The 144,179-nt window shown below is 44.5% G+C and overlaps 2 protein-coding genes across 11 annotated transcripts; both read left to right on the top strand.

Annotated features, from left to right (window-relative positions):
• The first annotated feature begins 45,036 nt into the window (after nt 1–45,036).
• NMNAT3 (nicotinamide nucleotide adenylyltransferase 3) lies at nt 45,037–142,130 on the top strand. Of its 10 annotated transcripts, XM_019747488.2 has the most exons (7): nt 45,045–45,313; nt 84,271–84,420; nt 117,796–117,932; nt 118,295–118,581; nt 128,376–128,559; nt 135,038–135,120; nt 140,941–142,130. In XM_019747488.2, the coding sequence occupies exons 5-7, from the start codon at nt 128,378–128,380 to the stop codon at nt 141,372–141,374; spliced, it is 699 nt and encodes a 232-aa protein (XP_019603047.2). In that variant the 5' UTR covers nt 45,045–45,313; nt 84,271–84,420; nt 117,796–117,932; nt 118,295–118,581; nt 128,376–128,377; the 3' UTR covers nt 141,375–142,130. The 10 variants fall into 10 exon arrangements, with proteins under 10 accessions (XP_074169029.1, XP_074169028.1, XP_074169027.1 ...); XM_074312922.1 differs by lacking the exons at nt 117,796–117,932; nt 118,295–118,581 and adding an exon at nt 80,651–80,780 and having other exon boundaries at nt 45,046–45,313; XM_074312923.1 differs by lacking the exons at nt 45,045–45,313; nt 117,796–117,932; nt 118,295–118,581 and adding exons at nt 80,096–80,114; nt 80,651–80,780.
• On the top strand, nt 88,832–94,107 carry LOC109455747 (small ribosomal subunit protein eS17). The gene is given in 1 exon segment (XM_074312929.1): nt 88,832–94,107. A coding segment is annotated over 1 exon segment (456 nt). The 5' UTR covers nt 88,832–90,867; the 3' UTR covers nt 91,324–94,107.
• Nucleotides 142,131–144,179: the final 2,049 nt, after the last annotated feature.

Genomic DNA, 144,179 nt, shown 5'->3' with positions numbered 1-144,179 from the left:
AAAAAAGCATACACGAGACCACTTTGGAAACTGGTGTTATTATAAAGGTGGATTATTTTCCAGAGAAAACACCATGGCCATAGTCCATGGAGCACTGGACTGGGAGTCCACTGAACTCTAGTCCAAATCTCAGTTCTGCTCCTCAGAGAGTAATATTTGCCATTGCAATCTCACAAAGATCGAAAATAAAAATGAGATACAGCATGAAAAAGCACTTTTGTATCATGAAAGCATTAGCACATAAGATATTGTTATTGCTAGTAGAGCATTGCTGGGTTAAACAGATTTATTCCTACCAAATAAAAATCTCTCAGTGTTCTGATTCTCTCACAAATACTATAAAGCTCTAAATCCTCTCTTTATGGAATCAGCCAAGCCGGTTAATAAAAACAAGGCCAGCTTCCTTTTGAAAAACACTCATCCTTGACATATCCTGAGTGACAAGGCAGGACATTTGACAATGACCTAATGACAGAACAGGAAATTCACCTTCTCTGGGACAGATAACAAGGCGTCAGAATATGCAGAGGTCTCAGGTCGGACTCTGTTGATGTAAACAAAAGGGCCCAGAGATGATGCTGTGTAGAAGGCTATGTTATCCAGCCCTAAGCAAAAACACATGCACATCACTTCCAAGAAAGTAAAAATATGTTTGTTTATTCATTCAACAAATATTATGGAATCCCTACATTCCACGGTCTCTGCCATCCAGAAACTTGTCGGAAAGGGTGGCAGGAGTCAGGTAATAAAACATGTTGAGTTTTCAAGTGAGAACTTTAAATATCATTCCTAAAATATTCCTGAAATTTTTAAATAGAAGGATGAAAAGATCAGTCTTGGTTTTTAGAAAGATAGTGGGACTCCCACTGAGACAGGAAGAGCGGTTAAGGGCAGGTATCTCAGCAATGAATGAATTTCAAATTAATAGTTAAGAGAGACAAGAGAGGAAGGTATAGGTTCCAGAAATAACTTGATCGGAGTGTGTGCCTGATAGGATTGGGGAGGGAAAAGGAATTCTAGAATGTTGCCTAGATTTCTGGGTTGGCATCTTGAATTGACATTGGCACCAGGCTACAGAACACAGATTGAGGGGGAGCAGGCTTGGGAAGGTGAGGTGGTGGAGATGATGAATTCTGTTTGGCATATGGAAAGTTTAGAAGGACACAGGGGCAGGAGTAATCCTGGTGGAGACAGACCTGAGATGCAGGCAGAGTTCTTGGCTACACTTAGAGTTGTCAGCAAGTGGGTGGGTAGTGAAAGCCAAGGGGAGAGAGCTTGGCCAGGCAGCAGGTTGACAGTGGAGAGATCATTGAGCCACAGCCAGAAGCTTGAGAATGCTTGGGTACACAGAGGTAGAGAAGCTCTCATGGGAGACCAAGAAGTACCAACCAAAAAATTGGGAGGAAACCCAGAAGAGAGTGGTGTCACGTGATGCCACGCGGAGCCAGAATCCCCAGAGGTAGTTCAGTCAGATTCACCCAAATTGAGTAACACCAGCTCTTCAAGTTGATGTTCTGAAATTCCAGAAGAAATAGACAATAGAATGTCTGTTGAGTACAAGACCTTTCTTAAAATACTACTGAGGAACCAGAGAATTAGAAGACACCACTCCTGGCCTCAAAGCACCTCAATATATTGATAAAAATTTGATATTACCAAAATGAGAGTATGGACCCTGAGAGCTGTGAGGAATCAGAGAGCGGACCAGAGAAATGGTAATAGTGAGGAAAGCTTTGTGGAGAGGGACTTGACACTTGAAAGAGGGCAAGGTTCTGAGAGGTAGCTGGGAGATCCACGACACAGAAACAAAGGCCAGAATGGAAAGCAACAGGACCTTGGAAGGTGCACCTTGCCTGGAATGCATGCTGTGTTCTCACCTACACTCGGCCTTGCAGCCATAGGCAGCGTGCAATTCTTCTAAAATTCCAAGCTCTGCCACGCCTCTGTGCCTTTGCCTATGCTGTGTCCATTACCTCGGTTGCCTCACACACCTTCTATGATGCACATGCTTACCTTAGATTGATCAACAGTCTGTAAGTTCCTTGAGAACAGAAACAGTATCATATCTATATATCTATAGTTCCCAAACTGAATGCTATGAAATTCACAATATCACATTAGTTAAATAAATAAAGGAATGTGAAGAAGCAACATGAAATGGGCTGGAAGAGTCAGGGAAGATGCTCTGAGAAGCAATGTGTTTTTTAACTGACTCACCAGGTGTTTGAGTTTATAAATTTACATTATTTCAAGGTGAGATGAACTGACAGATCAATAGATTTTTATAGTGGCAGTGTGGGGTCTGAATTAGATTTGGGGAGAAGCAAGCATCATCTCTAGATTTAGAATTTTTTTTTTTTTTAGCTTATCAACTTTTTAACCACAAATGCATTTTAATTCAAAGCAGGCTAGGTAATCACTTTTGAAATACTGCAACACAGCAGTAACAGATTCCTCTGGAGCCTGGAAGCCTAGCTTTATGGAAAGGCAAAGGTTTCTTTCTTTGACTCTTTAATACTCAGAAATTATAGGCTTGGAAGAATTGTAGTTGACCCGTTGCCACCTCCTACTGTGTGAGGCTGTGCCCATCCTGCCATCAAGCCCCATTCCAAGAGTGCTGGTGGGGAATGGCTTCTGGGATGCAACAGGCTCAGCAGCCATTTCTCCTCACTGTGTAGCTGGAATCACTTCTGTTTCCCTCACCTATCCAGCCACAACGTGCTGAAGAATACAGGATCCACAGCCAGACTGCTTGGGTCCAAGGCTTATTTGGTACACTTTCTAGCTAAAGGGTCCTGGGGAAATTACTTAACTTTCCTGAGACTCGATTTCCTCACTTGTAAAGTGGGGATTATAATACACCTAATTCATAGGAAAATGGTTCTCAACTGGGAGTGATTTGGCCTCCAGGGGACATTTGACAGTGTCTGGAGACATTTTTGATTATCACAAGTTGGCAGGGAGAGCCGTGGACATCTAGTAAATCGAGACCAGGCAAGTTGCCAAACATCCTCCAATGCATAGGACAGCAGCTCTCATAACAAGTTATCCAGCCCAAACTGTCACCAGCACTGAGGCTGAGAGACCCTACTCTTCGGGTTCTTATGAAGCATCCAATAAATGTTAGTGTCTCCCCACCTCCTCAAAATCCCGTCATTCTCCTTGGCCCCTAGCTCCTGTTTAAAATCCTTCCCTCAGATGTTCTTCCTCACAGCACCACCACAAGCATCCTGATAGAAGCCCACATCTTTTCACACTTGAGACCTTCTTCCTATGTTCTCAATTATCTTCCTTGGCTCCCACCTTGGAGCAAATCTTCCTCGTGACACTATGAGCGCCTCACGGCCAGAACTTAGCATTTTCCTGTATGTGTCTTCACACCAGTCTCAATGCCTGGCACACAGTGGACGTCCAGTGAATGTTTGCTGGACCAGACTGAGAGCCCTGCCTTGCTGAACTAGATCATCTGTTGCAAGTCTCCCCGAGGCACTAATCCCCTAAGGATTGCTCAAAGATAAAATGCAAACACCTTAGCCATCAGCCACAAGTCCCAACCTCCATGTGTAACTTCATTTCCCACCAGCCGACATGAACCTTTCTTTAAAGCCAAGCTATCATGTTTGTTATGGGCTAAGCACATTTTACCTGCTTCTGTACATTTGCTCAATCAGTGTCCCCTACATTCTCCCTACTCTTGTCATGACCAAATTCTACCCTTCTTTCAAATCAAAACTCAAACTTTCTTCTTTCCTGATGGCCCCAGTCCCTCAGTCACTCTCTCTTCATTATCACAATTTGAGCTCTTCCTTCAGACACGGTCACCCTGGGCACGCTGCTTACCTGAGACTCAGTTTCCTCATCTGTGAACCAGGCATTGCTGAAGCCTTTTATGGAGCCCAAACTCCATACCCTTCCTCCAACCAAGTATTGAAACCATTGAGAATAAGTTAAAGTTTGAAAAAGAACTCTGAAGTCTATATCCATAGACATTATTAATTTTATTTGAGTCTGTCGCCTAGCTTTTTCTTTAGTTTTTCTAGTTTGAATTGTCCAAGCCCTCCTCCTAAAGTAGGAAAAAAGAGCTCTTTGTATTTAATTGTTTGGGGAAGGGGGAACCAGGAACACCAAATAGTTATCAAAATCCCAGCCTCTTGCCTCCCTGTGCTCTTCAGCCCCAGGCTCTCAGAGTGGAAGGTTGACCATATGTTCCAATAAGCTTCACATTCAGAAGCATTTCGCTTCCATTAATACACGTAATAGAGAGCAATGAAACACTTGGATCTCATGTTCACAAGTCAAAAAAATATAAATGAAGCCTGTGGTTGGCAGGAGCCTTTTGTCTGGAAAAGGAGGCATCTCTTCCCCCGTCAGAGGGAGGGGCTCGGGATGGATTATAAGGCCTGCAGGAACTGTTTGTAGACAGCCATCTGCAGATGAGGTTTGAGGGGCACTGAGAAGCCCCCACACCCCGTGTACCTCTGCCATTCATCTGACACAGTGCCTGAAATCCCACTGTTAGTGGCTCAATTCATGCCTACCCTCAGCTGGCTCCTCCCTCGGGGTTCACTGCTAACCCTACCTTTGCGACTAATCCTATCCCTAGTTTGGGAGTATTTAAGAAGGTTGAGTGGGGATTTGAAAAAGCACCAGGAACTTTTGCATTCTCCTGATAACTGGATAAAGTCGTCTTTTTACATGGTAATAATTTAATAATTAAATAACAGTGACACACTCACTCAGAAACCCCAGCCTCAAACTGTTATAGCGGAAATGTAATGGACGTAGGTGTATACCTAAACGAAAAGTTATCCAACATGTTTTGCAAAATGAAAAAAACCAAATGCAGGACTGGGGTGGTGAGGTGGGGCCGGGGTGGGGGGTGGGGGTGGGAGGGTGGAGGGAGTGTCTGTTCAAATTAGTCCTGAAAAACCTATCTACCAAAATGGCCTCCTTCTTAAGAGGCCACCTTGTCCCAGCTCGTGACAGCATGCCACGCCTCTCCACTATAGGGGCAGCTGCTCCCACTCCCCCACAGCTTTCTCTGCACTGGGTTTAGACAGGGGACGCCCAAGGGGGATAAAAGTAAGCACACTGTATGTCACTAATGCTTCCGTGCACTGTGGGAAGCCCAGTGCCCAAAGGGAGACCTGGACCTTTTGATCAGCTGAGGGGCATAAATCCACCGACAACTTCAAGGAGGGGTTGTTTGGTATTTGTTTGGTGTCAAAAACAGAGAGAAGCAGATGGAAATCAGAATTGCTAATGCTCTGAGGCCCTTTGAGGCTGTTGGTGTCTCCTCTCAGCTCCCTCTGCTGGTTCTTTGGAAAATGCATCTACTTGGCCACTGTCTATCCTCCAGATTGAATTGGCCTCGGGGAGGGTATTTCGTGCTAGAAAGCTAGATTTCGCAATGTCCTCCTCCTTTTGCATCTCTTTCCTGGAGTCCTCAGGCTGACCGTCAGGGATTTCCTAATCAGCCTCACTGCAGGAGAGCCAGGAGGCCAAGGGACGCGGTTGTGAGCCAGGATGACCGCTTTGGCATGCCTCCCTTCCCCAGCATACACATACACCCCCCCACACACACACACACATACATACACATGGTGTTTCTGATTCCTCAAGGAGAAACTGGCAATTTCACCCACAGAGTAATTTTCCCAATGAATATGGAAAATCACCCCGAATACCACTGTCTTACAAGCCCTAACTTACACAGACTTGAAGGGTGGAGAAGAGGTGGACTTTGAGGCTAGGGTTAAAAGCTACTTAAAATAAATACATCTATTTCCATCTCTGCCCCCGCTGCCCCCCTACTCATGGAATCTTGTCCCTCAAAAATTCTCAGGACTGTTTTTATCTGAAGAAAGCTAGGAGATTTGTGAACTATGCCCAACTGAACAGAGCCCTTTGCTTTTATTCCAACGTAGGCCTTCAGAATTCCCTCCCGTGTCATTAAAACCACTTGAGGTGTAATTATAGCTCCTCTGTCTGCTGACCCCCGGGAGTAGGGGTGCGGGAGAAATGGAATGCACTCTTTTTAGACTCTTCGGCTCTTTCCCAATAACAGTTATTTAAAGCCTTGTCAAGCTAACCAATTGCTGAAATCTTGTCAGAAATATGGACCTCTTTTCATTTTTATTTTTCCTGTTCCAACATGTGATTAAATTTAAGTAAACTTAGCTTAAAGTCCTCAGTGGATGTTTAAATTGACAAAGAAATTAGGACCATCAATACACAATGCAAAGCCTGCATCTGCTCTGGTTTCTGTCTGGTCTGACAGCCTGCGTTTCTGATGCCTTGGGTACCTCGGGTACGAGTATTAGAGGATGTATTTGTTTAGATCCATACGACGTGGTAAGACAAAATGTAACCATCACAGTAGCCGGGACCTTGAGGCAATACTTCCCCACGTCAGATGAGAGTCACGTGTGTGCCTCATTCCTGGGGGCTTCCCTGGGCCACGCTGCTTCCCTTCCGGACTGCACTCTATGCCATCCTCTCCCACCCCAGGCAGCACCTCGCTATGCAAGGGGGTGGGCATGGTGCTATGATGGGGACAGCAAGAAATCTGATTTAAGTTTTTCAAAAAGTGAATCTGTCACAAATAACAATTTTTAGGGACAGACTTTGTTGAGTACTGGGCAGCCAGGAACCCACTGGCTGAGTTCTTCCAAAGCTCCTTCACACATGTCATCCGCCTGATCTGCCCATTGACAGGAGGTGAGTATGGCTCAGCCCTGTCCCCGTCAATATGCTGACTGCGGCTGGGAGGAGAGCATGGGGTGTGGCCCCAGGGGCAGGACGGGAACCAGCAAGAGGAGGCAGAGGCAGACCCTTGGGCAGAAGAGCTGTCTGAGGAAGGAACTGCCATCTGGGAGGTGGAGCGTGGGCTAGAAGGGGACTGAGCAGGAAGGTGGGTAACTGCTCAGTGGGGATGCCCTCAGGCAGCAGTACCCAACCTCCACTCATCCAGGGCACCCAGCTTGTCAATAGTTGCTATGCCCGGGAGAAAGAATGCTGAGTGGCCAAAGAATTGTGGAAAATGCTTGATCAAAATTAAATGAGCTTCTTTTCAGCAAGACTTCTAAGGGCCTTGAATGTGTGAACAATGAGGGTTATAATTTGTAGTACTTGCACAACCTGTTAGATCTCAGATTGCCTTTTGTTTTTTTCCCCAGAACGTCTCAAAGGGTTAATGAGCTGCACCATTCTTTTGTTAACCGGGTCAAGCTGAAAGCTCCGTTTTTCCAGAATCCTCTTCTCTCTATTGTTTCAAGTTCAAGTTGACTGAAAGTGGAACTTGGGTGGAAGTAAAGCACAAGCATTTCTCTCTGAAAATGTCTAAGGTCAATGAAGGTGACTCATGGACACAGAGGTGACTGATGGGTTCCAGTCTGTTGTACTCCAGCACTATGCACCTCGCTCTTCTTCTCAATTTCTAGCCCTAATCACCAACAGTGGCCCTAGGCTTACAGTAGATTCTTGGTTACCACACAGGTGGCAGCTAGAGAAGCAACAGCTTCCCACGGGCCTCTCCAGCAAATCCCCCTTCACCTTTCCAGCTCAGCAGCCGGACCTGCCTCGCTTCTCAGATTTTTCCTGCAAGCTCCAACTTTCCCATCCATGTCAGGGCTTCAGGAGGACAAAGAGTGACTCTCAACCTCTGACCTCCCCTTCCAGACTGTATTAGTTGGCTCAGGCTGCCGTAACAAAGTACCACAGGCTGGGTGACTTAAAGACCAGAAACGTATTTTCTCACAGTTCTAGAGGCGAGAAGTCTGAGATCCATGCGTCATCAGGGTTGGTTTCTTCTAGAGCCTCTTTCCTTGGCTTGTAGGTGGCTGTTTTCTCCCTGTCTTCACATGTGTGTGTCTGTCCTAATTTCCTCTTCTTATGAGGAGACTAAGGCCCACCCTAGTAACCTCATTTAATATTAATTACCTTTTAAAGGCCCTATCTCCAAATACAGTGATATTCTGAGATACTGGGGATTAGGAATGGAACCTATACATTTGGGGGCAGGGGAGCCATGTTTTGGCCCATAACACAGACTCCCCAACTCCTCCCACAATTATGGCAATTCTAATTCTTATAATGACCCCCTTATTCCATGACATGCACAATAGTTCCATTTCCCTAAATCCTAATACAAAACTTGGTAGTAGAAATGGGCTGCTTCTGTAAAAGAAATTGAAAACAAGTGGCATTGGACTTGGTACTGGATGACAGGCAGTGGGTGAAGAAGTCATGGGGTCAGGGGATGCCCCAAACTATAACAGATCTCCAGCCTTCAGAGAGGCAGCAGAGGGCTCTGGCAGAGGGTGGGATGGAGTCCCTCAGGGTCAGGGATTCAGACAGGAGCCCCCAACCCTGAAGAAAAAACAGCAGCCATGTGAAGTGTTTAGAGAACCACCTAAGACAATATATAATTAACTCTACGTGTATGCCAGACAATGCATCTCCCTCCTCTCCAGCCAAACCAAACCAGTTACAGTTTCCTGAAATGTCAGGCTATTTCATGCCTCAGGGCCTTGTTCTACGTCTCCCTCCCACCCAAAAGCCCCATCAGCATAGCTGCCTAGCAAACATCTACTCATCTTTCAAGCATCACTGTTTTCTGTGAAGCTTTTCCTTTTGACACCCAGGTAGCTATCATTTATTAAGCACTTGTCATGTTCCAGGAAATGTGCAAGGTACTTCCTTTGATCTTCTTGATAGTCCTATGAAATAGGTCTTCTTAGCCCCCATTTACAGGGGATAAGACTAAGGTTCAGATAAATTAAGTGGTTTGCTCAAGTTCACCCAGCTTCTGGGTAGTACACCTGGGCTGCACACTCAGACCGTTGTGATCCAAGTATGGCTCTACAGATACTCACCTACAATATGGACTGCTCCTCTGAAGCCAGGTTTGAGCCAGAGACTGCACTGAGGGTGTCCCGGGCTCCATATTAGTATCCTACTGTGTATTGCGACAGTCTGGAGGTCAGTGACACCATCAGGAGAAATCCTCACTAAGCATGGCACCCAGCAGCATCCCTGATCTCTCCTGAACTGCCTGGATGGGACATACAAATGCCAATCTCCATCAGGAGGGACACTGTCTGCCAAGGCACACCTCCTGCTGTGTATATACGAGAATGTTATCGATGATCTAGGTGGTACCACTGACAATGAGAGAAGGAAAGGTTGGTTAGTCAGTGGTGTTAGGAAACTGCCTTGCCATAAGGAGAAAGCTATACACTGGTAGTCACTTTATGCCAAAAGATTCCGGGTGAATAAACACCTAAGCATGGAAAGTAAAACTGTGAACCTTATAGAAGAAAATACAGTGGAATATCTATTATCAAATACCCAAAAGCAGAAACCATAAGGCTAAAAAAGCAAAAATAGGTAGACGTCACAACATGGTAGTCATGGGGTTGAATAAGCAGCAACATAAACAGAATTAACAGATCAAGGACAGACTGGAAGGAGATATTGCAATAGCTAATACCAATAATGCATTCGTATCTACTCTAGACTCTACCAGGAACTCCAAGGCATCAAGAAAAAAGACCGTGGGAGATGAGGGTAAGGGGGATCGAATATATGGTGATGGAAGGAGAACTGACTCTGGGTGATGAACACACAATGGGATTTATAGATGATGTAATACAGAATTGTACACCTGAAATCTATGTAATTTTACTAACAGTTGTCACCCCAATAAATTTAATAAAATAAAATTTAAAAAGAAAAAGAAAAAGACCATGAACCTCATTTTTGTTAAGGGGCAAGGCTATGAATAGGCAATTCACAGAAAATGAACAATGAGGTGGTGCTCTCACTCCCTAGTCATCAAAGATATGTAAATTAAATCATGAATGAGACAGTGTTTTGCAGCCATCCGACAAACAGAAATTAGCAAAGTGGGTAATTCATAGTTCAGGTGAGGGCATGAGGAGATGGGAACACTTGTGCAGTGCTGGCTATGAGTTTTAAGTTGGTACAGCTGTTTTGGAAAGCAATTTAACAGAATTTAGTAAAATTATGGGTATTTATATCCTGTGATGTGGCAATTCACTTTCATTTATACAACCCAGAGATTTTCCACAGATCTAATAAGGGAACCAGTATGAGGATGTTTGTCGACAGCGTTATTATGTCTAATAGCAGGAAGTTGAACTTGAGGGTCTATCACTAGAGGAATAATTAAATGAAATGTGCTGGAGAATAAAATATGAGACCGTAGTGAGAAGCTGTGGACGAGATGCACATAAATCGACGTGGATAGATCTTAAAAGCACGAATTTGAATAGGAAAAATCAGAACCAGAATGGGTCTTATGGCATCATACTTTTTAAGTAAATTAAAAGCCAAGCATGCATAGAAGGACTTCAGCTATTTTACAAGGAGACATGCACACTTAAGGTTTTACATACCACTCATTAGAGAAAGCATTTATGGGGTGGGGCTTTGGGGATAGATGTGGAGATCCGAGATGGGGAAGGAAATCAACAGCTAAGTAACAGTAATAGTAAACAAACAGAGCTCAGAGGGCGCTGCACAGACGGATGGTGATGGTGAGGTATAAACCCAGGGTCTGAGGAGCTCCACTTCAAGAGCCCCAGCTGGAACAGAGGAGAGGAGAAAGAATACAAGAGGGGAAGCACAGAAGCAAGAGAACCAGCACGCCAGCTATGGAGTCACTGCCAGGCTTCTAATCCTGGCTCTGCCACTTAGTAGATCTGACCTTGAGCAAGTTACTCCACTGGAATCTGCCTCAGTCTCTTCAGCTGTAAACTGGAAATGCCAGCAATATTCTACAGTGCTTGAATGGTTAGATGGTATCCAGGCACAGCAGGGGCTCAGTGAACATTAGCCATGATTGTTTCCATAGCAATTCTGTGTTATAGTAATGTCCTGTACTTTAAAGGCCTAACGTGACATGACAACAAGAACACACATGGGGTCTTCTAATCAGCCATTGTGTGAATTGTTCCATTCGACCTATGGGATATTGGTTCCACCCTAGACGTTGTCACAACTACCTTCTCTCTAGAAACCACAATGGCCTCCACTGCTACCTCTTTCGTATCAGACACAACTCAGCAGTGCAGCTGAGAGCTGGACGGACAGCATGGGGAGGGCACGGCTCTGGAGTCAGAGAACTACCTGTTTTTTTGTCCAGGTTCTGCACTGTTTTCCTTAACCTCTTGTGTCTTATTGTTTTCCTCCATAAATACAGATAAAAATAGCATCCCCACAAAGTTGTTGCAGTGTTAAATTGATACTGTGCAGAAAGTTCCTAGCCCAGAGTGAGTGCTTTGTAACTAACAGGTACTATTACTAGTACCAAGGGTGATACTCATTCTAGGCCTAAGGGAAGAGAGGGCACATCCAGATTAGTCAAGGACACCTGAGCAAAAAAAAAAAGATGAGGGAATCGTGTGTGGAAAGTCTACAAGGAGCCCTCAGTTCTGACTTTACTAGCTCGAGGTGTGCAGTGGGGTTTCCAGTGCTGAAATACCCCAGCCTTTAAAAGAGAGGGTCTGCTGGCAAAACAAAGCCCTGGGAACCCGCACCTGCTTCATCGCTGAACATGCTGGAAAGCAGACAGTCAGACGAGGGCATTTTTTTATTATTCTTATAAATGATTACTCTACTTCCCTTGGCAACTCAAGAGGAGCTTGAGAGAGAGAAATTCAGCTTTCCCAATGAAGGGGTTTTCAAACCAGAGTTGGCATTTGCATCAATTTTTTTGAGGGAGCAGTTTTTTTTTTTCCCACTCCAGAATGGAGTGAGTTAAAAACAGTTTGTTTCCCTGCGTGAGAGGAAAACACATCTGAAACTTCAGCCCTAGGGAATAGTGACGGGTTGGCTCAACCAATGCTATGGGAAAGATGGCTGTGATGGGAAACGCTGGGAGGGGCTGATGGAGTCCAAAGGATACAGCCAACGGGTGACTTTGAACAGAACTCCTGGCCTTCTCTCCAAGGCAGCCCCACGTGAGGGAGCAAAGGCTGGGTGAGGGCCACTGGGGTAAGTGTTCCCCAACACCCACTGGAGTTTCATAGCATGGCAAGTTTCCATCAGTGTTTGCTTTGAATCAAATCAGAGTTTGTCCTAATTCGGCTGAGTTCCCTGATTTCTTCCCTGAGCCTCCTGTCTGTGTCCCCGCTAAGCTTCCCCTTCACAGATATCAGAAATCTTCCCGGGACTCTTGTCTGCACCTGACAATGCATGGTTTGGACACTTTCAATGTTCCCCATGGCCTCAAGTTCAGTTTACATCTCAAAACTGTTCCTGCCTGACACTTACTTGCCCAAGACCAACTTTACTTTTGTTAGATTTTTATTCCTCCTTTGCATTCAAAGCCCTCCAATAGCTTGTCTTTCTGACCTAGACTCCGCATGAACCCTTGGCTCCCCACAGGCTTCTGCAGACACCCCGCCTTCATTCCCACTGCCCACCCTGAGATGCCCTCTCCACTCCTTTTCACCTCTCGTCAACAACTCCATTCAGCCTAAGTTCACTGAGCTCCTACCCTGGGCTGAAGGCCAGAGTCATAGAGAAGACAAAGACAGCACTTCTGCTCTCACAGAGCTAACGAGGAGAAATGAGGGGGAGAGACAAGCCACACAGACTGGGAACAGAGTAGTCAGCAAAATGTTTAGTAAAAGATAGCACATGGCACAGTGAAGGCACACATAGGAAAATGGTCAGAGGAACCCAGGATGACCCCTTTTGAGAGCCAAACCTGGCCCTATCTGCCTCCTCCAGCAAACCACTGATCCTGCAAGCATGACCTCAAGCATGAATCTGAGCATCGGAGAGGCAGTCAGTGCAGAGGTTAAGAGCCCATACTTTGAAACTTGACTGCCTGAGTTTTGAATCTTAGCTCTATCCCATACTAGCTGTGTGACCTTGGGCAAGTTACTTAACTTCTCTGAGCCTCAGTTCCCTTATCTATGAAATGGGGATAATAATAGTACTGACCTACCAGTGTGATTATAAGGATTAAGTGATATAAATATGTCAATCACTACTTAAAACAGTGTCTGGCACAGTGTTAGTGCTACAGAAGTGCTTGCTAGTATCATCTGGGGCCCTCCTAAAACACTACCTGGGTCTTCTCTAGCACACTGCAGCTGCCTCATGAACACTGTTGGAAGGTGAAATTCAGCTAGGGATTGAATTTCGTCTATATAAATACATATATATTACCGTAACATTCTGTCTTTATCTCCATAATGACAATTCTTCTGTTGATTATAATCTACCTCATTGGCTCACATGCTATCCATTAACGCCCAAAGAGTGCTAATAACATTACATTTTGATTGACATTTTTAAAAAAAATAATAAAAAAGAAACTGCTGTTTTGAATGTCCAAGAATAGCCTCTGTAGTAAGTCTTTCAGCTTCAGGCCTGGGACAGAATTGGAAGAGGAAGTGATCATTTGTCATCTTTCTTTATAGGCTACATTTCTGGCATCACTTGGATGCTAAATACGAGTTTTTAAAAATAATCGTAAGAAGCATTTTGACAGACTCCACTGCGGATACCACAGAAAGTAGCCATGGAGAGTCAGCATGTGTGAAATCTGACCCGGCTCCAGCCAAATGACCGAGACTACAGCCCCCTCCCGGGGGGGACGTACCCAGGGGCAGCAGGAATGCTGGCTCAAAGGGATCATTTGGGAAGATGGTATTGGTTTGAAGCGAAAGCCCTAGATGCCTCCCTCCGGCAGCTGACACTTATTCCCAGGAGTGTGAGGTGGGATCAGCCATAGGAGAGGCCGTTCCCCCGACAATGCCCACCACTCTCATTCACTGTTGGGAGCAGTGAAGGAGACCCTTTGGGGACACAACTTTGGGTGATTGTTTCCTGGAGCCTTGTGTCTTCAGGATCCAGTCCAGATCAAACCTAAAATGTCTGCGGATATAGTCTGAGTGCCTTCGTACATAAGTGGTGGGCTTGGCGGGAGGAGCGTTTGTGCACAGAAAGTCCAGACTCTGTCACTGAAGCATCATGGGATGGAAGGGGCTGAGTCTCAGAGGCAGGCTCACCTGGGCTCTGTGGAGCTTCAGGAAGGGCCTTAATCTCGGTGCACTCTGGTTTCCCATCTGTAAAGTGGGCATAATAACTACTATAAAGTAGGGATACTAATATTGTGGTAAGGAATTACAGTACTTGATACTAAAAATATGAGAGTGAGCACTAGTGCAATAAGTCCTCACTTAGTGTCATCAATAGATTCTTGGAGACTGAGACTTAAAGTGAAACGACATAGAAGGAAACCGATTTTACCACAGGCTAATTGATATAAACAAGTTTCCTACAGCATATTTTTGTTCACAAAAAACATCACCAGACTTCTAAATAAAGGCCAAAACACTTCTAATATTAGACATTGAAATGAATATGAGCTATTCATACATTTAAGAAAGATAAATGAAAACAAGTCGACTCTTTTCCAACCCTTATTTACACTTGCTTATTCCAGCTCAGGGTCACAGGTGGCCAGGGCCTATCTCAGTAATTCAGGGCACTAGGCAGAAACGCATCCTGGACAGGACACCCTTCCACAGCCGGGCGCTGTCACATACACCCACCCACCTCAGACTGGGGCAATGTGGACACGCCATTTCACCTCATGTACACAGCTGTGGGATGTGGGAGGAAACTGGAGTCCAGGAGAAAACCCACACAGACATGGGGAGAACAGGCAAACTCCACACACATACCCTGTTCCCCCGAAAATAAGATCTAGCTGGACAATCAGCTCTAATGCATCTTTTGGAGCAAAAATTAATATAAGACCAGGTATTACATTATATTGTATTATATTATATTATATTATAATTGTATTGTATTATATTATACCTGGTCTTATATTATAGTAAAATAAGACCGGGTTTTACATTAATTTTGCTCCAAAAGACGCATTAGAGCTGATTGTCCGGCTAGGTCTTATCTTTGGGGAAACACGGTAATGACCCTGGCTGGGAATTGATTTTTTTTCTCATCAATGTTATAATAAAATGACGTTGAACAAAATAGCATTACTGGAGGAGCTGCTGTGTTACGATCTCACTGGGAGATAACAGGCTGTAGAGGCAGGATAAGTCGGCACACACGAAGACTACTCCAGGCCCACGGGAAGATGCTTCATTCTGGGGAGAAAGACAGAGACAGCGGACAGAGACCATCCCAAAGTAGATGCCGCTGTGGCAGCCACCCTAAGTGGCGCCAAGGATAGCTAACTGGTTCCCACAACTCTATGCTTGCCACTGCCCCCAACCCCCATGGAACCCCTCATTAGCTATTGCTGCCAACCTGCTACCCAATGTCTCTGCAGCCCTGGCCGTGGGAGCCTCCTCCTCCTTCATCTGCTCTAATCACACTGTTCTGTCTTTTCTTCTCTGAGCCAGAGAGAAAGTGAAAACTCAAGCTTGGATTGGGGAATGGAAGGGAAAAGAGCCACCCCTAAATATTCTTGGCTCAAGCAAACATGGCTGCCATCAGAGCGATGGCCCAAGGCCTGGATGTGGGTGTGCTCCCATCTGGAAACAGAAGACAGGAAAGCTCCAGAGCCCAACCCAAATGAACACACAGGAAAATAACAGCCCTGCGGTGGGGAAAGGTGTTTAAACTCTCGAAAGCTTGTGGCAGAGCCAATATTCCAGACCCCAGTCAGGATCTATCTCCTGGACTCAGTCACATGGTGTCCAGGCTACAAGTTGTCGTTGAGACTTAATTTCCAGCCCCTTCTTTCACAGGTAGGTTGCAGAGTCCCAGAACCCAAGCCGCAGGCCAGGTACCAGATGAGCTAGAAAATGCTGGTTCCTCCATTCCTTGCTGCCTTCTTCTCCCTCCTCACTCACCTGCCTATTCTCTCTCTCTCTCTCTCTCTCTCTCTCTCTCCCCCCCCCCCGCACATCGGGGAGTGGAGTGTGCACATGTGCATACACACACGCACACATGTGATCTGTTCATAATGGTAGGTGAGGGGATTGTTTCTCTATTCCCTCCTTGCATTTTAAGAGCTATTTAAAATGCTCAGTATTTACAGATCAATCAACAAGTGAACTTCCTGGTGGTCAGCACTGTGCTGACTTCAATGGGAGAATCAAAGAGGCAGAGGTGCCACATTTACCCTCAAAGAACTCACAATCCAGGTGGGGGAGACTGGCCTACACCTAACATGAGACCCAGGAGCATGGATGAGACCTTGTTGGGAGAAGCCCCTGTGTAAATTCAGTGGTGAGGGAAGCTGTGGAGTCAGGGCAGACTGCAGAGAGAAGATGCCCTGTTCGGATTTTTATTTTAATGACAGCTCTATTGAGATATAGTTCATATACCATACAATTCACCCACTTAAAGTATATAATTCAGTGGTTTTTAGCATATTCACAGAGTTGCACAAACATCACCACAATCAAGTTTCTAATATTTTCATCATTTCAGAAGGAAACCCTGAACCCACTAGAATGACTCATTATTATCCCTCCCCCAGTCTTGGGCAACCATTCATCTAACTTCTGTCTGTATAAATCTGTCTATTTTGTCTGTTTCACATAAGTGATATCATACAATGTGTAGTCTTCTGCGACTGGCTTCTTTCACTTAGCATAAAATTTCACTTAGCATAATGTTCCATGTTATAGCATCTATCAATACTTCATTCCTTTTTATGGCCAAATAATATTCTGTTGTACGGGTGTACCACATTTTGTTTATCCATTCATCCGATGATGAAAATTGGGTTTTTCCACTTTTTGGAGGCTATTATGAGTAATGCTGCTCTGAACATTGGAGGACAAGTTTTTTTGTGGACATGTTTCCATTTCTCTTGAATATATATGTAAGAGCGAAATTGCTGGGTCATATGGTAACTCTATGTTAAGCATTTTGAGTAAGTGCCAGACTGTTTCCAGAGTGGCTGTACCATTTTATATTCCCACCAGCAATATATGAGGATTTTAATTTCTCCACATCCTTGCCAACACTTATTATCTGTCTTTTTGATTATAGCCATACTAGTGGGTATGAAGTGTTATCTCATTGTGGCTTTGATTTGCATTTTCCTAATGACTAATTAGGTTGAGCATTTTTTCATGTGCTTATTGGCCATTTGTATATGTTCTTTGGGAAAATGTCTATTCAGATCCTTTGCCCATTTTTAAATTGAGTTATTTGCCTGCTTGGATTTTAGCCCTTTCCATTAACTAGATCGACTTTCAATTATGTTAGAATTTGTAAATGTTTTAATTCAGTCCAACCTAGAAATACTCATTTGAAAATGTGTTTGGTTCTCCTGCCGCAAATTGTATTCTATTTTTCGCATTATTCCAAAGTTAAGATGGAAAAAAACAGATCGTCAGACATCCAGCGGGATAGTCATGAACGGTTAGGAAGACAAAGTTAAGCGTGCAGCTTGCAAACCAGAGTTTGTGAACACTTATTTCTCACCAGACAGGCCTGCACTGGACATGTGAGGCAGGGCATGGCTGGCCGTCTTTCTTACAGCCGTGCAAGCAGAGTGGGAACCAGCCTGAGAACGAGGAAAAATGGCACAACACCTGCCTCTGGGACAGAGGCCCAACTTGGCCTAGAGGCAACAAATTTGGAAATGACTCATACCTGTGAGGAACTTCTGTCCTCCACTCACCTGCCTGCCCCTTCAGCGCCACATACAAGTAGTCACGCAGTCAGCCTGAAGAGGGCCAGTTACGTGCGAGTTTGAACGAGCAGGAAATCACAGACTGTGCCCCATTCAGTGTAAGAAGCATCCTTTGAGCATCTACCAGGGGCCAGGGTCTGGACCAGGCACCTCAGTATTCAGCAAACCATTCCCTGACCTAGTTAATCAAAGTCTGGTGGAGAAACAGGCAGCTTCTGTCCCATGTCATCTACACTTTTACAGAGGGTCTCGCGGGAGGTTTGGCGGCACAATGGAATAGCTTGGCTCAAACTGGATATTCTGGAAAGTTTCCTGGAAGAGGGACTCCAGGCTGGTTCTTAATGATTTCATAGGACACAGTCAGTACATACCCCAGGAAAGGGGAAACCTGCAGTAACTGCGGGTCCAAGTATATTTGATCAATAATGCTTATAATGAGTCAACGTCTCTACTCGGTATTTTCTTCATCTGCTTGTAAATTTCATAAATCTTGGTCATAAAAAAGGACAAAACTCCTATCTACAAGGTATTTCCCAATTATAGACAATTTCTTCGCTGGACTAGGCAGGCATGAGCCCCCAGTCAGTGACTCTTTACTGGCAGGGCCAGGGGTCACTCATTTGGGGTCCCTGCAGCACAGCCTTGCACGGTGCCCTATACACGTTTGATGTTCCATGCATGGCTATAGAATGTGGCTGACACATTCTGAATGGTCACATACAACTGAACCATTTTGACAGTATGATGGCTTTTTTTTTAGATGAAGTGGGGGCACCTGAAGTGGGCTGGCAAAAGTGCTCTGTGAGAAGCTCGGGCCCACCAACATTTGCAGCCATCTGATGCCCCCTTTCTACCCTCTACCCTGAGTTCTGATCTGAGCTTTGTCACCTAAAATAAAGTATCTAAGTTGCCGATTAAGCTTCCCCCTGATGTAAAGGTGTCTGCTCCCCAGGGGAAGTGGCCCAACAACTGTGTTGGGTGCTAGGGCCAAGGAGAGTTGTCCTTGTGTCAAAGACACTTGCACAACTGAACCTTGGGTGCAAGAGCAGGTAAGAGAAGGGGGACATATCTTTTTTTTTTTTTTAACATATTAGTGTTAGGACTCCTGGCTCAGCAGGCACGAAGCTCCATGAGAAAAATTCACTTCAATCTTTTTCAAATGGACAAGGAAGGATTTCATGCACCAAGTAGTGTGAAAAGGTGAGCAAGTATCAATTTGCACACATCGGTCCCAACAGCACTACATAAAGCCAAGTAGAAATGGTTTAATTCAAGTTACCAAGTCAGCTGGGTTTTAGCAATGTACTGTTTTACTCTTTTTTAAAAAAAAATGTAGATAAAACAATACACATACATGGTATTAAGCAATAAATAATGCCATAAAGTTTACAATGACAAACAGCATCTCCTGACTTCAGAGGTAGCTGCACCAGGAAATGAATGATGCTTAATCTTCATAGCCCCTCATTTGGACTAACCTATCCACAATCTTTGTTCCTCATTTTGCAGTTGTAATTCTTTTTATTAGAGGGCCCCAAAATTGTGTAAGCTTCGGGCCCCACCCAATCCGGATCTGCACCTGTCTGACTCACCATCCCTCCTAATCCAGTCCTGCTCCTCAGAGGAAAAAAATTCCAACTATTCTGCATGTCTTTTCTGGTGTGTATCTTTATCTCTCTAAGCGAGACACTTGTAAGGCCAGTCCTTGATCTGTTTTAGGCAAAATATCCATCAACTTCGATTATAAAGAGGAGGACTGAGTCTTTCTCGCTCCCACCCTCTCCCCCTGCCATCCCACAAACTTTCCTTCTCATCCTCCCAACAGAATCACATCACAATTTTTTGAATGAATTACTATAGTGTGTACATTTCTAGAGCCATATAAATATCATTCACAAGTGAGATAGTATGTTATAATTACATCTATTTACTTGTACACGTTTTCGTTTTTTGTGATGTTTTCATTTTCTTGTTTTTCTGGACATCAATCACTAATTCATGCTAAATATTGACCCAGTTATAAAGCAATTCTCATCACAGTCAAGCATATGAGGTCATCTCTATGCTCCTTTTGTTGTTTTTTTTTCTTCCTGATAATACCTCTCCTAGATCCCCCCATCTTCCTGCTCTAATCTGAAAAGTTGTTCCCTAGAGCTGCTGCATGGCTGTCACCCAGAACACCTTTGTCATCAGTTTGCAAAGCCCCTTCACCTCTCTCATGTTGGCTCCTCGGTCTCCTGGATCCCGTGCTTTTTGGGCTTTGTTTTTGGGTGGGTTTTGCGGGTTTTTTTGTTTGTTTTTTTCTTTTACTCCTTCATTTTTTTGGAGCATACCCTTCTAAAAAATGAGTGCCTGAGAGGTAATTATTTTATCCTCAACAGTTTGGCCATGCACAGAATTCTAGACTGGAAAACATGTCCCCTAAGGAATTTTGAAGGATTGCTCCTTATCTGCCAGCATCCTGGGTTACTGTTAAGAAGTTTGATGTTATTTTGATTCCCACTTATTTTTATATGATTCTCTCTCTCTCTCTCTCTCTCTCCCCTCTCCCTCCTTCTCTCCCCTTTCTCTCTTTAAGTTTTTAGGATCTTTGCTTCATGTCTAGTACTCTGGCCTTGGTGTGGGTCATTTTTCATCCATTGTGCTGGGCACATGACAGGCTCTTTCTGTCTGAAATTCAAGTCCTTCAGTCTGGGAAATGTATTTTTATTATGTCTTTGAAAATTTCCTCCCACCAATCTTTTCTGTTCTCTCTTTCTGGAACTCCTATCAGTTAGATTTAGACCTTGTAGACTGAGTCCATAATTTTCTTTCTTTTTTTGGTCATATTTCTACCTTTTTTATTCCCTGTTCTGCAATGCTTTTTCTGACTTTTACATGGGGGTTATAAGCTAGACAGCCAACGTTCCTGTGGGAGCTGAGCAAAGGAAAGGCGCTGGGCTCTCCTCAGTCAGTTACAGACTTAGACTCGATTTCTCTGTTTTCAACACCATCTCCAGAGCCCCCTCTGCTCTATGTCAGACGTCCTGAGTTCAGGACCTCCCTGGTAGAGTTTCTTCAGAGCCATCTCCCATAGGCAGCTGAAGAAGAGGACGTAGGGGGTCTAGCTGCTCCTTACACAGACTTGCATTCTATCCACCTGTCTATCAATCCGTCTTCTGAAGTACCTGGACCTTTCCATCCCTGAAACTTCCTGCTCTGGGGGTGAATCATGAGGTCCTCACAGGCATCCCTACTTTATGCATTTCAGCTGTCTCCACCACCCACACCCCACTTTCCCAAATGTGTTGATCTCTCTTACCCACTGTCATCTTTGCTCCTGTTTTCTTTGTCTTGGCAAAATTATGCCATTTTTATTTCTTTTTTTCTGACACTGTAAGGATCTGATGAAATCAGGAAAACACAAATGCCCATACTAGTAACAAAATGTTGACTGTGGATTTCTTCAGTGGTTCCAGGGTTGTTAGCAAAGCCCAGCACTAAGGAAACAGAGTCACCATGTACTCTACATTATAAAGTGAGCCCAAAGCAATTAGAACCAGACACACATACCCTAGGGTTTTGGGGGGAAGTGGCAGGACCAGGCCTTCTACCTACAGCCACAGGCCACCCTGCCTTATCGGTTTACCTAATACAGGCAAGGAGGACTATCCCAATAAAAATGGAAGTTGGTGGAAAAGAAGATCATATTCCCTTGTCAAAGCCAGGAACAGGAGGCTTCAAGAGTTGAACTCATGGAGAGATCCAAGATACTAGAGTAAATAAATACTATGCCTGCTTCCTTCTGTGAACACATTAAAATTACGACTAAATTATAGAACAATCAACCTGGAAAACCATCTGAAGTCTAGCTGAACAGAAGTTTTATAACTAAAGACATAAAGAAGGCACATCGAGACTGGTAGGAGAGGTAGAGATGCAAAACGAGCTGACCCCAAACCCTCTGTGTGGTAGCTGAGAACTGAGAGGGATACCTTGGCCGTGGAGGTTCCCCTGGAGCAGAGAGAGTCCCCAGCCCCACACTGACCTCCCCAACCCAGAGTACTGCTGCTAGGAAAAAGAGTAGCCACAACATCTAGCTGTGAAAATAGTGGGGATTTTGAACATCTGGGTGGCACAGAAGGTGACGGGAAACCCAGGCATCCTCTTAAGGGGCCTGCACACGGACTCTTTCACTCTTAGGCACTCACCCTGGACTCCAGTGGAGAAACAGTGACTCGGGAGGCGTTGGAGGCATACGGGGGGCAGACTGAGGTGTGTGGCTTCGGAGCAGAGTTGGAGAACAGTCACCATTTTCGGAGTGGAGTCCTACTTCCCAGCAGCCGGCAGATGGGAGCCATCTTTCCTGTGTTGAGCCCGCCCCCACAACAGCCAAATCTGAATCTGATTGGCCTGGTGAGCTCTGCTGCTCCACCCTGCTGACTCACTGGGAACCCATCCTACCCAATGCCCCCAATGCCAGAGGCACTTTCTCATGACCAGTCAGTCCCACACACATTGCACTCTTTCTTAGAAAATTATCAGAGTACACAGGGGAGTGGCGACTAGCTTCAGTGTGCTCTGAGACTTTTGCTGAGTAGCTCCAGGCTCAGCACTGGCACCAAACCAGAGTCTACATTAACCTGGTGACCACAACTCTTCCCACTCTAGTGACTCCCTGAGGCCCTGCTTCACCCGACTCATGTACCACACAAGGCTTTACCAGTGGCTGAACCTTAAGGAAGCTGGCAGGTGGAAGCAGGCCTGTGGTGTCCTGACTTTTTGCAGCGTTACCCCAGCCCTTGTACTGGTGGCAGCTGTCCTCAGGTTGCAGTGTGTCCTCTCCTATGTGCCTCCAACTTTAGCACAGGCAGTGAACAACCATGGATAGATTTATGGCTCCTACCATGTAGTTCCTGGCCAGTTACACGCGGTGGTGACCTGGGCCTGCACCGGAGCCCCTCCTAAGAGGTCCCAGAGCTAACATAGTTGGAGGTTGGCTTCAGACCACAGCAGAGCCCCACCCAATTAGCCCCCCACACACAAAGGGCGGTCTCAACAGTCACCAGAGCCCACTGGGGTGAATCCCACTCAGTGGGGTAAGCCCCCCTCACAGCAGCCTGTAAGCTGTGGACATGGCCAAACCCACAACCAGTAAGCCTGAGGGCCAATGCCACCCACTGATGTGCCCATAGCAATCAAGGCTTAACTATAATACAAGGGACACTCTTGGAACACCCGGAGCAGATGACCACGGAGACTGCCAGGGCCCCAGGGGCATATACTACATAAGGCCACCTGGTGAAGGAAATAGACATGCAAGTCCAGGAAGTGCAGAGTCCCAAACAAGACGAACCCGAACAGGTCCACACCAAGACACATAATTAAAATGGCAAAAGTTAAAGACAAAGAGAGAATCCTAAAGCAGCAAGAGAAAAGCAACTAGTAACTTATAAGGGAGCTCCCATAAGATTGTCAGCTGATTTCTCACGAGAAACTTTGCATAGAGGGAGCCTGGGGCCCTGAGTCACCAGGTAGGTGGAGGCTAGCCCTTGCTGACCCATATCAGACTAAGTGAGCAATAAACTCTTATTATACTAAGCCACTGAGATCTGGAAATTTGTTACCACAGTGTAGCCTAGCCTACCCTACTAAAGAAGTTTGAACTAAGCAGAACTGCCGCCCCCACGCTCGTATTGAGGGGAGGTGTATGGAGATGAGAGAAGAGGGAGGACTATTCAGAGGCAAAGCCCCTTCCTTTGTGCCTGGATGTAGAGCTGAGACAAGAAATGGGCCCCTACTTTAGACTTCATTAAGCATTCGGGGTGGGTACACAAGAAGTGACAGGACTGGAAACAATTCACCGCCTGAGACATTACTGCCTCCACTTCTGTGTAGAGTCTGCCTCAGGGTGCCTTCTTCTGTTTCCTGGTCTCCCACCCCACCATGTGGCAGAACCCACAGTGCCATCTCGCAAGCTTAATGTGGAACCCACCCTCATCAGGTACTTCCTGCCTAACCTGTTTCTGTGGGGTTCGGGTAGGGGGTCCATTAGCCGTGGTCTCCCTGACTACAGGGACCCTGTCCCTACGTAGATATGGGTCTCTCCTTCAGGTGAGACCCCCTTTCAGAACTTCCTTACAGAAATGCACAGCCACCCAGCCTTCAGTATCTGCCACAGGAACAGGTCCAGGAAGAGTCGCCAAGTCTTACCAACCTTGCCAATTAATATGGAAACACAAACACCTCTCAGTTCCAACCAAAATCATAAACTTTGAGAACCAGAACTCCCTTAGGCATCAGATATTTCAATAGCTGTTAATCGTTTTGAGTCGTGTGACTCTGTAAGGATCGGATGAAATCAGGAAAACACAAATGCCCATACTAGTAACAAAATGTTGACTGTGGATTTCTTCAGTCGTTCCAGGGTTGTTAGCAAAGTCCAGCACTAAGGAAACAGAGTCACCATGTACTCTACATTATAAAGTGAGCCCAAAGCAATTAGAACCAGACACACATACCCTAGGGTTTTGGGGGGAAGTGGCAGGACCAGGCCTTCTACCTACAGCCACAGGCCACCCTGCCTTATCGGTTTACCTAATACAGGCAAGGAGGAGTATCCCAATAAAAATGGAAGTTGGTGGAAAAGAAGATCATATTCCCTTGTCAAAGCCAGGAACAGGAGGCTTCAAGAGTTGAACTCATGGAGAGATCCAAGATACTAGAGTAAATAAACACTAGGCCTGCTTCCTTCTGTGAACACATTAAAATTACGACTAAATTACAGAACAATCAACCTGGAAAACCATCTGAAGTCTAGCTGAACAGAAGTTTTATAACTAAAGATATAAAGAAGGCACATCGAGACTGGTAGGAGAGGTAGAGATGCAAAACGAGCTGACCCCAAACCCTCTGTGTGGTGGCTGAGAACTGAGAGGGATACCTTGGCCGTGGAGGTTCCCCTGGAGCAGAGAGAGACCCCAGCCCCACACTGACCTCCCCAACCCAGAGTACTGCTGCTAGGAAAAAGAGTAGCCACAACATCTGGCTGTGAAAATAGGGGGGATTCTGAACATCTGGGTGGCACAGAAGGTGACGGGAAACCCAGGCATCCTCTTAAGGGGCCTGCACATGGACTTTCACTCTTAGGCACTCACCCTGGACTCCGGTGGAGAAACAGTGACTCGGGAGGTGTTGGAGGCATACGACGGGCAGACTGAGGTGTGTGGCTTCGGAGCAGAGTTGGAGAACAGTCACCATTTTCAGAGTGGAGTCCTACTTCCGAGCAGCCGGCAGACGGGAGCCATCTTTCCTGTGTTGAGCCCGCCCCCACAACAGCCAAATCTGAATCTGATTGGCCTGGTGAGCTCTGCTGCTCCACCCTGCTGACTCACTGGGAACCCATCCTACCCAATGCCCCCAATGCCAGAGGCACTTTCTCGTGACCAGTCAGTCCCACACACATTGCACTCTTTCTTAGAAAATTATCAGAGTACACAGGGGAGTGGCGACTAGCTTCAGTGTGCTCTGAGACTTTTGCTGAGTAGCTCCAGGCTCAGCACTGGCACCAAACCAGAGTCTACATTAACCTGGTGACCACAACTCTTCCCACTCTAGTGACTCCCTGAGGCCCTGCTTCACCCAACTCACGTACCACACAAGGCTTTATCAGTGGCTGAACCTTAAGGGAGCTGGCAGGTGGAAGCAGGCCTTGGTGTCCTGGCTTTTTGCAGAGTTACTGGTGGCAGCTGTCCTCAGGTTGCAGTGTGTCCTCTCCTATGTGCCTCCAACTTTAGCACAGGCAGCGAACAACCATGGATAGATTTATGGCTCCTACCATGTAGTCCCTGGCCAGTTACACGCGGTGGTGACCTGGGCCTGCACCGGAGCCCCTCCTAAGAGGTCCCAGAGCTAACATAGTTGGAGGTTGGCTTCAGACCACAGCAGAGCCCCACCCAATTAGCCCCACACACACAAAGGGCGGTCTCAACAGTCACCAGAGCCCACTGGGGTGAATCCCACTCAGTGGGGTAAGCCCCCCTCACAGCAGCCTGTAAGCTGTGGACATGGCCAAACCCACAACCAGTAAGCCTGAGGGCCAATGCCACCCATTGATGTGCCCATAGCAATCAAGGCTTAACTATAATACAAGGGACACTCTTGGAACACCCGGAGCAGATGACCACGGAGACTGCCAGGGCCCCAGGGGCACGTACTACATAAGGCCACCTAGTAAAGGAAATAGACATGCAAGTCCAGGAAGTACGAAGAGTCCCAAACAAGACAAACCCGAACAGGCCCACACCAAGACACATAATTAAAATGGCAAAAGTTAAAGACAAAGAGAGAATCCTAAAGCAGCAAGAGAAAAGCAACTAGTAACTTATAAGGGAGCTCCCATAAGATTGTCAGCTGATTTCTCACGAGAAACTTTGCAGGCCAGACAGGATTAGCACAAAATAGTCAACGTGATGAGAGCCATGATCCTACAACCAACAGTACTCTACCCGGCAAGGCTATCATTTAAAATCGAAGGTCACATAAAGAGCCTACTACAACCACCACACATAACCTGTAGCTGGTACAGGAGAGGGACCCCTCATGGCCCTGAGAAGAGCACTGAGGTTAGAGGAACACACAGACACTATGGACTGTCCAGGTGGCCCACATGAGGCTATGATCCATGCCCCACTCATGTAGAAACACAGTGCTAGAAACATGGACTATGGATGAAATAAAGGAAATACTGGCTGTCCCTTTCTGGAAATGTCCTCAGTTAGGGAAAAGCTGAGCACATCCTCCAAAGCCCACAGACATCACTGATGTGGGAACCTCCATATCAGCCTCCAGCCAGAGTCAGGACTGCATCAAACCTCAGTGAGGCCAGGAACACCTGCCTCCTTCCACCCACCAATTATCAGGGGTGAGAGAAGACTTCTGCTCCCTCTTTCTTCCTCCTTGCCCTCAGCCTTGGACCCAAGAGATGGAGGAGAGCAAGTGCATGAAAAGCAAACCCCATCCCCCCAACTGTAAAGTGCAGGAGAGCGAACCATACCACCCTCCCTTCTACAAGTCCCGAGAGTCACGGAGTCTTAGTCTGTGAGGGCTGCTATAACAAAATAAGGCCACAGACTGGGTGGCTTATTCTCAACAGCAATGTCTTCCACACAGATCTGGGAGCTGAGAGTTCAAGATCAGCATGCAGGATGGTGGGGTAAGAGCCCTCTTCTGGGGAACAGACTTCTTGCTGCATCTCCACACATGGTGGGAAGGGAGAGAGAGCTCTGTGAGTCTCCTTGTATAAGGCACTAATTCTGTTCATGAGGGCTCCACCCTTATGACCTAAACACCTCTCAAAAGGCCTCCCTACTAATGCCATCCCCTCTGAGAGTTAGGATTTCAACATCTGACTTTTAGCATACACAAACATCCAGACCTTAGCACATGGGTGAAGTCTTTACTGGAGTAGGAGAGGAAAGGTGATCTAAATGGCATTTCAGATTGAAACTTTAAACTGAACTCGAGTTCTAATAAGTGAAAGTGACAGAAAATGGATGGAATCTGCCCAAGATGCTGCTAAGGATACAAAAGAGTCAACAGACCCAATTGAAGGCAATGATTAAATAAAGGTGAAATCATCTCATGTTTATAACCCAAGTTAAGACGATTCAATAAACCACAGATGCATCCAAAATTTGGCATCTGATTTCAATGCGTGTATGAACAAGCAAATTTTTTTTTTAATCATCATTTTTAAAAAAATCATCCCACCCATTTTATAAATGAGTAAAAACAGAGAGGGGTGGTTGTTTGCTCAAAGACACAAAGCTAGTAGCAGAACATAGAACAATTGGCACCCATTGACTCGGATAGGTTTAAAGGAAGCACCTGCGCTTGGCCTTATTCTTCACTGTTGCTCTCGGGCTGCAAGGGCAGCGCTCTGAATCCAAACCACTGAATAGCCTCTTGCAACCCAGGATGACTTCAGGCATCGTGGAAGGCAGCTAGATCAAAGAGAACAATGCCTCTTAGCTGGTGCTTTGCATCCATTTGAGAATTTGAGGCCAGGATACAGGGTAGGAAGGCAATCTGCATGATGCACTTTTTGCTTGAAGTCCTATGAATTTCAAAACACACTCCTCCACATTCACACATATGCTGAATAAAGGCCAAAACAAACCAGAAAGATAAAGACTATTGGACAGTGTACTGCTTTGGACAATTTGAACCATCCCCTCCTATTCATCCCCTCCAGAATTTCTGACTGATGAGGTTCAAGAGTTGACTGCCACAAGGTTTAACTAAAGGGAGAAACGGAAGAAAATGTGAATAACAAACAGGAATTCCACGCTTACCTTGGAGGAACGATGTGTGTTTCCAAGTTTACCTGAAATACCACTGAATTGTTTCATTTTTGTAAAATACAAGCCAGCCTTCCTTTGCTGTTAGAAATTGTGCAAACATGGCACATCTTTAGCATGCCTTGCTAACCACAGATTCCATTATGTGTTTAATAATTGACTATTCAATAGAGCAGTGATGCATTTTTGTCTGGAACTAATTCACCTTTGTCTGTGCCTCAGCACGAATGTTCAGTGCATCACAGACGGGATCGTAGAAGTGCTTCAAGTGCTGCTGCCGACACGGTATCTTATCCTTGGGATTATTCATGTCAGGCCCTGCCTCACAAATGTCCTAGCATGCTAAAGCCACCTGGAAATGTGATTTATGAGAGCCACGGAGTGCAGGACTACACCTTTTCCCTTCTAATGAGAACTAACAAATCACCGTCTGCAGGCCGCTTAAACCAGAGAAGAAATTGTCAGCCACAAAATTAACAAAAATGAACGCCCTTACAGCCCATTAAGGCCAGGGAGCTACCCAGTTGGAAATCAGGCTGAGATGGGCTGGCTGGGGAAGCAGGTATTAGCAAATGCATATGTCTTGACTTCTCTGTCTAGGAAAGTAAAATCCCTGCTCCCTTTCAAAGAAATTCCCACCTTGCCCTTATTGGTTTGGATTTATGATTTTGAGCAGCACCGTAAACAGCACAAATGGTGCATAATTTTGTGATGAATTGAGCAGACCATCCTGCAGGGTGCTCTCCTTGGAAGGACCAGATCTGTGCCTAGGCCGTGGGTTGACATGGTATGAATGCCACAGATTTAAAGGAAGGAGGGGAAGAATTCTTACCCATTGCAATTACCTTGGCTATTTTCGTACCAGAAGCAGAGGACTGGCTAGAGTGGAACTGCTCTCCAGCAGGAGGAGGCCCAGCTGCCTCTGCCCAGCCATGAAATAGTATTCTAGAAGAGGGGAAATGGGGATACAGGGAAACTATCTCTTTCCGTCTTTTTGTAGAAGCTGGGCATATGATTTGATAGTTTAGCATATTGTTTCATAAAAGTATCCGTTTATTTAAAAATTCCAGCCACTGCTTTAAGTGTCAAAATTGCCTTCCTGTTGTAGCTTGAGTTTGTCAAAGGAATTTCCATGGCTCGGGGATGTGGGATCTATTTTTTAATGTTAGTAGTTCTAAAGTAATGGATGAGTAAATTCATTTATTCCATTAAGGGACTCTATTCTTCTGTGAGATGCAGGGGAGGAAAAAAAATGTCCTGACTTTCTCTTCCACGCTCATTGCTTGACTTATTCTATTTTCTTGACTTGAATGCAGCATGCAAATTAGCATGAGGTCAGCACCCAGGGGTCAGGTGCTGGGACTCACCTGTGCTCCCTGGGGCAGCCAGAGTTTATGATTGAAACTGCAGTTATAATCGAATTCGCACCTGGGCCAAGACTAGAAAAGTTTGGCCTACTGATCAATTCTTTTTTTCACTAATCAGCAAAGGTGTTAAAACACCCTCAAAACCTTTGCCCAGGCCTCCAAGCCTCTTGAATGAACGGAATCTAGCTACTGTTCCCTTTATTATTCTTCTCCAGAAAGAGTCAAGCTGGAGAGTGAGCGCCCAATATTTTTAGCCATACTAACAACCTAAACTTATATGGCACTTCCTAAAATGCAGGCTCTGTTCTAAATGTTCAAACCTCTGAAATTAGTTAATCACAAAAATCATATAAAGTAACTATCTCAAAATTACAGACGTGGAAACTGAGGCCCAGAGAGGTTAACAACTTGCTCAATTTCACATAGCCAGTGATGGAGCTGGGCTTGGAACACGGGACGGCTGGCACCATAGGCTGTGAACTAAATTGCTGCATTAACGGCCTTGCATGGAACAGGAGCACAATCAGTGACTGTGTCGTTGGTGATCTAAAGGCTTTTCATCTTTTTTGCCACGAATTCCTTTACTCCGTCTCTAGTATGCGCACAGCATTGTGATAAACCTTCAAGAAATACAATACAAATATAGAGCATCGTCTTTCCCTCTCACAATCCAAATAGGATAGAAAGGTAAATATTGTGCAGTGGTGCAGAGAGCGCGCCGAGGGAGAGGGATTGGCAGCTGAGCCTCTTGGGAACTGTGTGAACTCGGTGGTGAACTCACCTCTTAGACCTTAATTTGCTCCTATGTAAAATGGAGACTCTAAGCCTGTTACCTTGCAGAGGGTCGCACTCACACAGGTGAACGGTCACTCTTGGAGAAGTGTTGCGGTGGGATGGTAGAAGGCCAAGGGTTGGGGCAGGAAACATGTTCTGACATAGCTTTGGTCTGCTGGGGACGGTGTGCTAAGTATTCTAAGCGTTGGGTTTTTGAAGAGGGTGTAGCAGGGTCACCAAGTACAGCCTCACAGGGAGCAAGGGACACCAGACTCATAGGCTATGATAGGAAGAGTTCTTACAATGTGAAGAGTAACCCCTGCAGTTGTACATCATGGGGTCCCTGGGGTAGGAAAGAAGAATTGGCGGAAGGAGTGGAGATTTAATGGGAGTGGGAGAGAAGAACAGCTGGTAAAGGAATGTTTTTAAAGAGGATATTTACAAATGTTTGATAAGATGTGTGATGTAACTTCCCCCTTCGTCTCCCTAGGAGACCTTCAGAAAACACCACACCATTTACCTGGAGATAACTGAGGGGCTACAGTCTATGGTTCAAACTACAGTATGAGTTTCAAAGGGCTTGGCAGTAGATTATTCCACCAGAGAGAAAAGTGTTACCGGCCAGACACTGGTCTGCCTGGTTTCCTGTCCCACATTCTCTCCAATTCCCACATTTGGGGGAAAAAATAAGGTATAATTTGCTGAGTGCTCAAATGGGCCAAATACTGGCTTAGAGGTTTAGCCCTAAGAGGTTGTTGTTAGAATTTTTATTTACATAGGTGAGAAACTGGCCTACAGCTACACAGCTAATAAATGGCAGAATTAGGATATAAGGCCATCAGACATGTCCTGGCTCTATCTGACTCATTCTTCTCACTACAGCCCGGCCTCGAGGACGCTTTCTGCCCAGCCTCAGCCCTAGCCTGCCTCTCTGGCCTCACCTTTTCCACTCTTGCTCTCCCTGTTCTGCCACTCCACTGTCCACCCATGCCAAATTATTTGTATCCCCCAAGTGTCACTGTATCATTGCCTAGGCTCTTATAAGACCCACCGCCATCTGTTCAACACACCTCAAACCTCAGCTCAGATGCCACTTCTTCTGGAAGGCTTCCGTAGACATTCCTCCACACACACGTCACCACCGAGGCTGAGCTCCCACAGCACCTGTGCTAACCTCTATCACGGCTGATCAATGAGTGTCATTGTCCTTTACGTCTCTGTACTCCTTGAGGCAAGAGCTGGGTCAGATTCATTCTTTAGCTCAGAGTCTAGATCACAATCTGACTTAACTGGGACTCAAGAATTATTTGTAGGGAGAAGGAAGGAAAAAAAGAAGGAAGGAAGGAAGGAAGGAAGGAAGGAAGGAAGGAAGGAAGGAAGGAAGGAAAGAAAGAAGGAGATGGAGGGGAACCCTGGCCCCCAGGTATCTGGCATACACCTCCTTTCCAGCCTTACCTGGTCTGAATCTCAGATCCGACAGACACTGATTTCTCTAAGTGCAGATCAGGGCACAGATTCCCAGGCTTGCATAGTAAATTGACACTGCAGTCAATTGTTAGTCTTCTCAAAGGGCACGCTTTGTTGGCTGATGCTCCTCAGTGAATTTTTAATCGCAGACCAGCCACTCGCCCTCCCTCTCCCCCTGGCCCCTGACAGGTCTCAGTGCTGTCTGTGCTGATGGACGGGGGTTCTGTTTCCCTAGGACCTGCAGTGGACTAATCAGGAAGGGGGACTGCTGCTTAAGCCTCTGCACTGGCTGCTGAGCCTCCTGCAAACATTTTCATACAGTAACTGTCTCCTCAGTTCTGGGGATAGTTCAGAGCGTGAAGAGGAATAAGGATGGTTTTCTCGCACAAGATGGCAAGGGTCCCATGGCCATTGTAATCAGGAGTATGAAAGTTAGTGAAAGAAAACGTGTAGTAAAGGCCAATTTGAATCTAGACTTCCCAAATTATAAAGACTTCATGTCTGTGACGTCAGTGCATCTTCACGAAAACAGAGGAGGAGAGATCATCAAAGCTATGATCTTCCTGGATGCTTACAAGATGCCAGGCTCTGCACACACTTGCTTTCCAAACACTCAGCATCTATGAGACAGTTCACAGCAGGGTTCTTATTTTACAGATGCAGTTCAGGAATGTTAAGTTCCTGGCCTGATGTTACACAGCGAGGAGATGGGACGTCTGGAGCTTGAATCCTGGCCTGTCTGATAACAAAGGTCAGCCCTTGACCACTTTGACAAGCAGCATGCCCATTTTGCAGATGAAAAATGAATACACAGTAGAACCAGGACAGGATCTGAACAAAGGCGCAGAGAAATGAGCGCAGGCTCAGGAATCAGAATGGGAGGTAAGTCTCAGCTCTGCCGCTTACAAGCTGTGTGGCCTTGATCAAGTTGTTGAGTCTCTGTCTCCTCAAGTGTAAAACAGGATAACAGCACCTGTCTTGCAAGGTTGTTTGCTGCAAAACTCTTCAAAGTGCTGCTTTGAAAAAAATCTAAAGATTTCTCACTTTGGTTGTCTTCTAGACTTCCGGAGCCTTAAGTCTTCTGAAGCCAATGAATCATTGTCGGCTCAGGTTAACTCTCTCTGTGCTAAACGTTCGTTTATTTAATGGCTGTAGGGTAGAAGGAATAATTAGTATTGTTGAACCCTGACCATGACTCAGGCACTGGGCTCAACACTTTCATATGCTCACAACAGGCCAATCAGGCAGGGATTTTCATGCGTTTTACAGGTGAGGAAACCGAGGCACACAGAGGTGAGGTGATAGTCTCAAGGTCTGGTCCAGGGAGGAGACCAGGGTGTCTGGCCCCACCATCCTTGTTGCCTCATCCTGCCTGTGAATTACTACAGCTCTCAGTCACCTCCCAGGAAATCATCGTTCCTTGTTCAGGCCACCTGCGCTTTCAAGAAAGACCAAGTCTTACATGCATAGGTTTGGCCAAATTTTAGACAGCACAGCTCTACTAGAATACAAACTTAATCATTTGCATCCCTTTTATATTTTTACTTTTCAAAATAAAATGCATTCATCATGTAAGAGCTTTTTCCTCCTGTTTGCAAATAATATTATTTAGCCTTCTTTGTACAAAAGGGAATTTGCTTAGGAGTCAAAAAAGAAAGAAAGAGAGAAAAGAGAGAAAAAAGAAAGGAAGAAATTACAGTGAATAGAAGACCCAGGGGACATAATCACAGAAATACTGCAGGTTCGGCATTAGCTGGGAAATTGCAGCCATTTCATTGTGGGAGTAAAGCTATTTTCTTTTATTTTAAAGTGGATCCTTCACCTTCCAAAGGGCTAATTATGGAGTTGCCTACATGTTGTGCTCATAGGCTCCAATTTCACCTTTTCATTAACCACAATGGCAAGTAACAAAAGTGTGCCCCCACTATGCAAGTATCTTCGTGATGGCTCTCGTAATGGGCGGGAGGGACACGGTAATCAGTCATCTTGTGGCTCAGGCCATGTTTTCCATAATTGAGCCTACCAAGGACCTTGTCAGAGGCCCAGGAGAATTCATAAAACAAAGTGAGTGGCTGGCAGGAGCAGGAAGGAGGTCTGGGGAGGGGGAACAGAGGAAGGGCAACACAATGGCTATTAAAAAGTAAATGCCTTAAAATGATGTTGATGGAGAGTTTTTAATGATATGGGAGAATGTTTGAAATATAATGCTTGGGAGAAAAAGCAGCATACACAACATGTGGACAGTATGATAAATGCGCGCACGCACACACACAGTGCCAAAAAATGTACACGCAATTTTAAGAAAGGAAAACTATATTAAAATTGCAATACTCAATATATACCAATAAGAAAATATGAATACAAGTCACGTATGACTTCTGCAATTACAAGAGGTGCTCAAAGTGGTTACCATCAACGCCCAGACACTTCTGATTACGGCAAACTACTGCTTGAGCAATGTCGACCCAAGTGTCCACTTGTATACACCTGTTTGGCACCCCCGGTATATATCAATATATAGCTATCATTATGATATTTGATTATATTTGATAGTTAATACATATCAATTCACAGATTTTAATACCTAAATATAACTGAAAGCTAAATCTCACAGAAATGCAGGACTCTAACACATCTTCCTTGGAATTTCAAGGATCCCCCCAAGAAAGGGGATTTCATTTTTCTAGGGGTTGCCCCTCAGGTCTCATTCCAAACCCTCTCTTGGCTCCGTTATCAATCCCCTGGAAAGATCTCAGCACAGCTCCACTTTATCCTTCTCAGGACAAGGACCCTTCCTGCATTCCCCAAGGCACAAGCAGCATCTGTTTTGTGAAACAGACTTTTACCCTAAAGGTTTGAGGACAGTTAGGGGGTGGTGAGCTGCAGCAGAGGGCAGGGAAATATTGACAGCTAGAAATCAGGCTTCAGTCTCTGAGGGACACTGAGCACCTGTGTCCCAAGCAAAATCGGCCTGGCTTCTCTCTCGTCACTGAAAAGGGAGGCTGATGCTGGTGTCACTGGGTTTCACGCTCTACGTGTGTGTGTGTGTGTGTGTGTGTGTGTGTGTGTGTGTGTGTGTGTGTTCCTGTTCTCTGGCTCCCATTTGCATGCCCCTCTCTGTGTCTTTCCATGTCCCCTGCTCTTCATTCCATCCCTCCTCGTCTTTGTCTCTCTCTGGGTATTCCTCACTTTCTCCCTATGTGTATCTATCTCAGATACTATCTTAGGCTTCCCACTGTGTTCTTTCTTTTCCAACTTCCAGAGCTGCAACAATGGAATCTCCCTTCCTCTCTGCTTTCAAAGTTCTGTTTGATTAGTGTGGAAAGAATTCTTTCAATGTTTCCCATCCAGACTAGCTGAGGAGAGCAAGGGAGGGGCACTAATAAGCCCATTAAGGTGTCTTCCCCAGCAAATGTCTTCCTTGTCCTTCCATCCAAATGCAGAAGCAGCTGTAGCTTTAAAAATAGCATGCCTTCATCTTTTGACGGAAATGTGCCAAAATTTTAACACTGGCTGTCTTTGGGTGTCAAGAAATGCTTTAGTGTGATCAATTTTTTCCTATTTTTCTGAATTTTCCAAATTGTCCAAGGCAAGCATGAACTACTTTATCATTGTAAAATCTCCATCATATTATGCGCCTGCTGGATCTCTGATTTAATCTTCACAACAGCCTTAATAGGTAGGCATTAATATGCCCATTTAGAGGTTCAGAAAGTTCAAGCAATATGCTCAAGGTCACACAAGCAGAAGTGGAAATCAACCGAGACCTCAGCCACTAAATCATGCTGCTTGTAGAGGCCCAGTCTCTACTTTACATGGAGATACAGAGCTTTTATACACCTGAGAGCTTAACAGATCATCCAAATTGCCTCAATGGACTCCTCACTGTAAATGCAAGGGGTTCTGTGCAATATGATTCACAAGATTAGCCTTCCCCGGGGGAGAATTTCAGTGTCCTACCTATTGACATTAGGCCTCTAACCGTGGGAGGGCTATGTATCCTGAGCCTGTTGAACTTGGAAGTGACATCTGATTTGCTTGGGTTAATAAACCATGGAGGAGAAGACATGTCACTTCTATAGCTTATGGTTCTCCATGTCTCTCTCTCCTCTGCCACAAGCCAATGTTCCCGAGAAGGTCAATGTGAAAACACGGATTGGAGAAGAGCTGTCATTGACCCATGATGGACATGTGTCCTGAGCGAGAAATAGATCTTTGTTTCTGTAAGCCACAGAGATGTGGGAGTGGTTTGTTACCACAGCATAACTTAGCCCAAGCTGACTGACTCAATATATGCAAGCTGCAAATGCATAAGCAGTTACTAATATGTCTCAGACCTCCTCCTCTTAGAAGGAAAAATAGGGGGAGCCTTGACTAAAGCGTTAATGTGAAGTTCCACTTGTCTTTTCTGAAACTGATCTTGGGAAAATTATACCCTCCTCTAGGGTACATTTCTGCAGCACTCTCTCCTGATAGGGCAGGCTGTCAGAATCAGTCCCAATTACAGGCTGTGGAACTACCCAAGGAGAGGCAGGCCAATTAGTGCATGGCTGTCAGTCATTAGAGAACCACATGGAAGGGGGCACTCAGCCTGTTCTCCTCCCCTCAAGGGCCAACTGAGCTCAAACCAACTGCAGCCAGAAATGGAGGCTCGAGGCTCAGGTGCCATTTGAATGAAGCATGAAGCAATAAAGCACCACGGAAGGAAGGCGGGGGCTGTGCAGTCAATTACCACCTTTGGTCTGAGATCCATAGAGGCACACAGCCTTCACAGAAAATCTGCACTCTGTGTGCCTTTAGCAAAGCTGCCTTCGAGGGAAGAATGGCAACTAAACCAAAAAGCTAAAGGCTTAGAGCCAAAAGACTAGCTGTCATCACCGGGAAATAGGCAGGAGAAAAAGCAGACACCGTTTCTGCCACTGGATGAAGCTATCAAGTGATTTTTCAAAGAATCCCTGGAGGGTGGACAACGTCATCTCTTCCCTAAGTGACTCAACTGGTAGTTCTGTTGCTGAAGTATCTTTACTCAGTTTGTTCTTTTCTCAGGCCATTTCATCATTCTTGCCTTCTTTCAACTGGGCCGTCATTCTTTCCGTCACTGCTTCCATAATTCATTCATTCCTTTGCTCTTTCAGCCGCCTGAGCAGCATACAGAGGAAGTGTGGGCAAAGGGATACAGTGCCAGCAGGAGAGGGAAGGACACAGAGCCAAGATTCATAGCTGGGCTTTTGCTACTAGGGCACATAAAACCACAGGGGTAAAGTTCTCAGTTCTAGCTATTATTTTAGAATCTCCCTTGCTACAGGAACAACCCTAACCACGGCTCACTGCCAGAAACTGGCTCAGAACCAGGAACTGTGTGGGGACCTAGGCCACTCCATGAGCTCCTGGAGGACAGATAAATACTGGTTGATAGACAGTGTAGCAGACACGGAAATGCACTGCTCAAATGTGCCTCCAGAAAAGGCTTGTTTCCCAAGTGGATGGGGCATGGCTTCCTGACAGCCCCCAGCTGCTAGCTTTTTCAGGGTCTGCCCCAGTTTTCAAGCCAAGGTCGACCTATTCTCAAGGTAGACCCCAGCCAATGACTAAGCAAAGTGGGGTACAGCCATTTCTACCCAACACAGGGCTTCTCTAGTGGGCAATCTGAGCCCCAGAGCACCAAGGGCTGGCAAAGACTGTCAGTCTATATTATGGTCTGTCAGCTCCCCCTGTCCAGTCCTGCACCTTCTCTTCCCTGTAAATCTTTTTCACCTTTACTTCCATCTCATATCTGCTTCATGGATAAACAAACAGTAACAGAAGGGCAGGAGGAAACATGGGAGGGAGAAAAGAATGAATGGGCTATTCTCACACCAAAAGTCCTGTGATCTGAGACCAAGCAATGTTTCTTGCCAGCTTCTTCTCAGAAGACAGATCAAAGTCCAGGGCTGATTTTGCTGTAAGGAGTCCATCATCCCTTTCTAAAGTTCTCACCTGAGGCAGGATGGCATCATTTAGGAAACACTAGGATAGTGGGGAAGACCAGTACCCAGCCCTCTGTCCAACAGACCAGTCGGGCTTACAGGACTGGACAGACTACTCTGACCGTAAGCATCAGAGCTGACTCTGAAAGGGCCATTGATTGCTGCAGACCCTAAGGGACCACTGGAGGTCAGGTTCTTGCTGAGGCAGTCAAGTGGAAAGACCAACATGTTTGACTTCAATGACATGCATCTGGGAGGGCTGCATGGAGAAGGAGGGGATATTTGATCTGAGCCTTGAAGACTGTGCTCTCTGAGGACATGGGTGCCAACCAGGGCCACAACCTGCCCTGCACACATGTATTTAGAGATCTGAGCATAGCCCAAGGTATCTCTCAGGCCTCTTGGGGCACCAGCAACAGAAGCTGACTCTGGCTAATACAAAAGAAGATTTGCAGGGAGGTCACTTGGGAGCTGAGGAACCATGCAGAGAGCAGACAGAAACCTGGCAGCTCTGGGGCCCTGTGTGCCAGGAGCTCTTCAACAATTCCTCCAGGCACTACCATGTTTACTGTCTGAGTTTCTCTGCCCACAGTTCAGTTTCTAGGGAGAGTTACAGTATCCTCCCATTAGCGAGGGTATGGTCTGATGCCCTGATTAACAGGCCCAGCACGACAGTTGGCACCCTCCAAGCGGTAAGAAGAGAAGCAGGAGGATGTGAAGTCACAGGGCCAAGGAGGGAGAAGTTTCTACAAAGGCAGTGGCCAGCATTACCTAAGGCAGCACACAGGGCCAGTCACATGAGGACAGAGATTTCCGCACAGGAATTAGCAGTCAGCAGAGAAGGGTCCGTGTGGAGGAAGGGGCAGAAGCTACGTAGATGCTCTGGGTGAGGGTTGAACAGTAACAGAGCTGTGGACAGACCACTCCTTGGAGAAGTTTGGGTGAGAAGGTGAGAGATTAGTTGTTAGAGAGGCCGCGGGGTAAAGGAAGAATTGTTTTTAAGATAGGATAGACTTGAGGAAGGAGCAGAGAAGAGGTGAAGGTGAAGATGCGAGGAGAATGGTCATGACAGGAAGAGCCCAGGGGCTGGAGGATGGGGCGAGGGCTGGGCAGAAAGGCTGGCCTTTGAACTCGGTCTTTGCCATTGTCATCTGTTCCTTACTGCTCAGAATGCACTATACATCACACATTCTTGCTCTCTACTTGCTTAAGAGTATTATTTTAACCTCAATTCAGTCATAAGGTCCTTGAAGGCCGGAATCGTGTATAAGTGGAACAGGAATGGTGTTGTATAGAGAATGAAGAGACCGCAATTCTAGGACCAATTTGTGTTATCAGATTATGTTAGGCTGCATGGTACTCACACACAACTATACTGGTCTTGGCCAAATAGGTTTTTAATTTTCTTACAAAATAAGAAATCTGCAGGTAGGCAGTCCAGAACTGATACAACAGCTCCGTGGTGTATGTACAAGTAGCACATCAGACTTCTTCTAATTATCCACTTACCCATTTGTAGCAAGTGATTTGGGAGTTCATGCTCGTCACCTCATAGATTCAAGATGGCTGCTTGGCTTCCGGGTTCATATCCACATTCCAGGACATAAGAAGGAAGGACAGGGACTGGGAGCTGCTGCGTTTGAAAAGTAAAACCTTCTTAGTAATCCCAAGTAAATTCCTGTTTGCTTCTTATGGCTTCTTCCAGCTGCGCAGGAGTCTGTCACTCTAAATTAAATTGGGGCTTCCTCGCATCCCTGCCTTCCTCCTAACACCATCTTTTGAGGGTTTGTTTTGGGGATTTGCTTCTCTCCTCTATGAGATTCTTAGTGGGAGAGTAAATTCGGGGGGCTTCCTCTCAACATCCGAAGTCGAAAGGGTTTGCTAACACCTTCCTCAGGACAGCCAGAGGAGGGTGTCCTAATCTAGACCAGTCAGAGGGTCTCCCCCAGGACTTTGACTCATGAATCTGTGAAATAATACAGAAGTGGCTAGGATTCAATCATCTGTCCCTGAAGTAGATCATTTCTGCTAAGAGATCATTCCTAGGGTTTTCACTTTTTAGCTTTTCAGAACTGCTTTCTTCCTGTCCCTTCCTAAGCCTGCATGTCCAACTTTCCTGTAAGTTCTGAAGACCCAATCCTACCAATAAACTCACTTCTACTCAGTTAGCAGAGACTATTTCTGTTGTTTGTAACAGCAACAACAACAACAAAAACAAAATCTTGACTGATACTCCAGCCCCATCTCTGACCAGCTGCACGTGGTCTTAAGAAAATCATCTAACCTCTTTGGGTATTCTCAACTCATTGAAAAATGATACATTATTCCTAAAGTACTTTTCATCGTGAACGATGTATTATGACTTTGACCTCCTTCAGAAGGCCCTCTTTGTACCAAGTGGGCCCAGATGAACATCAAAGCCTGGATTATGGTTTTAGCAACAGGGGTAGAATATAAAAGCTCCATTAGGAAAGATAATTCACAGCATTGGAGGGTTGCTACTGGAACATTCCTTAGACAATTGAGCCCATGTAGATGCTAACCAAAACCCACTCTACTGCTTTTGGCACCAGAGCTCCATGTTTTCATCAGCAAATAGACACTATTTAGTGTCTTCTTGCTATAATTTCAAGGGTCCACTTACCAATTCTATGATTTCAACTGTTCTTGATTTAAGACTACATCACTGCACCAGGGTAAAACCTGTTTTTAGGGAGTCTTTGTTTTCGACTTTAAAGTCTCTTCTGCAGCAGACATACATCTGCCTTACAAAATTTCAGAATACAGAGCAGAGTCCTCTGTAAATTCATAGTCCATCCCTTTAAGGAAAAATGGCTTTGTTAGAACAGTAAAGTAGTCCATTTGGCCTTATGTGCTAGCAAAAGCTTATTGCTTAGCTGCATTTAATAATCCATGAAACATTTCTATTAACTTTAGTGTGTGAATTGTGCAGCTGAAGAATGGGTAAAAAAAAAAAATGTGGGAAGCAGGAATAAAAAATATGCAGAAAATGAAAATAAGTGAGATCTTAAATATTTAATCAAGGCCTCTATTTTCAGGTAAGCAGTTACCAGCTTGGGCCCTCAAATGCCAACAGAAGCCACAGAACACCATTCTGAATTATTAAAATGACTAGGGGAAACTTTTTTCTTCTTACTACTTTTAAATGAGTATGTAGCCTTTCAAGCTAACCTTTGCTTAAATATTTAACATAGACATTGGGTCAAATATAAAACAGTAGTAGTTCTCAGTCTAATACTCACCTGTGATTATGAATCAGATTATCTAATGCATCTCAACCACTTCATTTTATTTTATTTTTTCTCTCTGTTCTCCAACAATGCTTCCCAATTTGAGAGGAATCCAATCTCGATTAGTTGGAAGTCTGCATTCTAGAATATTTTTGGACAGAACATTTACAGATTTTGTCTATATTTTTTATTGGCTCCATTCATTCATTCATTCAACAAATATTTATTGAATACCTACTAAGTGCCAGGCACTGTTCTAAATGTGGGGATATATCGAGGAACAGAATATATGAAGACTCAGCCTTTTTTGGACCTTACACTTAGTGAGGAAGACAAATAACGACTAAAAATATATGTCGATGACAGCTAATGAGTGTTATAAATGGAGTAGTTTGGGAGTGTTTGCTGTTTGTTTTGTAGGTAGGGTGGTCTGTTAGAAAGCTAATGAATTAGGCAAGTTACCTTGGGAGTCAGCAAGAACAGCAAGGCAGTAGTTCTGGGGTACAAACAGGCCCAATGTGTTCAAAGGACAGCAACAAAACCAAGGAGACTGAAGGCAAGGAATGGTCAGTGTCAGAGACACTGTGAGGGAGAACTTGGCAGGGCCTTGGAGGCCGCTGGGGACGACTTGGTACTTTATCCTATTTGTGATAGAAGTCACTGAGGGTTTTTGAGCAGGGGAGTGTCGTGAACTGATTCACATTTTAAAAGGATCACTTTAACACAATAGTAAGTACAGCCAATGGAGTCAGTTTGACAAGGTGGCTTTCTACTGGAGGCTCCAAAGGGCCATATTAGAAAAACTTGACATTGGCATTATCTTGCTCATTGCTTGTAAAAAAACACCCACCTTTTGAAGTATTTGGAGTGATTGAAAAGTTTGCCCTCTTTGATCATTTTAAAAGCCCACCAGGTTCCTTTTGCAGAGCTCAGAAGTCAAGGTTATGGATTCAGCGCAGTCCCATCACAATCCGTCCAAGAGCAAATTTTCCAGAATGTCCTTAGGACACACCTCTAGGCTTGAGACAGTTTACCCAAAGTGCTCCTATTGGAATTTCATCAGAACACCACTAGGTCATAGAAGAAAGCTGCACAATAATGTTATAGCTTGATCTCATTTGATAACCACATTTTTATAACTAGAAATAATTTGTAAAATGTTTCAAAAATAAGATAACCTGTTAGTTCCAGTTTTTTCCCTGTAGAGACTTCCCTCTTGCAGTCTTTTTTTTTTTTTTTATTTTATTTTATTTTTTTGGATGAGATAATTCTGAGGCATGTTCTTTATACTGCTTTTTAGAGTTTTCCCAGATTAAGCTCTAGTCACTTGTTATAGTACTGGTGGAACAATCTATCCTTTATTGAACTCCCAAATAAATTACTCGTACTTGAATCCTTGTCTCAGGATCTGTTTCTGAGGGACCCAAACTGAGGGATCCTCTATGTAAAATCCTCCTCCTTCCTGAGGTGGTATTATGTGGCCACTTCCTTGAGCCATAATGGTAGATAGAATTCAGGAGAAGTGAAACTTACCAATAAAAGAAAGATCCAAAAATATTATTCCTGTTATATCCATGATCCAGTAGCCCTTTGTGCCTTCAAGAAAAGGGCATGCCTTTCATCTAGACATTCCCTCTTCTAAAATATTAGGAGCTAGTTATCTCTCCAGAACAGATTTCTCAATCACTACCCCTTGTTCCTCCCCCACTTAGATTAGGTAAAGTGTGGCTATTATGTGAGGCTCTTGCCTCCCAACACTAGGTGACACTACTTTCCATCCAGGAAGCCAGGCTTCCTCCTAGACCAAGCCTTAGTTAGTCTTCACTACTCCAGGGAAAGAAGCATCCCTTGCACAAGGAAGTCATTGCCCAGTCTCCGACTCACTCTCTGTGTCCAGTCTCTCCTTCCTTGGGTCAAGTCCAAACTCAGAATGAGTTAGCCCTTGATTTTAATACAACCTGTGGTACCAACATGCAACACACAGATTCTTAGACGTTCCTAACTTTTCTCATGAACCTTCCACTCTGCTGGGAGACAAACTGAGTTATCAATAAGAGAACATCCAAAGATAATCACCCTTAAATTTTTTTTTTTTAAATCTCAGAGTGGGGATGGCCAAAGTATGATACACAATCCAGAAGCAATAAAAAGAAAAGAGCAATAAATTTGACCAATATTTAAAATTTCTGAGTTGTTTAAAAAAATGGAAAAATATCATCCTTGTACACATAGATATTAAGCCATTTAATCCTCCCCAAGAAGTAGAGGCTGTTACTTCCAATATCAGAAAAGGAAAATGAGGCTTGGAGATGTAAAGTAACTTTGCCCAAAGTCACCTTGTGGAGGACATGTCACACCCTAAGTTGGAGTTATTCCCAAGTCCCTGATTCTCAAGAACTGGACAAGGGAAGGAGAAGGAGAATGAGCAGAAGAGAAGAGAGGCAGAGCAGAATATGGACCTCGAGAAAGAAGATATCTGCCAGGAAGGACTCCTCATGGTTAACTGGACCCAAATTCATAACCAGTCTAGCAGCCATTGCTGACAGAGGCCTTTCACACACCCTGCATTTCAGGAAAAAGCTACAGATTGAGCCTTCAGCCTCCTGCACTGTGTTCCTGAAATCTGAGCCAACCTTTATAGAGGAGTTCCTGTCACCTCCAGTCAGAAGTTGCTCCATAATAACCAATCAGAATGCACAAAACTGACCAATCAGGACAGCGTTGTTTGGATTAATCAGACTGCAAATTTGGATCCCACATTTGCGTGCAAATTGACCATTGGGAACCAGGGCAGGAACTTTCTCTAGAAAAAATGGCCTCCCCTTTGTCTAGACAGAGTGTACTTTCGGTTTCCACCTGCGTTTGCACTTCCTGGGGTTGCAAACCGTTCACCTGAATAAAATTTCTCCTTTTTCCACACCCTAAATGGGGCCTCCAGTTGACATTAAATTAGTGGCAGTTAATTTTTGTTGACAAAAGGAAGGAGGAGGGCTGAGCTCTCTAAAGAGAGAAGGGGTTTCAGAGAGGGCATAGACACTGTTTCTTCACTCTTGAGTTGGAAGGGGTACACCAACCCCTTCACCTGGGCACTTATGGGTGCTAACCCCTTGTGCTGATGCAAGAGTGACAAGTATGGACCCTCCTAAAATTGGTGACCGTGTTCCTGTTCAGCCAACCTCATGGGAGCATTGTGAGGATCTGCTGATTCAACAGAGGCCCAGAACCAGCTTTATAAAAACTACTCTCCATGCTAAGAATGTGTTAGTAGGAAAAGCTGGGAACTAAGTGTGCAGCAATTACAAATTCTTGACATCACCCTTGGTGTCTCTCTTTTTTGTACACTCCAATTCACTCCATTAGGAAATCTGAATGGCAGACACTGATGAATCTTGACTTTCACCCCACAGCCCCTGGGAATGTTGGGATTTATGGGGGGTTCTGGGTGGGCAGAGGAAGCCAGGCCACATTGGGGAAGCAAATTCAGGAAGTAAATTACTTAAGATAGGGACCTGAATCTCCAAGACCCCAAGATTTTGTTGCTTTCCTCATTCTAAATAAATGCTCATTTGCAAGCCTTAATTCTATAAAGCTTTCTAAAGCAGCCTTTCTTTTCCCCCTCTCTCCATAATTTTATAAGCTTCAGGTCCCAGAAAACCTTTATCCACTCTAGGGTTGAGGTTTCAGAGCTCACCAGGGCAGGACTTGAGAATAGAGGTGTAAATTTGTCAGGAGAAAGGAGGCAGGGGCACAGTAAGACAGTAAATCCTCATCTAACATGGCAGAAAGTCAATAGATAAATCAAAAAATCGCTATGTAAGCTTATTTTTTAGCTACAAGGGGTGACCACCACAAGAACTAAATGGAGGAACTGATATAAAGAGCTGTGCCTGGAGAGCGAGGGAGAGGGGCCTGTGCTTTCATACAAGAACAATCAGAAAATTTTGTTTTGTAAAAAGTGCCCATGCTTATTTGAACTATGTTTTAATTTGAGATTTAAAAATGTAAAATTCAATAAGCGAAGAAATAAAACGGAATACAAAACACAGGAAAATAAAAAGCAAACACGCACGTTAACACATTAACGGAAGGGCCAGTGAGTCCGGGCAGGGATGGGGGTGGAGCGAGTGGGCGGGGCTTGGGGCGGGGCGCAGAGCCCGGTCTCCTTAGGGCCCGCCCCCCGTGAGGGGGCGAGGCGCAGAGCCTAATTTCCCTGTGACTCCGCCTACAGCGGAGAGCCAGGAGAGCGCCGGGTCAAGTTCGCCTTAGGCCCGCCCCCCAGCGCAAGGTCGAGGCGCGCTGGTACTGGGGTTGTCCCACTGCCTAGGGCCTCGCGTACGCAGACCAGGCGCTATCCCCGCGAGGTCCTCGGGTGTAGGGCCGCTCGCAGGCCGAGAGCCTCGGTTCGGCGCGGCCGATGTCCCAGTCCCCGGAAGTCCCCCAAGGCTGGCCGAGCGCCACTGAGGAGCCCCGTGTCGCGCAGGTAAGCGCAGCCGGGCCGACCTTGATGAGCCCGCCTTTGCCTTCTCGAGCGCCGGCCAAAACCTGGGCCCCCGCACGGCAGGGGGCGGTGGCGTGCGGAGCCCAGCGGCGGGTCCCGGGTCGGATCGACCCCAGCACGCCGCCTCTACCGCTGCGCGCCTCCCATTCTTGCTTCAGAGTTGCCAGCCTAACCCCAGTGCTCCTGTGGCTCTGACCCAAGCCCGGCAGGTGTGAGTTCGGATCCCACCTTCAGCACTTGTGCACTTAACAGATACAAATAAGTATCCCACAAATTCCTATCGTGATCCACCGAGTGTCCACCACTGACCTAAGTGCCGGGGACACAGTGATGGGCAAACGAACGTGGCGCGTGCCTCCATGGAGCGTACAGTCTAGTGGAAAAATCCCGCACAGAAATGTAAACGTTAAAACTGTGGTAAGAGCTGTGGGGATAGAAAGTTCAGGGTGCTGGGAGAGTATTTAACCGATGGTCCCCAAGATGCTGGAGCTCAAACTTAAATGTGAATGGAAAATTCCAGCGTGGAGAACAGAGCAAACATTTTTGTTGGGAGAGGATGTGGTGTGTTTAAGGAAAGGAATGTCAGTGTGTCTGGCCTGCACAGAGCTGGAAGGGGAAGCAAATTCCTTCTGTAAAACGGGACTGTGCCTACCCACCGACCATTGGGACACTGAATGTAAATGATTTCACAGTGTTTCAGGTAGGTAGTAAGTGAAGTAAAGGTGAAGCTGAATGGAGCAGGATGTTGATCTGGGCTAAACAGTGTGCCTGCCTCTGAGCAAACTCACTCACCCTCTCCTGGAGTCCTGTTTCTTTGAGTCTCAAACAGCCTGTTCTCTAAAATGACGCTGGTTTGGTCATTCATTCTGGAAACATTTACCTGGCTCCCACCTTGCACTGGCTCTGAGGATTCAGAGAAATCAGACATGGGCCCTGCCCTCCTGAACTCATCCGGAGCAGGCCAGGTGAAGTATATTGAGTTCCAGTCCGGTGGGCCTAGTGCTCTGGGAGCCCAGGGGCGGGGGGACTGAACCTCTGGCCTTGCCCGAGAAAGACCCTCTGCTTCTGACTAGGTAGCCATTTCCCAGAAAGCCTCACCCATCACTGCCAGCTCCATGAATCCCCGAGAACGTAAGGCTCACCTTCCTCCACTGAGCTTCAGTTACTTCCTTCCTTTTATTGGTGGCATCACCCTCTCAAACTGGCCAGAAATCTACCCAGAGGGCAGCAGCCCTGCTGGTCCCTCGCTGAGCTCCTCAGATCTTGAAACTCCAGGGATTTTGGAGAGGGTTTAGGGCTTCAGGAAATACCTGTCAACTGCTTGGTGTACTTTATTGGCTTGAATGGTCCAAATTCTTTCCTTGGCTCTGTTTACACTGTTGGTGTAGACTCAGGATTTGCTCCATGAAAAGTGGCTGGGATGCCCAGAGAGTGGGGGAGCACAGTTGAGAGAGGAGTCTGGCGCCTTTTGTGGGTGTTGGTAAGAAAACAGAGGACAGATGTTAACAGAAGGGAGCTGGAGGATGGGGGAGAGAGGGCAGTCTTTCCGCTCGCAGACACCAGGGCAGTCCCAGACTTGGAGAGGAGAGCGCAAGGCTAGGCATTTGCAGACCTGGGTTCGTATTCTTACTCATTACTTCCCAGCTCTGTGACTGACCCTGGTCTCAGTATGTAAGCTGAACACAGTGCTTGGCATAGAGTTTGCGCTGAAGAAATATTAACTCCTCCTTCCCCTAAATGAACTAAAATAGGAATAATGATAGTGCCTACCTCGGGGGTTATCATGGGGATTTAATGAGTTAATGTACCTAAAATACACAGAGCAGTGCTTGACATGTAGGAAGTTACTACTGCTGCTGCTGCTATTGTTATTATTCCGTATTCTGGGCAAAAACTGGTGAAACAAGGCAGGCGGAGGGTAAGAGGTGGGGGTGAGGGGTTGGCTCTGAGGGACTGTGCGGGGTGATTAGCAGGGGAGTTGAGTTATCTGTTGCAGTGGTTTTACCAGAAAGCATCAGCCTGGCAGGATAAAAGGGGTGTTCTGCATGATAAAGGGCGTCCTGGACAGCCACAGTCAGAAAGCCTGAAGACTCAAGCCAGAGGAAACACAGCAGAAGTCATGGGGGGAAATCTAGAGTTGAGAAATAACTAAAATTGTCTTGTTTGTGGTGTGTCTCTAACCCACAGCTGGGTATGGGTGTCCCATGAGGGGCTGCCCCTGCCCTTATATGGTAATTGCCTGAGACTGGTCTGGGAGCTATGGAATCCAATTATTTAAGTCCTGCACCCAGCACAGTACTGAGCCCAGAATGAATGAATGAATGAATGAATGAATGAATGAATGAATGAATATAAATCTGCAAGGCAAGCATCCCTGAGTTTAAGTGTGCTGTTAAAAGAAAGGAGTATGGAGCTAGGGAAAGAGAACTAGTGTTTTTGAGCACTTGCTAAGGACCAAGTATTTTCATTTATGTTGCACCTTGGTGGTGACCACCACAGCTTTGGAATCAGGTAAGTGTCTGTGTGACCTCACGTGTGTCACAGAAACTCTCTAAAGTTCAGCTTTTACGTCTGTAAAATGGGAATCATTGTACCTAACTCAGAGGGCTGTTAATGAGTATTAAATCATGCTCACATATAAGTATACTGATGATGTCCTTAGTGCACAGTCAGTAATAGCTGCTGTTAATTTTTATGAATCCTGATGATCTCCGCTCTGGTGAGGAACAGAAGGCCACAGATACAGGTAGGCGGTGTTGATTCTGAACTCTGTCCCATCCGGAAGCAATGGCTGTCTGCAGACACTAACCAGACAGGTTGTGTGAAATGAAGTCAACTTTATGTGCATTTCATGTATTACTTAAAGCGGTTGACTATGTGAAATCTTAAAAGAAAAGAAACCTGCAAAATTATAATTTATGTGCCTTTCAAGTTCAGGTATTTTGTCATCTAGATAAATCTTCCATGCATCTATGTTAAACCACTTTAGACTGTCGAAGCTCTTAAATAAAGTGCCTTGTCCTGACCAGTGTCTGTTTTTGCTCGTTTATCATAGTTCCCTGGTGAAGACAGACAAATCTGATTTTGCAAGGCACGCCTCAGGATGGCAGCTCCTGCCCCACTATTTTAGCCGTGCAGTTCTGCGTGGTGGTGTTTAACAAACCACAGTGGACTCATGATTCTTTCATCATTGTCTCTCACCTGCTCGTAAACCCACAGTACCAATCTAGGAATTAGGAATAGAAAGTCATTCTGTTTCTAGTGTGAATCTGGGGAAAGCAGCTCCAAGGAAATCTAAGGTACTCAGTGATGGGTTTTGGGATTAACGTTCCTTGGATGAGGTAGGCAGTGCCTTCTAGAAGTGAGAGCTGTCTGCTCTTTCCACCCGAGAGTGCCATCTCTGGGCCTGGCCTCCTGCCCAGTGAAATTCTGATCTGCATGTCCTTGCCTCCCTGCTTTCACTGCCTGTGGCCAGAGCTGCCCCAACGCCGAATTCCTAGAGCATTTGCCTTCCCATCGTCTCAGTGGGCACCTCACCAGGCATGGCCATCTCCAGCTTTCCCGGAATTACCTCTTCAGCTGGCCTGGAAACACTTCCACAGCTATTGGACCATGTGTTCCTGGTACCCAGAACTGTGCCTGGCTCATTGTTCTCCTTCCTTTCCCCCTTTCTTCCTTCTATACATTCTTCAGACAGTGTCCCAGCGATTAGAATGCTGAGCCAAAATGACACAGTTTTAACCCACATGCGGCCGACAGACATCAGGAGATAGATTATTAACAAAGACAGAATTAACCACATACACACACACACACACACACACACGGTCACATTATAAACTGGAGTAACTGCCCTGAAGGAGCAGCCTGGTTTGCTGTGAGAATGGGTAACGGTGGGACAGATACAGAAATATAGTCAGTACTACTGTAAGTAGAGTGTATCCAGAAATGGCTTATTGTTGTTTTTATTGCGGTAACATTGGTTAATATCATATAAATTTCAGGTGTATAACATAATTCCGTATCTGTATACACTATAGTATGCTGACCACCAACATAAGTGTTGGAGGCTTATATTCATTTATTTATATGCCTTTGAAGACTGTTGGATAGTGTTTTTCTATAAATTCTGGTAAACAATGTGTTTTGCTGCCAAGGTAATTTTATAAGAATGTGTATATGTTTCCAAAAGTAATTGTGCTTTGGCTTTGAAATGGGAGAATAATGCTAATGCTCCAATTTACTTGTCCCTTAAGAGTTTACAGAGCCTCTCCTCGGGTGTTATCTCATTGGGTGCTCCTGTGAGGGTAGATCTGGTGGGATGGGTGCTGGAGCCCTCTCCCTTCCGAGGGACAGGAGCTACCTGAGAGCCTGTTTGTTTTCTCCTTCTTCAGTGCCCCTGGGCACCAGGCTGAGGTTCCAGCATAGATTTTTATCACATTGTATCTAGTGACCTGCCATGTGAGAGAAAGAGGGGCAAAGCTGACTGCTGTTATCCAGAGGGTGGGACCACCTGTCCGCATGGAGAGCCACGCCATTTCAGCCTCGTCCCTCGTGAGGAACCAGCGTCCTCCAGAGGGTACCACACCTGCCTTCAAGCCCCTTCAGTTCCACTGAGAACAAGGAGAAAATACCACTAACAGGCCAGTTTTAAATAAGATGTGATCCAAACAGCTCCAGGAAACATTCTCTTCCCATGACTGAACATTATTAGAGAGTTATTTTATTTGTTGGGCGAGAGCTGTTCACAAAATACATCTGTGATCCCCACCAGTCTCAGATGTAGACCTTATTAGGAGAGATGAGCTGCCATGTTCCCCGAAGCAAAGGAACGGAACTGGCATCTCTGTGCAGAACTTGACGAGGCCTGAAGCCACTCTTGGTGGGCTGGGTTTGACTGCTGCATTCTCAGGGCACAGCATTAATAGGATTGTAATCATGTGGTCTGAGCCATGGAGAAAACAAGTGACTGTAGAAATCACCCTTCCTTTAGGCTGACACACAGTGACAGTATTTATGTCTCTTGAAAGTGCATGTTAAGTGGTGGGTATTTATAAAAAGCATTCTAAGGAGTAAATGTGTCCATCAGTCAACCTGGAACTTCTCAGAGCTCCCAGGATGGTTCTAAATTAGAGCCAATCTTCCTTCCTGCCGTCCCCTCCCATCAGCACCCCCCTCCACCCGCCTTGCTTCCTCTGATAAAATGAATTGTCAAGGCAGGCTACAGCCAAGGTAGGAGTGTGGGAGCTCACTTGCAGAAGAAGCAGAGTTAACATATTAAAGGCGGATGCAGGGAGGTTACTGCCTTGACTCTGGTCCTTGCCACCTAGTCACAGTGTCCAGAAGAGAGGAGAGTGTGGAGGGAGGCTGACCAACACGTGCAGCCGGATGGTATCAGCCAGTCTGCTCACTGCAAAGGGTGTGTAGTTGGCGGGGGGTGGGGGGGAGAGAATGATGAAAACAAGTTATGCAAATGAACCCAAAGTTGGTCCCCAAAAGTTGCATGTTGGAGAGAATGAACGTCAGTGTCAGTAAGCGAATCACACCAGGCCAGGTAAAGAGCAGGCTTTAATAAAAGGCTCGATGTTTCTCTGTGAGCAGGTGGTCATTAGGACAAAATGCCCGCTACATAAATTGGTGTGGAGGAGTGTAACTTGAAATTATTACTGACTTTCAAACGTTCATTTTAAAGATCAGAAATAGGTGTTTATGGCACAAACCCTATACTTAGTATCAAAGACTGCTTTGCTTTTTACTTCTCCCATCCGGCCTTCTTTTATGTAACCCTTAGAATGACTTTGGTCATTCTTGCCTTAATGTGTTTTTGTGAGAAAAGGATGCCAGTGTCTGTTAGCCACTTTATATTTTATAAGTAATCAAAGGGCCACAGATGATAAAAGGAGGAGAGCTGCCTGTTTCAGATGTTACTGAAATGCCACTCACTACCCTTTGGCTTTTTCTGGGATTCTGTCTTCAGAAAATAGTTTGAACAGTAAAAAGAGCTGTTGTGTAAAGATGCATTGTTATTTATAATGGTGAAAACTTCGAAGTGACCTGAGTGTGCAGTATAGGAAGGTAGTCAAATGACAGAGCACCAGGTTGATGGAATGTTACGCAGTATTTAAAAACATGGACATTAGTAATGTGGGAAGGTGTGTTGTGCTCAGTGAACAGAGAACGCCGTTGCATTGAGGTGTGTTCAGCAACACAGCCTGCGAGGGAAGCCTCCAAGCGGATAAGAACTGCGTTTGAACAGTGGAACTGTGAATCACTTTTTCACACGCTTCAAACTTTCTGTATTGTTTTATTATTCCTATAACTTTCTTTCAAAACCCTCAAGTGAGCTAAGTCAAATAGTGATCTTTATGCTGTTTGCAGTTTTAAGGGCATGGCGTTTGTGGCCTTCACCTGATTAGATCTTTCAGTCAACCAATTTCTAAAGCCAGGCTTGGCTGCCTGCCTCCATGTCACTGTGGAAGGGACATACTCTGGGTCTACTGGCTGAATGGCCTGCAGAGATGCTCACTCTGGCCCTGTAGACTCAGATGCTCAGGATTTTTAAGGTATAGGAAGCGACTGCTCCTTCCTGCCCTGTACCCTCATCTCCCTCTGCCAGCCTCTCCTCCTTGTCCCCCACCTGTTGCTCAGGGGTAGGGGGGTGGGGTTTGTAACCTTTGGGGGCCCTATTGGTGAAATTTCAGCAACCTCTGTTCCCCCAACTCTCTCTCTCTCTGTCTGCCCCCCTAAGTCAGCAGTTGCCCAGGACAGCCCTGCATCACTCTGGCTTCTTGTCCTGCTCAGGCCTGAGTACTTTAATTCCTCAGAGACTGCATTGTATGTCGTTAATGCCAGCTCTCCCTGTGTCGGCCCTGCACCCATGTGTCCTCTGCTGCCTGATGGTGGCAATGGCCCATTGCGTGGCCAAGGGCATATTCTAAAACAGTTCTCAAATCCACTCAATTGGCCAAGCATTGGGAAAGCATGACATGTGTCTTTATTTGAGAAAAGGATTTGAGTCTGCATGGTTTATTTGGGAGGAGATCGCAGGACGCGCTAGCAGGTAGGGAGATGAGCCAGAGGAGCGCAGCATCGAGCAGGTCCCCAGTGAGGACCACTGGGGTTTAAACCTGTTGGGAGCCCCCAGCAGCCAGCGTACAACACCCACCCCAGAGTTAGCCTCTTGTGGGGCTGGGGTGTACACACCGTGGATGGCTGCCCCTCATTGGCTGAGCATTGCTCCTTCGGGGAGTTCCAGCAGCTTTTTGTCTGCAGGTGAAGCACCAGGGCAAAGGGATGGTGGTGCTGGCATGTGGAAGTCAAGCTGGCTTCTCTAAAATGGTGAGGCCCGAGAGCTCAGGGCTAGCAGTGTCTGCGGTGACATTCTTCCCTAAACGCCACGATGCACACTGTCAGTGTAGGCAACGGAAGGTAACCAAATCCCTACTTCTGGGCTGAATCAGAGATCTGCTTCGAGTAAATTGAAGACTACATGAAGTAGTAACCAACCCCAAAAGATTTCGAAGAATTGTGGGAATAAAACTTTAAATAAGAAAAGTGGTACCGTACTTTTTTCCCCCGTGCATTGGGATGGACTACCGATCCTTGAGTGAAGTGGCCGAGTGCTAGTATTCTGCAGCTGTGTAGTTTGAGACCCAACACTTTAAAAGAGGGCCTGAGTGTATAATAAGATTTATCTTTATTGTTGCAATATTCCCCCTTTGTTGTAGCTTGATTTTTTTCTGTTATTTCTCAAATACATTGAGGTGATCTTAAAAGAAAAACTCATTAGGAGAAAGCATTTAATGTCATTTGTATCAATCACCATTATATCTCCAGTGCCGTGTTTTACTATTAATACTGGATTCACCATACCAGAGGATGGGAGAAAAGTTCTGTAGTTATGGCTGCAGGCACTGAGATGAATGTTCTGTAGTCACTGCCTTTATATAGAAACACTCCTTCTCCAATTAAAGATTTACTAAGCTCTTCATCAAAATATTTATTCACAATTGAGGTATACAAGATGGCTGTGCTGACCTTTCAACTGAATTCGCTCTATAGTTTTGTGGGTCCCAACCTATTTTGTGTGCTTTTTTTTTTTTTCTATGCACGGAGGAGAAATTACAGCAGAAGTTTTGGGGCATAAAGCAGAGTCTGGAAACATTCTCTATACATTTATGATTACTAAGTATATTAGAATATTTGTCATTACAAATGAAGGCCTTATTCCAAGAGATGAATTGAAATTATTCATGTCACAGGCTCAATAGGGTTAGTGGCTAAAGTTCCTATGCTTTGAGTTATGGGCATTTGGGAATCTGTATAGAAAAGATTCCTGAGCCCAGTGTTTTAGAGAAATGAGGCCATTTCCCTTTAAGCTATGGTTCAACATGCGTTCCATAAAGAATGGGCAGGCTGATACCTGGTGTTCAGGCCCTGTTCCTGAGTCCTGTGTGCATGGCAGACATCACTCATTGATCCCGAGCCTGCATCTTCCTCTCCAGGGTGGTCCTGGCAGCCACTACCGTTCATCAGTATCGGCTCACCACAGGAAGCCTATGGACACCCTGTGCCTTGTCACACCTTCTTACCCATCCTTGGCATCGCTGTGAATCGTCAACAAAAGACTCTTTCCTAGTCTCTACAAAAAAAAAGAATGAATTCCAGAGGCAGTCAGTTTGACCACTTGTGCCTTTTTAGTCATCTCTCTGTCATGCAGACGGTAGTTATTCAATTCGTCAATGTTTGCCTCCCTTCCTTTTTTCTTTCAATTGTGTGCATTTTATCTTCCTTTCTTCCTTTTTTCCTCTAATGTTGCTTAGAAAATAAAGCAAAGAACCCCGGATTATTTGCTATTGGGTTGAAGTCATTGGTATTAATGGGAATGCATTGAGATTTTAATTTTTTCCCTACTTCTTCAGGAAGACCACTCTGCCCTAAGTCAGCAGTGACTTCCACATTGCCACGTCTTCTGGGCTTTCTCCATCCGTATCTTTCGTGCAACATGTGATACCTCTGACCATGTCCACCTCTTGACCCTTCTTTCTTGGATTTCCTTCCTTCCTGCCTGATAGTTTTCTTCTTTGATTTCTCTACCTGCTGCCTTTTTTCCTCTCCTGACATTTTCAGTGGGACATCCCCAGGGTTCTTCCCCTGGCTTCCTCTTGTTGGTACACTCCACCTGGATGATTTTATCACCTTTACATACACACCTCCTGCATCCTCATCTCCATCACACTCCTTCTATGGAGCCCAGGTCTTTGTATCCAGCAGCCTGCTGAATGGTGCCTCTTGGGATTCACATGTAGGCATCCAGAATCAGCATGTTTCACTTGTTCTAGGCTATTCCTCTTCTCACAGGGCGAACTAAATTCTTGTCCCTCTCACATTGTTTCCGCTACCTCCTTAGGGTCATAGGTAAAGTGTCCTAAGCTTGTCAGAAATCTTCCATCTTGGAAAATCAAGCGGAAGACTAGGGCACAAACCAAGAACTACTCAAAACTTAGGGGTTTTAAAAGAAAACAATCATTTAATTATTCTGGGAGTTGACTAGGCCCAACAAGGCAGAGCTTGCTCTGGGTTTCTCGCTCAATGACAGTCAGATGGTGGCTGGGGCTAGAGCCATCTCAGAAGCTTACTTCCTCAGAGCCTGGCAGCTGGGACCTGGGCCAACCGTTGGCTGGAATGCCTTGTCCTGCAGCTAACTATTCCTTTGAGAAACACCTGAAATGCCACAGAAGCTTTCTGTTTTGTTTGTTTTTTTTAATTTTTTGAATAGGTAACATATTTACATGATTAGAAAGTTAAGAAAAAAATAAATATAAATGTATACAATGAAAAACTAAGGTTGCTAATCAGCTAACCTTAAAATTATCTTGGATCATCCAGATGGAAATGATGTAATCATATGGGTCCTTATAAGTGAAAAAGGAAGGCAGGAGAATCAGTCAGACAATGCAGTGTGAGAGAGACTGGGCCAGCCATGGCTGGCTTAGAAGATGGAAGGGAGCACGAGCCAAGGATTGTGGCCGGAAGCTGGAAAAGGCAAGAAATGGATTCTCCCCTAGAGTCTCCAGAAAGGAACGCAGCCTTGCTAACACCTTGACTTTAGCCCAGTGAGATTCCTTTTGGACTTTTGACCTGCAAAATTGTCAGATAATGTGTGTGTGTGTGTTTAAGCCACTGAGTTTGAGATCATTTGTTATAACAGCAACAGCAAACTACTACATCTGTAAAGGGAGATAATCATTCCTTTCTCAAAATCTTGAAATGTGGAATTAGGGAAATAATGCCCAAAAATTACCCAGCAAAGCTCCTGGGATGTAACAGATGCTTCGGGGGGAGGCAGCAGTGATTATTAACGCAGTAAAGGGAGAGTAGCTAATGGCAGGTATCTGAAGAATCAAGGTTAGTGCCTCTGAAGTGACTTTCAGGGCTAGTAGGAGGCCAGTAGGAGACACCAGATGACCCAGTCGGATGGCCAAAGGAACCCCTTCTGCTCCGATAGTCCACAAGGCCTTCCTGCTCTGGTTCTTCAGCACTCAGCACCATCCTATATGAGGAAGCAGGAGTTCGGGAAGGGCTGACCCAACGATCTCTTCCATCAGACAGCCCTGCCTGAGATCTGGTGGGATGCAGCCTCTCTGCCGGGCCCTCATTCACCCTCATGTCTTTAGCTGCCCTTTGGGCCTTAAAGATTATCACTGTCACCCCTACTGTCAGCAGCTGAACTTGAGTGAACTTGTTACAGCCCAGACGTTTGGCATGTCCACCCCTCCTACCAGTCTCTCCGTGGCTTCTTTATATCCTTAGTTATAAAACTTCTCTTCAGCCAGACTTCAGATGGTGCTCTAGATGGATTGTTCTGTAATTTTAGTTGTAATTTTATTGTGTTCACGGAAGGAAGCGCACACAATGTGTATCTACTCTGCCATCTTGGATCTCTCAAAAGTTCATTTTTCAAACTTCGTATTAAAATAGGTAAACAGATTCCCTGATCTCCCGTTAGCCTCCTCTTTCTTTGCATTTTTCCTTATCAAAATAGCCAGCCAGTGAAGAGGAGCAGCCACCAGTGTTCTTACCTTATCTTCTCAATATTTCCAAGGGTTTTGCCAAATCTGTAGTCTGTGTTGAGCATCTTGTAAACCAGACATCGCTGCGAGCCAAGAGGCCAGACGTGGCCAAGTACTGGGTTAGCTCTCTAAGTACAATGTTATTCTTTAACTGAAACTCTCTTTCTTTCCTATAAGCCTTTGGACATAGGAACGCATAATAGATGACCTCTGAGTGGTAATTTCATAAATTCTTGGTGAAATGAATTGTATCAGATCAATATATCTGTAGGTTCATCACATTTTTTGAGCTGCAAGGGACTTGAAGATGAATCTGGTACAGCTCTGGTAGTGGAGGAAACATTCATTTTAACTGTATAGTCAATTCTCAATTAACAAGGGTAATGGGGTGGAAGGAGGTCAGTGATAATCAAAAATCGTGGCGAAAATAAAATTACAGTCAACACTAGATTTTCTGGAGGCTAATTAACTGGTTTGTGGATTAATTGAGGTTAAGACACAGTGGACCCTAGTGTGTCATTGCCTTGGTAATTGGTCAGCAGCTGCTCACCACCTGGCCTCCACCCCCCGTCCCCGCCCCCATTCTGTCCCAGGGAGGAGACGGGCTTCTTAGGGACTAGATCAGGCAGAGCTGGCTGACCTTGGCTGGTTTAGAATCACGATGGTGCAGACCTCAGTCTTGAGAGCTGGATGAAAGCTGCTTGTAAAGCTTGTCGTGCCTGCCCCTTGAGCAGTGGTTCTCAAACAAGAGCTGCATCAGACCTACCTGGAGAGCTTGTGAAGCCCCAAATTGCTGGGCTCCAGCCCCAATTTCTGATTCAGTAGGTGTCGTGCAGGGTGGCCTGCGGGGCCTCTGGTCCCGCTCCCCACATAAGAACGCAGGACACGGTGAGGCCAAAAAGGAACACCCACGGAGCCATAGATAGGGGAGTCACACCACTATCTTCTCGCTGGCGGCTGGGTTGGAGACACAGGAAGCAGGAGCCACACCGTCCGCAACCTGCCGTCCTAACTACAATCTGTGCTTGCCAGCCACCATCTTCTTGCTAGCCCCCATTTTCTGCTAGCATAGCCACAGCAGTTATACTAGTGGCCAATGGCTTACTGGTTACAGCTGATGGCCAACCAGCCACAGCTGATGGCCATCCAATCACAGTTGATGGCCATTTACTACCTGAGCCAGCACCTTTCCACGTGAGGCTGAGAGCCTGGAAACTGCACTCCTGGCTCTGTCCCCTCAGGAGGTCTGGAGTGCGACCTGAGCACTTGATGTCTAACAGGTACCCAGGTTGTGATAATCCTGCCAGCCCGGGGACCACCCTTAGAGAACTGCTTTCCAAGCCATTCTTCTAAGCTGCACATTAGAATCATCTGGGGAGCTTTGTAAACCTACCACTGCCTAGATAACACCCCGGTCAATTATACAAGAGGCTCTGGAGGTGGCACTCAGGCTTGGGTGCTTTTAAAGCTCCCAGGTGTCTTTAATGTGCATCTAGGATTGGCGACCACTGCTCTAGGTACCACACTTCAGTCATCTGCAGACGTCTCATGATTTTTTCCATATCTTTACCACCTCCCCCCCACATATATTTGTTTAATATTTTTTTAAATAATATTTTTTTCATGGGAGTACATTTATTTAAAAAGCAAACTATATATCCCCTTCATGTAGGAAAACTAGTTCCGCAGGCCAGATATGGGACATATCTGTAAAAACAAACATACTAAAATTCCTGTCTAGAATTTTCTTGCATCTCATCATACTTCGGGAGTCTGTACTCTAGAACTGTGCTTTTCTCGTCTCTGTTTTTGTCCACACAGGGGATGGAATATGCTATTTGTGTTGTCCGTCCCCTCTGTGGGTCAGGCAGGTGTGTGCAAACTGTGGACGTACCTGATCGTCTCCCCACAAAAGAAACAGGTTGGGATGCCAGTGAGAGTGACTTCATTACACATAACCTTGAATAGGTGACAATCGCCACTTTTTAAAAAGGAATGAATCAATAGGAGGCTGCATAAACTGTGACACAGGCAAAGAAGGGAATACTACTTAGCAATGGAAAGGAAGAAACTACTGACGTACACACCACCTGGATGAATCTCACAGACATTAGGCTGAGTGAAAGCCAGACACAGAAGACTACACTGTGTGATTCCATTTCTATATAGAGTTCTAAATCAGGCAAAACTATAGTCTATGGTGGAAAAATTTAGAGCAGTGGTTGCTTGAGGGAAGGGGGACAGGGAGATGGAGTGGGAAGGGACACGAGGGGCTTTCTGGGGTGATGGGATGTTCTGTGTCTTATAGGGATTGGAATCACATGCGTACATACATTTGTCAAAATTCATTGTATGGTGTCTTCAAGATTTGTTAATTTTGTTGTATGTTGAAAATAAAAGGAAAAAAAGAAGGCTAAACAAACACTGAACTCTAGTTCGTGATATGCATACTGAAATATTTAGGGAAAAGTGCACTGCTGTCTGCACCTTACTTTGAAAGGCATCAAAAAATAAGCTGGATTAATGGATGGATAGAGAGATAGATACATGCCAAAACAAGCAAATAAAATGTTAATGGTAGAATCTAGGTGAGGGATATCCAGGCGTTCATTTTTTAAATTCTTTCAAGTTGGCAGTATGTTTGAAAATCTTTCCTAGTAAAGATTGGGGTGGAAATGACATGCACATTCTAAACAACGAACAAGTGCTTCACCCACATGCCTGAGCTCTCCAGCATTTGCCACTCCAGTGGGTCTTGCTAGGGACGGCTCCTGCGGAAAACGATGGGCTGCAGGATCGGAGGGGTGAGCAGGAGTGGAAGGGTGGGATCCCTGAGAGAGGCAGCTGCACTGGGAGAGAGGACTGTGACTGTGACGCCCTGCACTGGGTCCCGCTGCCAGCACAAAGAGCCTTCCGTCACCTGCGCTGTGTCCTGGAGGTTCCCTAGGGGGCGCCTTGGCAGCGAGCCCTGGGAGGAGTTATGCGGAAGCTGTGTTAGATGTGACCTGCAAACACCACCCGGACCCCACCACAGAAAGGCGGGTGTGAGGGGTGAGGAAGAAAGGGGGTTTTCCAGGCTCATCCCACCAGCTTAACTCCAGAATGTGCTGCCTTATTGTCTCACTGGGCACCGTGACCCCAAGGATGTGGCTGGAGGAAAAGTGGAAGTGCGGGGGCATGAGTTTACCATCATGGGGGTCAGGCAGGTGCAGTGAGCAAGAGCAGCCCTCTCAGGCCTGGTAGGGGGCTCTCTAGGTGCCCCACAGCTCTGACCAGAGACTGATGCACCTCTGGACTGCAGGCTCCCCGCACCTCAGCACACCCATGACACATCTTTACAGCACAACCTCACGACACCCTCCCTGTCACACTCTCACAGCACAACCCCCACAGCAAACCCCCCACAATGTACCCTCATGGCCTATCCCCGTGATATACCCCCACAGCGTATGCCCCATGAAATAACCCCCCACATGATTCCCACCACACCGTGCAGCATAGCCCCTCTGTCACCTACCCTTAACTCCCATATCCACAGCACACACCCCATGAGACACCCCACACACCCATCCTCCATCAGTCCCCTCCGTGGCAGACTCCCCCACAGAAGCCCACACAACACCTCCTACGGCACATGCTCCTGTATGACACCCACTGCGACACACACCCCTGACACAACCTCAGCACACTCCCCACCGCGCACGCCCACACTTGCAGGCACACACATGCACGCGTGCACATACACATCCAGGAAACACCCCGGCAGATCTCTGAGTTGAGGACCCCTCGCCTGTGCCATAGAGGAAAGAGAACCTGCAAATTAACCTGCTCTTACCGTTCCTTACTCAGGCAAGCATCTTGAGATACCCAGGAAGGAGAACAATTTAGTCTTGAGGGAAGAATTAATGCTTGATGTCTAAAGGATGGTTAATATGCTGATTACATCTGTGTTTCCTGCCAAAGTGAATGAGCCCATCTGGAATACCAAAGAGCCCAGGGCTTGGGTGGAGGGGCAGTCTGGACCCCTCCTGGTTTCTGCATCTTCATGGCAGGGAGTGAAATGCCCCAGCCTTGTGATCAGACAGGAGCTCGTCCTTGCTCTGTTTCCCTGCACGGCCTCCAAGCTGCCGAGCCCGGTGCTGCCGTGTTCTCGTCAGACACAGGATGATAATAGTTCTCTGCACAGTGTTTGCAAAGATTAGAGATAACACAGGAGACAGTGTAGAAACAGGTACAGTATAGGTGCTGCCGAAAGATGAGTTAGTAGACCTACTAAGTGCCGAGTCCATAGTACACTGAGTAACTTTTAGCTGTTGTCATTGTTAGTATTTTTTTATTTATTCTGGTTGTGATTCATCACTGTCATCCATGAGGGTTTAAAATGTGAAAAGAGAACACTAGAACTTCCAAAGCTGCAGTGATACTGTTTGCTTGGACCACAAATGGCATTTTGAATGTAAGTAGCCGCTTGCTTTTCCCCCATTAGAGAGAGAGCCTTGAGAGCAGGGACGTGTCCTCCTCCCCTGTCCTCAGGACTGAGCACGGTTGCACGTGGAAGATGTTAGGAATTTGGACGGTTGGTGCCGGTTTTTGATGAGCCACTCATCCTAATAATAAAACTGTTTAGCTTGTCCAAGCTGCACTTTCAAAACACCACTACCACAGCAGCTTCAAAACCACAAAGCCACAGTCGCGTTTCCATTTACTTGCTACTCTGTCAATCAATGTTGCAGACAAATTAAATGGGACATTAAGCTGCCAATAGGCATGCATCTCTGCATGCTGGCATGCTCTTCACTTCAGTTAGTGACCTAAATTCATTGCCTCCCATCCATTCCCAAGGCTCTTCCTCATCCCTGTCCTAGCCAGTCCCCAGCAGGACAGGAAGGCAGCCACACATGACCCTGCACTGGGTCTCGAGGAGAGAGGTCCGTGATGCCAGTTAGCGTGACTGGATCCTTGCGGAGTTCCATCCGGAATATGACCAAACATTTCAGGTACTTGGATGCCTCAGAGTTAGCGGCTATCCCATCTTTAAAAATTCCTCCTAGAAGCAGAAAAAGCAAGAGTTGGGACCCAAGAGTGCAAGCCTGTGACCTAAAGCAGACCAGTTGTCAAGGAGCCTTTCTTAAGAGGCCTCACAGCAGCAATTCTGCTGCCAGCCCAGCTTGTCCCTGGTTTGCTGCAGCCTGGGCCCTGTTTTAGGTGAACCGATGGCGGTGAGCGAATGCACCTGTGCAGAAGGTCTGGTCTAACACAGCCCACAAGTGTGCATTTCATTTTGCAAACCCTTGCTATTATAATGCCATTGGCGGACGATGCCACCTTGCTTAATTCTTCCCTCCCTCTGTGGCTTGGGCACTTTAGTAATTTAAAGTGCTTCTTTTCCTTGTTCATCTAGAGAAGTAAAAATAATTGTAATAGAAAATGGGTAATTTGCAGCTACAGTGCCAGGCTGATCATCAAAAACTTGTAAATGGAAACATGAGCATATGTTTATCACTTCTGGAAATTAGAATGCAATTGAAAGTAGCTGTGGCCTCAGAGAGGGCATTATGGAAGGGAAGGAAGGCTTAGTTGTTTGTGGGAGACCTGCCTGCTAATGAGGCTTTTAAGGTGCTGTTGCCTCAGGAGCAGTGAATAAAGGACGGTGTCCCTGCGTGCTGCCCAGCTGTTCATGGGACCCTCGGGTAATCACCTGTGGATTGATCACTCCCCGGAATAACACCTTGCAGGGCCTCACCAGCCACCACTATCAGGATCAAGTTCGACCTTGACCTAGAACACAAGATCCTTGGCATCTGGCTGTGGAGAACCTCGTCATCCACCTCACAACCTTGGCTGTTCTGTTGCCCTTCTTGCCGCTCTGACGTGCCCCCTGGCCTCCCACATTCTCAGCAAATGCTGTTTCCTCTTCCCAGCTCATTTACTTGCCTCACTCCTATTCATCCTTCAAAACCCAAAACTTGTATTACTTCCTCCTGGAACCTTTCCATACCCCTTTGGCACCCCTCGTTCCACCCAGCTGGGCTGGGGGCCCTCCTCTGTGCACTCAGGCTCCCTCTGTTTCCATTTATGCCAGTTCTTCCCACCCTGGGTTGTGAATGAACATTGTTAGCCGGTCTGTCTCGCTTCCCACCAGCACAGAGGGGGGGCCCTCCAGGCAGGCATATGGCTGCCACTTCTGTCTCCCTGGTTCCTGGCCTATTGCCTGACACTTAGTAGGTGTTGGTTGATGTTTGCTGAATGAGGGGATTATTAATGGCAGTGAAGGAATTGGAAAGAATTTTAAAGTTTGTCTTTTAAAAAAGCACAGTTACCATAGTCACTGATGAAGTAAGTGCCATAATGCATTCCCAGCCACCTGGGCTAGTTGGAGCCTCTGTGTCCTTATTGATTTTTGTGATGACATAAAGGGTGGAATATGAGATAGGCCTGCCGCCCAGTTTTCAAATCAAAAGCAAAATCGGCCCAAGCGGCATCGTGGTTTTGCCTCTGTTGGTTTCTGTGTGCTTTTCTGCCATGAGCAAGACATCAACATATTTACTGCTTTGCGTCTTACTTTTGTGACATTATTGGAAGTGTTGAAGGGCACACAAATGCTTTCAGCATGAAAAGGAGGTCGGTCTTAGTAATGAAGCACCTGTGAGCCCAGGAAGTGAGTTTCTCTCTATTCCCTTGCTTGGTAACCCAGCGTCCAGTTCTCTTGGCCTGCTGGTGAGTGGGCATGTCTGCCAGCCGCTGCGTGTCTCCTCCCTGTCCTTATTCTGAGGCAGTTCCGGGCTCATGGGTCAGTAGGGGTGCATTAAATCAGCCCCCTGGTTTGAAGTTGACTTTATTTTTCATCTGTAGTTTAACTTACTGAAATGCTCACTTTTCAGCTAGTCGGGTGCTTCTCATGCCCCAAGCCATGGAAAAAAGGGAGTAAGGTGAAACTCCTGCCCAATGGGTCTTACCTGTGAGACTCTCGCGTACAGTGCAGACGTTCCAGAACCATCCTTGGCCTGGGGCTGTGCCATCACGGGACTCTGTGTGCTCTACCAGCCGCTGGGACCTAGGGACGAGAGAGGAGAGGAGTCTGGGAGGAGAAGGGCTGGTCACGAGGCCCTGCGTAAAACCCTGACCAGGTCTCTTCACTTGTCTCCATTCCTGACCTGTGAACCACGCGGCTGGACTAGAGAGTGTCTCTGGTCCCTTGTGTGTGGCTCTGAAATGCGATCAGGCCACGAGGGGCTCCAAGTAGGAAGAGGAGGGGGTATCTTGGCAGCTGGATTTGCTAGAGGAGTTGCTAGAACTGGGTAGCGCCGGTCTGTGGAGAGGCTCCTTTCTCCAGCCAGTCAGCACATCCTGTGCCCAGGTTATGTTCCAGTCCTATGCTGGACACAGAGATCGGAAAGGCAATGAGCTGACCAGACCCTTCTGGTCTGGAGCTCATAATCTAATGGAGAAGACAGGCCACGCGTAGTGCAGTCGTACACAAGCCTGCCCGCCAGCCGTTCCCCACTCCCCCCCGCCCCCGCCCCAGGCCTCAGCTGAGCCCTCTGCCAGACTTCTCCTGCCCCCACCTCATACATTCGACACCTACCAGTCGGTTGCGTTTGTTTCCAAATGCTTTGATGCCAGTTGTCCTTGCTGATAAGCCACAGAACTTTATTAAATATCCCATAAACTGATGGATCATGAGAATAAGAGGAAAGCGTAGGGGTTTTGATTTATGAGGAATGAATGGAATGCTATGAAAAGACTCAAAAAAGTGACAGTGGCTGCCGTCCCGCGCCCCTCCTTGAGGTGCTGGTGAAGGAACTAGGCTGTAAAAGATTGGCGGTGGTAGAGGCAGGGGAATCAGAAAACGAAGACAGATGCTGTCCCCATGCTGCTTCTTGTGCATCTCTATGTACCCTCTCCGCTAGAAGAAACTGGCCTGGGCATGTTGCTGATGGATGGGGGTTTGTGAAAGCTCCAGTCCTTGCTCCCAAGACAGTGCCTTGGTCCTCGCCTACTTGTAGCTTTAACTTAAAGTTGGAATTCCCTTAGCCATTTGTTAAGTGATTCCCTGTTTTAACCATTTGTGTCTGCTTTACCAGCCAGCCAAGGTTGGCTAAGAGGACTTCTGCAGCCACTGGTACTAGGTGACCGCTGAGGTGAGGCAGGGGACTGCCTGCTAGGAGCTGAGACTTACGGAGCTGGCAACAAGCACATCACGGACCACCTGTCTGCCTTGCCAGCGAGCTGGGGCTCCAGCCTGAGGGCAGAACGGGGCAAGCTCAAGGAGACGCTGGACAGGAAGATGGGGAGCAGGACAGGCCATGTGCTAGCCCCATAGATGTGAGGAAGGCCAGGTGACCCAGTGTTACAGAGCGGATGGAGCGAAAGGGAGGTCAGAGAGAGCTCTAGGAAGTGGGGTGTGCAGGATCCGGTGATGGGTGAATGGAGAGGGGGTGGTGGTGGGAGGCAAATAACGGAGCCAGAATCACTCCCACACACTGACTGGATGATGGAGCTGTTCTGCTCACTTCCAGGAAATTGGAGCGGGTCGTATGGATAAACTGAGGGGACCGGGACATTCCAGGTGGAGAGAAAAGCTCCAAGGATGGCAGGAAGCGAGGGGCTCCTAGCCAGATGCCGGCATCATTTATTCATCAAGCATTTACTGAGCACCTTCTGTGTGCCAGGTTGAAGGCCAGGAATGCTCACGTTGGTCTCAGACACTGGGAGGTGCTTGGGTGCTGAGAGGGCAGGGAGCCATGGGGTTCCCCACCCCCACCCCATCATGCCATCACAGGGTTGACAGCGTGGGATGAGGTGCCACTCTTATGGAGAAACTGCTCCTGGCAGGCTGAGTTCCAGGAGGTGACAAACGGGGAGGTGCTGTGTTCTAGGAAGTGGAGGCAAGGAAGGCAGTGGAGGGAGAGGTCAGGTGCAAGGAGGACTCTCACAGGAGGAGGGAGAGGGAGGAGAAACGTTTGGGAGTCTCAAATGCAGCCTTTTACTGCTCACAGGATTCTGATTTAGGAAAATGGTAATGGGGAAACTACTGATACATGATCTGTTTGCTCAGGAAATAATCGCTTCAACTTGAGTAAGCATTTTATAGTTTCTCAGCATTTTATAGTTTTCTATTATCTTTTAGTTAAAGATTTTTTAAAATTACGAGGATTTTAACAATATCACTTACCTTTCGATGACACATCTAGAGGTGTAAGGTCTTTTGCATTGGGATTTAAAAAACAAACGAGTCTCGTTTTATGTGCAGAATGACTTCTTAGGAACCTTTTTCTCCAAGCATAAGTATTTTTGTAAAACGGAGTAGACACAATAACACCAGTAACATGACATTGATGAAGCATTGATCCTCAAACTGGAATGTCGGGCATTTTTTCCTCCCTGTGTCCATTGTTCCTTTAACGCCATTGTTTCAATAAGAGCGGCTTTGGTGATGCTCATCATGAAACCCACCTTGTATTTTGATTTTTTTTAAATCCTCTCTTGAGTGAATGTGCATCTCCCTGGTTAAGCACAGCAAGCTCAGGTTTCTCTTCTTGCTTTTGCTTCTGGACTTCCAGGGTTTCGGCCAGAGCTGTTTGCTCTCTAAGAAACAGAGCTGCATTTGGTTCTACAGTAGCCCCCGCTTCTGTTGAGGGAGGAAAGGGAAGGCAGGTTATTGGATCCTGGTCCCCTCTCCTAGGGAAAGAGGCTGCTGGGCATCTATTCACTTTCGCTTTCAAAATTAAAGTGAATTGAATTGAGTTTTGAGCACTTTGCAGTTCTGCCTAAACAGTATGCGGCTGGGACCTGAGAAGCCAGGTTGTGAAGACGCCCTCCAGGTGTATGCTCACAGGCCCACAGAACTGAGAAGGGCTGTGGTCGCCTCGTTCATGCCCAGGTCTTAGGAGGCAGCTTGAGAGAAAGCCAGGGATGTAGAGTCAAATCCCAGCTTATTCCTCCTTGTTCTAGAAGCTTGAACAAATTAGTTCACTTCTCTGAACCCCGATGTTCTCATCTGCAAAGGGGGAATAATAGCATCCAATTGGAATAATACATGTAAAGCAACAGCGCCACGTAAATGGTTAGTGATGATATTATCCCGCTTAAATGCTAACGCTACAGTTTTCCTTGGTTTGTCCACTCTGAGCCATTTAGCCTCATTTCTGGGCCCCCTTGCATTTTGTGGGTACGCTGAATTGGATTGTGGCTCTTGACACATGTGGCTCTTCTACCGGCTGTGACCTGCCTCCAGGCTGAGATGTTACTGAGTCTCCTCAGGGACCCTGCACCTGGCCTGGGCACTGTCCGGCTCAGGGCGGACCCCAGAGTGTGAGAGTCTTTCCAGGCTTGGTGTCCTTCCAGCATCACCTCCAGCCTGGGCTTTCAGGGTTCTAGGTGAGGACCTACGTAGATCTTTCTTGGGCCTGAAGAGGAGGGCTAGACACAAACCAAGGAGTGGGCTTCAGTGGATGGGAGATTTCTGAACACCTGGATGGGGGGCATTCAGGGAACCACTTGCTTAGAACAACAGAAGAGAAATGTCTAGAACAGGAGCACTGAGTCATGGCTGCAGAAGCTTTCACAGGCCATTAGGGGGATGGTTGGGGAGGGGGACAAAATTAAAGAAGGCTATTTTGCACCCTTGCCCAGGACCCTGAGGCAGGACTCTCCTGTTCACTCTTGCTCAGACCTGCCAGCTCCCCACGCAGGCAGCCTGCACTGTGCCACAGACTTGGGCCACCCTAAGTCCTGAAGCTGCCTTTGAGATTCACCCCTTAATTCTCAGGAACCTGGAATCCCATCATCACTGACGGAGAAGCAGTTCAGAGCAGTCAGTATCCTCTTCAGATAAAGTGCCACATGTTATTTATTAGCTATCCCTCTCTTAATATCACGGGTGTTAGGCAGACTTCCTCTTCTCAGGATAACCCCTGGCTTTTGAATCGTTTGGCATGAATATATATGGACTCATTGGTGGAGTTTTTAATCCATTTTGGGGGATTTTTTCCCCCTTTAGATTACTTAGAAATGTACGTTCTCGAGCTAAGGCCTACTATAAAAACTGCTTTGCTAGAAACAGGACTTTTTACAAAACTTAGAGATGAAAATCATACCGCGGGAAGCTAGCGCAGGAGTTTTCATGTTTCAAGGTGTTATGCTCTGCAGGTCTCTAAATATGATCATTTCTGTCAAAGTTCTTCATACAACCAGGCCTGAGTGAGTTTCCTACATTCCTAACAAATTCTTATAAAAATTATAGTTAAGGTTTCGTGACAAACCCATATTCCTATTTTCCAGGATGTTTTCCTTTTACAGTAGAAATGTCCATGGACTACGTTAGGAAGTGATTTTAAATAATCACTTCTGAGGTATGGGGTGAGGAAAATTGTATCTTTTTATGTAAAAGACTATGTGTTGGGTTTTTTTGGTTATTTCTCAGATCCTACTGTTGAGAAGAAATCAGGTATTCCTTTTTGTAAGTGAAGTTATGAAAGCTTCGCTGAAGGGTTATAGAAATAAGATAAATACTTCTCCCCTGGAGTGACGTCAGTGACTTCTGCCTCAAGGAAAGGAAATGCAGTGGAGAATCCCTCCAGGTCCTTTCCAACCTTATGTTTCTCTGAATTTATTACCTGCACAAAAGGGATCTTCTGTATCCCCCCGAGTTTGTCCCAGAGTGCCGGTCTCATTAGGCCTGTGGACGAGGGGTAAGTGTCATGATGCATTCCTTGGATAAAACTTAAAAATCTCCATAACCAAAGAGCTTGGTTTATAAGGCATTGCCATAGTGTGATAGAAGTCTCAGCTTAAGCTCTGATTCCAGCTCTGCCGTTACCTTCCTGTGTGACCTTGGATAGGCACCTTCACTTCTCTGGTCCTCACTTTCCTCAACTATAAAGTGGGGGGTTTGGACCAGATGTTAACCTTCTGCAAATGGGAGAACAAAACCAACAGGGTTCCATACTTTGATTAAGCATAAGCCTTCTAGATACAGCAGTCCCTCTGCTTAAGGAAAAGACCAGCTCCCAATCTTTGTTTTTGTGACAATTTCTGTAAGTACAGGAGATGAAAGTCTTTCTTGAAATTTGTAATAAGGAATTATAAAATGTCATGACTTTTAAAGATTTGCAGCAAATATTGGCGAAACATACTTTGAAAAAGAAACACTTCATATTATTTAGAGGAGAGAGAGAGAGGACCGGTTCCTTTCAATTCTGCAAAAAGCAGTCATTTCACTAAGAGCCGTCACTTAAGAAGTGTTTAGAGACCGCTCACCTTCAAAGCAGTACGTTCATGTAGTATGTGTTTGAGATGGAAGTGATGCACGCCCCGGCTTTTATCCAAAAGGAAATGGTGCTCACAGTTTCTTGTCCAGAAATCTCATCTTTGCTTTGGGGTCCCAAGATACACTCCGATTCATCTCTTCGGTGCCTCTAAATTGACGTGTGAGGTCAGTGCATATTTCCCCTCGCTGTAATAACACCTTTTCGGTACACAATTGATCAGCCTGGCTGTACATTAATCTCAAACAGCATTTTCAGTGGACAGGTAACTGGGGGACTCTTTTCGTCTGAGAGCTCTGACTTCCTATGTGCTGGAGCATCGTTGGGGGATACTTTAGGGTGTCCTCCTAGGAGGAAGGCTCAGAGGGTCTTTTTCCAAAGCACAGAGCCTCCTGTTCTGCTGGCAACTCACCAACACAAGGAGAGCTGTGCCCAGTAGTGAGCAGAGGAACTGTCTGCCTACCGGGTGAGAAAACCACCCTTCCAGGGCGCAAGACAACCTTTAGAAACACCCTCAGGTAGAATTTCTCAGGAGGAAGTGTTCAAAAGACAGAATCTCCATGGCTTTGGTGGAAATTGCTGAGTTGGTGAGTGGTGACCTTGCCTGCCCCTCTCCTGTGGGAGAGACACGACTCACTTGCCTGGGACGTGAGTCTACTGACTGTGCTCTTTGTTCGTTTTCGAAATAAAAACATGGCAGCACCACTAGGGAGCTTGTCATCAACTCCAAGGATTTTGCCTCTAGCCCTGTAATATCACCTGGCTTACAGCCAACCTCAGGACGCCGCAGCCTATCTTGAAAGACCATTGGCTGCCCAGTCTTTCGTCAGGCACACCATTCGTGAGGGTCTCCACTGTTTACCAGATCCCTTACTAGACAAGGTTCTCATAGTGTGTCTTTATTGCATGTTCATCTTTTCTTTCTTAAAACTGCAAAAAGAGGACACACTTAGAGAAAATGTGCATTCGTAAAAAGTAGGAAGTTCAAATCTGTCCACTCCTCTTTCTGTCCCTCCCGCACTCCTTGCTTTTCATGAGAGGTAATGATTTACCTTTTGATATGTACCCATACAACAGATTCATGCACATATACAAGTGCGTATGTTATATATTGTTTCTGTATACTATACTACGGATAGCTTTTTAACCAAAATGAGAATACCATAATATGGTCTGCAGTTTGCCTTTTTTAACCCAACATGTATTCATGAATAACCTCTCATGTCAGTATATGTAGCAATAGGTTCTTTTTTAATAGCTGCATAGTATTATATCGGATTTAACCATTCCCCTGTTGGTACTAGACATTTGGATCTCTAAATTTTTCAATATTATAGATAAATCTTCAGCAAACAGCCTGGTACCATATGCTTGCAGGCATATGGCCATGTTTATTAATAATTACAACTGCATTTGTTTAAAGACGTGCTCTCACGACACACACAAACCTACGCAGCCCTACCTGAGCTATAAGGTTAATTCCTTATCTGTTCAGATGTTTGCTTTAAGAATTAGCCATGTTTTCTTCACGTACTCAGCCTCTGCTTCAGGAGGGAATATTGATCAGAGCTACCCCCAAGGCCCGGGGAGTGTGGCAGCCTGCTCTCCTTAACCTGTGCTTCATGGGCCTGACTGTCCTGCATCCAACCCTCTCACGTCCCACTCGCTGGAGGCAGGAAGTTGAATTCTGCCGAATACCGTCAAAAGAACTGCAGAGTATTTGAGATGGGTTTTGTACAAGTTGAAACCCTCCCCTCCAGCCCCTCTATGGATGTATTTGTTTCCTAGGGCCATTGTAACAAATTACCACAAACTTCGTGATCATTTAAAACAACAGAAATGTATTCTCTCAGAGTTCTGGAAGCCAAAAGTCTGAAATGATTATCACTGGGCCAAAATCAAGGTGTCAGCAGGGCTCCATTCCCTTCGGAGGCTCTGGGGGAGATCTGTACCTTGCCTCTTCTGGTAGCTGCCAGCATTCCTTGGTTTGGGGCCACATCACTTCGGTCTTCAAGGAAGCATTTCCCAATTTCTCTCGGTTCCATCTCTCTCTCTCTCTCTCTCTCTCTCTCTCTCTCTCTCTCTCTCTCTCTGTAATATCCCTTTCCCTCCCTCCTTTAAGGATACATGTGATTGCATTTAGGGCCCTCTGAGTAATCCAGGATAATCTCCTCATCTCAAGATCCTTAACTGAATCACATATGCAAAAACCCTTTTCCTAAATAAGGTAACATCTACAGGTTCCAAGGAATCAGGGCCTGATATCTTTGGGGAACATTATTCAGCAATGGGATTTTCCAACCTCTTTTCCAATATGCTTTAACTTACTGCTGGGGCACACTTCATATTTCCTTTGAACTCTTTGGAAGAATGTATTTTCATACATAAGGAAGGCAGACGTAGATGCTATTTTACTCTGTGCACTAAAAAACGGACTAGAAAGTCAAGGTCAGATGGAAAATCTCTGGCTGACAAGCTCCTTAAACTGGAGATGACATGGCACAAACCACATGTACAATCGCTACGCGTTCAATTACAAATGTGCCTGCCTCCCCCTTTTAATTTGGAAATATTTAGCTGTATAATAGTTTGCATGCCCTAGTTAGAAGGAAGTTGAGAAGCCATCTGTTCTGCCTTCCCTCCTGCAGATCAAACCACATCCAAACGATGACATTTGTTTTAGATGTGAATACAGTGTTCTACTGTTGAAAACACTGGAGACTGTTAGGCAACACTAAGGGCATAAGGCACATATCTCTCAGGTGGTTGGCGGCATCGAAATATAAGGATAAGTTTCATGAGCACACATATGACTGACAGAGTGTGTCTGCTCCTTCCCACTCCCCAGCTCTCCCTGCGAAAGGCCTATTCACAGTTTTGAACGAGGCGCTGCCCTTGCCATGTGAATGCTAATGTCTTCTCCTTCCATTTCCCAATTTCACAGCAGACCTGCATGCTCATAAATTAAACTGCATCGCTCAGCAATACTGTGGGCATTCTAGGATTTAGTCCAACGTGGCCCAAACACAATACTGCCTATTTCAGCAGAACTCCCTTTGGCCACCGCCTGTTAATATATTACAGAGACATTAGGACAGCGATTTGAGAGTGCAGTCCAGGCGGGTAGAGAATATACTTCTTGCACAGAGGTCCGAGGGCAGCCGGGAGTGGCCCAGGGGAATGCGCATGGGGAGAGGTTGGCTCCTTGTATCGGACAGAAGGTGGGGCATAGTTAGACCTACCTCCCCGCCCCAGAAACCGAAGAGATGATGTGTCTGCCAGTCTGACTTTTCATAAATAAGCTTGAGTGTGAATGGCTAGAGTTCAAAAACATAACAAGTCAATTGGAAGAAGTAAAAAACAAACAAACAGACAAAAGCCCCGACTATGGCATGTTGTTGTCACTTTCTAAGCCAGTGAAAAGTTAAAAACATAGCAAAATGCCCATCACTTCACCAGGTTACCAAGGGTAAAGGAAATAGAGAGAAAGGCTTTGCCTTCCAATATGGTAGACTAAACACTTACTTTTGTAATCAAAATGTATGCACATGGTTTTTTTAAAAAAAAAATTTAACTAGTTCAGAAGGGCTTTATTAAAAAGTTACAGCTCCATCCTTACTCCCTTGCCTATTTCCCAAAGGTAGCTGCTCTGTTTAAGTTGTTTTGGGGGTTAAGTGCACACCTCTAAAGTGTATCCTGATCAGATAGCCATAGAATCTGTTATGAAAGATTGATTTAATTCATCTATACTCTGCACCCTACCCTTCTTCCTTCCTCTCAGGGAGTAAGTTTTATCTACTGAAGAATCATAGAGACTGAAGTTGTTTCTGCAAACTGCCCCCATTTGGGTCTACTATCTGACCAACACAATAGCAATTATATACACCGTGAAATATATGTTAGATGAACTTGGTTAAAAATGTTAATCACTGCCCCACACCTGGCTCACGTCTATTCGGACTTCATAGATCACTGCACAGATTTTCAGTCATCTGCTCATGACCATTGCAGTCTGCGTATAGCTCAATAAAGGGAAGATGGGCTGCTTGGCTTATCATTTCTGGAGGAAATTCTATTACATGAGATAGGAAAGGATTGCTCTGGATTTGTTTCTGTCGTGCCCAATGACATTCTCAAATGAACACCTATCCTTGAGCTGCCAGACTGTTGCCTGCTGGGCCCCTGCTGTGGTTCACTGGGCTTCTGCGGGCCTGTTCTGCCTTCTTGCAGAGCCTGGCCCGATTCCCACTGTGCCAGTTATTTCGGGTTCTCCCTGTCATCCTCCTGCTCCCTTGAGGAACTTGATAGCAGTGGCAACTTGTTTTCTTTTTTTGTGTGAAGGATAACGAGGCAAGCAAAACACAGTTGCCTTCTTTGTTAGAATTTTTATATTTGATCTTAGGACTCGTCCTAATATTCAGCCCAAGAGGAGTAGGATAGAAAGGAAAGCAGTTTAATGCAGCAAACACAGGGAGGGGCTTGGAAAGTAAGCAGGGAAGCTTGTGAAACAGGTCAGGACCAGAGGGTAACAGGCCATGGATGCCACACTGAGATTCAGCCTTATCCAGAATGTGATTGGTTGGCGGGGGATTGAGCAGGGAATCAGATGTACATGTCAGAGACCCCTGAGCAGCTGAGCAGAGGATGAATCGGAGCATGTGAGACTGGAGACAGGAGACAGGTGAAGAGTGCACTCAGGTCCAATTGAGAAATAATGAGCCCTGATACAGGCAGTGACTGTGGAGTCTGAGAGAGAGATGGATAATAAAGATATTGCAGAGGTGGAACTGACAGGCTGTCAAGGCAAGGGAGAGGGAAGAGACCGGATGGCGGCCAGTTTTGTGCTTTGGTTACTAGAAGGGCCACCGTGCCGTCCCCTCCATCCTTGTGATCAGCTCTGCATTTTGCTGCCATACAGGGAAGCCCCCCAGGGCTGTAGAGGGTGTGGTTTCCCAACACTAAATGTGGCTCATTGCCCCCTGCTGGACTGGAGCGGAACCCTGGGCGTGGAGCCTGGATTAGGCTTGGGCAGAGGAGTCGGAGGGTGCCTGTGAGGTGGGACTCAGGAATGAGGATCCTGAAGCAGCCAGGGCAGCAGACACAATTTATGTTGCGAGAGCAAAATCAAGTCCAGAAGAAGGAAACGGACACCTCAGGTAGGGAGACAGACTCACGTGGGGTGAAGCAAACTGGGCAGACCAGGAAGTGTCCATGTTGGAAGCAAGAAGGGGGTGAGACGGTGGACAAACTGCGGCTCTGCTGTTTTGATTTGGGGATACTTCCTCCTCGGTTACTAATACCCGCCTTAGTTTAGGCCATGCTGGGAAGTGGTTGGTACACTCTGGCTCTCACTTGGATCTACTTTTCACTTGTCCCCCAATGAATAATGTGAATATTCCTATTTACCTTCCACTTTGCATTAGATCCCATAGGATCCCTGCCCTCAAGGCTTTATAGTCCACTAGGCAAGAAAAGTGTGGGGGTTCCACGGTATAAACAGACTGTCACCTTTCAGAGGCCAGAGGCGGGAGCACTGACTTCCAGGTGGGCTGCCAGGGGACTCGCCGTGGCAGAGTCGGTCTGGGAGAGGCCCTTCTAGCTCCAGGAAATGGCATAAACAGAAGCCCAAGGAGCAGGAAGGCTGAGAAGAAACATCACGGAAGGGCAGGTTGTCTCCGCTTGGTGAGGAAATGGGCCACATGTAGGGAAGAGAGGGTGGTCAGGAGACAATGAGGGATGAGGGATGACAGATGAAGGACGTGACCTAGCAAATAAATGCCAGTGGAGGACAAATTATGGAAGACTTTATCACTGGCTTGGCACACAGGCCCAGATTTTATAGTGTTTGGCTCAGGTAAACACTCAATAGTTTATCACATTAGTTTGGGTGATTGAACTCAAACTTTCAAAGTGGTTAATCTGTTTAGTATACTGAGAAAAGATTGGATTGGAGCCAGATTGGTGGGGCTGGGGGGAGGTGATTCCAGAGTTTCTCTCCCCTTATCAAGTATGGACGCCATCGCTGGGAGTGGGGTGGGGGCCTGTCCAGCCTCCATCCATTTCCTCTCTCTGGGAACAGCAGTATACACTGGTGTGAGCTGCAGGGACCTTGTCTGTACCATGCGACCCTGTCCAGGGTAAGACCATGGCACTGCCCTGTCCCTTGTCCACCCTAAGATCTCATGTTCCCTTTTCCTTTGTTCTCTGTAATGGGCCAATAGCCTTCTGATAATTTCACGCTCTTCCCCTGCTTTGCGTTGGGTAGGGAAGGGAACTAAGATAACCGGATAAGCTCATTTACCTTGTTTGCAATTCTTAAAAATCCTAATTGATACAAGAAAGTAATGAGATTCTATAGTAGGGTGGGTCTCAGTAGTAGGGAAAGTGAAGACCTGATGTAGGGTTGTCACGGGGGGGCGGCCTGCGGGGTCTCTGCTCCCACTCCCCACATAAGAATGCAGGACATGGTGAGACCAAAAAGGAACACCCACAGAGCCATAGATGGGGTGTCATACCGCTATAGTCTCACTGGAGGCTGGGTTCACACGACGTGCGACCTGCTATCTGCTTTTCTGCCAACTGACCCACTCTCCTCGACTTACCTCGACTCTCCTCCCGACTCCACTCCCCAACACAGCCGCGGCAGTTATATTAGTGGCCAATGGCTAACTGGCTACAGCTGACGGCCAACTAACCACAACCAATGGCCATCTACTACACGAGTCAGCAGCCCCCCATGTGAGGCCGAGAGCCGGAAACTGCTCTCTGGGGCTCTGTCCCCATAAGGGTCATCTCCATGAATGTGGTAGGGAGTGGAGAGAAAGGCATGGGGATTTAGTCTGTGGACTTTGGGGTGAGGCTTCTTTCTCTCTTGAGGATTTGTGGTCAGCTCCACATGGTCTGCTAAGTAGGGCATCACTGCTGCCTGCCAGGTCTGGTGGTTCAGACAATGGCTTGAGCTTCTTGACAGCTGTGTACTCGTAGCATTGCTAAAAACCGTAAACTCTGAAGGCTGGAAATAGCCCAAGTGATTTGAGCTTTTGCTCACTTGTAAATGTTTGAGTATTGTGTCCACAAATTGCAAATTGAGTAACTCAATTTTGAGGCACAGCTGTTATTTGGAAAAGACCCATCTAGGAACTCAAACTCCTTGCAAAATGATTGTGCTTTATTTTTGTCAAGTATCAGACAACCATTAAACTGCCAAGCCATATGGCAAATGCCCACTCGAAGCAGAGTGCGACAGTGCACCATAATGAATCTGTTTTTGGGGGAAGGAGATAGGACAGTCTGGTTTTTGTGATCTACAGAAAAGCAGATTTGCTGCTGCACATTTCAGCCTTCTAGAGTCCTGAGTAAGGATTTTTCTTCCCATGAAAAATTCATATAAAAAATTAAGTTATGGTAGATTTTTTTTTTCCTTAGGTGTATTTTGCCTTTCAAACAATATCCATTTGAGTGTCTGCATGTAAAATAGGTTTAACTGGGGCAATAGAAACTTCCAAAAGTTTACACACTTTTTCATTTTTTTATATACTAATTCATTGAACATTCTTTAGATCTCAGTCTGTCAGTTAGACTTAGGTTTAGCTGCATAGAACAGAAAGATAGAAAATAATGGTGGTTTAAAAGCTTCTTTCTCCCTGAGGTGAAAGAAGCCCAGAGGTATGGGGCTAGTATGGCAGCTTCAGGGCCGTCAGCGTCCTGGCCGTCTCTTGGATTATTCTGTCCAATCTGTATTTGGTCCTCCTCTTCAGGTTCTGGTAGAGCTGCCATCATCCAGCCGTCACATTCTAGAAAGCACAAGTGGGGAAGAAGAGAAGGGCATGCCTTTTCCTTTTAAAGAGAGCTCCTGGAAGTATCACCCAATATTTCTATTTGTAGATTACAAGCCAAACCTTATTCACATGGTCTCACCCTCCTGCAGAGACTAGGGAATGTAATAATATGTGCAGCTAAAGACAGAGATTCTGTTACTAAAGAGGGAGGGAAAATGGATATTGGTAAGTTACCAGCAGACTGAGCTGCCTGAGATCCAAAGGTGTGCTTCCTGCTACATTGCCATCATCTGGAGGACAGGGGCCAGGTTTTATTTATCCCTGTCCCTCTAAAGCACGAGCACAGTGGCAGTTACTTTGTGATTTTGTCTGCTACTTTGCAGACCTGGGCATTTCTCACCTACCCACTTTCCTACCTTCTTTTTTCCAAGTTGACAAGTCGGCTGTGATTTGGGGCGTATTTATTCTTCATCACCAGAAGATGTTATTTCTACCCGAATGACATTAAACAACCCATTCCTCTGTTTCTCAGTATCGACTCTTAGCTCAGGTCCAGGGACAAGTGACGCTTAGAGCTGAGTATTTCTGGTTGGTGCTAGATGGAAGACCACAGCAGTGGCACTTGGGAGCGGCCTTCCTCGGGAGCACTGTCATGCGGGAGACCCTGCTCGCTGCGCCATGTGTCGTGCAGGGAGGCCTGCAGGGTCTCTGGTCCCGCTCCCCACATAACACAGGATATGGTGAGGCCAAAAAGGAACACCCATGGAGCCATAGGTAGGGGAGTCATAGCACTATATTCTCTCTGGCGGCACTATATTCTCACTGGAGGCTGGATCCACACTGTCCGCAAACCGCCATCCACACTTGCCAGCCCAGCCGCCATCTTCTTGCTAGCCCCCATTCTTTCTCTCTTCTCCTCTTCTCCTAGCGTAGCCACAGCAGTTATATTGTGGCCAATGGCTCACTGGTTACAGCTGACAGCCAACTAGCCACAGCTGATGGCCATGCAATCACAATTGATGGCCATTTACTACCTGAGCCAGCACCTGTCTATGTGAGGCCGAGAGCCTGGAAACTGCTTTCTGGGGCTCTGCCCCCACAAGCACTCTTCTGTGGTGACATCTTCCAAACTGAGAAGGCTGACAGCTTCCTAAGGGCCACTAGATTTTGATCATAGGTGAATATAAAAATGCTGCAGCCTTTTTCAAACAAGGTGAACAAACATATAGAAGCAGATGTGGGTATGGCGAATTCTGCTTTAAGCATAATGGAAAGAAAAAGGAGCTAGTATTTCTGGAGAACTAACTACGGGCTACGTACTGTGCCAGGTGGGTCAATTCTGATAACCCCCATGACAACCCTAGGAGGCTTGTAATTTATCTCTATTTTCCGTGTGTCTCACCGAGGCTGGGGAGAAGTTGATTAGGGCTCTTCACCAGAAAGCAAGCACAAACCCTTCCCTCCCAGGTGTGTTGAAAGAATCAGCCTCGATGTGGAGTTTTGTCACAGTGCCCGGCCTGTCCCTCAGTAAACCAGGTAGCTGGTACTCAGATTCCACCTCCTGAGGGTGGGGAGACGGGAGACCTCGTTCCATTCCTTGGGCTCCTTCACATCTTTTGAAAATTCTCAAAACTGAAGAACCAGGCTGCGTTTGCCTGGGAGTCTCATAATTAGAATGAGGGCTTAATTGGCATGTTTGTTTCCTCCGGGGGTGGCTGGCAGAGGATCCTCACACCCGACAAAGAAGGCTTGCTTTGCTTTTGTTCGTAGCACAGTGCGCCCATAGCAACAGCAGGTGAAGCCAACAAAGTTGAAAAGAAAAAGCACCCAGAGTTCACGTGAAGGTTGATTGCCCTGGAGAAGTTGACACACTCGCACAGATGGCAATGATTTTGCCAGGTCCTGAAAAATGTGCTCGTCAATCCCACAAATACATACTGCGTCTCTTGTTTTCTTTAAGATGAGGAGTCCGGTCAATAGGTCTGTGTAATGAAAGATGTTTGTAGAACCCATTTCCATTCTGCCCGAAGCCATCTGCTTTATGTCTATAATAAACAGGGATGTTTTCAGCTGCTTTTCCGGGCCAGGTCCTGTTAGAAGCGCTCACCACAGGGAAAGGTAAATTGACTGCCTCCCAAACGATGAGCGTTCGCACATTACATCTGCGGTGACGGGCACTTAACCTTCCCGGCTCGCCTTTCCTCTCTGTGTCTCTGCGACGGCCTGTGACAAATGGGCTGAGGGGCGCTTGCTTAGTTAGAATTTAGTACGTGTGGGGCATTGGCCAGCATCACACTACTTGGTGATTAAGGTGATATGTAGGCAGCAGGGAAGGCCATCCTCCGGGAAGCTGGGGACTGCCTAACCTCTTCGGGTAACCATCCTGGGCCTTCCTGATCCATCATCAGGGGAACACTTTCCAAAACAGAAATATGAGTAAGTCACATGCCGGTTTAAAATCCTTCAGAGGCTCCTCATTATCCATAGGATAAAATCTACACCCACAGACCCCTTGGGGGCCTGCATGATCCTTGCACCCTCTGCAGCCTCAGCTTGGGCCACCCACACGTCAGTTCACACCCACCCATGGCCACAATGATATGCTTTTAGCTCATGACCCACCTATGGTGGTGGTTCCTACACTTTTGCAGTGCTGGTCCCTGGGCCCGAAACACCTGTCAGCATCCTCCTCACTAGCTCAATTCCTGCACCTTTCCTGCCCTAGCCTGAAGGCACCTCAGAGAACCAGCCCCTCCATGAGTGAGTGTGTTAGTTTCCTCTGGCTGCTGTACCAAAGCACCACAAATTATTGGCTTCAAACAACCCAATTTCATTTTACAGTTCTAGAGGTTAGAAGTCTGAAATGAAGGTGTCGGCGGGGCTGTGTTCCTTCTGAAGGCTCTCGGGGAGAATGTTTCCTTGCCAGTTCCAGCGTCTAGAGGCCGTTGGCGCTGCTTGGTTCATGGCCCCTTCCTCCATCTTCAAAGTCAGCTGCATAGCATCTTCTTTCTGTGCGCTGCTTTGGTCCTTACATCTATATCTGTCTGAGCCTCCTGCCTCCCTCTTATTAGGACCCTCTGCATAAAATTGGGCCATCTGGATAACCTAGGATGATCTCCCCATTTCAAGATCCTTAATTTAATCACATCTACAAAGTCCCTTGGCCTGCCAGAGCGGCTCTGGTGACCTCCAGGTTTCCAGGACAGAGGGGAAAACTTCGGTGTCATGTTCAGGAGGACAGTGGGTCCTTGTTGGTGGGATCCTGGCATTGAAGATGGCACAGCAGGGCAGGAATGCCTTACCTGACTTAGGTCTGAGTCAGGTGAGGTGGGGTCTGGGTGGGGGGGGGTCTTAAGTTCCTCTAGGAAGCCAGAAAGGTCAGTTTATATCTCTGGAAGTTTATATCTTGAATGTTTGGGACAAAACCAAAGAGAGAAGGTGGCGGTCTGCAAAGGATGATGTGTGGTTGGCAACGTTCACTCATTCTCTCGTTCATCCCACATGCCTTTCCTGAGCTGGGAACCGTGCAGGAGTTGAGGGGACCCAGCTGAATAGGAAACCACCCTGTCAGAATTTATCTTCTACTTGGGGAAGAGCGACATGGGACCCAATCAATGATGGTTCTATGGCTGACGAAAGAAGAAAGTGATCAAATGTGGAGCAGGTACATTAGCCCAGTGGGGGAGAGAGGCACTGGGTAAAGCCTCCAAGGAGAAAACCTTCACAGCAGGAGTGAGGAGGGCGTTTCAGGTGGTCGGAGCAGCACTGACAGGAGCCAGGAGAAGGGAAGCCGCACGTGTTTGAGGAGCGGGAAGACGTGCTGTCAGGATGACGGTACACCGAGTGGGGGCCAGGGCCAGAAGTGGCATCTCCTTGGCCTCATCTCCAGTTTAATGATAAATTCCAAGAAGGCCATATGCTGCTTTCTCAACTCGTTAAATCCTTCAGCAGCAATTATCGCTCACTCTATGGACTTCTATTAAATGCTTATTGATGAGAAGCCTTCCCCAACAGCAAAAGTCTCCCACGCTCACTCCGTCTCGCTAGATATTATTAGAGGATATTAGTCGATGAGTCACTTTTATGGCATGCATCTGGCCTTGTGTCTGATGAGACTTGCACTCAAATTGGAGCCTGGTTAATTCTCCTGGTGGACCCCTGGAGTGAGTCCTTTTCAACCCTGTCATTGTATTTCTCTAGATTTGGGCTTGGTAGGGGGTTTAGTGGACGCAAATGAGAGCATACAAACGATGCGGCTGCACTGCTCTCCTTCTTGAGCCTGGGACCGTGCACGCACTGCCTGCTCTGCCTGAGACACTGCTCGGACAGGGTAAGTGACCGTTAGAGCAGTGTGGCTCTGCGTGCCCACGGCACGGAAAGAAAAGAAAGGCACTTTCTCAGTGTCATTTATTCTTCTTCCCAACATTGCACTCCATTGCTGTTGATGCCATCATTCAAACAAATGTTCTAATTTACAGTTTTCTGGGAACTTTTGGAAAAATGGATCAAAACCCCAGGTTACCTGAAATGCTGCAGTTACATGTTTCAATGGGCCCTAAAAAATTATGTTTTGTCAAACATGAAATAGAATTTTGAAAGGCTTCATAATAGTTGTGGGAAACAGCCAGCCTCTTCAGATACGTTCCTCACAACGCTGTTCTTATGAATAGCTCAGCACACTCTGCAAATAATATCTCATGAAATCATCCAGTCTTCCTGGGAAGAAGCTAGTAGCAATAGATTGCAGGCTGCTTTCTCATATAGTAGGGGGTGTTCCTTCTGCTTCAAAAGAAGCTGGAAGTAACCACAGCCCACCTAGGTTGAGGGTGTTTTAGCTTCACGCTGTAACTCACAATAGATCCAGAACAGTTTCTCTACATTAGGAGGTGTGTTGGGCCTACCCACCACCAGGATGCAGGTCCTTTGTCTAGTGGGCAGGGCCTTTTCCAGTCTTCACTGAGTCTGACTCTGGGCCCGGCTCTGTGCTTGAAGCTGAGATCCAGAGGTGAAAAAAACACCACTCCTGCTCTTAAGGGGCGTACTATCTGGTGAGTAGGAAAGACACAAGAGCAGGTTTTTGCAGCAGGATGGTATGTGATTTGCTAAAGGTAGATCAGAGATCATCTAACCCAAGCTTGGTGTCAGAAAAGCCTTCTGTACTGTGAACTCCCTGACAGTTGTATTTCCAACTCTGTGGCAGGACACTGTGGATTAGTTAATCCTCTTCCCAACTCCTTTTTCTCTCTGATTCCCACTGGAGAGGCTGCAAAGCTAAAAACTTGCTTTTCCAGCCTCCCTTGTAGCTAGAGTGAACATGTGACCCAGTTCTGGCCAGAGACAGAAGCAAAATCTACAGGGGGCTCTGGGAAAGCTCTTGTGTTCTTGACTACAAAGGGACAACCAGTCTACTCTAGCACCTCGATCCTTCTTCTTGCCTTGGTTGTATTCATGATGGCTGTAGCTACAGCAGTAATCTTACGGTCATGAGGGAAAGCTGAGAGAATTGCAGGTCATTGTAGAGCTGTGATCCAGTGCCAGCAGTGCCAACTTCTAGGCGTTTTGTCATGTGGGAAACAAATCACCTCTATTTGTGAAAGCCGTTGAGGTTCGGCTTCTGGGACTTGCAACCAGATGCATCCCTAACTAATAACAGTCACCTAGCAGGCAGTCCAGAAATAGTGATGGAAGTCAGAAATAATCTGATCACCTGAGTTGGGTGTTAACAGATGGGGGTGTGCTCAGGCTGTTCCAGTTGGAGGACACAGAAATAGCATGTATAAGAGCTTGAAGCAGGAAGTCATGAGGAGCTCACAGATACCACAAACAAGTAGCTCTTCGTTGCTAACGTATGAGGCAGGCAGTGGTTGGGAACAAGCCTGGAGAAGCAGACAGCAGGAACCAGATTAGAACAGTTGCCTTAGATGCAAAGACAGACCCAGGTTCCAGTGACAGAGAACTGTCCGTGTTCCCCCTGGAAATGCAGAATTACAGTCAAGGCCACCGTAACAAGAGGAGTAAGAGGAAGTGAATGCATTCTTCCTGTTGGTCCCTATTAGTCACGTGTTGCTGCATAACAAATTACCCTCCAACTTACAGGTTCACACAACATGCAGTTACGATAGCCCCATTTCTGTGGGTCAGGAAGAGAGGGGCTCACCTGGGCTCCTGACTCAAGAATCTCTTACAGGACTACAATCAGGGTGTTCACAGGGTACAGTCTCATCCAAGGACTTGGCCCAGGAAGGATCCACTTCTACATTCACACACATGGTTGCTGGCAGGATTCAGTTCTTCATGGGCTGTTGGCACCAGGGGTCTCCTTCAGCTCCTCACCCCGTGGGTCACTCCATGAGACAACTCACAACAGGGCAGCTGACGTCATCAGAGTGAGCAAGCGAGAAAGCAGACGAGGGAAGCCAGGGTCTTTTTGTAACCTTCTTTCAGAAACGGAATTCCACTCCGTTGCTGTAATTGACTCATCAGAAACAAGTTACTAGGCCCCGCCCACACTCACGGGGAGGGGACGACAGGTGAATGCTAGGAGGGGCGCATCGTTGGGAGCCATTTTGGAAGCCGCCAACCACAGGCACCGGCCACCTCCTTTCTCCTTCTCCCTTGTCATGGTCAGCACCACAGCCACAGTGATTGTTGATTAAACACTTCTTATGCACCAGGCACTTTCCATACATAGCTCATTTACGCTCACAACAACCCTATAAAAGTAAGTACTGTTATCCCCATCTTGCGTGTTAGGAGACTGAAGCTCCGAGAGGGACTGTGATTTGCCCTACACCACACGGCCAGTGAAAGGTAGAGTTAGGAGTTGAACTGAGGCCTAACTCCAGGGGGGCTCTTCACCACCACTGGAGCAGGCAGCGCCTCAGAGACAGAAGAGCCGTGTCTGCTAGCCTGGAGCCCAGGCTCCTTTCTGCTGTCCTTTAACCTCATCGGTGCTAAAAGCCGATGGGGGTGGAGACAAGAGGGTAGGTTAGGCCCACTCAGAATGCTTAGGCCTCAGGGAAAGGATCACGGGTAAAATCAGAAAAGATCTGTAGATTAGATAATAGTCCTGTAACAATATTAATTTTCTGATTTTAATCATTTCTCTGTAGTTATATAAGAAAATGTCTTTGTTCTTAGGAAACATATTGAAGTATTTAGTGGTAAAGAAGTATTATATCTATAACTGACTCTCAAACATTTCAGAAAATAATTACTTATAGGTATGAGTGTGTGTGTGTGTGTGTGTGTGTGGAGAGAGAGAGAGAATGATAAAGCAAGTGTGGTAAGATGTTACCATTTGGGGAATCTGGGTAAAGGGTATATAGGAATTCTTTGCATAAATTTTGCAACTTTTCTTGTAAGTCGGAAATTATTTTAAAATAAGTTTTTCTAAAGTACTAGCCTACACTGGGACTTGAGTCCTACTTGGACTATCAAAGATGACATTATGAGGGTCTTACATCCCTCCTTTTGACCCCAAGGAGATGGAGACCCATCAGAGCCCAGGAGGGCATAGAGCTTACAAGCAGATCCTGGCCTGTGAGGTCAGGCTGCCCGAGTTGCAGTCCTGGCCTGCAGCTGCTAAGGTCCCTGAGCCATGTAAGTAATGGTTCAGGGTTGTTGAAAGGATTTGGTGAGACCAGGGATATCCAGTTCCTGGCCCACTGTGAGCCTTTCATAAACGTTGTTATTGTTATTATTGCCTCCTCAGTCATCTTACTGAGTGAGAACTAATGCCTTGTGTTTGGTTTTGAGACACTGATATGGACAGTTGTCTTGGTGCCACCTCCCTGACTTGCATTTTTGTTCCCGTGAAGGCAGGGTGGCCACTGCGGTGGGTGTGGATGTGCCTGACAAGATGAAGACCCGAATCCCTGTGGTGCTCCTAGCCTGTGGCTCCTTCAACCCCATCACCAACATGCACCTGCGCTTATTTGAGGTAGCCAGAGACCACCTGCACCAAACAGGTCAGTCAGGGGGCCAGGCCGTGGGTTGGGCCTCACGGGCTTCGCTGGCTGCTGTCATCATCACTGTTATTACACGTAAAAGTGCTCGGTTCATTCATTCATTCATTCATTCATTCATTCACAGCATAACTGGTGGCGTACATTTCCCCCATTATATTCTGAGGGCTCACACCCCTTAGCCGTGTGACAAGAAACAAGTCATATCCCTGGCTGTAAAGTCGAGCCCTGCTCAGGGTTTCTCCACCCCCTGCCCACCTCATGTTATCCATCAATGCTAAAGACCTGGGCACGTTATAGAAGCTGTGCCTCTGTCAGGGCATCCTCCCTGGTGCTCCCAGAAAGCATTTACCTACACAGCCAGATGACTAGGTAGCATGTGTCTTTGAGAACTGCTGCTACTCTTCAGTGGGGAAGCAAACATGATACAGTTGACCCTGGAACAACGCAGGGGATAGGGGCACTGAATCCCCACGCAGCTGAAAATCCATGTATAACTTTTGACTCCTCAAAAAGTTAGTTTTCCCTCAGTATTCATGGGGGATTGGTTCCAAGACGTCCGTGGATACCTAAATCCATGTATGCTCAAGTCCCTTTTATAAAATAGCGTAGAATAATGCAGAAAATGCTGTCTTCAGCCCACAGTTGGTTGATGCCCTGCATGTGAAATCCACAGATACAGAGGGCAGACTGTGTATTTACCCAAAAAAATCCACGTATAATTGGACCCATGCAGTTCAAACCGATATTGTTCAAGGGTCAATGTATAATGGGGATTTTGACATTTTCTCCTTTGAAAGAATAGATCTTAGATAACAAATTAACAGTCTTAGATAGAGGGCATTTCCAACACAGATAGCATGGCTTTGCCAGAAATATTTAATGTGGGACTGTTTCATCTCCTTGACTGTCCATTTCATTATCAAGAGAGTAAAATGGCATTTGGAATCTGCTTGATTATTTCTAAAGAATACAAATCATTTATATATTGCTGTCAGATATATATGAAAGCATTTATTATGTATTTATATGTCTTATATAGTCATATATGTATTTCGTGTTTTTGTATTGTTCAAAGTGTTTGTCTTTAAGGCCTTGTTTTTACACCAGAATCAGTTCTTATTTACTTTTAGTGTAAAAAAAAAAAAGTATTTGAGTAACATGTAAATCATTTCTTCCAAGAAATTATATACAATGTCAGTTTATTTTAAAGGAAATGCTTTTGTTTACACAACATTTTTTTGTTATTCAAAAAGTAAAAGAGGGTGTCTATCCTTCATAAATAAATAGCTCTTTCAAAGGAATAAAAAAATCCAAACAATTCCACTAAAACTGGTCAGTGAACATTAGTAGGCAATATACCAAAGAAGAACTATAAATGGTCAATAAGTTTTGGAAAAGATGCTCGGCATCACTAATAATCAGTGAACATGCAAATAAAAACATGTTAAACACCACACGGTTATAAGCACCACGAGGACAGTTACGGTGGCTGCTTGAGCACCACAGAATTGCCACCACTGGACTTGTAGTTGGTGCTCAGTGAATATCTGTTGTAGGAGTAAATAGTTTCAGCTTATGAGATTGGCAAAGATTAAAGATTGACAGAATTCAGTGCTGGCAGGATAGGGAGGGACATAGACACTCTCATATATTTGTAGTGATAGGATAAGTGATATTTGGAGGGCACTTTGCTCCTCTGTGACAAAAAATTTAAAGTCTGTACCCATACCCATAATGAGGAGGAAAATCAATCAAAACTGAAGAAGTGACACAGATGTTAGAACTAGCAGAGAAGGACATTAAAACATTTACTATAATTATGCACCATATGTTTAAAAATTAAATAAAGACATGGAAAATATAAAAAGGATTCAAATCAAATATCTAGAGATGAAAACTACAATACATAAAATGAAAAATACACTGGATGGCATTAACAACAGATTAAACATTACAGAAAGAAAAGCCAGTGAACTTGAAAATATTGCAACAGAAACTATGTAAAGTGACATAAAGAGAGAAAAAAAGAATTTAAAAAAGAAAGAAAAGAATCTCAATGAGTTATGAGATAACTTAAAATGTATTAATATATTTTTATTAGAATCCCAGAAGGAAATAAAAACCAAACAGGAAAAGGTATTTGAAGAAATGATCACTGTAATTTATGATAACAGAGGCACAAGTAACAAAAGAAAAAATAGACAAATTGGACTTGATGAAAATTTTTAAAATGTTACGCATCAAAAGACACTGTTGGGGCAGCCGGATGGCTCAGTTGGTTAGAGCGCAAGCTCTCAAAAACAAGGTTGCCTCTCATTTGTTTGTCTTGTTCTTTTGTTGTTTTTGGTTTATATACCACATATCAGTGAAATCATATGGTTCTCTGCTTTTTCTGTCTGACTTATTTCGCTTAGCATTATACTCTCAAGATCCATCCATGTTGTCGCAAATGTTCCTATATCATCTTTTCTTACTGCTGAATAGTATTCCATTGTGTATATATACCACAACTTCTTTATCCATTCATCTAAAAAACTCATAGACACAGACAATAGTTTAGTGGTTACCAGAGGGTAAGAGGAGTGGGGGGTGGAAGATGAGGGTAAGGGGGATCAAATATATGGTGATGGAAGGAGAACTGACTCTGGGTGGTGAACACACAATGTGATTTATAGATGATGTAATACAGAATTGTACACCTGAAATCTATGTAATTTTACTAACAATTGTCACCCCAATAAATTTAAAAAAAAACAAGGTTGTCAGTTCAATTCCCACATGGGATGGTGGGCTGTGGCCCCTGCAACTAAAGATTGAAAACGGCAACTGGACTTGGAGCTGAGCTGTACCCTCCACAACTAGATTGAAGGACAATGACTTAGAGCTGATGGGCCCTGGAGAACACTGTTCCCCAATATTCCCCAATGAAATTTATTAATAAAAAAAAAGACGCTGTCAACAGACTAAAAATGCAGCCCACAGAATGGGAGGGAAATATTTGCAAATCATATCTAATAATTGCATAATATCCAGAATACATAGAGAACGCATAAAATCAATAATAAAAAGCAACCAACCCGATTCAAAAATGGGCAAAGGACTTGAATAGACATTTCTCCAAAGAAGATACACAAATGGCCAAGAAACACAAGAGATACGCAACATCACTAATCATTAGGGAAATGCAAGTCAAGTAAAAATGAGATTCCACCATTCACCCATTAGGATGTCTACCGTGTTTCCCCGAAAATAAGACCTACCCGGACCATCAGCTCTAATGCGTCTTTTGGAGCAAAAATTAATATAAAACCTGTCTTATATTATATTATTTTACATAAGACCCGGTTTTATATTATATTATATAAGACCCAGTCTTATAGTATATTAAAATAAGACTGGGTCTTATATTAATTTTTGCTCTAAAATACGCATTAGAGCTGATGGTCCAGGTAGGTCTTATTTTGGGGGAAACATGGTACTATAAAAAAAAAAACACAAAAAAAACAGAAAACAAGTGTTAGTGAGGATGTGGAGAAATTGGAGCCCTTGGGCACTTTTGGTGGGAATGCAAAATTGTGGAAAACAGTATGGAATTTTCTCAAAAAATTAAAACTAGAATTTCCATTTGACCCAGCAATTCCACTTCAGGGTATATCCCCAAAAATGGAAAGCCCAGTCTCAAAGAGATATTTGTAGCAGCAGATGTTTATAGCAGTATTATTCACAATAGCCAAAATGTAGAAGCAACCCAAGTGTCGACTGATGGATGAATAGATAAGCAAAATGGGGTACATACATATAGTACATCCATCAAAAGGAAGGAAATTCTGTAATGATCCAACATGAACGAACCTTGAGGACGTTATGCTAAGTGAAATTAGCCAGTCGGAAAAAGACAAACACTGTATGATTCCGCCAAATTCATAGACCAAAATTAGAATGGTGGTTGCCAACAAGTGGAGAAGTGTGTGTGTGGGGGGGAGATAGGGAATTATTGTTTAATGGGTGTAGAGTTTCAGTTTTACAAGATGAAAAGAGTTATGGAGATGGATGGTGGTGATGGTTGCCCAACATTATGAATGTATTTAATACCAGTGAACAGACTCTTAAAATGGTTAAGATGGCAAATTTTGTTATGTATATTTTACAACAATTTTTTTAGAACTGCTTCCCCCTGCACCTCCCCCCACACACACACACAAAGATGGTTTCATTGGTGAATTCTATCAAACATTTCAGGAAGAAATAATACCAGTTGTATACAAACTGTTCCAGAAATCAAAAAAGAGAGACTATTTTCCCACTCTACCTATGAGGCCTGTATTGCCCTGATATGAAAACTATATACCAATATTCCTCATGAACATAGATTTTTAAAATTTTAAACAAAATATTTCAAAAGTATCCAACAATACATATAAATGATAATATATCATTACCACGGTGTGTTGTCCCAGAGATGCAAGGTTAGTTTGACTCCCAAAAATCAGTCAATGTAATTCATTAGATTAACAAACTGAAAAGGAAGAAATATATGAGTATCTCAACAGACACAGAAAAGACAGTTGTCAAAAGCCAACATCCATCCCTGATATTGAAAAAAAAAAGAAAAGAAAAAAACACTCAGCAAACTAAAAATAGAAAGGAATTTCCTCAAACCCCCCAAAAAAGGCATCTATGAAAAACCTAAAATTAATACCTTAATGGTGAAAGACTAAATGTTAAGATCAGAAACCAGGTAAGATGTCCATTCTTACCACTTTAATGAACATTGTACTGGAGGTTCTAGCCAAAGCAGGAAGGCAAAAAATAAAGAGCATCCAGATTGAAATGGAAAAAAAAATGTATTTTTGTATAAGATATAATCATCTATGGAGAAAATCCATAAAAATCTACAAAAAAGCTCCTAGAATTAATAGGTGAGTTTAGTAAGGTTACTGGATACAAGATCAATATATAAAAATCAATTGTTTTTATATAGACAAGTAACAAAGAATCATAAAATCTTAAAATGATACTTTTTCAATTGCATAAAATATTCTTAGGGATACATCAGGCAAGAGTGTACAAGACCTATACACTTAAAACTACAAAACACTGCTAAGATAAATTAAAGACAGCTTAATTTAAATGGAGAGATATAACTTGTTTTACGCGTTGGAAGTCTCAACAGTGTTAAGATGTCATTTCTTCCCAGAGTTACCTATAGATTCAACTCAATCCCAATAGGCTTTTTGATAGAAATTGGAAAGCTGATTGTAAAATTCATATGGAAATACAAATGACCTAAGTTAGCCAAAATAACTTCGAAAAAGAGAAACAAAGTTGGAGGATTAACACTACCTGATTTCATAACTCATTATAAAGCTATAGTACTCATGACAGTTTGGTATTTGGTGTAAAGATAGTTAAATACAGAATAGAGAGCACCAAATTTGACCCCCGCTTACACAGATAACTGATTTTTGACAAAGGTGCAAAGGCTATGCAGTAGAGAAAGGATAGTCTTTTCAGAAATAAAATGGTGCTGGAACAATTGGATATCCATATGCAAAAAAAAAAAAAAAAAGAAGCACTTTAATCCATAGCTTATAACATATACAAAAGCTAACTCAAAATGGATCATAAACTTTAATGTAAAACTTAAAACTATAAAATTCTAGGAGAAAATCTTTGTGACCTTTGGTTAGGTAAAAATATCTTAGATAAAACACTACCAAAGTATGGTCCAAAATAGAAAAAAAAAAGATAAACTAGACTTCATCAAAATTAAAAGTTTCTGCTCTTCAAAACACACTAAGAAAATGAAAAGACAAGCCACAGACAGGGAGAAAAGATTTGTAAAGCATATATCAAACAAAGGACTTACATCTAGGATGTATAAGGACCTCTCAATTCAATTTTAAAAAAAAAAAAAAACCACCTAAATAACTCAATTAAAAAATGGGCAAGATATTTGAACAGCCTCTTCACCAAAGAAGATATATGGATGGCAAATAAGTACATGGAAAGATCATCAATTGCATAACGGAATTACAGGGGGAAAAAAACACAGTAAGATAACACTGCACGCCTATTAGAAACGCTAAAATTTTGAAACTAACCATACCAAGACGTGGAGCAGTTGGAGTTCTCATACACTACTGATAGGAATGTGAACGGAACAATAGGTGTGGAAAACAGCTCGGCAGTTTCTTACAAGTTAAATGCTTACCTACCATGTGATTCAGCCGCCATACCTAGGTATTTACCCAGGAGAAATTAAAGCATATGTTCATGCAAAGACTTGTGCAGGAATGTTCAGAGCAGCTTTAACTATGATAATGCCAAACTGGAAACAATCCAAGCATCCATGAACATGTCAACAGATAAACAGATGGCGATAGAGTGGGATAGTACTCAGCAATAAAAAAGAATGAACCGCTCTTGTACCAGGGACCCGCCAAGATGGGCTGCGTTGGCATCAAGACCGTGAAGAAGGCGGCCAAGATCACCATCACCGAGAAGGACTACACGCGCCTGGGCAGTGACTTCTACAGCAAGCACGTGTCCGAGGAGATCTCCATTATTCCATCCAAGAAGCTCTGCAACAAAATAGCTGGCTATGTCATACATCTGATGAAGCGGATTCAGAGAGGTCCCGTAAGAGGTGTCTCCATCAAGCTGCAGGAAGAGGAAAGAGAAAGGAGAGATAATTATGTTCCTGAGGTCTCAGCCCTGGGTTAGGAAATCATTGAAGTTGATCCGGACACTGAGGAAATGCCAAAGCTCTTGGACTTTGACAGTCTGTCCACCCTGCAGCTCCCTCAGCCTACAGGTGGGATGAATTTTAAAACACCCCGGGAGCTGTTTGAATCTTCCTGCTGTGCTGTCATAGTTTCGATAAACCCTGGACAACCTTAAAAAAAAAAAAAAAGAAAAGAAAAAGAATGAACCAAAACCACAAATGAATCTCAGGTATACTGAGTGGAAGAAGCCAGACCAAAAAGGAGTATATACTATATGTAGTCTGTTTATATAAAATTCTAGAAATTGCAAACTAATCTAGTGACGGCAAACAGATTAGTGGCTGGGCGTGGGGGAGCGGCATGGGGCAGACGAGAAGGATTACACAGTGGCACAAGGAAAGTTTCGGAGATGACGGATGTGTTTGTGATCTCGATTGTGGTATTGGTTTCATGGGTATATACATACGTTAAAACTTACCAAATTATACCTTTTAAGTATGTGTCGTTTATTGACATCAACTACACCTCGATAAAAAATACCAAACTTAAAAAAAAAAAAAAGACTCCACAAGGTATCTTCAGTCATATATAAAATGGGATAAATTCTGTAGGACAAATGTCCCAATTTCTTTAACAAATAAGTAGCAAGCAAGAAACAGGGATTTCAAACCATATAATTCAACAGAGATTTAAGAGACACATAAACCAAATACCATGCATGGACCTTATTTGAATCCTGATTCAAATCAACTATAAAATGATATTCGTGAGAGAGTTGGGAAAAGCTGAACACCAACTGGATATTAGATGGTATTAAAGAATTATTGTTTAATTTTTAAAGCCAATAATTGTTGTGTTAAAACAAAAATTGTCTTAATCTCTTGGAAGAAAGAGTATATACCCTTGGTCTAGCAATTCCACTTCACAGAATTTATCCTAAAAACAAGTATGTGGAGAAAAAAGAGAATATTTCTATTTCAGGGGAAGAAGAAACGTATTCCCTGTTTATTTTTCAATAGTGTGTGGAATCATGTTCTTTTCAGGGTATGTAGCTTCTACTTGGCATGATGTATACATCTGCTTGACTCTTAGCTGCTGAGTGGCTTTTCCTGCCAACTTCAACTCATCAGAAATGCCCCCTGGCTTTTTGGGCATTGCCTTCGCTGTGAGATTTCTCAGGGCAGGGCCTGTGCTCAGCTTTCTAGGATGTGCTGCTTCAGACAGCTACCTCTGCACACTGTCTGAGGACTTCAGATGCTTGATGTACTTGCACAAGCTCCTTTATCCACATGGTAAAGCTCTGGCCGGGCCCAGGGATGTGCCAGACAGTATTCCTGATCCCCAAAGGTCATGGTTACCACAGAATGCGTGAATAATTAAGCACGGATACAGTATATTATATCGGATTTCTATCACTTGGGGTATTAATAAGTTGAAGGGGCTGGGTCACAAATGCCCTCCAATACCTTCTTGCCTTTATGCTCAGTCACTCCTCTATGGAAAGTACTGGTCATTTTTGAAAGTCCAGAATGGATTCTCCTGCCTGTGACTTTGAATGTTATGCATTGGATTGACACCTTTCAACATCCCGTAGATACTGACTGCATCTTCTAGAGGTAGAGTTGATTAAATTGCATCCCCTGCCATTTAGAAAAAGAAATGTACAGTGTATGTGGCCAGAGACGCATGGGAGCAGGTGAGGTGGCACTAGATGCAAAGGAGGGATGTCTCCCAACTGGAGTTGGAGGAAGCTTCTTGGAGGAGGTGCCTCCCAAGCTTAAAGAGTGTGAAAGGCTTAGGCAGGCACTGTTTTGGGGAGATTATGGGCAGAGAAAGCAGCATGCGTAAAACACGGAGGAGGAAGAGAATCACATTCTAGCACATGGGAGAGAGATGACATAGGACCTGGCTGATATGACAGGTCCTAGAGAAGGAACTTTCTTGTCACCGTGAGGGTCTCTCCTGTCGTTGACTGCAGCCTCCCACAGCTAGCAGATCTGCGCACCGAGCCATAACTTGACCCGTCGTCTCTCCAGAGACAAATATTTAAACAGCGCCTTTCTTCTCTGTCAGAGTCAGTTCACAATTAAGGCTGGATGAAAATCTGGCCCCACAGCTGACTTCCTGTTTTCATGAGGAAAACTAAATCTCCCTTCTGTTGGTATATTGTCACTAAAACTACTCACAATTTTAATTTGATATTGCATGCATATAAATTGAATTAAAACAAGCTAACGCAATTTGTTTAGTACCTTCAAATAGAAATTAATAGTATCTTCCAAGTTTGCTGCAGCAGTTCTAATTTTGAACTCTTTCCCCTTCACAAGCATCCCTTCTTCAAAATACAATTTTCTTTCCTTCTTTTGTTTACTTCTTCCCTTTTCTTCTGAAATAACAGCAAAACCTTAAAAACTGACGGAGACACTATAATATATCAAAAGTTTTAGCTCTCTTTGGTCCTGTGATAACACACACCTTTGTAATGAAAAAATTATGCATTAGATGAAAACTTAGATCTGTAGATTTTCATTATTACACTGACAAAGTCATACATGCTCAAAGGATAGAATGTTGAACCAGCTATTATTTTACCCTCCTTTACTTGAAAGAATGTTTGGGGATAAGAGATGGGGCTGGCAGGAATGTGTGGTGTCTGTGGATTTTCAGTGTTTTATAGTGTTGTTCTTTGTTTCGTCAGAGGTCCTTCCTTGCCCTGCACGGCGTGCTGTGTGGGGCGCTCACGGAGAGGATTCTCAAAAGCTTGGTGGACGAATATGTGTATTGGGCCTGGGTCGTTGTGAAAAGTTCATTTGGGATTTTTATTCTTGGTTTGCTGAATTGTTTTAAATTTTATTTTATTGGGGAATGTTGGGGAGCAGTGTGTTTCTCCAGGGCCCATCAGCTCCAAGTCACTGTCCTTCAGTCTAGTTGTGGAGGGTGCAACTCAACCCCAAGTCCAGTCACCGTTTTCAATCTTTAGTTGCAGGGGCACAGCCCACCATCCCATGTGGGAATCAAACCGGCAACCCTGTTGTTCAGAGCTCGCGCTCTAACCAATTAAGGCATCCGGCGGCCCCTTGGTTTGCTGATTTTTGACAGAAATGATTCAGCCCAGTCAATAGCATCAGACACACCTAAAGCATTCTTTGAATATATTAAGAATTTGAGCCTGCATTTCTCTTAAGATGCTGGATGTATTCCCAGTTGTAAGTAGTTGTTTTCACAACATGTAGTCACAAACTTACTAATGGAGGTTGAATTCAATTTGAATCCTATTTTCTGTTATTTCAATGGCTTATTGTTTTTAGTCAATATAATTTGGCCATTGGCCTGTATTTCAACAACAAGTCTACTTGTGTTTCATTTGTAGAATCAAACTGTCAGATTAATTAATACTTATTCATTAATGATTATATCATACCTGTTCGTTTTACATACCTAACAAACTCATATCATCCTTGCTATTTGCCAGGTTGTGTTCTAAGTGCTTTACATGAACTCATTTAACCTTCATAACAACCATACGATGTGGGTACTGTTACTCTCCCATTGTTCAGATGGGGCAACTGAGGCTCCAAGAGATTGAGTAACTTGCTGAGGTCACACAGCCAGTAAGTGGTACAGAGTTTCCCCTGGAGTGTGTGCTCATAACCGCCATACCATGTTGCCTCCATTTAGTCAACAAATGTCTCACTGAGCGCCTGTCAGTGCTGGGAGCTGTGCTAGATGCGGCAAAATATGGGAGCAGAAGTGATCCCTGTGCTCCTGGGGGAGTGCCTTAGTCACCTCAGCCTTTTATAATCAAAATACCGTGGACTGGGAGGCTTATGAACCACAGAAGTTTATGTCTATAGATCTGCAGACAGGAATTCCAGGGTCGGGGTGTGAACATGAGCGGGTTCAGGTGAGAGCTCCCTTCCAGGTTGCATGCTGCCAACTTCTCAGTGCACCCTCACAGGTGGGTGCGGAAGGGAAGCAAGCTTTCCACGGCCCTGGTAAGGGCGCTAATCCCACTCAGGAGTGCGCCATCCTCAGGACCTCATCTCGTGCTAATTCTCTCCTAACGGCCCTGCCTCCCAGTACCGTCACGTTGGGGCTGGGGCTTCAACATTCGGATTTGGGGGGAGGGGAGGGGACATAAACATTCAGGCTATAACAGATAGACAGACATTAATCAGATCCCACAGAGGAAAACCTACTCAGGTGATATCTGCCACTAAGGGGAAGTTCCAGATGCTATGGGTGTGAACAGCGAGGCAATTTGACACAGGCTGAAAGTTCTGGGAAAGTGTTTCTGAAAATGTAAGGAGCAGAATCGTCAGGTACTTTTTAGGTTAAAGTGAGGTTGGCTAACGCCAGGGGATGCAGGAAAAGCGCATTCTTAGCATAGAAAAGTGGTGTGCAAAGTCCCTGTGATGGGAAAGAGCGTACCACCCAGGCAGGACTAGATTGTGATGGCGGTGGAGCTGGGAGCAAAGGGGCGTATTGCAGGAGGTAAGGCGAGAGAGAGCAGCCGGGGAAACGATGAGAGCCTTGCAGGCCGTTGTGAAGGAATTTGGTTTTCATCCTAACAGCTATGAGACCTGCATACCCTTTCCTCTCCCCCCCGGCCACACACACACACACACACACACACACACAAAGGGTGAGTGGCGGTAAGCCACTTGGCTGATGAGGTAGTTGAAGCCATATTTTTTGAGAAGGGTGATGATGGCCATAAAGAGAAGTTGACAGATGTGGAAGGTAATTAGAAGGTAAAGTTGACCTGATAATGAATTGGATCTGAGGGGGAGAGAGAGTGCCATCCACTGAGAAAGAGAGAGTCCTGCAGGTAGACCAGAACTGAGCAAGGCACAAGTTCAGCTTCAGACACGCTGAGTTTGAGAGACTTGTGAAACGTCTAAAAGAAGGTGATTAGAAGTCAGAGGAGAAGACAGACTTCGAGATAGACATTAGCAAGTGATCTGTGGATAATAAATGACGATCTCCATAGGGCTAAACGGATCACAGACAGAGCTGTAGAGAGAGATGCGCCCTCAGGAGCTGCAACATTAGCAGCCCCACACGGGAGGATGAGCTTGCAAAGGAGCCCGGGGAAGCCGAGAAGTGGGAAGGAACCAGAGCCGGTTCTGTCACAAAAGACAGGAAGGACGAGGGGTCCCCAACATGTAATGCTACTAAGAGGTCAAGTTAGATCAAGACTGAAAGATCACACGTGGGGTTTAGTCTTCTCTATGGGAAGGCTTTTATTGACGCAGTGGCATTGACGACCATATTGGCGAGAATGAGAGAAGAAATGGAGGCAGTTCTTCCAGGGATGACGATGCTCCAGGTGAAGTGGGGTTGCAAGTACAAGAGCAAGGAGGGCTTATTCGCAGTGATAGGTGGAGGGAGCAAACAGACTAGCAGCCCTGGGGAAGCAGGAGGGCCCTGTCCAAAGGGGGGAATCACCATACCTTCCAATTTCTCAAGAGAAGCTGCAAATAGGAATTTTCATGTTTCAAAGATTGTTGATTGATACATTGTTTGCGATTGCAAAATATGAGAAACAAAATATTCAATTGTCAACACAGATTCAACTCTAATAAGTAAGTTTCTTTTGCCCAGAGTCATGGGCCTGTAATTCTGAAACTACTTTCTATATATCCTAGGATTAAGCAATAAGTAAATACCATGCAGATAACAGAAGTCGGGTTTCTCACTGTTTGGACAAGGGCGTTACAAATATAGACAGAGGGAACAAAGAAATAACCCAGTGATGTGAGATTGGAATTGGAGGCATTTGTGTACAGTCATGGGTAGATATGATACAAAGATCAGGCGGGCAGGTGTGGTAAGTAGGAAGGTAAATAGGCAGGCAGGCAGGCAGACACAGAGATGTGGCTGTCACTATGTATACAGATACACCTGCATCTATATTGTATCCCTGTCTGCAGAGAGGGTCTAGAAATAATGATACCCCAGTAGCAATAGTACAACCTAGCATTCTAATCTTGGTTACTAAATACCATTCTGTATGAAAAGGGCTCCTTGGAAAAAGTGGATTCTGGGGCTGGGGCAGGGAAGTATAATATGAACTTGGAACATGCTGTCATGCTAGAAATAAGAAAGTACGCAAACAATGGGGGCATATCGAAAGCACACAAGAGCCAGCTCAGTGGGGTTCCCACTGGTAAAATACGGGACAATTTGAGCATAAAAATAAATAATAAAGAAAAGCATTATAACTCATTGAATAAACTAACAGTCCATAAGTCTGAACTGATATAAATTATTAGTCAATTATATGAACAAACAAATAAGTAGGAAAGAAGGGGAAGCTCTTTCTTGCACTAGAATGCCAGCTAATAAATGTAGAAGGAATGGTGGAGTTAGAAAATCACTATGTGGCAACCACAGAATTAATTCATGCAAGAATCATGAGTGGACTGTAAACCTAGAGGGTTGAACTAACAAGATATTTACATAGTTGCAAAGTTACTCCTGCGATAGACTTAATAATGTGAAAGGAAAAATAATATAGCAGAGAAACCTGGCAGACACCACCTTAACCAAATGCTCAAAGCCACCAGTGTGGCACACAGTGACATCATGTGTTTCTGGATCTGAGGCACTGAGAAGGGCACACCATGACCTCTGGGCCATTCCTGCCAGAAGTACATACCCTGAGTCCCCTCCTGACAAGCCTCAAGCAGGGACAGTCTAGCAAATAACTGGCCTGTACAAAATGTCGGTGTCGTGAAAGACAGACTAAAGAGTTATTCTAGATGAAAGAAGAGCAACGAGACATGACAACTGAATACAATCCATGATCGTGGGTTTACTTATTTATTATTGTTATAATGAACATCAATGGAAAAATTGGTGGAATATGAATTAGGTCCGTAAGTTAGATAATAGTATTATGTCAATGTTAATTTCCTGATTGGGATTATTTTGTTGTAGTTTTGTAAAAGAGTCTTTTGTTTATACCACGTGGCCATGCCTACCATGGCAGTTCAGGCTGCAGTTGACTGGTTTGGAGCCCACAGAGTCATTCCTGTGGGGGCAGGAGGGAGTAGGAGTCCAAACCTAGAGGGACGGACTGGCCCCAGGCTGCTGCCCTGTTGTAACTGAAGGGCAGACCGGCAGGACAAGGGTGGATATTGGTAAGTGGTGTTCGGTAGCAAAGAGATGGGGACACTCCCTTGTATGGCTTCTCTTGGCCTCTGAGGTACGTGGCATGGTCCCCAGCTGAGAGTGAGGGTTGCTGGGAGCTCAGAGGCTTGAGGAGAGAAGATGTTGGATGTGCTATGAGAGACCACATGGGCTAGAACCGCAGAAAGAACCGCAGGGCAGTGTGGCTGGTCCATCTGAGGTCAGTGCTGCAGCAGGTCCCCATGGGATGGCTTTTTCCAGCAGCTTTTGTCTGCTCCCGGACAAGCACAGAGAAAGAAGGTAGCTGAGTTCAAGCAGGGAAGGAGTCTGCTAGCTGGAAGTGGTGGAAGTGTAGTGGGCCAAGGCACTCTGCGTATCGCCATGAGCATTCTTGAAAGGACTGCCCTGGAATCTCAGGTGGGTCAGAAGTAAAGTGAAGAAGGACATGGGCTGGGTAGGCTCAAGAATGGGCTGGAGACCCTAGTGAGGTGGACGCTCAGTCTTATTAGAAGTGGTGGGATGAGCCACTGCAAAGAGCTGGAGGGACAAGGTGGAAGGACTCTGGAGCAGTCTGGGGGTAACAAGGTCCAGCACATAAAGGAACCCTCGGGTGTCTTCAGGGCGCCAAGGAGAAACCTTGGGGATGAGGAGGCAGAGAACCAGTGTATCAGGCAGCTTGTCCTTGTGGACTTGGAGATCGTGGCCGGATCAGGGATGGAGAGAATCACATGTACCAAGTGCTAAGGCCTAAGTGTGACATGGTTTTATAGATCAGTAGACAGAGGCTCAGGGGGTGAGCAGCACAGAGGAGATACGGGGAAGGTACTGTTGCACAGAGCAGAGTGGAAGAGTTGGGAGGGGCGGGCAGGTGAGTCAGAGTGGGGAAGTGCAGAGCCTTGCAGAAGTGACCCTGGGGTAGAAGATAAGGGCCTTATAATTTGCATACCTCCGAGTACAGACGGATTTTACAAAGATGAAGTTACTTCTATCCTACCCTTGAGAACCTGTGACTCAAATGGAACAAGGGGGCGGTCCCAAGGGGGAGAAGGGACACTGTAAGCACGAGAACAACAGCAATGCACGAGAGAACATCGCGTGGCTATAATGATTAAAGGAGGTTGTGTAAATACAAGGCCCTGGAACACAGGAGGTATTCAGTGGTCAGGAGACAGTATTATCCCTGCCTTTATAGACAGGGAAACGGGCTCGGCAAGCTTGTCACTTACACAGATAATCTTGGGGGAGCTGGAGCGCGAACCCAGGTGTTGGACCCAAGGGCCATTGTTCTTCTCACTGCCCCGTCCTGCAGACGTGCAGCAGCGGGCTTTTGTGGGGTCTCCTGAATGTGCAAGGCCCACAGACAGGTCTGGTGAGAGCAGGTAGTGACGAGCAGGGAAAAGAAAGGGGAGGGACACACGAGAGAGGGGCTAATGAATTTATTTAGCAATATCTAATCAATTTATTTAGCAATATGCAATAGAAAAAGACAAAGGCAATTCAAACAAGGTGCTAATGACAGAAAATAAAGGTGGTTAAGACTGAAATATATGCCGGAGTAGCTCACCAAACCGGGGGAAAACAGCACTGGAAAAGTCAGAAATCAAAACCTTGTCAGGTCTGCTGCTGGGAAAGCTGAGGTGTCTCCCACGGCTGCTTGCTAGTTCCCAGGAATGCTCAAATGATGAAGAATCACCAAGGACGGATGATGGAATTACACTGCCAACTGAGGTCTGTCTTATGTATTTTCTCAGATGTACCTTAGAGCCATGCTCCTTGTTCCTGCCTCCCGCTCCGGGAATGGCCAGTTCCGGGAGGGTTCGATAGTTACTGTGATAAGAATATTGCTTATCGGGCTGAATGGCCAGTTTATTCGGACAAACAACACTGACTATTCTCGTCTGGGACCATCAGCCCCAGGTCTCCCAAAGCCTGGCAACGTGCCTGTCACGTCAATCTGATATAATTTAGTTACTTCTCCACTCATCTGCTGATGTGGGCGAAACAGACAAAAAACCAGCTCAGAGTTAGTCTGGGACAAACCTCACACGCAGTCCTCCACATGTGAGGGAACGAACTGACAAACCTCACACGCTGTCTCTCATGTGGGGGAACAAAGGAACAAAAAGCTAACAGACAAAAGCTCACATCAGCTAATGAAGGCAAATTTTCCTAACATCTTTCTCACAGAGCAGTCTGGGTGGACTAGCGGAAAGTAGGGAAGTGGTCGGGGCTAGGTCTTGGAGTCTGACATGCCAAGTAATGAATGTGGACGTTCGGTGAAGGAGCCTCACTGAAAATCTTTAAGGGGCCACTAGGTGCCAACTAGGTGAGATCTTGGCACATGGATCTCCAGAGAACCTTTAGAAAAAGCAACTGCTAGAATACTCTCAGCAATCTGTACCTGGCTAGCCCAGACCCCCACCCAGCACCAGGACTGGCTGACTGAGAGTTCAGGCCCTCTTTACCAGAGTGAGCAGGACTCAGCCTTGCGGGCCAGTGCACAGCCCTGGACACTCCTGCGTGCATTTCCCCCCTCATTGCTAAGGTGACCTTGTGAAACTTTGTCAAATGCCTGGATAAGGCTCTGTGTCCATGGCTGTCACTTGCCTGCTCATCTAGAAACTCTACCGAATAGGGAAATGACTTACTCTCCATGAAGTCTTGCTAGCTCTGAGCAGTCATCGCTTTTTCTAAGTGCTCAGAAATGGTCCGTTTCAGACCCTGTTCCCTGATTTTGTTCTGGTTTGAATTCAGGGTCCCACACTATAGTCTAGAATTTATCCTTTAGGCTTTTTCTGTAATCCACTCAAGGGATTCCTCCAGAAAGAAGAATGCTGGTTTTCTAGACTCGTGAAACTTCCAGAAGTGGGCACGGATCTGCTTTCAGCTACATCGCTGCCCCGGCCGAGGCAGGGTCCAGGAGGCCTGTGGCTGGCAGTGTGCCCGCATGCAGACCCCATCCAGCCCTGGTTCTGACGCGGATGCTCCTGGGTCCTGGGATTCCCTATTTCTGCTCTCCTTTGGATGCCACACCCCACAGGAGAAAGGATTGCAGAACAGTGAACAGTAGAGTAGACATGTTCTCTTCTCTATGACCACGGGGTCACAAAAAGAACAGTGGCTTTGAAATCAACCTAGTTGTCAAACCCACTCACTAGTCCATGACCTTGAGCAATTTCCTTCCCCCTTCTAGCCTGTGTTTCCTCAACCGCAACGTGGGAATAATATATTCCTGACCTTATAAGGTTATTTATTATACGGCATAAATGAGATAATGTACATACGGTGTCTAGCACACGGGACATATCCAGTACTTGTGTGGTCTTTCCACTTGCATCCTGAGCAGGCCCCAGCCCAGTACTGGCTTAAAGCAACTCCTGTTCCTGTGCCCATGACCAAATAGGTTCACATAATAACCTCATGTCTATGTATGGAAGTGAGAAAACCACAAAGCAGTTTCTCCTGTTTTCTTTAGCCCTTTCTTGATACCTCATGATGTTATTTCTTAACACTCCTGCCCCACATGTCTGTGGCACCTCCGATTAAATTGTATCGTAAAGATAACAGCCCAGTCGAAAGCTTTGTCTTTTTTTTCTCTTTGGACAACCTTGAGGAGGGGAAAGGTATTTTATGGCTCCCAGGTTTTCCTCTCAGCGACTTGCATTTTAAATGGAAGCGTATTTATTGCAACACCATTTACATCAGCCGTTTTCTGCATTAAATAAAAATGTCTGTGTGTTGCACGTGACTTTTGCTACCCCTGTGATTTTAATTTTGATTCTCTATTATACAGTGAATACAGAGAGAATTAAGTACATCGTGATCCGGTGGTGCCGTATAATCTGAGATAAGGGGGGGAATTAAGCTGTAATAATTCTATTTTAGGCAGTGACAGCTCCAGTTGTGGGTCTTCTGGGCATTAGGAGATACCATGAGTAAATATTATATAAGCCCAGCATGTTACTTTAATCTTGGGCTTACACGAACATTTATTAATCAGAATGAGTGATTTTAATATATATTCATGGGCAATTCTCCAGCCTGGTCTGGGAAAAAGTGTTCGTTTTCACATTTCCAATTTAAGACTTTTTCTCTGGAGGAGATAGATTTAAGAATGTTGGATTCCTCCAGCAATTGTTTGGAACCAAGATCACTTCTCTGTATCATGTAAGGCTCAAGGGCCTGTGGCTACACGAGTGCTAACCTTCCAGACTTTTCCCAAAAGCAGCACTGTTCTGATATAATAACAAGCCAGTACTTTTCTAATCCTTATATGCCTACCTTGGGTGTGGCTTAAATGTAACATCCTGGACAGGTCTCTGAGGAGACCAGTTTGCATGGCATTGCTCTTGCACCAGACTCTCCACCAGACAGGTTAGGGGTGAACAGTATTACTTCACTGACAAGTGGCCTTTATATCAAGGCCCTCACACTCTTTCCGTTCTGCCTCGTTACTGCTCATACATACAAGGCTATGAAAAATGGGAGCCATTACGCATGTCCCCATAAACTTTAAGATGTCGCCCACCTTTTCCCCTATTTTCATGTCCTTTTCTCACTTCCCCCAACCAAGTATAAAATGTTTTTTTAATCAAGGTTTTTTCATTGTTTTGCTCTTTTAGTTTTATTTTGTCTTATTCCTCAAAAAGAGTTGAAGTTGTAAACCACATATCCAACAAAGGATTAGCATCTAGAACATATAAAGAAGTCTCAAAGCTTAATAAAAACACATACCGTACAACTAAGAACTGGACAAAAGACAACAAGAGACATTTCACTGAAGAAGACATACAGATAGCAAAGAAGGGCATGAAAAGATATTTAACAACATTTGCCATTAGGGAAATACAACTTTAAAACCATAAGAAGCTGTTACTACATACCTATTAAAATGGCTAAAATAAAAAATAATGGCAACTCTAAATGCTAGAAAAGATGCAGAGAAACTAGACCGCTCATTATTATTGCTGGTGGGAACTTAAAATGGCACAACCGCTCTGGAAAACAGTTTGGCAGTTTCTTGTAAAACTACATATGCAATTACCATATGACCCAACAATTGCACTCATGGGCATTTATCCCAGAGAAATGGAGACTTATGTTCACACACAATCCTGTACGCAGTGTTCATTACCTCTTCATTTCTAATGGCTGAAAACTGAAAACAATTCAGATGTCCTCCAAGAGGTGAACAGTTAAACTGTGATACTTCCATACCATAGAACCTGACTCAGTAATAAAAATAAACAAACGATACACATGACAGCTTTGATGAGTGTCCGGGGAAATGCTGAGTGCAAAAAGCCAATCCTAAAAGGTTCCATATTGTATGATTCTGTGTGTATAACATTCTTGAAGTGATAAAATTATATAAATGAGAATAGATTAGTGGGGGTTAGGGATGGGGACTTGGGGGGGGCGACACGAGGGAAGTGAGCATGGCTATAAAAGGACAACAATGAGGGGTCTTTGTGGTGAGGGGACTGTCATGTGACTGCTGTGGTGATGGATGCATGACACCTATGGATGTGATGAAATTTCATAGAACTGGACACACACACGTGCTCCAATAAGTACATATAAAACTGGTGAAATCTGGATAAGGTTGGTGGATTTTGTCAATCTCACCGTTCTGGCCGGGTTATTGTAGTATAAATACTGCAGTGTTACCATTGAGGGGGACTTGGTAAAGGCACGAGGGATCGTCCTGTATTATTTCTTACAACTGCATATAAATCTGTAATTAGCTCAAAATAAAAATGTTTAATTAAAAATACAAAAAATAATTGAAACAATATAGTCGATCAATGTAAGGATGAAAAGGTGAAGTGAGGAAGTGATACTTCCATGCCAGGGGTTTTCAAGTAGAGTCATGTCAAGTATTAATATTCACATTTCACAGATATAAGGAAACTTGAGTCCCGAGAAGGGAGGTGTTTTACGGGAGACCTCCCCATCAAGTAAAAGACAAAGCCCCAGTCTCAGAATGCAAAGCCAGTGCTCTTATCATCACGCCATGGGGAACCCCGTCTCCTGAGCAAACTGTGTTGTCTCTGCATGTTGTCTCTGCCTGCTGCTGCTACCAACCAGTCAGGCCGAACTCCCTGAAGAGACAGCTTCAGAGTTTATATGCCAGGACCTGCAACCATTTCTGTCTTCAAAATGGGAAGCAAAGATCATTCAGAGTTAGGCACCAGCATTCGGTCTCTTTGCTAAGCACATCATAAGGAGAACTCAGACAAAGAGCATTTGGAAAACCCAGACCAACATCAGATAAAACAGTCAGTGAAGTAACATTCCCAGCAGCACCAAGGACATTGATTAAAATGAATTGAAAAGATGCATCAGTATAAATAGTTCTAAAGATGAGGTTGCCGAGAAAGAGTTAGACCTTGGGGAGATTTATGAGTTACCAATAATTATAGGGAAAATAAATCTTAGGAGGACAAAATCATTAAAGAATAGATTTTATAAACTAATGAGATTGGTTGCTCCCAGGGGGTGGATGGGAACGGTGTAGCAAGAAGGGGAATGGGAACAGGGTAGAAGCTGGAGTGAGGGGGGACAGACCCTGCTCTGAGTGCACTTCTGTTTATAGCGAGACTCTTGGAACCATGGAATCACGTGTCCAAAAAATTAAATATATAAAGTCACCCAGGATGTGAAGGGAACCCAAGACTACATGCGAACATTAACAAATGAAGCTAACTCTAGTACAAATGAACGCATAACCGCACTGAAGGCAGTGGGAAAGAAAAGAGCCAACCTTAGTAGGTTGGAAAGCAGCATTATGACTGGATACGGCAAAGCTAAAGACAGAGGGAAGTGTATGTAAGTCCTGTTCTCTAGTTTAAAAATTTGCTTTCCACAGGAGTATGGGTAAGCAATTTGAAACTACTTTATGAAAACACAAGGAGCAAGCAAATGAGTAAATTATTGTGGGTGATAGAGCCAGGTTTCTCACTGTTGAAGAAAGGAGTTACAAATAAGGGAAGGAGGGGAGGCTGGAATGAACTCTGTGGTATTGGATTGGAATTGAAGGTTTCAATATGCACTCGTGGTTTTTAATATACATACAGATGGATCGTTACAGAAATACATACAGAGAGGTGTGTTTATACTGTGTGAGTACGTACATATAATTACATATATATAATTTCCTATCTCTATTTTCTAAGAGGTGCCTAGAAACAACAACAACTAGCCCTCTTGGTTTCTAAATGCCATTCTCCAAAAAAAGAAACCAGGGCTCCTTGGGGAAATGGTTGATTCCAGAGGGAGGGCAAAAAGAGTACAAGATGAGCCTGAATATCTTGTACCAAAAAGCAAGAAATAGCTTAATGATACGAGCATGTCAAAAAGACATAGGAGCCAATTTAAAGAAGCATCGGGGATAATTGGAGGAACAAAATAAATAATGATAATGGATTATACTCCATAGATTAAAATAAATATCCATGAGTCCATATTGATATAAATAAATGATTGAATGAATAAATAAGTAAATGCAGGAGGAAGCACAGTACTTCCTTACAGTAGAATTATAATTAATACCATTGAAGAAATGTTGGAAATAGAAAATCACCATTGGGCAAACATCATAGTCATGATTTTTGCACATCAATGGATGCTAAATTAGTGGGTAAAAGTATTATGGTAAACAGGATATTTGCCTAGTTTCAAAGTACTTTCCTAGAAGAGTCTTATTAATTGCAAATACACAGGGAAACCAGTAACTTCACAATCAAGAAATCTGGCAGATACCACTTCAACCAAGTATCAAAGTTAATATCACCAAAATCAAGACAGATCAACATCATGTGCTGAAAAGGACACAACATCCTTTCTGAAGTACATAGTAGGTCGATTTAATTATGAGAAAACATCACACAAACCAAATGCAGGGACGTTCTACAAAATAACTTCCTAGTACTTTTCTGACGTGTCCAGGTCCTGAAAGACTGAGGAGCCAAGCCATCCCCGATTACAGGACACAGGACAATTACGTGCAATGCAAGATCCTGGACTGGACCCTAGACCAGAAAAAGGGTCCAATCGGAGCCCTAGTTGGGACAATAGGAGAAATTAGAATGAGGCCCCTCGATTGGTGAATAGTGTTATGTTAGTTTCCTGGTTTAGGTCATTATCCCATGATTATGTAAGATATTAATATGAGCAGAAATGGGATAGAAGATATATGTGAAGTATTTGTACTATGGTAAGTACTTTGCAACTTTCTAAGTCTAAAATTATTCCAAACTAAAAAGTTAAAATATATAAAATTACAGAGGAAGCCAAAACTTAATGTTGACCTCATTATCCAAATAGCTCAGCAAATGTGTTATATATTGTTTAAAAGTAGTGTCAACATCAAACCAAAATAATAAGAATATTACATTTGAAGGGCTCTTTACATTTTACAAAATGTTTTTACATGTTATTTAATCTCCAGCACAATCCCGTGAAGTGGCATTATTCCCCCCTGACCCCCCATTTTAGAGATGAAGAATATTCATCTAAGAGGTAGTTAAAACAAGCACGAAACACATAAACAAGCAAAACTTCAGAGCCAGACAGATGGACCTGCTTTCGAATTCCAGCGCAGCCATTTCCAGCCTGTGGATGGAACCTTGGCCGAGCCAGTTAAGAAACCTTAGGGGAATGACGGCAACTGTCTTTTGAAATTGCCGTGAGGATCTAAATCCTATAAACACTCTGCACAGAGCCGGGCGTGTCCTGGGCACTTACTAAGAGGAGAGAATGATGAGGTGATGATGATGATGGGATCTTAGAGCTGAAGGCGCCTTCAATCGGCCCAGCAACCTCTGCCAGCACAGGAGTCACACATCCCTGACAACGGTCGGATCCCCCTGTGGACACTCCGAGTGGGGCTTAGTGGATCAGAGGTCCCATTTAGACTCTAAGCTTTAGATCCAGGATTCTGCTGTGACAGCACCATGTCTGGTTCCACTTTTTTTTCTTAAGAAAAGAAAAAAAAAATTCTATCTGTGCATGTCTATATATGTGTGGAGTATACATATGTTCACATGTATTTGTAGATTTTTGAGTTAACAATAGGTACATTTTCAAAGTGATCGTTTCTAATATCCGGATGCCTAAGGAATGAACTGGGCTGAGGCAGAAGGCTAGACGATCACGTGGCAGGCACCCTCTGCACCCGCCGCCCTCAGAATTACCCCTGATCTGTCTCTGCTGCTCTTGCCGTCTGCGGAAGTGCTTGGAAAACTTTACAGCGATTCAAATCTAGGCCATCTTTTCCTGACTTCAGGACTTCAGCACACATGATAGCGATGGACTAAGGAGCAGGAGGGCTGACAGCGCCGTGGCCAGGACCCCACACACCGTAGCCCCTCATTGCATACGTATTGTAGGAATTTATAAGAACTTTGCCTGGAGAGTCGTCATCACCCCACCCTCATAGTTTGCACCAAATTGCCGTGCACTGGGTTTCAAGTCTCTTGTTTTCCCTTAGATTTCAGTGGACTTCCATCTCTTCTGGGGGCTAAACTCAGAAAGTAGCCCATGAGACAAATTGTATATAACCGACCATACCCTTGAACATTCCTTAAATCACCCCAGTCAGGATGAAGTGCGTACAGCTGATACTTACACACCGCATATGTGTGTAGACAACGTGCAGAGAGTGTATGAACCATGTAGAGTTTGGTTAAGATCATGGGCCCTGGAACCCAACGACCTCGGTTCCTACCCCCATGATACAATCAATGCGCTTTATGACCTTGGGCCAGTTACTTAACCTCACTGCTCCTTTGCAGTTTGTTCTTCAGGAAAATGGGAATAACTGTCACATTTCTTTCATAGAAGAGCATGCCACCAATTATTATTATTATTATTATTTACATAAATGTATATAGCAGTGCACACATAAAATATGACTTTAAACTAGTTTAGTTACATAAACTGGACATATAGTTATTTCCCCTGTACCCCCTCGACTGGCTCCGCAAGCAGTACCAAGCTTCGTTCCGTGCTGGTGTTAAAGCCCCTCCCTGATTGCCACATGACTAGCACCAGGGACTGCTCCCCAACAACTCGCTCAAGTCCAGCTTCCACATTTCTGAAAGCAAATTGGGGTTGAATCTTCCCATCAAATAAGCTGACACAGCAGCCCTGTGTGATGTTACTGACGCTTGGTACCATGGATCAGAGGTCCCATTTAGACTCTAAGCTTTAGATCCCGGATTCTGCTGTGACAGCACCATGTCTGGTTCCACTTGATGGTTATTGGGAAGGATGCCGTAGTAACTACGGATAAACATGTGCAACTCTAGCTAGCCTTCCACCGTTGAGTGCAACCTGGCATAATAACACTGTGTTTTTTATCTCCACTCCAGTCTGGACATAGGAAGGATTGTGGCAACGGTGGGAGCAGTGGTGATGGCTGCTCTGCAGGGAGTTCAAGTGGCTGCGGTGGTGGTGATAGTGGTGCTGGTGGCGGTGGTGTTAGTATAGGTCATGGAGTAATAGTAGCAGTGGTGTTGGTTACTCATAGTGCAGTGATGGTGTAGGTCATGGTGACGGTGATGGTGATGGCAGTGGTCTTGTTGGCCATTATATGATGGCGGGGGAGGGAGGGTCATGGCGCTGCTCAGCCGTGCTGATCATGACTTGATGATGGGTGTGGTGTTGGTGATGGTCAAGGAAATCACGATTCCTGTCATTCAGATCAGTGCTTCAACCTGGATGCCAAGGGTGGGAGGACTGTATTTGAGGGCGCTGCCCCCAGGTGAGCTAATGTACACCTGCAGTTATAAAACACTTTCCTAGGCCTGGGTCTTGTGGTCAGTGCATCTAAATGAAAGCAGCATGACTCCCCCGATATAATTTGCCAATGGAGTTAACTGAGTATTTCACCACGGGTGGTCCTCTGAACACTCATCCAGCAGAATGTTCCATGAAAGCTAAATGAGCTTAGTAAACCCAGAGATTTCTGTCTCCTTCTAGGAGAGTTACTGTGCACGTCCACATATTGGGGATTCTCAGTAAGAGAATCAGTAAAAACCTTTCATTTTGTCTGCCCAGGTGTTTCCCAAGCTTATTGAATCACTGAACCTTTTACCTTTGGGAGAGTTGGTAGGTGCCTATTTACCATTCCACAGAACAGCTATGGAAACACTAATCTAGACAACACTTGCAATGAAAACAAAGAGAAAACTTTTAAGAAAAATGTCCCCCCAGAGAGACTAACTTTTTAGTGCTTGGTGAGAATGTTTAGCTTTAGGTTAGTTTTACAACTCTAAATTATGTCTTATATTGCAAATTGAAAAGATCATCTACATTTACATAATCAGAATTGACCGATGAATACATTAGACATGTAAATTAAGGGTGTTGTTAGAAACAAACCTCTAAAATGAAATTGCGTTCAAGTCCATAAAACATTTATAACGTAAGAAACCCATGTTCTTTTTTTTTTTAAATGAAACCTATTTTTTTATTGAGATATAATTGACTTTATTCTTTTATTCCATACTCATAAAATTGGTAATTTGGTCATTATGGAAAAGTAGTCTTTGTTTACCGCCCAGTGCTGGGTTAACAATAAAAGAACCTTGGATAACTGAAAGGAAGTGGTCCCTCTAGAGTCAGAGCTGACCCATGGTTCTCCACTGACGCATAAGAATCCCATTTCCCTGGGAGGCCTGGGAAAAATGATAGTTCCTAAGCCTCACTGCCAGGAATTTTTAACAATGACATCCATGCAGACGTCACTTTGAGAAATACCAGGAAAGTACTCACCTTAAAATACTGTCTTCCTCCTTCTCATTCCTCCCAGTGCCAGTCTGGGGAAAGGTTCCAGGTTCAGGCCCCATGTTCCAGCAGCAGTGTCAGGAGCAGCCCTGAGGTGGAGGAGGGCTAGTGGGCTGCTCCGGTCTCTTCTCTAAAGCAATGTCTGTTAAGCTCGAGGGCAAGGTCCACAACCCCACCGGATGTGCTTACAGAATTAGGAAAATGGCGTCTTCATTCCTGCAGGGAGCCCTTGCCATTCACTGAGTCATCATTAGTCTTAACATGAATAATGCAAAAAGGAGCTAAGCAGTTTAAATTTTGTCCATAAAACTAAGCCCAGTGTTTCACCACCGCATTTAACTCCGCGACCTATTTTATTGAATCCCTTAGCAGATCTTGGACAGTTTCCTTGAGTGTAAATTACCATGAAGGTAAATTGAAAACGTATCAAGAAATGGGCAAGGGTATTAGTGCAGAATCAAGGAGTCATCAAGCTTCAGTTCTGAAGATTGAAAAAAAAAAGAAAGTCTCTTTTCAATACACTTAAAGGGGAAAGAATTGATTTGATTCACAAGACTTCACCTTTCTTAGGTCACCACCTTTCTTCTGCAACATAATGTGACTCAGTTTAGATGTCCCCTCATCCAGAACATATGCTTGACCTGTTCAGAGCCTCCTCCAGGATCCCCGTGTACCTCTGCCCTCACAGACCACCCTGTGGTGACTGTCCATCTCTCTCAAGACTAAAACCCCGTGAGGGCAGGGCTCTCACTATATTTCACTAGTGCACTGCCTGCACTAGAGTACATGCCAGGCTGCCAGCTAAATAAATGAATGTGGTCCCCTCTTGCCTTAAGAAGGAGAGAAATGGTGTTTATAGTAACAACAAGAGTTAGGGGAATATTCAACTGATATTTTTAGTGTGCACTCCAACCATTTGTTTGCCTGAACTGGTCTCTGCCTCCTACATTAATTAGCTCATTTGATTCAAGTGAAGAGACTGGGGAACAGAGAGGCTAAGTGTAATATTTTGCCCCAAGTCACACAGCGCGTAGGCAACAGAGCTGAGTCGCATGCTCAGGTGTGCATCTGCCTGCTTACGCTCAAGTTCCTGCCACTACAAAGCCTGTCTGGAGAGGACAGTTGAAGTGATGCATTGCCCAAGACTAGTTATTCATTGATGGGAAACAAGGCTGCTTCCACACACACACAGGCTGCCCAAGGCAGTGTTTTGAGCTGCTTTGCCATAACGCCTGCAGCAGACTACACACCAAGACAGAACTGTCTGATTACAACCTGCCCTGCCCCCACCCCACTGCCTTTCTTCCTGTGGGAAGTTCCTGCGAGATAAGGCCCCCAAAGAAAACGTAACTAGTTTCTGAGGCGCCAGGAGACCTTAGCATTCTGGTGAGTTCTTTTTAAAACCTACCTATTCTGAAAGGACACTCATTCTGTTCAGCAGATAAAGAGACAGCCAGGAATTAAAGGATGGAAAACAGAGGCATGCAAAAGAAAGAGGTTCTAATACACTGAAATCACCCCGAGGAGCCAGCCACCCTGCCTGAGGTGTTATCAGTACTCAGATGAACAGAACGTACTTCCAGCTGACTCAAAGAAACAATCATAGAGAACGGGGCAGGGAGAGAGAAAACAAGAGTCCTTTCTGTCCAGGACCAGAAGGGACGTTTAAACCCTATGAAATATTGCTGCTTTGTTGTTTACTTTGCCAAGTTTTTAAGAAGTTGCACACAAAGAAAGGAAGACATTGGGAAATGAAAGAAAGAGAAACCTCACAATGACAAGCATGGGCATTGAAGATTCTGAAGACCAGAGCGGGCTTTGTCACATGAAGGGAGTGTGCTGGTTGAAAGAATCTTCGCACAGAAAGAAGGGAAGTAGAAGGCAGACAGAGCCTCACACTCCAAGAGCACTGAAGAGGGCGAGATTACACTTCCAGTAATAGCCATCACGGTCCCAGCCAGCCCACTGTGGTTCCAGAGGGCCACCACTGTATTTTGGGATGATGGGAATAGCTGGCTGTGTTCTTCTCCCTCCTCCAGGCTTCTGTGATCCAGGCATGCACTGGCCTATGAAATTGATGGGTGCTCTGGCCGGCAGCTCACAGAGCAGAGCGATAAACAGGCAGTCTCCAGTTCATTTGGAGATAAGAGTGAAGAGCAATCTGGCTGAAGAAACAAAAAGAAGGAAGGAAGGAAGGAGGGAGGGAGGGAGGCAGGGAGGGAGGGAAGACAGGAAGGAAGAAAGAAAGGAAGGAAGAAAAGAAAGAAAGAGAGAAAGATTTGTTAAATAAGCTTGAAATCTGATGAAGAAAGTAAAGAAAAAGGTTCCAAAGTGGTCATAAAGCTTTAATAGCCTCAGCCAGATCATGTTTTCCAGGCTTATCTTGGAGGCCAAGCTTAATCGCGATAACCCTTTTTGGAAAGCACGCAGATCCATTTAATAGTTGCGATCCTGGCTTGTTTTTCTCTTCCACCTGCTTATCATCACTCTGGCTCCTTTTCCTTCTTTACTAACAGCACTCGCCATGGTTGCTCCTGATATTTCTTAAAAGATGTTTACCTTCCAAGGCCTCATTTCCCAGGATGTTTTTCAGCCAGCGCAACCAAAAAAAGAAGAAAATGGACAGAGGGTCTGTGAATTGGGCAGGGGTGGAACTGTCCCTGTGCCCACGAGGACACTGCGCGTTCTGGGCAAGGCCCCAGAACTGGAGTCTGCCAAAGGGAGGAGAATTAGGAATCAGCCCGCATGACAGGGCAGCCAAGGCCGAGCTTTACCTAACACTTTTCTCAACTGTTTTGACAAGTGTAGTTTTGTTTTAAATATGTATGCTGGTTCTTAATAAAATGCTGATAAATGTGCCAAAGCATTCTCTGTGGAAATAATGAAGTCTTTACACTTTGGAATGCTATTAAGTCTTACTTCATGGTTTGTGAGGCTGCTAGCATTTTAAGCAGCAGTAACATTTTATTGAAACCCAGTCTTGCAGGGGGAGACCCAGTCTCATTTGTTCAGGTCAGCTCTAGAGGGGGCAGAATCTCCATCTTACCCCAGAATGACCTGATTTGGGGCTACACACAGACAGAGATGGGGCTACAGGGTGGTACCCTTCTTAGCCCTGGCTGGCATAGGACTCTCCAAATCTCACTGTCAGTCACCAGTATAGTGCAATAGAAAAAGTACAGGCAGACATGGGTTTAAATCCCAGTTCAACCATTTTCTGGTATTGTAACCATGGGAAAATCATATAACCTTTCTGAATTTCCATTCCTTCCTGTTCTAGTTATTATTGCTACATAAGAAACCACCCCAAACTTGATGGAGTAAATTGACGATTTTATTAGGCTCCTATTTTGGTGGGTCAGGAATTTGGACAGAGCACAGTGGGGATGGCTTGTTTCTGCTCCACAGCGTTTGGGGGTTCAGCAGGGAAGGCTCAGAGACGGGGAGTGACTGGGCAGCTTGGAGCAGGAGTCCTCTGGAGATTTCTTCACTCTGGCAATTGATGCTGAGTGTCAGCAGAGATGTCAGATGGGATGGTGACACTGACCATAACTCTTACATGTCACTGTGCTGTGGGGTCTTTCTGCATAGGTCAGTTTGGGATTTCACAGCCTGGTATCGAGGTGCTAATACCAAGTGTCCCCAGATCGCAAGGGGGAAGTGCCTGGAATTTTTATGACCTAGCCTCGGAAGTGATAAAGTGTCACTTCTGCCACTGGGTAAAGCAGTCACAAGCACCCACCAGATCCGAGGGGAGTGGCATAGAATTTACCTCTTGGTGGAGGAGTAGCCATGTTCTAGAAGAGCGTGAAGGCAGGGAGATAAATGTTCTGACCATCTTGGGAAAATGCAAATGTGACCCACCCTACCAGGGAGTGAGAGAGTAATAATTGCTGAGACCAGCTAAGTGCCCCAAACTGTTCGTATGTTATCTAATTCTCATTAGTTTAAAGTATTTAAATAATTCGGGGGTCTGGGAGAACATAAGGGGTAGGGGCTACCACATGTATTTTCTCAGAGGAAAACCACGAACACAAGATGGCCACCAAGCAAGCCAAGTTTTCAGTTTCTGTTCATGTAGGGTCTGCTAATACGCCACTGGCCAGAGGAAGTCTCATGGCCAAGCCCAAAGTCAAGGGGCAGAGAAGTGTGTCTTCTGCCTTTGTGAGGCCATGGCAGAGGTGTGGGTATATAATATTATTATGACAGAGTGAGAAGTTAGGACCAATAATTCAATCTACCATAGCCATTCTCTAGAACAAAGAAAATTGGAGAAGGAGATTGTGGCATTACAGTTAGTGTTTAACAGCATAATCTTGAATGCAGAATAATTTAACATGACCAGATAGCATTTATCCTAGGTATGCAAGGACAGTGTACCATAAAGATATCTATTAATATAGCACATTACTAAGGCAATATATTTTTATGAAACCTAAATCATCATGTCAATACACACTTAAAAGTCATTCAGTAAAATCCAACACTTACTCAGCGTTGTTGTTGTGTTTTTTTAAAGCTCTTAGTAAATTAGAACTATAAGGATACTTACCTGGCATGATACATAATAGTCTAACACTACAGAAGCATTCCCACAGAAGCGAGGAAATAGAAAAGAATACCTACTCAGCACTATTATTTTCAAATGGCATCAGTGAAAAATAAGAAATACGGTTATAGAAAGGAGACTCAGTTTTCATTATTTGCAGGTAGTTACTGTATCCCTAAAAAATTCAAGAAAGGCATTTGAAAAACTCTTGGAACTAATCAGCTCAGTAAGGTAGCCCAGATTCAAACTAAACAAACCAATGTACAGAGTTTTGGAATATAAATGTTGAATCACTATGTTGTACACCTGAAATTAATATAATGCTGTACGTCAACTATACTTTAATTTAAAAAAAACAAAGTACAGAGTTTTCTATATAACAGTTGTAATACAATGTAATGAAAAAAAAAATAGGTATATATCATAAAATATGAGGGGAAAAAAGATCCATTCGTAAGAGAAACAGCCAGGGGCACAAGTCCCCATGGCAAACTTGAACCAGAAACGTGAAGGGCACTGAGGGCAGTAGCTGCGAGACTTGACTAAATGGAAATATGACCAGCTCCTCACTGGCATGGCCATTTATTGATTGGCTTTCCAGTGAAAACACCCCTGGCTATTTTTCTTTATTTAACTTTAGAAAAGTATCCCTAGGTTTTCCTGGGAAACTAAGCAGGTGCTCAGAAAGCTCTCTCAGACATTACAATGTCTTTTTTCTTTTTTTAAGTGACTAAGTGAGTGTGATAATGACTCTATACAGCACAATGGAACATAAAGTCTATATAGAAAAATAATATATGGTAGGGGAAAAACAAAACGTCCGTGGGCGGGGGGGGCAGATTATTTAATAAAAGGAAATGGGACAGTCACTTAAGTATTTGAAGGAAAAAAGCAATTTGATTTCCTACCTTATATAGTTCAGTCAGTAAAATACTGAAGATAAACCTTAGAAGTGGAGACTCCCCTGTCAATGGCTATTTGCTTTGACCTATAGCTCTCTCCTTGAACTGCACGAGCAAGTGTATTTCTCATATGCAAAGAAAAATGACAATAAACCTACATGTTGCCTTTATCTTTTTGCTGTGAACAAAATAATTCAACAGGGACCTACCCAGTCTCTGGCAGGGTCACCCACAGCGCATACTGAACAGACCTTTCTGGAGGCAGCTGACGAGTCACAGAGAAGTCCCAGGTCATATGAGAAGAAATGGCACTTCCAAAGATCCCAGCCTGCAGATTCAGGCCAAGTGGGCTTCCACTTATAGAATTTTTAAATCTCTGGTTCTCTGTGAGATTCAAGAGGAGAATGTGGTGATCGCAGCAGAGCAGGCTGTCATGAAAAAGGAGCAGTCTGAGAACAGTGAAGAGTTTTTGGAATGAAAAAACATCAATCACCAAAGTAGTACTCAGTGGAGACAAGACAATAGGGAGACGATTTCTGGCAACAAAACAGAGAATTAGAACACCAGTCCAAGGAAGTCTTACAGAACTCAAGAAAAAGATATGAAAATTATGAGACTAGACAGAACTGATGCAAGAGAACTGAACAGAGGACCAATTACAATCAGAGAAATGTCAGAAGAAAGTGTCCCTGACACGAAGACCTTTCACTTCACATGGATGTGGGGAGTCTTCATTGGTTGAGACGCTGACCTAATTCCTAGCAGCCAGACAGGAGTTAAGACAAAGGTCCATGATTTGGAGCCAAACTTCTCTATGTGGTTGCCAACAGATCCACTGGCAAACATTTAATGTACTTGTTAAAAAGAGTTCATACACATCCGTAGATCAATGAACACTGAATATGAACAGGCGGTTCACAAAATGAGAAATATAAACATCTAAGTAATAAAAATCACACAAGTAATTTTAAATACAAATAATTTTAAATCACAAAAAACTATAAATTGGCAAAGTAATGGGGTGAGTTGGGCTGTCTATACCCTGCTGGGAGCAAGTCTCCTGTTTTTCAGAATTTCCAAAAAGCAATTTAGCAAGATGTAGCCAAAGCTCCACACTCACTTTACTTCCCCCACATGCGCCCAAATTGATTAGCTCGCAACTTTGGGTTAAATTGATATTTATTGTTTACATTTATGTCTATGTAAATGGCATTAACAAAACCATATAGGACACCCTGCTTCCATTGCCTTTCATATAAATTTTTGTTTTTTTTCTGGAGTTAATAATTGCTTCATTTATTTCCTTAGGTTCCTTATACCTATCACTAATTCAGCCCCAAAATGTCCGAGAGCTCTCTAAAGCTCTTAGTACAAACAGACTCGTCAGGTCGTCTGTCTGTTCCGTTTTGTTTCTCTTCACATCCTTCCTGGAGTCCTCCAGCTTCTAGCTCTCTGCCTGCTGCAGCGCTGTCATCTGGAATTTCCCTTCCGTTTTCCTGGGGATTCCCTTTGCCCACCTGCTGATTTGGAACCCTTGTTTCTTGGATCCCAGGCCTTCTGCATTTTTGGTTTACTTGCTCGTTTTGTCAGAGTGCAACCTCCAGCACCTTTCTGAGAAAGAATCTATGGGAGATAAATTTTCTGAGACCTTGCATGTATTGAACACAAGTTTATTCTACACTTCAATTCCGAGGTCAATAAACTCTAACCCACAGGCCAAATCTGACCTACAGTCTGTTTTTATGCTATCTGTGAGCTAAGAACGGTTTTTTCTCTATGTTATAAGTGTTGTTTTAAAAAAAGAGGGGAGGGAGTTGGGGGAATATGCAACAAAGACGATATAGTCCACAAAGCCTAAACTATTTACTATGTTTCTTAATAGAAAAAGTTTTCCAACTCCTGTTCTAATTGATTGGTTATTTGGCCAAATATAGAGTTCTCGGTTGGAAATAATTTTTCTTTAATGTTTTGAAGACTTTGCTCCACTGTCTTCGGGATCCTAGAATTGATGTTGAGATGTCCATTGATATCCTGCTTCCCAGGCCTGTGTATTCAGCCTCTGGTTTTCTCTCCGGAAACTTTTTAAAATCTTCTCATTAAACCTGGCAGTCTAAAGTTTTATAATGGTTTGCCAGTGTGTGGACGTTCTTTTATTCAAAGAGCTGGGCAGTCAGAGGGCCTTTGACTCTGAAAATTTAGGTCCTTCTAGTCTAGGAAAATATTTATATTATTTCTTTGATGTTTTCCTCCCTCTGTTCTCTTTCAGGAATTTCTGTTAGTTAGATGTTGGACCTCCTGGATCAATTCTCTGATTTTATCTTCTTTCTGGCATTATAATTTTCTCAAACTTAGCTTTCAATTCTTCTACTAATTGATTGTATTGCTGCTGTCATCAACCAGAATGTAAGTGCCATCAGGACAAGAATTTGTCTGCTTTATCATAACCCCACTATGCCTCCCCTGTACCTAGCGCAGTGCCTGGCATGTAATACGCAGTTGGTGGATATAGTTGAATGCATGAATATTTTTTTTAATTTCTAAGAGCTTCTTCCTGTTTCCTGATTATTTCTTTATAAAGCATCCCATTTTTGTTTCATGGTGTGAATATCATCTCTTATCTCTCTGACAACATTATTTGGAGATTTTTGAAATTTCATCTTGCTCTCTGCATTGCCTTTGTATCCTCCGAGTTCCTTTTCTCCTGGTGGTTGTTTTGGTCTCTGTCTTTCACACTCAGCACCTTTCTGAAACGTGTCTCTTCTTAGGCTGTCCACTCATAGTTGCCGATCGGGCCCTAAGTGCTGGCTGGAAGATCTGAGTGTATGGATGGAGCTGGCAGGCCTCATGGCCATGAGATCAGGCCCTAGGTGGGTCTGTTTGCCAGAGAGACATCTTCAGTCTGGTGTGCTGGGAGCCACACTTAATCCTCTTGTCTTAAGGATGGGACTTACCCCTCCTCCCAGCGGTGCCTGTATTTGGGAGTCGAGAGTCTCTCTGATTCAACCTCATCAGAAAGCAGATATCTGGTCTTCTGCCCGGATGGGAAACTAAGGTAGGCGATTGGATCTAAGGGCTCCTTAGGCAAGCTCTCAACTAGTCCTTCTGTGCTCAGGCCCACTGGCACCCCAACCTGGAGAGGTTGTGGGCTCTTCCAGGTCCTGAACCACTCGGGGCTTCTGTCGTACAGTGTACCTTGTCCCTAATCACCTTCCCTGCCTGCAGACTCTGCTTGTTCTGTTAACCATTGTTCTTCAGCTCTCTAGCTTCCAAAATGTTGTTCACCTTTCCCACCTATTATTGTCTCCTTTCTCACTCTCTTTGCCTTTGTGATTTCATACTACTTCTATTGCCATTTTATTAGATTTTCCCCAGGGCATGGAGATAAGCAAGGAATTCTGTCCACCATGTTAAAGTCACAGCCATGTATTGCTATGGTAACCTCAAGGTAAGGGCGGTGTACCTTCATACTAAGCAATGTGCTGGGCATGGCAGCAGATTGAAGATGGTTCCCATCCTTAGGAAGCTGTCAGTCTCATGGGAAAGACAAAGGCAAACAGACCACTATCATACAAGTGCTCTAATGGAGGTGTGTCGGGGTGGCAGTAGGCTCACCAGAGAGGTACCTGCATCTAACGAAGGGGAGGAGAGGTCACAGAAGAGGCAACACTAGGATTGTGGGATTGCGGGAAAGGGAAAAGGCTTAAACTCATGACCATTTGGAGGGCAAGAAGGAGTTTTAGTCCAAATTGTTATTTTTATTGACACTCCTCTCCTGGGTGCTATAACAAAGCAATGATTTCTCAGTGTACAACCTGCCCTGTCAAGATGAGCTAAACCATCACAGGTGACACCTGAGTATCCAAGATGCCCAGCAGAGCTGCCTGAAGGGGACTCTGGTGCCCTACCCCCGTTTTCCTCCAATAAAACAGACAAATGTGAAAGTTAAATGTGTGTAAATTGCCCAAGAGAATTAGTACCCAGCAGAAGTTAGTTTTCCCAGCTCCCACTTTTTTTAAGAAGGAAAAGAGAAAGAAATAACATGTTCCATGTATAACACGGGTCTCAGATGTGTATAAATACCGGAGGTGCCAAAAAAATGTATACAAGTGGACACTTGGGTCAACATTGCTCAAGCAGTGGTTCGCTGTCATCAGAAGTGTCTGGACGCTGATGGTAACCACTTTGAGCACCTCTTGTAATTGTGAAGTCAAACATGACTTGTATTCATCTTTTGTTACCGGTATATATTGGGTATTACAATTTTCATATTCTCTCCTTCTATTTTAGTAAAACTGTGCACTCTGATTCCCTGGGCTCTGGTTCTTCTTTTCTTTCTTTTTTTTTTTTTTTAAGGATATCTTTTGGAACTTTAATATTTTTCTCACAACAAACCATGACTCTTCTAAATGAAAGCTGTAACCTTCGTAAGTGTTCCTCTGAAATAAGTTTTAGCAGCCAGTGCTGGAAGTCAAAAGCCGAACGTCCTCTTTTTATTCTCCGCTAGTTCTGCCATCCACCTGGAGAAGTGGATACCACAGCCTCCATGAAGGAAGGCCCTAGGGCCGCCAGGTTACAGGGCATGGAAAATGCCTCAGAGCACTTCCAGCTTCCAGGCTAGAGCAGGCTGTACTCTTTGGATCAACTCTCCCACTAAAACAACAATAAATGGTGAATAGAACACTTTTCAAAGCTCACTTTTAAAGCTGAAAAGTGGGGATGTCTCAGACCAGCTGAGAGATAAACACCTGTAACCTAGGAGGTTGGTAGCTACTGGAACAACAGAACCACTGATGGTCTGTGGGCACTTGCCAGCACTGGCCCACATAAGCTTTGAATCAGTGGCCATAGAAGCCAAGAGGGAAAGAGCTCAAAGGCTGGAGACCACCCAAGCTGGGGAGCCTTAGGGGTGCCTTCCCCCTACATTAAACTGGACCCCCAAGGAGCTATACTCTCAGGGCCAGAGTAAACTAGATCTTAACCTACCTTCTTTCCCCAATCTTAGAGGATTTCAGAGAAGCCTAGGTGCCTTGATACTAAAGCAAGCAGGAAAAGAAAAAGGAAAAGATAAAATATTGCTAGAAAGAAATGGCCACACATTAGCCTTTGTTCATATTTGCAACTCTTTGCCTCAAGTCAAGAACTTGATTTAAGGTCATCCATGACTTGCTTTTAATAACTACATGTGCCTGGCAAAAGCAAACATAAAGCCTTTCTGGAGGAGGGCATATCTATCTAGGGCCTAGAGAGCACCCACAAATAACTAGTCAGGGGCATCGACGAATAAGCAGTCAAAAATAAGCACAAAAGAAACAAAACAATGTGACTAAGAACTAGCAGAAACAACAGGCAGTAAAAATAACCTGTACGGACTTTGAAATTGGCATTTTCAGATACAGATATTAAAAGTTATGCTTTTCTTTAAGGAAAGAAAAGAAACTATAAAAAGTGACTTACCAGATTAGACAAACCAATCAGAACTTCTAGACATGATGACTAAAATAAACAAAATTAAAAGTTCAATGAAAGTCCACTAAAAAGATATAACAATCCTAAATGTGTACAAAAAAAACAAACAAAAAAAAAAAAAACAGAGTCTCAAAATACAGGAAGCAAAAACTGATAGAGCTAGAAAGCAAAACAGACAAATTCAGTTATAGGCAGGGACTTCAACACTCCACTTTCAGCAATTGACAGAAATATTAGAAAATCATCAAGGAGATAGAAAAACTGAACAACACATTCAATCAAAAGGATCTAATTGATATGATAGAACTCTCTACCCAACAATAGCAGAATATACCTTTTTTTCAAACCCCCTTTAAATAGACCGTAGGCCACATTCTGAGCCATAACATAAATTACAAAAAGTTTAAAAGAATTCAAGTCATACAGATTATGGTCTATGACTATAATGTAATCAAACTGAAACCAGTAAAAGAAACAACAGGAAAATAGTATAACACTTGGATATTAAACAACACGCATCTAAATAATCCACAGGTCAAAGAGAAAGTCTCAAAAGGAAATTTTTAAAAATACATGAAACTGCGTGAAAGTGAAAATACAACAAATCAAAATGTGTTAATGCAGCTAAAGCAGTACTAAGAAGGAAATGTATAACACTAACAGCTTATATTAGAAAAAAAGGAAAGATCTCAAATCAAGAATAAAAGAAATAAAACTTTCTCTGTTTGCATGTGACATGATTGCTTATGTAGACAATCCCAAGGTATCTATTTAAAAATAAAAGACAATAGATGAGTTTAGTTGCAAGATAAAGATCAACAAACAAAAATCAATCATATTTCTATATACTAATAACAAACATGTGAAAAACAAAAACAAAACGGTAAACCATTTACAGCTGATCTAAAGAAAATGAAATACTTAGGTATAAATCAGCAGAACATATATGGAATTTGTGTCCTGAAAATGCTTATGAAGATGCTTATGAAAGAATTCAAAGACCTAGACAAATGGAGAGATTTATATGTTCATAAACTGGAAGACTCAAAAGTTCAATGAATGAATTGAAATAAGATTAGAGAGAGAAAAATAGAGACTCAGTGAACTGGAATAGAGATCAAATGAAAATATCCAGAATGGAGCAGACAGAGAAAGAGAATTTTTTTTTTTTTTTTTTTTTAGGAGACATGCAGGCTGCATATATACACATTCAGAAGAAAAGGGAAGCAGAAAAGGGACAGAGGCAATTTCTAAAGAGATAGTAACTAAAAATTTTCCAGCTCTAAAAAAGACACCACTCCACAGATTTAAGAGACCCGGTGATCCCAAAACAGGATAAATAAAAATAAATCTATATGTAGAAAAAGAAAAAATTGAAGGCAACCAAAGAAACACAGATTATGACTTCTCAACAGCAACATCTGAAGTCAGAAGACTGTGGTACCCTGTCTGAAAATATCTTTCAGAAATGAAGGTAATATGTTGAAAATGTCTTTCAAGAAGGAAATCACTAACTTAAGGAAATGCTGCAGGATATATTCTGTCAGAAAGAGAGTGATTCCCAGATAGAAGATCTGATATGCAAAAAGAAATGGAATACAAAGACAATGGCAAATACTGGGTCAATATAAATAAGATTGGTTGCATAAAGCAGAATAATATAGTCTAAGAGGGTTGGGGGGAAAATAGACTTAAAATGTCTACAACAGTAACATGTAAGTCAGGAGGTGATAAATGGAATTGTAAAGTTCTGTGTTGTGGAGGAAGAGGGGAAAGGTCTTAATTTATTTAGGAAATAAGTCTGTATATGTAAGTTGTAATCTGAGAGAAAGAAAATGAAATAAGTCCTAAGAAGGCAGAAAAGGAGAAAAAAAAGCATAAAACTTGTATGACAAAAAAGAAACACAAAATAAGATGGTGGCTTGAAACTTAAATATATCAACATTCACATTAAGTGTAAGTGAAGTTAATGTTCCAGTTAAAAGTCAATAATTGTCAAACTTGACTTAAAATGTTTTTAATTCAGCTGTAGGCTATTTACAAAACATTTGCCTAAATGAAGTATAAAAAGGTTGGAAGAAAAAGGGTGAAAAAAAATACGTCATATACTAACCAAAATAAAGCTGTTGAGGCTTTATTAATATTAAACATATAAACTTAAAGTCAAGAAACATTACTAGAGATAAATAGGCTCAAGTCACTAAAAGATATGTAAGAATAATATGTAGACAACAATGTATGCTTAAAAAATTCTAAAGATTAAATGGAAAAGCAGAAAACTTCATAATCATATAGGAGATTTTAATATGTCTCTCTAAGTAACTAATACAACAAGTAGACCAAAAATCAGTAAGAACATTGGATTTAAACAATTAGCAGTTTTGACTGAACGGATAGAACATTTCACCCAACAATAATAGAATACACAGTCTTTTAAAGCACACATGGAATGTTTACTAAATCTGGCCATATCCTGGGACATAAAGCAAGTATCAACACATTTCAAGTGATTAAAATCAATACAGAGTATGTTTTCTGACTACAGTGCAACTAAGCTAGAAGTCAATAACAGAAAGATAACCAAATATCTCAATATGTTTGGTAATGAAGAAAAATACTTCTAAATAACTCATGGATAAAAAAAAGATATAATAATGGAAATCAGAAAATATTTTGAACTGAGTGATTATGAAAACACAACATATCAAAATTTGTGGGATGCAAGTAAAGGCGTACGAAGAGGAGAATTTTGTAGCCTGAACTGTGTATGTCAGAAAATATGACAAACCACAAATTAGTCAGCTGAGCATCCATCACAAGAAGTTAGAAAAAGAATAACAAAATAACAGCAAGGAAGTAGAAGGATAGAATTAATAAAATAAGAACGGAAATTGATAAAATGGAAAGATGATTCTTTAAAAAGACTAATAAAATAATAAACCTCTCTCAAGATTGAGCAAGGAAAAAGAATGGAAACACAACCAACATTAGGAATGAAAAGGACATCACTACAGATGGGGTTGACACTAAACAGATAAGATAATATTGTGAACAAACTTATGTCAGTAAATTTCAAAAATTAGACATAATGGATAAAATCCTAGAAAAATGTTACAAAAATTATAATGAAGAAATAAAAATATGAATCATTTTACAACCATTAAAGAAATTAAATCAGTAGTCAAAACTTTTCACACAAATCAAACTGCAGCCTCATAAGACTTTACTGGTAAGTTCTACCAAATACTTAAGAAAAAAAAAGTGTTATTTCAATCATACACAAGCTCTTTTAGAACACAGAAAAAGAGAGAGCTCCCCAACATTTTTTATGAGGCTAGCATAACCTTGATATCAAAACCTGATTAGGACAATAAGAGAACAGAAAATTATAGGCCTCTTTCACTTCCTAAAAAGAAAAAATTAGCAAAATAAATCTATACACTAAAAAGACAGTATATCTTGACCAAATCGAGTTTATCTCCAGAATGCAATGTAAAAGATTAGAAAGTTAATCAATGCAATCCACTACATTAAGTGACTAAACAAGAAAAATCACACAATCATTTCAAGGGTTGCAGAAAAAATATTTGATAAAATTCACTTACGACAAAAGCTTTTAAACTAGGAATAGCTGGAAATGTCTCTTAAAGTAAAATATTTGACAGGATAGACCAGGCTAGACTGCAATAACAAAAACAAATCTCCCAATTTCAGGAGCTTAACACATAAAGTTTATCTCTCATGAGATAAATGTAGGTTCAGAAGATCTACAGGTCAGTTCCCTTCCAAGCTGTGTCTCAGGGACCCTAGTAGGCCCCATCTATGGCTTTGCTATCGTAGTTACAGTTTTCAGACTCACTATAAGAAAATTGGAGGGTCATGTAGGAGTTTTTATGGCCAAGACTAGATGGGGTATACATCACTTCCACCCACATCCCTTTCCACCCACATCCCATTGACTATAACTCCGTAAATTAACATTAAACCCAACTTAATTTCAAGAGGAACAGAAATATTACCTTCCTATGTGCCCAGAAAAAGTAAAAATAATAATGGGTCTTACTGAACACACTACATTGTCTCAGCCACACCTGAAAAAGAGTATCAACTGAAAAAGAAAACTTGCAGCAAGCTCCATAAGTACTAACGAAACTTAAAATCTTTTCCTGATCATGGGAATAAGACAAGGGTGGCTGCTAACACCATTCTCTATTCAGCATTACGTTATCGGTCTTAAATGATGCCACAAGAAAAATAAAAGGTGTAAGGATTGGAAATGAGTCAGCAAAATGGTCAGTATTTTCAGGTGTTTTTATTTTGGACATAGAAGATTCAAAAGACTCTGCAGATAAATGATTAGAATTAATACGAGAGTTTAGCAAGTTTACTAGATATACATTCAAGATACCTAAATCAATTATATTTCTATATATCAGCCACAAACAGAAAAAAGGATTGTTTTAAAAATGCCATTTATAGTGGCATCCAAAAAAATCAAGTATCTAGGAATAAGCCTTACAAAAGACATGTAAGTGCTCTACAAGAAAATTGATAAAACGTTAGAGACCTTTCAGAAGACCTGAATAAATGGAAAGATGTACCACGCATGTGGACCGGAAGGCTCAATATTGTAAAGATATCAGTTCTCCCTAAGTTGAATTGTACATTCAATTCAATTCCTATCAAAATTTCAACAGGTTTTTTGGGTTGTAGATGGGGGATTCATTTTTGTGGAACTGGACAAGTTCTTTCGAAAATTTCTATGGGAAACTCAAAAAGTCAAGAATTACCAAGACACTGTTGAAGAAGACAAGGTGGGAGAATTTGCTTAATCAGATCTCAAGATGTAAAATAAAGCTACATTAAGCGAAGCAGTGTGACACTGCACCAGGACAGACAAATCGAGCAACAGTTCAGAACAGAGAGTAGAGAAACAAGCCCATGCACAGGTGGACACTTGACCTTCGACACAGGTGGCAGGGCACAGCAGTGGGATGGAGGGGGCCTTTTTGGTAAATGTTGCTGGAGTAATTGACTGTCCAAGTGGAAAATAACTTAGTAGGACTCACATCATGCACAAAGACCCAAATGTGAAAAACAAAATGATAAACCTTTGATGAACTAATATAGGAAAATGTCTTTATAATGCAAAATGCACTAACCATAAAGGAAAAAACTAATAACCCAACTACATTAAAATTAAGAACTTTTGTTTTCAGAAAGATTCTATAGAATTGTACCCTTGAAACCTATGTAATTTTACTAACCATTGTCCCCCCAATAAATTTAAAAATAATAAAAATAAAGAGTCTATAAAAAGAACAATAAGACAAGCCATAAAGTGAGAGAAGATATTTATGACATATATAACCAACCAACAAAGGGCTGCTACATAGAATATATGAAGTATTCTACAAATCAATTGATTAAAAGGCAGACAACCCAAAATACGGGCAAAAGATTTGAACAGGCACTCACAAAAAATTAACCTTGAATGTTTAATAATATATACAAATTAATGTTCAGCCTCACTAGTAAGCAGGAAAACAAACAAAACCACAATGAGGGGTGGCCAGTTAGCTCAGTTGGTTAGAGTGCGGTGCTCTTAAGAAGGTTGCCGGTTCAATCCCCACTTGGGCCACTGTGAGCTGCGCCCTCCACAACTAGATTGAAACAGCTATTTGACTTAGAGCTGATGGGTCCTGGAAAAACACACGTAAATAAATGAAAGTTTAACACACACACACACACACACAATGAGATATAACTACACCTGTATCAAATTGGGAAAACCCTGAGAATATCCCCATATGTCATGGTGTGGAGAAAATGAAACTCATACATCGCTGGTTGGAGGGACATTAGCTACAACCACTATAGAAAACTTTTGAACATCATCTAGTAAAGCCGCAAACACACCTACCATGTGACGCAGCAGTTCCACTCTTAAGTATATATCCTAAGAAACGTGGGCGTATATTCATAGGGGGATTTGTGAGAGGATTTTCTTAGCAGCTTTATTCGTACTTGTCTAAAGCCAGAATCCAACCAAATCCATCAACAGTAAAATAGATCAATTATTTGGTATATGATCGTGCAATGGAATGTTATACAGCAATATAACTGGTGGTTCTACATGAATTTTACTTACATAAAGTGAAAAAGAATTAACAAAAGAATACATTCAATGTGATTCCATTTATAAAAGTTTCAGAAGCAGGCAAAATGGATCTATGTTTTTTAAAGCCTGCTTAAATACATGAAATACATTTATTCATAAAATGTTAATAATAAAGGAAATGCTATAAAGGAAAGCAAGAGAATTAATATTATAAAAGTAAGACTAGTCAGAGTGGGGTTGTGATAGGGAACTTCTGGTGTGCCACAAAGCGTTCTGTATATTAACTTACTTAACGATTACAGCAGGATATACTTTATAACTCTCCGTCAAACCATATGTGTTTTATGCCCTTTTATGTGCATGTTATAGTTTACAATACAATTTTTAAAAAATATATACTCAATCAAAATATTATCTCACTACGTAAACATTATCTTTACCACAAGGTCCTACCAAGCAGGTATTATCCCATTTTACAGACAGGAAAACTGAAATTCAAATGGCTAAGTATTTTAGTTTTTCGAATAGCTTAGTAATTTCCTGAAGGCGTCCTAGCGTGGTGGAGCTGGGCTCCCACCCGAGGCTCTTTGAGTGGCGTTCATACTCTTTACATGATGGTTTTCTGTAGCTTCTACAATGTCGCCGTAACTCAAACTTAAAATGCCCATTCTCCAGGCCCTGAGCCATACAGCATCGCTAATCAGCACAGCCCATGCCTCTCTGTTCCAAAGTAAGCATTCCCATTCCCGTAGCAGCACATTCCTCCGCCGCCAATGGTGGGTCTGTGCAGTCAGTTTTCTTCCATCACGCACACACCTGATTCATGCTAAATCCCGTCCCTTCATCTTTGATCCACAAGATCTATTGTTTGACTAAGAAACTATATGTGACTATTGTCCCATTCGTGATTAGAGAGTGAGAGCACATCTGTTAAGTCCCACACAGGGGAAGGCGTGGTGTTCCTCCACCCTACTCTGACCTGAACTGTCCACATTGCTATCTGGGAGTCTTGTCTGGCTCCACCCTCACAGCCTTCCTCTCCGAAGTATTACTCGGGGTTGTAGAAGGCTCTGGAGGAGAAGCACATGGTCCCTGAGGTGGGCCTTTACCCTGGCCTAAGGGAGCTTGCCACCCAGGAGAGAATGCCAAGGTCTGTTCCCAGCCAGGATGAGGCATGGGAATTTTTAGCCCCTGCCTGAATTCAGGCTGCCAGGTGGCGAGCATTTGTCCGTGCAACACCACTGCTCTCTCTCGCCTAGGAATGTACCAGGTGGTCCAGGGGATCATCTCTCCTGTCAATGACAAGTACAGGAAGAAAGACCTCGCGGCTGCCCAGCACCGCGTCGCCATGGTCCGGCTGGCGCTGCAGACGTCCGACTGGATCCGAGTCGACCCCTGGGAGAGTGAGCAGGCGCAGTGGATGGAGACAGTAAAGGTGCTGAGGTAACAGTGCACATGCTTTTGTGTGATGACCAGGGCCTGATGACCAGGGCCAGGGTCTGCAGAGCCCCGGGGTGAAAAGTAGGGATAGAGTGTGCAGTGGGGCTTCAGCCAGGCCTTCTCAGCCAAAATCCAAGAAGTGCCTCACCTTAGAGGGAGAAAGACCCACAGACTCACATTCCCAGAGAGGTCCTGAGTAAAGAAAACCACAAACCGCTGCCCTCAGATGCGCTTTGTGGAAACGCCCAGTCTTATTTCAAAAATCAAGAAAGTTATGAAACAGGGGCCAAGGGTCTCACAGCCTCAAAGGACTGAGAGCCCCGAATCGGGCCACCTTGTGGCTTTTATTGATGTACACACAAGGAAGTAGCATTGCTTTCTCCACGGTCTGTGAGTCTCATACATCATACCAGAAAACTGGTTCAAACTAATCACCCTTGCCTGCAAACAGCCGGAATCAAAAGTCCCATGATGTCTTAATAATTGTAGTATGTGCCTCCCCAGGGAAAAAAACCTTTATGCTGAAACTTATTGATAAGCATGGAAGGAGAACTGATGTTATCACATCATTGACTCACTTCCCAAGCAGTTGTGGGAATGAATGCAGCCACATAGCCAGAAGCTTTCCTTAGCCGGGGGAGGGTGGGGGGGCTGTGCCCACCTCTATTGACCCCGTGAGTTCTTCTGGTGGTCCCCACGCAGCTGTGCCTGGCTTGGGTTACTCCCCCCCATGGGGAATCTTACCCGTCATTGGCTGACCAGCCATCCTTTGGGGCCAAACAGGGAGACATAAGGTGTAAGCACACAGGTGAAGCAAAGTCCCTGAAAGGATCCGTCTCACAGACTCTCCTTTCTTTAGACAGACGCTTAGGCTGCTGCGGGACAACAGCGGGGCAGTGAAAAGGAGAGGAGTTTGGGTCAGGCATCAGTGTGGACCATTTCTGGTGAACTCCATGGACTTAAATGAGTTCACTAAACTTTATTACCATTAATTTCTATGTTAGTGAAATAGACATATCACTCCTTTCTTCAAAGTTTAGATAATTGTGTGAGATAGTTTGTGTTGAAGTACTCTATTATTAAACATACTAGACAATTGATAGATGACATTATCTGAAGGAAACCGTGGGAGCTAAGGTATAAATACAGGAGACATTCCTAAAATAGTAATCCAGAGTGGCTAGAAAGAGTGGGTTGGTGTAGTCGTATGTGTTTTTGTGCACTTTTGTAACATGATGGGTTTTTTTTATTTTTATTTTTAATAAATTTTATTGGGGAATATTGGGGAACAGTGTGTTTCTCTAGGGTCCGTGGGCTCCAAGTCATTGTCCTTCAATCTAGTTGTGGAGGGTGCAGCTCAGCTCCAAGTCCAGTCACCGTTTTCAATCTTTTAGTTGCAGGGGGCGCAGCCCACCATCTCACGCGGGAATTGTACCGGCAACCTTGTTGTTGAGAGCCCGCGCTCTAACCAACTGAGCCATCCGGCCGCCTCTCTGGTAGCTCAGCGGCAGCTCATTGTCTTCAATCTAGTTGTGGAGGGTGCAGCTCACTGGCCGATGTAGGAATTGAACCGGCAACCCTGTTGTTCAGAGCTCATGCTCTAACCAACTGAGCCATCCGGCCGCCCAGACATGATGGTTTTCGAGCATTTTGTTTGAGAGAGTAAGTTGGGAGTAGGTTCTGGCAGCTGATACTTCAAATTTTCTGAGAAGAAAATCTGGCTCCACTGTCACCACTTAGTAGCCCTGTGACTTGAGGCATTTGACTTAACGTCTCTGAGACACATTTCTCACTTGCGAGACAGGGACAATACAACCTAATGAGGATTTTAAAGATGTAAATGACTTTTCTGACAGAAGCACATAAGAATATTCAGTAAATGGGACCTTATTATCGTAATTCAGTAGATTGAAAACTGCATCTACATAATAAGCCATCTTTTCTAATTATACAAATCCTGGGTTCTATAAATCTAGAGTTTAAAACAGAAAAGAACTATGAATCTAGAAATAGTTACACGGGATTTATTTTTTTTTCCTTTTGGAATTGCTGTTAGCATTCAACATAAGTAATTTGCTGTTTATAAGCCCTGACAAGTCCTGCATGTTAGAACCATAGGTCACTGACTTATGGTGGGAAACAGTACTGGGAGTTTGCTAGAGAAGTAGGAAGTCCCACCTGTCCTGGCTGTCCGGGATTGTGAGGGGGGCCTGCCTCATCCCTAATGACAGCCAGCTCTGCTGGAAGGAATTGCAAATTGTGGACTGCATTTTTTAATCTATTGGGAAGCACAAGGGACAAGTCAGATAATTGGCAGCCCTGTTCATAATCTCTTTTGGTTTTCGTTTTTCACTTATCTTCAAAGTAACTTGGGAGAAAAATGTTTACATTTTTAGTAAAGGTAAACATTTAGTTACGTATCCTGGTTCTTATTATTTTCTTTTTACTGGGGAAAGAACCAGCTGGAAGCATTCAGCAGTGACAGTGTTACTTCCGAAACTCTTGCCAAATTAAAAGGAGAGCAAATATGAAATGATTGTTAAGAGATATGCGCTCTCTTTTTTTTAACATAAGGAATAAATTTACACCTGGATCATCCTTTCAGAATAAGCCATATCGTCAGCTCGCATATATCTAGGCTAACAGAGGAGAATAGAAACAAAACAATAGATAATCCAACAAGTCATTTAGCTTTAATATGTAGTCAGAAACAGCCCGCCACTGTCCTCCACCATGCTGTAGAGTACGGCCCAGGGCTCAGGTTTTGGAGCCCAGTTTACTACTAGCTAAGTGACTTGCTCTAAGTGAGTTAGACTCTCTGAGCCTCAATTCCTCACCTAGTAAAATGGGATGATACCACCTACTTTACTAGGGTACTGCGTGAATTAAATGAGGTGGTGTAGGCAAAATACCGGGTTTGTGGTAGGTGTTTAATAATGTTAGCTACCTTCCCTGCATCCTAGCACTAGCCCATAACTTATCCTCAAAACAGATAAGCTATTCCCAGATAAATAGGAACTGACTACACTACTGCATAATATTATTAGTGCTTCTGCTGCAAAATGCAGGCATGAGCTAAGATTTTACTTAACACATGTTTTCTTTTTTTCTTTTTTTACTATATCCTTGCGTTCAGTGCTTCTTAGCCCTGGTTGCACATTGAATCACCTAAGGAGCTTTCAAAAGTATCGAAGCCTGAGACTTACCCTAGAGACTGAGATGTCACTAGTCTGGGTGGGGGGCGTCAGGATTTTTAAGAGCTCCCTGGGGATTTTAACCTGTGGCCAGGATTGAGGCCACAGCCTCCGTCTCTAAGTATGTGATCAGGCTTTTGATTAGTACCGAGTTCCATCCAAACCAGTGGTCTCAACTCTGGTTGTAGGAATCACCTGGGAAGCTTCTTTTTTAAAGAAAAAGCATGCTCAAACACCCCCCCCCCCCAAGATTATGATTTGTCTGGGGTGAGGTCTAGTCATGGGTAATTTTTAAAAGGTCCCCAAATGATTTATTTTGTGCAGCCAAGGTTGAGAATCACTGATACAAATAGTCAAGACCATTTTATCAGATAGCTGGTTAAGATCTTTTTTTCCCACTATTTAGAGAAAGCTTCATCTCCAAAGCGTATTCATTGCATTGGAAAATTTGTTTGACTACCAATGCTTTCCTAAAACTACCAGAAGCACTTTTTTCTTTAAGATTGAAAATCTGGTTAAAATTTTAAAGACAGGTGATTTTAAAAACATGGTAGAAATCTACCCCACCCTTTGTATCTTCTCCATAGAGTCAAGAGTGAATTTACATCATAGTGACAGAGACAAATGTCACTAGGAAGTAAACTCATTGTGGGACTTATTGAGGATTCTTTTTCTCTTTACCAGGTTGCTTATTTTTACTCTAAATTTTAAAAAATCTAGGTCAGCTTTCATGCGTTTAGGGCATTCGATAACTTACCTCACCGGCCTTTTCCCCATTGTGTGGGGTGAGGGCCTTGGTGACAGTGCCACTTGATGTGGCCCATCCTCATCATCTCATGTACCCCTTTGCAAACATGATCTCATGTTGTCCTCACTTTACAGATGAAGAAACTGAGGCTCAGGGAGGCTAAGTTAACCACAGTCATGACAACAAACAAGCAAGTGGTGGAGCCCCAGTCTGTTTGACTCTGAAGCCGTGCTCATGGCCGTCTTCAAAACCAGGGACCTCCAGGTAGAAACACGGAATGGCTGACTTTGCTCCTGCCACAGTGAACCTCTGATCGTGCGTCCCCGGAGACCCGTGGTGCTGCTGAGGACACAGAGAACATGCTCCCAGGGTCAGTCCTCAGGCCCAGGGCTGGGCACACCACGCTCCACTCAGGCAGGCAGGAAGAGGAAGTCATGGCCACTGCCCCACAGAGGCAGTGGAGGTCTGTGAGGAAGAGGCATTCAGCACTGAAAGTAAGCATTTGAACACCAGGGTTCAGAGATCCAGCTAATATTCTAAGTAGGGTCAACTTGAACCGGGAGCTTCAAGGTAAGTAAAATAAAATGACAGTCACCACTTTTTATTGACCACCTACTATGTGGACCAGGCGCTTTCACATATGAACTATCTAGTCAGCTCCCTAACTCTGAGAAGTAGGTGGGATTAGTCTCATTTTACAGATGAGGAAATGGAGGCTCTGGAAGGATCAGTAACACACTTAGAGTCCTACAGTTAGAGAGTGGAGTGGAGATGCAGACCTACTTCAGTCTGATGTGAGATTCCATACTAACCCAGGAGTGAATCCTCAGAAACGAAGTTTACCAAAAGCAAAGCAGTAAGACAATATGGAAACACAGCTAGTCCGTAAGATGACTTGGCTGAGTCTCTGAGATCATCAGGAAGGACTTTGGACCAGAATTAAATGTATTTATTCATCCACTCCTTCCATCATTCCTGAATTCAGCCGACTGTAGGTAAGCAGGTCCTAGGTGTTAAGACAATAAAGATGGATTGGATGAGTTCACAGTCTGGTGGGGAAGCTAGACTAGGAGCAGTTTTAATAATAACAGCTGATGTTTATCGGGCACTTTCTGTGGATGGGCCAGGCTGAGCTCTTCGCTGAATCCTCACAACAGCTCTCTGGGGTAGATACTGTCATTAGCACCACCACCCATCCCCCGCCGCCCCATTCTACAGATGAGGAAACTGGAGGCAGATTGCTTAAGGAACCCACCAAGATCTCACAGCTACAAGCTGGCACCAGAATTTCAACCCAGGCAGTCTAACTGGTTTGACTGCCTGAGCCTTCCCCCAGTAATAACAGCATCGAGCCACTTCTCCAGCATTTGGCAGGGTAAAAGCACTTCCTCCTGCGTGGTCTCGTGATACTGATGGAAATAAGGCCAGTATGAACTTTCATGAGCAATTAACAGACAAGGTCGGTGAAGCTCTGAGCGTGTTAGTGACCCATCCAGGTTCATATAAGCAGGAGAACCTAAACTTGAACTCACCAACTCTGGCTGCAGAGCACCTGCTTTTACCATTAGGCACTGCTCCCTCCCCACTCCAGTGCCTGTAAATGCGTAATACAGTGGGTAGAAGATACAGGATCAAATTGATATGACATAGTGATGACCTGTGTTTGATTTTAAAAAAAAGAAGAAGATACAGGTATCTCTTGAGTTGCAGAGGATAAAAGGCTGAGAGAGCCGCACATGCCAAATTGGTGCCAGTCTGATCACATTTGAAATGCTAACACGTAATGAGATTTGCTCTGTGCTGCACACTGTTCAGTGCACTTTGCGTGGACGGCTCCTTTAATCTTCATAACTACATCGGAGGCAGGCTCTGTTATTATTCCTTGATTTGCAGGTGCTCAATCATCCCCACAGAGACCTGAAACCACTGGCCCAGGGTCACACAGCCTCCCTGTGGGGGAGCTGGGATTCAACCCACGCAGCCGGGCTCCCAGCCAGACCCTTCGCGGTCTCCCTCTGGCGTCCTCAGATGCTGCCTTCCCTTAAGAGTGAGCATCTCTTTCGAGAGCCGGCTGTGCGCCAGGCACTGTGCCCCTGCTTACTGGGTCGTAGCTCATGTGCCTTCACAAGAGTCTAAAAAGTCAGCGCTATTATCCTGGCTTTACAAATGAAAATTTGTATCTTGAACTCAGGTCTGTCTGACTCTAATAACCCATGTCTTTATTCCCTACTCAACTTTTTAAAAAGTGAGATAATTGAAAGATAATGTGGAAAAGGAGCGGAAATATGCTCCTTTCACCCAGGGCTCACAGAAGGCAGTGAACTGTTTGGAGAGGGCGCTCTGTGAGGACCCCATGGCGTCTGCTTTCTGTCCCAGCTCCTGGCACAGGGCCTGGCACTTAGTAGGCCCTCAGCAAATGTTTGTAGAATGAGTTACCTTAAATGGACGAAAGCAAGCTGAGACTTAAAATCCGAGCCCCTCGGTCGCTTGGGAATTTGGATGTTTAATAGGCACTCTGAGCCGTATGTTTACAACGCAGGCATCACCACAGTGAGCTGCTCAGCTCTCTGTCCCAGACAGAAGGCCCGGACCACAGCGGGAGTGTCTCCCTGGAGCGTGCAGGTAGGTGCTGACCCCCTTGTGAGTGGGAGGGAGCTCTGACAGGAGTCACTACCCTCTGGGCACAGGGAAGAGTGTTAAAGGTGGCCTGATGGGGTCAGCTGCCCAGTGGGAAAGGTCTAATTAAACAATCCACCACCACCCTTCATACATTGTTATGCTAATTGGGGATTTTCTGCCACAAAGAAATTTGCTCTGTGATTTGTGCTTGTGATATGGATGACAGTCACAAAATGTGCCATTATAACCCTTAAACTGAGAGACTAACACTTACAGCAGTGTAACTCAGTGGTTTACTCAGAAGTGGAAACCTGTTTTAAAGACAATCTAAAGTTGATTTGGGTTATCCTTTCAGTGTGTAACCCTGGGTTTCTACCCTGTTCTCAACTCCTGGTGTGTGATGGAACCTTGTCAGCTGTGATTTCAAAGCACCTTCTCTCTAATGGCAGTCCTGGTATTGGGGGTCAAATGCATAGCCCCCTCCTGCAAATAAACAGGAGCACCCGGTGATGGGAGGGCAAGATGTGACACCAGTAGTGTCCCTGGTCCCACTGAGCCCAAATTCCAGCAGGTGCATCTGCTGGGTTTCCTGCTGTGCCCCTCTCAACTTTGGTTGGTGGACACTTTCCGGATCAGAAGGTGTTGGGAATGTCACGGGAAATCTAAAATGATTTCTTTACTGCAGGACTTTTCAGAACCTATATTCTGTTCATGTGCATCGTGACTCTAGAAGAAAAGGAAATAATAGTCATTTTTGCGTTTTAATCATGGAACTCTTTTTAATAGTATTTCTGAGAACCAGTGTTCCCCAGAACACAAATTGGGAAACACTCTTCTGAAAGGACTGGAAAATGCCACCAGGCCCTAAAGGTTTCATGCAACATTCCCCAAATCTTGGATCGCTCACAGCAGAATCACCTGTGACACTTGTTAAAAACACTAATTCCCAGGCCACACCCCACACCTCCTGAGTGGGAATGAGGCTTGGGAATTTGGATGTTTAATAGGCACTCTGGGATGAGCTTTATAGCCAGTTGGGGGAACTGCACACTGGAGTAGGAATCCAAAAAAGGTGTTACAGCCTCCTGTATAATCAGCTTCTCCAATGCTGATTACAGTCCTCCGGCCTCTGTCTGCCTCTCCTCCACTCGCTGCATGGGCTCATCTCCACTCTGCCCCAGTCATGAGCCCTGCACCGTGTTAGTTCTCAGCCTTCTGCCTCCTTTCTGAACCATCTCTGGCTCAGCAGTCACTCCTAATAGGGTTCTAAAGATACTCGCTGAGCACCCCGCTGGACCAGGCTCTGGGCTCAGGCTGAGTACAGAGACAGCTTGCCCCAGCCCCTGACCTGAGCTGGAAACAGGTGGTAATGGTGGTGAGTCCAGCATGGCCTGAAAGAGGAGACCCCTGCACCGACACTCATAGGGTTAGTAAGTTCTATGGGTTGGGGGCATTTCTGGGCAGAAGGGCAGGTGAGCAAGGCACAAAGGCAGGAAACAGCACAGGTGCTGGGGAATGCTGGAGCCTCCAGTGGGAGGCAGGGATGGGGGAGGGATACCACCCTCAGGTTCCCAGCTTCTCACACTTCACCTCTCTGCAGATGCTTCCAGAACCCCTGTCTGGCTCTTTACCTGGCCTGCCCCTCCTCCCCCTTCCCTTCTTGGCTTCCCTGTTGAAAACCTATCTGTTTTGGGACCCACCTTCCCCATGAAACCAGTCTCAGCTGCTTTCACTGAGATGGGCTCTCTCCCTCCCTCTGCCAAAGCTCATCCCACATTCTTTTCGGATTTATTTTTCTAGGGGCTACTAGCCTACTCTGGTCAGCGCAGTCATGTTGGGGTTTGTCCCTTACCCTCTTCCTGTCTGTCGTATTCATCTTGTTGCATGAAAAGTGGGCTTTTCAGTTTACCAAAATATATCAGGGACTTCAAAAATGTTATGCCCGTTGCTTGAGATAACCCCCTCCTAGGAATCCGGCTGAGGAAATAATTAGAAATCGGGACAAAGATTTATGCAGAAAGATGTTTATCACAGCAATTTTTGCTGTGATAAATGGCATAAAATAAAATGTTTAAACATAAAGGAATGTATAAGTAAATTATACTATATACATATGATGAAGAATCTACACAAAAGGTTTTCATGGTTTAGAGAAATGCTTATGAGGTAAGTGGGAAAAATCAGGATACAATGCTATATATAATCTCAAGTATATAAAAACATGTAACTATACTCTCACATCTACGTGCATGTCTAAATCGAGAGGAAGATTTTTTAAAATACACCAAAATATTGACGATTTTTGTAGGAAGCAGAATTATTATTGTTGCTGTTGTTGTTTTGTACTTTAAATACTTATATATTTTCCATGCATTCCATAATTGATGCCAATTTCATGTTTATAATCAGAAAAAAATACTAGAGCAATTTAAAAAAGGAAGATGAGGTTTTCCTCAACATAAGTTTGGCCTTTGATGATGTGGCTTGTACGTTACTAGTGAGATATTTCCAAAGGACCACTTTGTGTGCTATGTATTGTATTGTGAGCTGTTTTTCTCTGGAAATGCAAATTATAGGCTGAGCTCAGCATTTTCTGGCTGCCGGAGCCCTGCTTTGCTTCTCACTCCTGTGATTTGCGGTCCTCCTCGGCCTCTCCAGAGCCCTGTGGATTGCTTGCTGCGTTCTGGGCTACTTGGGTGTGACACTGGGGTGAAGGGTGCCTGGAACCTCTAACAGACCCAGTGTGTCTGTCTTTTGTGGAGGTGTCCCCGTCCTTGGCTAATGGGGCTGAGCACAGCTCAGGGACCTTCCGAGGACGCCCTTTCCATTTCACACTAACTTCCAAGGTGGCCTTGCCTGGCTAAGTTGGGTGCTGCCCTCTAGTTGCAATACCTGGCTTCATGGCTGGTGTCCTGTTAAGACCCAGAAGTCCCACACTCCCATGTCTGTCTGTGGCCCATGTGGCAGGGTCCATACCCTGTACAAAGCAGGAAACTCACCTAGCATTGCCTCCCTCACTTCGTTTCCATAACTTCCACAGGAGATTTTCTCATTCCCATTTTACAGCTCAGGAAGCAGGCCCGTCTGCTGTAACTATGCCTGCGTCCTAGAAGATCTAACCCAGGGCTGGCTGACCTCAGGGTTGGTGCTTTTTTTATATCAAAGAGGGCGACTGGACATTCAAAGAAAACGGTCCTGGTGGCACTTCTTCATATTCTATGTAAATAGCTGCTTCATCTGCTTTTCCAAGCCTGTGGCTATTCAAACAGAGCACACTGCCTAAAAATGACAGTGGACATCCTGTTTATGTCACTGTCACTTTTAAAATGAATCAAATTGGTGCCTTTATTCAGTACCTCAGACTTACGTACTTTGGACTTGGCCAGTCAGAGCCACTTGAGCTGAAGATTTGGTAGCAGTGATGGGAGTGGATCTGAAAGGGGTACGTGCAGGCCTCTGTGAGGCCTGCTGGCAGGGCTGCCCAGAGCTGGGGTCTGAGGCCCATGTTGCCGGAAGACAACGTGCCTTTGACGTGAGGAACAGGGACGGTAGGAGCACTTGTCCCCGGTAGGCAAAGTCTCGGAGTGAATCATTTTCTTTACTGTCATCATTAATGAATTAAACAGTATCTGATATTGAAGCTGATATGTGGAAATCATCCCCACAAAAATCCACCGGGAGAAGACGGGGGTGTCTTCTCTGTTCTCTAACCTTGTAAACTAGAGAGGGTGCCCCAGGCCTCAGGAGACCCTGACATTAAGTGTTCGTCATCTAACCTTCCCCATAGGAAGACCAGATAAAAACCACCAAATTGTTATGTTGTCTCACTACATTATTTTGCTATATTATAATGGTTTAATAAATAATTCAATCATTGAATAATTATCTTGCTATATTTCAGTGGTTGAATAAATAAGACATTAGAGTAAAACCTCACAGATGCAAAACAGTACAAGTCTACATATATGTTGTGAGCAACGGGATCAGCCCAAATTAGTGAAAATATGAGTTATTGAATAATTTTTAATGATTTTTAAAGGCCATGCATTTAGGAGATGCCCCATACGTGTTCAAAGGATGTGTGGATGAATGGATTGGTAGATAAGTAGGTGGGGGATTGGGAGGGTGGATGGGTGGATGGGTGGCTATCACGCTTACTCTGTTCCAAGCACAGTTTCGAGTACTTTACATTTGTAAGTTCAGTCTGAAATAATCCTATGGGATAAGTACTGTTCTATCCACATTCTACAGTCGAGGTCACTCAGCTATTGAATGGCAGAGCCAGGATTTGAATCGAAGGTGTCTGGTTCTTATAAATGTTTGAGTATCATTTCATTATACTAATACTATGCTGCTTGAGTGTTTGCAAAGTGTGTTTCTGTAATTACGTCTGCTGAGTAAATAAATCTAGTGCCCACCATTTCATCGATTGGGAAACTGAGGCCCAGAGAAGGAAGGATTTTGGCTCCAACTCCAGAGTAGCCTGTGCCCAACTGAGGCTGGAACTCAGACCTCCCCCATGACACCTCCAGTTTCTCACTTTCCATTCCAGAGCTGGTCTGGTGCTCCTTATTAAACTCATCTGTCTGGTCCATGTCCAGATTCCTTTGAAGGTTCCGGAATAGAGGAGCCGAAACATCAGGCTGTTCCCCAGCAGGTGCTGTCCCTGAAGCCCCACCCAGCTGAGGTTTCATGGTGACTGAGAGATGTCAGCGCTCTAGGAGCCCAGGTTTTGCTTTTTTACCAAGCTTGAATCCACCTCTAGAAGGACCAGAGATTCAGCTGGTTGCTTCTAACTTGGACTTGATTTTTCCTTTCCAGATTAGCCCATTCAAAAGGGACGTGAACGTGAACTGGTGCCAGGAAAACCCAGGAAGGGCTTCTCGATTCTGATGCATGTACAATTCCTGCCAGGGAGCGGCAGCAGGCAGCTGCAGAGCCTCTCAGTTACAAATGCCCCCACCTGGCGGCTGGCTGTCAGGTTTCAATGCTGACCACTCTGCCTAGAGGAGTGACCTCAGGCAAGTCGCTTGCCTCTCTGTGCCTCAGTTTCCCCCTCCGCAGAATGGGCGCAACAATAACACCTACCTCATGACGTTCTGAAGATGAAATGAGATTATGCACGTAATGCACTTTGCAGTTGTTCTCATAGTGAGCACCCGATAAATGTTAGGTCTTCTTTTATCATCACAATCACCCTTCTGTTAGAACAAATGCCAAGGAATTATCCACATTGATCAGGTGTTCTAGAGCTTTGTTTTATTGAAAACAGATGAAAAGGTCACTAGCGGGGAGTCTTAGAGACCTTTTGATTATCCAACAATCCTTTATAATTAACCTTTATGATGAGATCTTACTTATAAAAGTACCAGGAGTTAGGGCTGAAATAGATTTTGATAAGGGCAATGACTTAACCTGAAGCCCTAGTGTTTTACGAACCTTACCTTCTGTCAGCAGATGGGGTTCTGTGTACAGCACAGCCGTCTTTGGACCACTCTGCGATGGGATCTAGCAACCACAGACTTATGATAATAACACTAAAAATAAGACACTGGTTTGTATGACTTGGCACTTTGCCAATATAAGACAATATACTGATTTATTACTTACAATTGACCTGATTGAATTATTACTTGCAACTGTCTATTCCTGCAGTAGCTTCCGATTCATTTCCGTGCTTTTTCTTTTTAAGTCATGAACATACAGACATTGCGTTCCCAGTACATTCCAAAAGCATTTTGTGAAAATTTCAAATGGAATATGTTATCTTTACTGGCCATGACCCTTCGGTAACTTTGCTGGCATCCACCCTTGTTTTCCCAGCTGTGCCTGAACTAAAGCTCCTCTGTGGGGCAGATGTCCTGAAGACCTTCCAGACCCCCAACCTCTGGAAAGACGAGCACATCCAGGAAATAGTGGAGAAGTTCGGCGTGGTGTGTGTGGGCCGGGTGGGTCATGACGCAAAGGGGTACATCTCGGCCTCACCCATCCTGCAGAGGTACCAGCACAACATTCACCTGGCCAGGGAGCCTGTGCCGAACGAGATCAGCGCCACGTACATCAGGCAGGCCTTGGGCCAAGGGCGGAGCGTGAAGTACCTGCTCCCCGACGCAGTCATCAGCTACATCAAGGACCACAACCTCTATACCAGGGACAGTTCCTGGAAAGGCGAGAGCACCCAGCACAATGCCGGAGAGAGGAAAGCACCCAGAGCAATGCCGGAGACCAGCCACTCCTCCAAAGGAGAGGCCCGTTAAGGTCTTCGTTTTCCATGTTTTTTTCTTTTTGCATTGGTTTTATTTCAACAATGATTTTATTTCTGAAGAGTCTTCTATCCCAGAGAGAGACCCCTTCTTTGGGGAGGAGCAAGTGTCTGCATCACCAGGATAGACATTTATCAAAGAAGTTAGCATTGTGTGTCAGGTCATTAGGATGCGGCAAAAGCTCTCATGCCTGTGGGTGAAGAGGCCCTCGGACATGGTACGTGGTCATTGGGGGCTGTGCACCGAAGGCGGGTCTGCGCACCACAGGGACCCCTGACCGTCAGATCAGAATTGCCCACAATGCATTTCTTTGACAAGGGCCAGGTTCAGCGTGCTGGTCTTGACCCGAGAGACTTGACAGGATGCTAATTACCAAACGATGGGCTTCGTCAACGCCATGTTTCAAACAACATTATACTCATCAAAGAGTCAAACTTTTGGAAGCAGCACTTTGCTGATTTACATGGAATCTTCTGTTAAGAACCATGACCTGCCTGCTTCCTGGCCATTGACAAAATTTATCCTAAAATGTTTCTAAGGAGTGATCCTCCAACAGTATTTTTGATACAGCAGGTGTTTTTAACATAGTTCTTCTATAAATGCCAGGGCTCCTGATTTCCAGGTTTCTAAAACGGAGCTGAGGTAAGACAGATACCTCGACTGTTTTAGAGGACTTTTTGAATGTTTTGTGACGGCCCACCTGTTTGGGTATCGAAAAAGGGCTAAATAATAAATTGACATCAAAAAGTACTAATGAAAAGTTTCTCTTTTTTCTTCTTTTGTTATATTAATGCTGGATGTATCCGCTATTGCTCTTCTTTTTAGCGACTCCACGAAATTGGCTACGGAGCCAATCAAACTGGCATGAATTTAAAAGTTATGTTCCCAAGTATGAGCCATGGAGGAAGCCATTGCTTTTCAATACCATGCAAACAGTTCTCTAACCGGAAGCTCTGGGTAGATGGCCCTGTGTGAGTGGGCCCTCAAAGACGAGCCCAGGAGTCTGGTGTGGATTCAGGACTTGTCATTCCACTCCTGATTAGAAAGAGGTTTTGTTTGGCCTAATTCTGTTTGAGTTCACTCATTACGCTTGCTAACCAAAAGCCTGAATGCATTCAGGATTTTCTTCTCCATACTTTTACCCTGGTTCATCCTTGCTACAGATTTAGTCTTGCAAAACAACAAAGGGTCCGTCATAAAGAATGTAATATCACCCCAAACATATCCCAGTGTTTGCAGGGTGTTATAATGGCAATGAGTGAAGTAGGAAATCGGGTTCCCGGCTCCAGAATAGTGACACCCTCCTGTGGGGGTTCCCCAGACCTCCACTCCTGCAATCTCTAAAGCTGCTGGCCATTTCCCACCCTGATTGAGCTCTGCCCCTCAAAAGGTCCCTAAAAACCCTGATAGTGGAGGGGAATAGTAATCCAACAGCCTTGTCCAAAGCTGCCATAGCAAGCAACATGACTTTGACTAGCTCCCTGCCCTACTGTAAGCCTCAGTTTTCCAACCTCTAAAATGGGGAGGTTTGGTTAGCCATCATCAGTTCTCTTCCAGCTCTGATCTGTGTCTCTGAGTACCTCTGACTCCAGCCTATCCACTTTCTTTGGGTCCAGTGTCCCCCTAGCCAGACTGGAAGCTCTCCAAGGGCAGGAGGTCTTTGTTTTGTTTGCTGATATAGCCTAAGTGCCTAGAAATTTGCTACTCCAAGTGTGGTCCCAGGCCACAGTGTTTACATGCCTTGGTGAGAAATGCAGACTCAGGCTCCACCCCAGACCTACTGATGCAGAATCTGCATTTTAATAAGATTCGCAAGCCATTCGATGCACTGGCCTAAAACAGTGACTGTTACAGTAAGTATACATTTATTTTTAGTAAGCTGAATGTGTGATTGACATCACATCACATTTACTCTGGTGACTATCTCTGAGCAATGCTGCCCCACTGTTGTGGAGTATAGACGGCAACAGAGGGAAAAAAACCTGTATACAGCTGTGGTGTCCCAAAAAAGTGATAGAGAGGGAGCCTGTGGGTTTGAGGCAAGGTTTCTCTTCTTAGGCAATATTGACCTTCTGGGCCTGATCGTTCTTTGTTGTGGGAGGCGGGCTGTGCATTGTAAGATGGTTAGCATCCCTGGACCCTAGCCATGCCAGGCTGGTGGTAACACTCTGAGACACACACACACACACACACACACACACACACACACAGAACAGAAATGCAACAGAAGAACAACAGAAATGCCCCCAAACATTGCCACATGTCCCCTGGGGCACAAAATAATCACCCGGGTTGAGACCCACTGGTTTAAGGACATGGCTGTGGTGGGATATGTATATGAAGAGGGTTCTCTGTTTCCCAAGAGGGAAAATCAGGAGGCAGCAGCTTTAGAATAGTCTCCTCTTATAAAGAATGAATTTGGGGAGAAAGTCCCCAACATTCATGAAGTCATGTTTCTCCTGAGGGACACAGTGCTGTTGACGATAGAAATTAGAAGCCACATCCTTGAGTCAGAGGCACCCCAACTTCAGTCTCCCTTTGCTTCTAGGTGTCCATCGTGGCTTTCTCTCCCATGTTTTTACAGGCTGAGGCTTCCAACATACCTGTACCCTCAGAACTGTCATTCAGGACCCGGCAAGTGGAGACCGTCAATGAGTGAAGGTAGTATTTTTAGGATTATCATTATTACGATTGAAAATTCAGGATTCATGTATTCAAATCATATTTATTGAGGACTCGGGCGTGCTAAGCACTAGACAAAACATCAGGCGCACAATAAAAATTAGTCACAGTCTCTTC

This window comes from Rhinolophus sinicus, linkage group LG10 (genome assembly GCF_036562045.2).
Source record: "Rhinolophus sinicus isolate RSC01 linkage group LG10, ASM3656204v1, whole genome shotgun sequence".
Taxonomy (NCBI): Eukaryota; Metazoa; Chordata; class Mammalia; order Chiroptera; family Rhinolophidae; genus Rhinolophus; species Rhinolophus sinicus.
The sequence above is the reverse complement of the archived record's forward strand: the minus strand, read 5'-3'. Positions and strand labels throughout refer to the sequence as shown.

Coding starts and splice junctions, on each gene's coding strand:
- NMNAT3 (XM_074312922.1), top strand. CDS start 80,684: ATGAGAGCATACAAACGATGCGGCTGCACTGCTCTCCTTCTTGAGCCT. Junction 80,781..84,270: donor TGAGACACTGCTCGGACAGG/GTAAGTGACCGT, acceptor GTTCCCGTGAAG/GCAGGGTGGCCACTGCGGTG. Junction 84,421..128,375: donor AGACCACCTGCACCAAACAG/GTCAGTCAGGGG, acceptor TCTCTCGCCTAG/GAATGTACCAGGTGGTCCAG.